The 144179-nt window shown below is 42.9% G+C and overlaps 1 protein-coding gene and 1 long non-coding RNA gene across 7 annotated transcripts; both read right to left on the minus strand.

The window, feature by feature from the left end:
- Positions 1-15252: 15252 nt before the first annotated feature.
- ASIC4 (acid sensing ion channel subunit family member 4) lies at positions 15253-106916 on the minus strand. 6 transcript variants are annotated; one of them, XR_015797159.1, is made up of 11 exons: positions 102445-103929; positions 43056-43200; positions 42034-42161; positions 38931-39090; positions 37540-37611; positions 34031-34184; positions 33758-33849; positions 33067-33146; positions 31272-31376; positions 27800-27884; positions 15253-19921 (listed from the first exon to the last, which is right to left on the minus strand). XR_015797159.1 is itself a non-coding variant. In XM_088146338.1 (11 exons), the coding sequence occupies exons 1-11, from the start codon at positions 103931-103933 to the stop codon at positions 19802-19804; spliced, it is 1527 nt and encodes a 508-aa protein (XP_088002464.1). In that variant the 5' UTR covers positions 103934-106916; the 3' UTR covers positions 15254-19801. The 6 variants fall into 6 exon arrangements, 5 of the variants coding, with proteins under 5 accessions (XP_088002464.1, XP_088002462.1, XP_088002461.1 ...); XM_088146338.1 differs by lacking the exon at positions 27800-27884 and having other exon boundaries at positions 15254-19921; positions 102445-102771; positions 103790-106916; XM_088146336.1 differs by lacking the exon at positions 27800-27884 and having other exon boundaries at positions 17507-19921; positions 102445-103376; positions 103790-103927.
- Positions 106917-120734: 13818 nt separating this feature from the next.
- LOC148215046 (uncharacterized) lies at positions 120735-134235 on the minus strand. The gene is made up of 3 exons (XR_015797160.1): positions 134170-134235; positions 132487-132646; positions 120735-120812 (listed from the first exon to the last, which is right to left on the minus strand). It is a non-coding gene; the product is annotated as an uncharacterized LOC148215046 (long non-coding RNA).
- Positions 134236-144179: the final 9944 nt, after the last annotated feature.

The following is a 144179-nucleotide window of genomic DNA, read 5'->3' on the forward strand; positions in this document are numbered from 1 at the left end:
GGAGGTGAGTCTCCAGTAGAACCTTCTGGTGGAAAAGAAGGATCATAGCAGGAATATGAAGGTCTGGGTAGCTGTCACACCTAACAGGATAGATGAAAAGACCAGAGATGAAGGAAGAAAAATACTGTACCCAAAGAGGGAAGTGTAGGGAGATTTTCAACCCATGCCTTCCAGACATGCTGCAGTGGAACACCCAGAAGTCTCAGGAAGCATTCAGAACATCAGGAGGGCATTGTGTTGCCTAGCAGGAAAGTGCAGTGTCAGTTTAGAAGCACCAATCCTGTAAGCTTCCCTGGTCATATACATTTCATGGAAACACATGGCGCTTTCTTTACATTTTGGGAACAGGTGTACAATATTGGAGTTTAAAAAGAGAGATTACAGTTTTAATATCCTCTGGGTGCTGCTGTGGCCTTCCTGCTCTAGATGTCTTGTTTTCAGGATTTTTTAACAACGTTTTAAAGCTATACATAATCTGGGTTGATTGTTGAGGGCTTGCATCCATATATAGGAAATTAAACAAGCTCATCAATCAGGGTGCCGAATATCCAAGCTCAGGGCTGGAGACAGGACTGAATCAGTGCTGTAGAAGACACGAAATTAGATTTTCTTGGAGCAATTTTGTGTGCTGGAAGGAAAGCCGCAGCACAGCTGTGTATTTACCCACAAATATGACCACAGATGCTCTGTACACATTTAAGAACCTGCATTACCAGCAGGAACAAGTTGTGTAGGACAGATGAGAATAAAGTCTCCTTTCAGTCCGGCTTGACTGGTGTCTTCATAAGAACATCCATGTAATTTTCTTGACAATAGTACTGAAGTGGTTTGCCACTGGCTTCTAGGATGACTTTTTTTTTTTTTAAATCCCAGTCTAGCCCACAGCTCTCATATTTCCTGGTTGTCTCCTTTCCAAATACTAATCACATCCAATCCTGCTTACTTTTTTGGGATTGGCCAAGGCTGGCTACTTTGATGAAGCCAAACTGCTCTCTAGTTTTCAGCCGTTTGCTTTAGGTGGATTGTATCTGCATTTATATCTTGCATCAAATTCAGAATCCAGTGGGAAGCCAATATTGACAATAAAAGTCACTGGGACAGAATTAGAGCATTTTTCATTTATAGGCAAGATTGGTTAATAGATCAGTACCCTATTTGTTTAACAATTTTGATAACATTTTGGAGGGTACATTATAAACATTTCTTTCACGTACACTGTTCAGTATTTGTTAATATAACAGAAGGTAGGTAGGGAAATGAAAGGGCACCCTGTCACCCAAATAAAGAGAGACGTTTATAATGCTTGTATTTTGTCTGCTTTCATTTCCAATATTGTTCTTAAAATATGTAGACTGAGGAAGACCCACCTTGTTCATTTAGGAGCCCTTGAGTGGGTGCCTACGCCCCTTTGAACGGGTTCCAAGGATGCGCTTGGTGGGCGGTGGTAGTTTGTCTGGGCTGGGAAGCTAAGCAGCATCAGGCCTGATTAATCCTTGGACTGGAGATTTCCAAGGAATATCATGGTTGAAGGCTAGACTAGGAAGTACAAAAAAAGAAAGATCTTTCTGAAAGAAAGCACTGACAAGCCACTATATCATTTCAAGGAAACTGTATGGATGTATCTAGGATGTCAAGCTCAACTTGAAGGCTATTTTAACCTTTTTTAGGAGCAGTACTGCATGTTAACTGAACATTGGAACATGTGCTGATTTACCCCAAATAAGTCCCCAGTTAGGCAAAGGCCATTTTTGGCACAACACATTTAGTGTTTAACATAGTACAGGTAAGAGCGGAAAACACCCAGTTACCACTGTTCCTTCACAATGTTTCTTTCAAACATGTATCAGTTGGTAGATCTGGCAGCAATTCACCTCTAGCCCTTTTTCCAGGGACTGAGGTCTGGGTGACGGGAGCAATTTAGTGCTGTTAAGTTATTGTTGAATAATCTAGATTGATGGTGACATTTCTAATCCATCACCTGATGCCCAGGTGAGCTTAAGTTGACAAAATTAGCCTGAGAACTGGTCGTTTCCTTTCTGTGTTTCCGCAATTTCTATTCTACTGTAAACAGTTCACTTGTCTGCAATTTAAATCATATACAGTTATGTGAATCTTTTGTGTTGAAAAGGGGGCAGATGCTAATGGCACACTTCATATCAACTTCTGGTTGATAACTGCAGAGATTTAATTAATTTTCTGTAATTAAAAATAAAATACCCAAGAAAATAATTATTGACAAATTGAAAGAACTCTGATGTGAAGTAAAATAAGAGAGGACAGTTAACAGAAACAATTAAAGATAAAAGGTATACACAATTAAAAATATGATACATTTGTGGGATCAATTGTTTTGACCATGATGCAGAAAACTTAAATCTGAATTTTTACACTGAACTCATTTGTAATAACTATGGAAGAACAGCAGCCGAGGGCACTGTGTCCAGATAGCTGCACCTCAACACTGATTCTTCTATGCAACCCACATCTGTGAGAGCAAATGAAGGAAGGAAAACTTTGTATATAAATGCAACATAAATTGCCGCTGGATTTGATGCAAACTCCTTCCTTAGAACAGTGTAGGAGGGGCCTCAAAGCAGAATTGCAATTTCCCAGGACATCTAAGGCAACTATTCTAGGTTTGTATGTTGTACCTAGTAATACTATTACATGTATCATTTTTTAAAATTGACATTCATTATTAATTTACACTCACAGCCATTAAGGGCAGTGGGCAGCACAGACATTTTCTTGTTCTGGTGACCTCCTCCCTTAACTGGACAGGTTCAAGGAATGGATGTAAACTCACCTGTTGGGGACTTTAATCTGGATTCCTGCAAGAGAAGGGAGTTGCACTCAATACCCCCTTCCAATGTTTATACTTTGGTAATTTTGATGCATGTGCACCAAGTCCTTTAAAATGATAGTGGCTCAGATAAAATTCTGTAAAACTTCCAGAGCAGTCCAATAGTTGCAGTTGTGAGTCTGGCTCTCAGTCTTAATAGAACCTTTTTAAAGCATGATTTCTCCAGCAGTGCTTGAGGCTTCTGTGCTAGGATCCAGAGGATCCCTGCTCGGGTGCTGTCATTTTTCTCACCAGAGACCTGGGACCTTGGATGGTACCTTCAGAAGGGATCCCTTGAGGAACTAACTCACCTGAGTGTAAGGTTGACAGAGCTAAGATGAATCAGCGTATCAAATCTTACACAATAGAAAAAAAATGAAAGCTGTTTCATAGTAATGCTTCATTTCAGTATCTTTTTGAATCATCCTTTTAAAAAGCTTTTTCTACCTGTCTTTGCAACCTTCCTGGGTCCTGCTGATGTCTATAACACCTTCCCTAACCCAGGGTTCCTCAACCTTGGCAACTTGAAGATGTGTGGACTTCAATTCCCAGATTCCCCAGCCAGCATGGCTGGCTGGGGAATCTGGGAATTGAAGTCCACACACCTTCAAGTTGTCAAGGTTGAGGAACCCTGCCCTAACCCCTTGCTATTCCAGCTTATCAAAAGCCGCAGTTACTCTGGGGTGTTTTCCCTCTCTTTTTCTGTTTTAAAAAATGCTGGGTGGGCAAGATCTACGCTGGAGCAGGTCAAAACTTCCCTCTAGCTTCGTTTGCTAAGAATACCTTTGAATTCATGTGGGGTTCAAAGTATGCTGAGGAAACGGGAATAGCCACCTGGTTAAAAACCACTCCCTGCATGTAAATATAGGTATGGGTGGGTGAGTGGCAGATACCTTAAAAATTGCTAGATGCTGGGGACAGGAGGTGAGGGAATCTATAGGCACTCCAATGCCAAGTGGTTTCAGGTTGGAAGTAAAAAAATTGGGATAACTATTGGGCCATTACAAATTGATATTCTATCAAGTCACTGTGGAATTTATCCAACAAACTCATCTACTGAACTTGTCAGGTTGTAATGGAGATACAGGTGGTCCTTATTTAGTGACCACAACTGGGACCAGCAACTGGGTTAAGTGAAGTGGTTGCTAAGTGAAACTGTGACTGTGCTTATGATCTTACTTCAGCTTTGCTTTACAGACATGCAAAGGTGGTAAATGTGAGGACTGATCACAAAGTCACTTCTTCATCACCATAGTAACTGTGAACAGTCACTAAACGAGGCAGATGCAAAACGAGGACTACCTGATGCAGTGTTATTAAAATGAGTTTCCTTTCTCCAGGTCTGTAAGGTAGTCAAACTATGTTTTAAAAAGAAATGATGGGGGAAGAAACGAAATAATTGGCCTGCTAGCCTTAAATCCCTCCTAGAAAAAAAAAATGAGTAAATGGTGTTGCTAATGCAAGTGTTATGAAACATGGAAAAGCACCTTTATTGGCCAAGAACCCCCTAGAATGGATGCAAAGGGTGCTCTTGTCTTGCCAAGATGCTTTTAGCATTCTTTGAGGGCATCAGCAAATATAGCCATGTAGGCAATCGATTTTTTTTTTAAATGACAATCCAGTGGAGAAAGACATCCAGCTGTTTACTAGTTGGAACTGACCTTTGCTGAATGCCACTTGTCAGAGGAATGTGTCTTTTACGCTGAATTCTAAAAAGGATGCTTCTTCACTTGATGGATTTCCTTTGGAGATTCCCCACCCCCAGCTCCTCCTAGTATTGGTGTTTGCATAGTTGTTTATGAGGCTTTTAAAAAAGGTACCAGGAGCTATGAAAAGATCAGGAAATTGCCCCCCTCCTTTGGAGAGCCTCCCCCGAAGATCCAGGCTTTCCCCTCTGTCTGATGTTTCCAGAGAGTTGTTAAAACATGGCTCTTCCAGAAGGCTTTTGGAGAATGAGTAAGGCGATCCAGCTTCCAGATGGTGGAGCTGCCATTCGTTATGGATGGGTCTTTTTATGAATGCTACCCTACATGGTGGTTTACTGTAAGCTGCTCAGAGGTTTTGGAAACCAAATCAAGCATGCAAATAAATAGTTCTTACTAAAAACAAAGAGCCAGTTTGGTCTAGCGGTTAAGGCTCTGGGCTAGAAAGCAGGAGATGGTGAGTTCTAGTCCCGCCTTAGGCATGAACACCGGCTGGGTGACTTGGGCCCAACTCACCTCACAGGGTGGTTGTTGTGGGGAAAATAGGAGGAGGAAGGAGTATTAGGTATGTTTGTTGCCTTGAGTTATTTATAAAAATAATAAAGGTGGGATAAAAAAATCTTTAAAAAAAGGTGGCAAGTTTGTAGGCTACCTAGAGTTGCTTCAGAGTGGGGTATTCAAAACAACTTATAAATAAAGTTAACCTAAGATGCGAGCCACACCATACCCAAGTATTAAACCTGCCACCCTTCCTCTCAGAAGGCATCTTTTGGGGCATACCATCAGCCTGGCCATCAGGAGCACATTCCCCAGCCTATCTTCCAATACAAACTACAGCCAGAATTTGCTCACACTTAAGATCCTGAATTGGAAGGTGGAAGCAGATCACTCTTCTGGCAGGCTCCTGGAGCTGATCCTTCTTTCAAAGCCACCAGACTCTCACTGCTTGCAGAAGTAAAGGAGCGAGGAAAAAGCCTGTTTATCGGTTTCTGCTATTTGTATCTTGCTCCTCCTGAAGGCTCTGAGGGGCTTGTTCAGCCACCTGCCTGCTGTCACCATCATGACTGTGGCTGTTAGCAGCAGAACCCTTTTATTCAGCCACCCAAAAGTGGTTGTTTGTTTGTTTGTTTATCAAATTGTATAGTTGCCCATCCCACAAAAAAATTGATATTAATTGCAATATTTTAGGCTCCATAAGACTCTTTTTCAAGTAAAAGACAAGAGACAGCTAAAAAAGAAAAGAAAAGAAATTAAGGGCTAAAGAAAAAAGAAGGGAATTGTGGTTGGTGGTATGAATCATTTATGTAGAGCAGTGTTTCTCAACCTTGGCAACTTGAAGATGTGTGGACTTCAACTCCCAGAATTCCCCAGCCAGCCATGCTGGCTAGGGAATTCTGGGAGTTGAAGTCCACACATCTTCAAGTCGCCAAGGTTGAGAAACCCTAGTGTAGAGAGTAAGGAACATGACCTTGACAGAGCTATGCAAGAACGGGTTTTTTTAAAGTTCAGAACAACCAGATAATGTTTGGAAACGTCTCAGGCAGATGCCTCCCAGATTCACTGAACTATAAAAAGGAGGAGGAGTACAGCACAATCAGACTTGCGAGATTCTGTTATTAAAGCCAATCTCAATAAAAGTAGTTTTAGCCCTCTGGGGGAGTTGATTGCCTGATCTGGTCTACCCAGTGGGGCTGACATTTCTTCATCCACTGTATTCTTAAACAGGGCATGAGAGAGTCTCAGGAAAGGGAATTTAGTCTGTGAAGCAAAGCAAGGTTGCAGGAAGGAAAACCCACAAACATCTGAGGTTTTAAAACAACCATTTGGTAAGTGCAAATACCAGCCGCTAAAATCTACCTTGGCTGGATTCACCCAACATGCTTCACAAGGTCAGTTACAGATCAGGTGGTGGCAGTCATCCAACATGCTAAGCTTGAGTGGTTTTAATCTTAGTAGATGAGGTGAGCCCAGCCTGTCTGAGCAGGTTGTGACTTGCTGTATCCTGCGTCTCCCAAAATGGAAGACTTCAATGCCCAGGTTAAGTCTGTTGTACAAGCCTATCCTGCCATCCTGTGTGAGATGCACAGCTGCCTTGGCTGGTAGAAAACAGGTCTACAGATGTATTCATCAAGCCGGGAGGAACTAAAAGTGTCAAACCAAATAATGCTTCGTGCTCGCCACGGAGAGAACTGTCTTTGCAAAATAGGAGAAAGTGACAGAAGGCTTCAGGAAAGAGAAGGCCTCTTGTGGGTCCACGATCCAAGCCTTTTCACCTGGGGTAGAGTTGACTGTCTCTGAAGCTGCCCCAGGAATCTTGCTGTCATTGGTGTGGTCCTTGGGGGCAAGTTGGGCGGATCGTGTGCTGAGTTTTGAGAACTGTAATGTATGTGTCCTTGGAACTGCCAGTAGGGTCTCTCTGGAGCTCTGCGAGAAAAAGCACCATTTTCTTTGCCCTGCTAACTTCATCTTAGGGCCTCTTCTGTTACATCAGTGTTGTCCAAACTTGGCCACTTTAAGATGAGTGGATTTCAACTCCCAGAATTCCCCAGCCAGCATGGCTGGCTGGGGAATTCTGGGAGTTGAAGTCCACTCATCTTAAAGTGGCTAAGTTTGGACAACACTGTGTTACATGTAGATGGAAAGGGTATGTTTCTCCCCCATCACCTCCTGTCCAAATCAGTTGATTCCTTCTTCCACTGGCAGCCACAAACATACCTCCCACCTTTCCAAGTTTTTCTCCTGTTTGTTGTGTATTAACAAAATAGCAGTGGCTGCTTTCTTTTAAAATTTAACGGGGAAAGGTATCTTTTTTTAAAAAAAAAAGCAGCCATGATGATCATCAGAAAAAAAAAAATCTAAAATCCATAATTAAAGCAGTATCTCTACTAGACCAACTGAAGGTTGATAAAATAGTTGCAAGCGACTGAGTTTCCAATTTTTCTTCAAGAAGCAGTTAAAAATCCAGGAAAAAAAGCGTGTGCCAATAATCTCTGAATATGTTAAAAAAAGAAAGGGTGGCAGGCTGCCAACATTGTGAAATGGGGAACACAGTAATATTCTCATTAGCAATGGGGAATGGGATGTTTTAGTTAGAGGTTAGGAACCTGATCACCAATGTATGAAAACATGGGCAGGACATCCAAGAGTAGAAAAACAGAGTTTTTAACTGTATCCTTCTCTTCTCTTCTCTTCTCTTCTCTTCTCTTCTCTTCTCTTCTCTTCTCTTCTCTTCTCTTCTCTTCTCTTCTCTTCTCTTCTCTTCTCTTCTCTTCTCTTCTCTTCTCTTCCCTCCCCTCCCCTCCCCTCCCCTCCCCTCCCCTCCCCTCCTCTCCTCTCCTCTCCTCTTCTTTTCTATATTGTTGGACTGCACACCTAAGCAAGCTTTCTCAACATAATCATCTGTTTTTCAAATATATTCTTAAAAGCTTGATTCAGCAGTGAGGAAGTCTGAAAAGTATACTTTCCAAAAAGTATTTTGCATCAGAAAAGTTTGTGGAACTCTTTTCTGAAATGGCTTTTATTGGACAGCCTTGCAACCTTGCAACAAAGATCATCCATGGTCTGAAAATGAGCCGTTTCATGGAAGAGCGTGCTAAGCTCAGAATGTTTTTGAAGATACTTATCAACCTCTCAGAATAGTGTTTTTGCTTGTCCTATGCATGAATGTAAATGTTTATGCTTCTTTAATACTGTTCTTAAATGAAACTTCCTCAAATAGTTCAATAATCTTACTGTCAAGATCTTCTGTCACTATTATCTGACATCTTATCAAAATGGACAGTTCTCTTGTTAAGGACTAGTTCATTAAGGCCTTCCTCAGCACCTTGGTTTGTCTGCTTTTTTTTTTTTCCATCAGGAGATCTTGCAGAATTGCCAGCCCAATTGTCTCTGCTGCCTGTGATGGGGAGGTTTTGTTTGTTTTGTTTCCTCCTTGTGTTAGTCTTTTATTTGCTTTTCACAATGGCATCCCTTTTGTAAAATCCATTCTCTGTCTCATGCACACAAAGAGCTCTTCTGAAAACATAGCTTTGCGGGTGAAACCAATGTGCCAATCAACGCAACTCGGCTAATTCCTGTTTCTGTTCCAAACCAAAATGCATGATGAGGTTAGACTACTCATCCAAATGTTGGTGACCACAGAAATATCTCCTTCCTCCTGCAGATACAAGGATGATGCAAGGAGATGTTGAGAGAAAAGAAACAGGATCTGTGGGACGCGCAGGCCTTGTGGTCTTGTTATGCAGACAGCAAGGTTTGTTTACTCCCATCACCACAACTCTGACATCTGAGGTCTCCCCACTCAGCCCCTCTTCTGAAATGTTCTCCAAAACTCTCCTCTGCCACCTTGAGGCTTCTTCTCTTCTCTTGCTGTTACTGGGCCAAGGGGGCACATCTGGAATTTTGAGGGCTACTCAATAGCCATTTGCCCAAGTAGGCTGGGCTGGAGGGTTTTCACTACCACCCTTTCCCCCCACCCTGCCAGCCAACTTCACTTTCTCTTTTTTCTTAGCAGTCAAGGGGGCATATTGAACAAAGCACCAGACTGCAACCACCCATCATTTTTATTTTCTAGGGCTTGAGACATTCTTAAAAATAAAGAGGGTGCTGGAAGGCTGTTGGTATTTTTTTAATAGCACATCTGCCTCCGATTTATTTATTTTTTATTAAAAGAATCTTTTTTAAAAAGTCAGTGGGGCAGGAAGCCTGGTAGAGGCCAAGGGATGCTTGTGAGCTTGTTGGTGCCCTCAAGCACCACATTGGGGGTCTGGGAATTACCCAGTCTTTGCAGTACAGTCTTTTATGATTCCTGGCCTATCTGCCACCCTTAGAAGCATTCTGGTGTGTCATGTTGGCAAAAAGGAATGAAACCAAGCCAGTCCAATTTTCCATGGAGCTTAAATCTAGTAGCTGCTACCTATTTTAACTACTTTTCTTTACTCTTAAGTTATATGTAAAACATGCAGCCACATGACATTGGCAATGTTAAATACATCAGCTATATTCAGTTTAGTACTTGTACTAAAATATGGCACTCTGAAATAAGATAAAAATTCAAAGTTAAAGGTCTTTAACACTGGTTAAGCAATGCATTTTAGTATTTGTAAGGCTTTCACATATGGTAATTAATGTAAGACCAAGTAAGAGTTGGAGACCTCAGTAAGAGTTTTTAAGCCAACAGAAGATTTATTCAGAATTATAGACAGGTATGAAATGAACTGAAATAGTACTTAAATAGTCTGAAATTGTGTAGTTGCGAAATGCTTTGGCTCACAGTTGGATGGTCTGGAATGAAGAATCCAGGAAAAGCGAGAAAGGCTGGGCGATGCGTCAGCTGAGGCGGGGAGTCAACAAAGTACGCCTGAGCTAGGGCAGTAATTTACGGTGTGGTTACTCAGAGGTCAATCTTGCCGCCTTCAAGAGGATTTACCTCCAAATAAATTGCGTAGGATAACAATCTGAGCTAGACAAAGCTCTTCTTTTATCAAAGGTATCATCCCATTGAGCTCTAGAGAACCTCCAGGCACTTGCAGTCAAGCACTTAAATCTTTTAAAAGCATGCCTGGAGACCACCGTCCGATTTTAGGATCTTCAGATAAACAGTTTAGCTTTAAAAAAATGGCAAAAACAAGTGGGAACACGTAGAGACTTGACTGGCTTTGAAAACCTTACAACGCAACGTTCAGAGCATTTGCCGGGCCTTCTTTATAAGCTGTTGGTGAAATATGATTCAGAAACTGCACAGTGAAACTTTATGAATAAGGGGATGCAGAATTTAGATACAGTAATTAATATTCAGCAGTGGGAATTTCAACGGAAGGAACACACTGAATTTGCACTGAATATTATACTTAAAGAAAACTGATATAAAATGTTTTACTGCTGGTAAGTCTGAAAATAAATAAATAAAAATAAATAAAATGGACAGCTTATTTTCTAAAAATGGGTAGACAGATCACAATCAGGCTGGATCATTTTTCCATATTTGGTGGCAAAGCTCAACAATTTTGGGAAAAGATTAATAATAGAATGAAACAAACTCTAAACGCTGAATTTCCTTTTCTACCTGCTATTTTTTTTTAACTAAATACTATTAAACCTTATAGTACCACAAAGGATATTAAGCATAGCTTTGTACATGGCAACTGCTGCAAGAATCCTTTATACTTCTTTTTGGAAAATATGTTCAGTTCCTGACTTAAGTTTGGGGACCATGCTTTGATGTCCAAAATAACTTCATATTTCAAAAGAAACCTGACACACAATTTAACTGAATTTGGAACCAATTTTGGATTATAATTCTATATATGGGCTTGTGTTACATCCAAAATTTGGGTTTCTCTTAAGAGAAAGTTTTAATATTTTAATTTTCATTGGTCTGTTAATTAGGATAGAACTTTCACTGCTCAGAATCTTATTTCCAGTTACACTGACCACCAGCAGGCATCAAGTTACCAGTTTCATCCTTACTGGGGATTGTCAGATGTAGGTAGCCAGAAGTTATTTTATGGGGTTCAAACCCTCATTCGAGAATTGAGCACACGGAACTTCACACTTAAATGACTATATATGGTGTGTTGCTTCAGATAGCTTCTAATCTTATTTGGTGATTTATGCTGTGCTGTATAGGTAGTCCTCGCTTAAGAACCACAATAGGGACTAAAAAATTGGTTGTTAAGTGGGGCAGTTGTTAAGCAAATTGGACCTGATTTTATGACCTTTTTTGTGGCAGTTGTTATGCAAGTCATGCAGTCGTTAAGCAAATCATGCAGTTTCCCCATTGATTTTGAGTAACAAAGCTGGCTGGGGAGGTTGCAAATGGAGATCACATGACCCCGGGACGCTGCAACTGTCGTAAGTGCAAGCTGGTTATCAAGTGCCTGGATCATGAACACATGACTGTGGGGGTGCTGGGACGGTCATAACTTTGGGCACCAGTTGTAAGCCACTTTTTTTAGCATCATTGTAACTTTGAATGGTCACAAATGAATGGTTGTTAAGTAAGGACTACCTGTATGTGGTAAAGAGAAAAAAACGAGCCTCCTGATTATTATTGTTGATATTTATATAATACTTGGATTTTAACAATGATTTGCAGTTTTTAAAATGATATGTAGTATTCAATTATGTATAACTAATGAAATATTTCAAACCCTTACTTAATTCTATGATGCTGTTTATTCATTTTGTATAACCTGCGACGATACCTTTAACACCATCAAACAACAGGTCCTTGGGAAGGACTCGATAGGTGGAAAAAAATGCCAAATCCAGTCTAAACATCTGGCTAACGGTGTGACCAACCATCATCATCATTATCATGCATGCCAGGCTGTTAGTAGAAATATTCACATGTCATTCAAGCCTTGGCGGTGTTGCAGGTAGGATTAGCAACAGGTTGAGAATCTTGTTCGTGAAAGTGAACGATGCCGTTGTGGATTCTCCGGTCTTGAAAGGGACGCACAGAGCTCGTTCAAAGGTCCAAGGGAGAGCTATGCTTAATGGCCATTCAGGGTCAATTCAATTTCACATTTCTATTGCTCCATCTTTCTTCTCAAGGGTACTTCTTTAATGAAGAATTGATTAATTTCCAAGGTAGTTCTTTAACAAAGCCTGGTGTAAGTCAGTCATTGAAGTAATAGCTTCTGTATGAGCCTCTAACGGTGCCTGTGGTGTGCACACGCATGCATGCACACCCACCCACACACCTCCACACACACGCCAGCCCCTCCCAGTCAGGTTCTGTGATCCTTTTCCTGTGATCCAAAAGAAAGGGACAGAATTTAAACCATCGGGTTCCTTTGTAACTTGTTCATTGCTCATTTTGAGTTAAAGGTGAAGAAGGAGGAGCCGGATGAGGTCAGTGCACCTGCTCAGGCGCTGGCAGGGTCTTCACCTGGAGCCCGCACCCCTCCTTGCTGCCAGCCTCCATGCCAGCTTCAGACCTCTTGCTCTGCTTCATTCCTGGTTTTCAGGAAATGAAGATGACAGTCTGTTTCTTTGGCTGCTGATGTGGATGATTTGTGGTCTGGTTGCAGTGCGGTCGCACGAGGCTCCGCTCAGCATCAGTCATGTGCTTTTCTGTGCTAGCAGTAATTGGGAAAGGGAAAGGAAGTAGCAGGGCCAGCACTGTAAATTCCTAAAAAATGTATCAGGGATGAAAGTATGAGGGATGAAAGTATGATTGGATTATTGGGTTAATGTTCTCACTGCTGTGTATGAAAAAGGAGGTTCTCCTGCTGGGAAAGGTAAGGAAAAGATCAATTAGTGGTGATGGAAGAGCTGGAGCTCCTGACCTATGAGGAGGCTTACGAGATATGGGCCTTTGTGTGCGCGTGTGAAAGAAAATGTTACCGTTTTATGGTGAATAGGAGGAGATAGTCTTCTCACCCACTTGGAAACACCTTCCCAAGTGAGACCTTAGGTTAGCTCCTATTTGGTTATCATTGGCACATCAGGCAAAAAACTTTTTTATTCTCGGAGGTCTCTTGTGGATTGATGACTGACTATTCTGCAATGGAACTTTGATGCTAACAGTATTTGGGACATTTCTGCTTTTATTGTTTGTAAAAGCCATATGGTCTTAGCCCTAGATAATTTTTATTTGGAAAGGCAGCACATGATTTAAAAAAAAAAGCAATACGATGCAAGGAAAAGAAGAGCCAGTGGCCCAGCTGAGAGGCCAATGCCACGAGATCCCCTCCTCTCCTTGAAATGGGTGCAGTTGTACCCCCTAACGTGACCCATATATGTTTGTCACACACACAGCCCCTGCCCATGACTATAACTCGTGATTTAATAGGAGCTAGGGCTGGATAAGAAGTAAACATATCATTTACTTTTAATAATCCAGTGTCAATCTATATATTGAGTAAAACCTTGACAGAGCCTGGCTGTTTTATAAAATAAGTATTTTCACTGGGGGGAAAAAAAAGAATTCAAAGCCATATTTTTAATGGGCAAGATGAACCTGCTTATCTAGATTCTAGAAATCTGTTTTTCTTTCTTTTTTCTTTTTTTGAGGTAGCCAATCTCATTGGCGACGCCACAGTGGAGCCCGGTCAGAACCTGCCCTGGGTTTTGCTCGGATGTGCTGGCTTATCTGGACAGAGGTTGAGTGAGCGTTGCCAGCAACCCAGCTTTGCAGGCGTAAGCCGTCAGGCTGCGGCCTGTGGCGGCTGGCTTGTCTGGACAGAATGGGAGCCAGTCCTGACAGAAGTCTAGCTCTGCGTGCGCAAGCCCTCAGGCCCGCATGAGCAAGACCCGGAGTGCGTGCTAAGAGCAACCCAGCTTTGCGTGGCTTGTGCAGGCAGCCGGTGGCTGTGTTAGACTGGGGTGCAGGCTCTCCTCCCTGCTTTGCTTCAAGGAACTGACAGCCAGCTTGTCCGGGCGGAGTGGGAGTGAGCTCCGGTAGCAGATTTGCTTTGGGGGTACGAGCCCCCCTCAAATTTGCGCTGCCCCCCAAATTGCTCATCACCTCCCAGATAGCCTGACCCAATTTGAGATTTCTTGGAATAAATAATTAATGTTAAAGAATCAGTAACTACTATCAAATCATTCTTTAGTGAGCACTCACTTTGCCCTCAGTGCCCCTCTTCCTTCCTGTGATTTGAGGGCAAGAAATAATTAATGCAAATATCTTACTGGATAAGCTGCCTGCACCATCTCATTGGAAAACATTGCTTATGATCATTTAGGCTATAAATCTAGATGCCTATTACTTGGAAGGAAGTTCTTCTGAATTTTAAGTTAACACACATAAGCTTGTGTCAGACATACAGCTACAAGTGGAGGTTTGAAATGTGATTAGAAACATGCCAATGAACAATTGCACAAATACCTTAAACATACTGTGTTTACCCAAAAGGAAGATTAATTTGTTCACAAATGATTGATGTTAAAACATGAGGATAAGAAGGAGTGGGTTTTTTTTTTTTTTTGAGGAATCATCTTAAATTCAGGATAGTCTTCTTTTTAAATAAATATGGTCTTCTTCCAAGGTAAATAGACTTACTTTCATATATGGGTAATTAACCAGTTCATTTCACTTTGGAAACGTATAACGAAATGGCAAGGATTACTGGCTTTACAAACGGAACACACTGTTTACTTAATGTTTCCGTTTCATGAGCTTCTCCTCCGGGGTCTATCTGGCTGGTCACATTATATTACAGATTGGGGGAAATCCCTACTCTCCATGGGCATGGAACGGAGAGAGGGTTTTCACAGCACAAGACTTGGTTCACTTGCGTGAGCCATTTGCGAATATCTGCCCTGCAGGCATTTTTACACAGTGGTGCTCTGCTTCAGGGGTGTTAGGCAAACTAGCTGTGTAATGCAAAACCCCCAGCCCTCCTCCTGTTTCTCTCCCTGCATATTTGGTCCTGCTTTGGCATTAGAACCACCCTGGATGGCCTCAAGGAAGAAGGGTGCTGAGGGGTGGCCAGGCAGCACCTGCCTGGGTCCATACTTTCAGTGGGGGATGGAGCAGGTGGGATTGTACCATTATCAGGCAGGGCATAGGGAGAAACAGCACCAGGTAAGGGTAGCATGAATAGAGGACAGCCAGAACACAGACGGGGGACAACAAAGAGAATTTAAGGAAGGGGGAAAACCATCTGAGTATTTCCTTTCCCTAGGGCAGTGTTTCTCAACCTTGGCAACTTTAAGATGAGTGGACTTCAACTCCCAGAATTCCCCAGCCAGCCATGAGTTGAAGTCCACTCATCATAAAGTTGCCAAGGTTGAGAAACACTGCCCTAGGGGCATGGCACAAGAGCAGAGTCTCCCAAGCAGGCCAAAACAGCCCCATTCCTTCAACCCGCCTATGACAGCAGAATAAGGGGCCAGGGATTGGGGTAACCCACAGCTCTTGCAGGAATGCATGCCCGCATATGCATGGCAGACCTGGCTGCAATGGGGCTGGTACTGTTCTGCCAAACGGTCTGGGTTCACAAATGATCATTGGAAGTTATTGTTGCCTCATTTAGATAATGCTCCTACCCTGCTTATAGAATAATGCATTCCTGAATCAGTTCATTCCTGAATTTGCTGCAATCTAGAGCGTTCTGGTTTAGGACCACTTTGGACTTGACAACCTTTCTTCCCCTCCAAGCCTTACGATTGCATTACTTCTGGGATTTTGATCAACACCTGCAACCATTTGTTGGGGGAGCAGAACACTGCAGTTAGCAGAATATGTCACTCTAGCTGATTTCTATAGTGTAACATTTAGCATACCTCTCATAATGAACTTATACATTCAAATAAACAAGCAAACTTAGATGGTTAAAAGAGTAAAATCTGTGCACAAGGGAAAAGTATTAGCAGGCTTGGAGGAACCTGAAGATTTTCAAGGCAGAGAAAATGATTTCTCAAGGGGGAAATAAATCCCAAACCACCTGAGATTAGGTGTGGCCAGGCAATGTTCATCGCTGGGGGTGGGAGGATGAACACTTTCTGCATGGAACATGGAAGCGGCACATTCTGGAAGTGGGAATGAGAACGGGAATCTTAAATATCAACCCCTCCAGGTGGCAACATCTGCTTGTAGGCCACAGTGGGTGCTTCCAGAAAAGAGCTCTTCAGGCTATTGGCAGAAGGCATTTCACAGCGATTCCCTTTCCCTCACTCAGATTCTTGCAGGGGAGAAAATAAATGGAAGAATCAGTAGGGAAACTTGGAGGGGGAGTCCAGTGGCAGACAGTCCCATCCCTTGTTAAAAGTGGGTGGCTGAGGCAGCACGGGGTGTAAGAAAAGCCTTGTCTGAAAATATTTGAACTGTGTGAACTGAATAACCATGAGTGTTTTGGACTTTAGGAGAAACAGAAACCGAATTTACAAAAACCAGCTGCTTTCTGGCTGTGGTGACTGAAAACCATGCAAGCCAACATAGGTTCTCTCTTTGTTCACAGTTCATAACCACCCCAGACCAATTGTGTTCCCCTTGGATCACAAGGATGTTGGCTTTATCTTGTCCCCAATTAGCCACTTCATTTCCCTTTGTAAATAGAGATAAAGGCAGTAATGGCTGGAATTACTGCTTTTTCAAAGCAAGCCCATTGTTTACTTAATGTTTTCAATTTGGAAGCCTCACCTCGGGGGTTCAAATGGACTATGTTACCTCTCAGGGGAGGTGTCTGCAATATGTGTGTGTGTGTGTGAGAGAGAGAGAGAGAGAGAGACAGAAATAGGAGAAAGGGGGGACAAAAAGAGTGTCTTCAGAGCATACGCCTTGTCTTTTTTGCCTGCACCACTGGGAACAACTTGTTCTGTGGGTACTTTTTCCTAACTCTGCTCTGCTTATAGTGTGACAGTTTAGAATCAAGCTACAGTATATTAAGAGTGCAGTGGTAAGCAGGAGCTCCAAATTATTATTATTATGACAAAGAGGAGCTGCTAAAAGGAGCTCCAGCCAATCTGAGGTTGATTGTGTAAGCTTTGGGCTTCCCCTTTTTGCACTTGGCCTTCCCACTTCCCATTTTTTGCAAGCCCTGTTGCAAACCCCAAAACACCTGATCTGGGCTCCCTCCAGCCTTTCTCCTGGCTAAGCCTGCAGCTTGTAGGTGTGTAGGAAATAATCCTGCTGCCCTCTGCTGGTGACAATCTAAAACTGGTTTTAAAAAGGAAACTGCCTAAACGGCATTATGGTAATAGATACTTTATGATGTATTATCTTCCTCTGCTGTGGCCCAGATAGTTGAAGAAAGTCCCAGACAACTGTACAGTGCAGTTTTTAAATAAATATGTAAATTTTTTTTGGTAGGAAACCCTGGGGAGCAAGGGTTGTATCTTTGTAAAGGAAGGCTAGAAATCTCTGAATGAAGTTGTTTTTGTTTTTTCAGGAATCTGTATGGACTAGTAGAATAATACAAAACAGGTATGTTTGGGCTGGAGATAAACTCCAAGGGAGTATAAAATTGTTGCAAGATTCTGAAAATGAAAATTATTGGGGGTCAAGCCTGAAAACAGAACCCTTTGATCAGAAAGTTTTACTCCATAAATCTAGATGTGTTATCTGCAGCTTGATTACTCCATAGTGAAGGTGAAGACCTTTCATCCACCATATTCCTGTTTGCTATATTTTGTCCAGAACAAAACCTGAAGCTGAAGTTCTGTTCAAAGTGCTGTGGCAACTTGAGTTGCCTGTACCAACAAGTAAGCTGTACCAGGCAGTTATTAATAAGGTCAGCCCTTAATTATGCTTTCCAAACCATCTCTCACGTTAGAGCAGATCAATCTGGGGATACAAATGGTGTCTGTTTTAATGGTAAGAGAGCTTTGCAGGGAAAGAAATTCCAAAAGAAGGAGAAGGGGGAGAAATTCCAAAAGATAGCGTTCCTGACCTTAGTTAAGTAGATTAGCTGAAGATGCCACAACAGACACATCTGGAGTTCTACCTGTGCCTCTTTATTGGGAGAAATTTATACATTTGTAAAACAGCGACTTGCGCTCAGTAAAATTATGGGAGGAGAGATTTCTTCCAGGAAGATCCAAGGCTGGTCGGCAGTCAAAACCCCACACCACCCAAAGGCTGTTCCCCTCTTCAGAATTATGCACATCTCCAGCAGGCGGGCGGGTTGGACTTTATCTTCAGGATTCTACCCCCTCTATAGCAGTCAAATGCCTCAGCACTTGGTGCTCACTAGGGATGGGAGAAAGAGGAGCAACATTTCCAGCATACTCTTGTGCAAGCGCCTCCTTTCTTTCTGAAAATGCCTCCTTAGTATGGGGGCACTTGACTAGGCGAGGGGCATGTTACCACACAAGAGTTTTAGGACAGTGCAAGCGAGGATCTTCCTGGTTTGCTGCTTGGGATCTGAGAGCCATGGCTGGGTATGTGGAATATTCCTTTGCCCCAGATAGTGACTGGGTGGTTTGGTTGATCTGCTGTAACTTTAAGCAAGGATTTGCAACAACCCTCTCCAACACTTTTGGAAGAGAAGCCATCCCACACCCCCATATATCAACAGCCTGTGCGCTTCAGCCCATGGACTGGCATCACTGGGGATGTGGGAGCTCCTAACCTCCTCACTGTATTACACGGGGCCCTCGGAGCTTCTTCTTCCAGGGATTTGTGTGTGTGTTGTTGTTGTTGTTGTTGCTTGGACCCTGAATGCTTTTGGAGAAAGGGGACAGATGGAACAGGTGATGTGGCGAGAAGTCTGTACATCTCGGAAGGGAGGAGACGCAGGCGTTCTTGCTCCAGCCACCTCCTGCTGTCCCTCCCTGTCTCTGCCTGGGCCAGGAGGGAACCTGAGCTTTGATGTCTTAGGGTGCCTAGCCGCACCAGCAGTTTTTGGAGGCACCAGCAGGGGGCAGCTGCAACAATGGCAGACTGGGTGGCTAAAAACCATTGGCCCCAAACAGTTATGTACACATTTACAGCTGTGAAAGAGGAAGGGAAGAAAGATGAAAGGTGGGGTGAGGTAACAGGCCAGAGTCTGTACAGTAAAGGCAAATAGCCTGGATCTCCCTTGAAAGAGCAGGATTTGTGATCTTGAACCCTGTTATGGACACAGTCCAAGTGTGGGCAGCAATACGTGAGCGACAGGTACATGGCACTGCCAAACAGTAGATACTGAGACAGAGAACCCGATTTCTGCCCTGAGACACCTCTGGGTGCATGTGATATCTTGACTGGGGTAATACATGTTTGAATGGTCTGGATGTGGGCAAAGGGGTGGGTGGATGGGTGCAAAAACAGGAATACGAATGCTGGACAGAAAGGTAGTATAAAGTGAGAGAGGCTGCAAAGAACACGTATCCCCCCAAGTGGAGTTTGCAGCCAAAGGAGGTTCAGCCACAGAGGCTTGTGAACAATTAGTTGGTCAGTGTTGCACCATCCAACTGCGCCTCGAATAGTTTTGCTGCTTTCTTGAAAAGGCATCTTTACTCCCCAGCATGCTCCACGTTCCCCAGTGCCCTTCCTCCCATTTTGAGGCTTAGTGCTGACTGCCCCCAAAGCTTATTTCTGATCAGTGGAGCTGCTCAGAGGCCTCCCTGACCTTGGCAGCTGAGCCTCTCTCTGTGCTTCAGTATGGGGGCACTGATTCTTAGAGAAGGGCTGGGGGTTAGAGAGGATGGAGGGGGGGGGGCGAGAAGCGTAAGATGCTTTCGGAAAGCCTTAGGAAGTGGGAGAACATAGGTTGGTCTGGCTTGGGACTAGCAAGGGCCATTAGCACGGGTGGAATGTGCTGCACCCAAAGCCATTCTAGCAGCCCTTCTCCCATAGGTGGGAGTGGGTGCACGAGTCGGACTAGCAAGCAAAGTCTTCAAAGACCCCCTGGGGTGAGTAGTGGTGGCGATGATGGTGGTTAGGCAGGAGGCCTGTGGGGTAGGTGCCCTCGGAGTGATGGCCCAGGGTCTCACAGGAGCTCTGCAAGAGAAGACACAGAACAGCATCCATTAATATCTTCCTAGCAACTTCATCCCAGGATCAGCATTAGAGAGGCTTGCGAGAGACACAGGCAGATTTTACCCTTCTAAGAAACCTGTGGGTAACAAAGAGTTATAAAAAACACAAGGTGTCAAAGTTTTCTTCCCCTCTTCTATGCACTGAGTTATGTTGCTGGCCAACGATGTGCAGAAAAGTGAGGCAGTGTACAGTACAGTGATAACACCCCATCACCAGAGCTAAGCAATGGTGGCCCTCCAGATGTTGATAAATTCAAATTCTATCAGCTCCAGCCAACACCTTCCATGGTGCTGGATGGTGGAAGCTGTAGTTCAACAATACATAGAAGGTCACTGATCGCCACACCATGCCGGATGTTGCAAGGAAGAGGAGGAGATGGACTAGTGGATTCTGCACAGGAGCTGGAGATGACCCAGGGTGGCAAATATGAGCCACTCCTGAAGGGCACCCCAATTTTGCCCTCTGAAATAGGCCTTCACCATGTGCCAATTTCCTGGATTTGTTTGTTTGGGTCAGTTTTCCCATTGCCTCAACCTCCAGTAGCATGAATCATTTCCAGTATTGCTCCATTGCCCCGGAATGTTCTACCTTCAATTCCCTGCTCCCACTTCTGTTAACTCTGCATCTTCCTCAAAGATCTGAAATGGAACTGCAAGAAAGGAAGAGAGAAAGAGACTCCAATGGAGCAAGAATATAGATCTGGAAAAATGCCACACTCCATCACCTGAAATGTGTTTAAAATTCCAGATATAATTACTAGTTAGTTTGGCTGTAAAACGGTTGAGAACATACTGTGCCCTATGTGATTTAACCAACGAAATTAAATGACAGCCTCATCGAGAAAAGCTATACTTTGGCATGTTTCACATCATCAAATTCAAAGAGAACCTGTGAACTCCGAAACAGGGGACGAATGTTATTCAAAAAAGAAAATTTATGAGGAAGATCAGCAACACACTTAGCAGAAGGTATAAGTAAGGTTAGTGGGAACAATTTATGTGGATTAAATAGTAATTTCAGGGTTAGTGGGATTTTCAAGCCAGAAAGTCACTGAGATCCTACACCAGCAGCTACAATTTGAGAATACACGAAGTGTTAGAGTTGGAAGTGTTTTGTGGGGCTACCAAGGACCCTTCTGTATATTCCTGTCTTCAAGAACAATTTATGTATTTTTAAAAGCATGTGTGTGAAACCTAAAATTATTAGATTTTTATCCCACTTTTTAAAAATATATGTAACTGAAGGCAATGAACATACCTAATATTCCTTCCTCCTCCTATTTTCCCCTCAACAACAGCCCTGCGAGGTGGGTTGGGCAGAGAGAGAGCGACTGGCCCAAAGTCACCCAGCCGGCTTTCATGCTAAGGGAGCCCCAGAACTGACTGTCTCCTGGTTTCTAGGTCAGCACCTTCACCACATCCCCTGGATCATCTCAGCAGGTGCCTATCCTGCCCCCTTTAAAAACTTGTGGCGAGGGGGTTTCTAGGCAGACTAGTCCTCTAGACTAGCTTTTATATTCAGAAAACTCCTCCTGATACTCAGCTTAAGTCTCCTTGCTTTTAATTTCAATTCATTGGTTCTCGTTCTGCTCTACGTTTCAACAGAGAATAAATTTCTCTTTTGCATGTGACAGCCTTTAGATATTTATAGACCACTATTGTACCACTCCTTAATCTTCTCTTCTGCAAGTTAAACATGCCCAGCTTCTTTATGCTGTTTTCATATGGCTGGGTTTCCAGCCCCTGATCTTCCTGATCAGATGAAGTAGAAAGTGCTCTCATGGGTTTTAAAACATGACAGCCTGAAATAGTTTTTCCAAATAAGAAAAAAAAAAAGAAGAGAGAATTAACTTTCCAAAGACCAATACATCATGCATTTCATGCAGGACACCCCAGAAAGTATTTAAATGCAAGCATATACGCAGTTCATCAAGACAACACAGGAGGGATAAGGCCGATAGCGGCTTGTGCCAGCAGCTTAATGGCCGAATGTTGCACTGGTGAGGGTGGGGCCTGAGGAGATGGGACTGTTGCTCCTCACAGCCACTCCTTGGAGAGACTGCGCCAAGGCAGTGCTTCGAAGACCCACTCTGGAAATCCCTGGAGTGTGACAAGGGCTCTCAGGGCTGGTACGTCCTGCCTCTCCCAGCACCCGTTACATATAAAAGGGATTTTGAAGATGGGGATGGAATGGAGGAGAAGGACCCGTAGTAGCCGTGATGTGGATGAAGCCGCCTTAGCTCTTAAACATGGTGCGCTATGGCGCTGGGTGGGCTGCCATCATCTTTTCCTCACAGAGAAAACAACACGGCTGCTGGTTTGCCTGCCACCTGCCATTCTGACCACGAGGTGGTGCTGTGGCCATGCAGCCAGGCAGGTAGGTTGGTGCTTTCTTCGCCATTGAGAGGTATGGATCGGAGGCATCTGTGGCATCCTCTGACTTGGAGGTTTTGCCCACTAACATAAATCTACTCTGCCTCTGTCTGATATACTCTGCTCCGAGCCCTTCTATCACGTCGAGCCCGCAAAAGGCTGCAGGGGCAACCCAAAACCTCTGGGGTGCGTGTGTGGGCAGAGATGGGTAATGGGTGTAAAATGGCTGGGATGGGGATGTGTGCAGGCACAGGATCCCCACTTTCTCTCCGCCATCATTCTATGCGATCCCCCTCCACATATACCCAACTGAAGGGGGACGGGGGGGGGGGGAATATACAGGCAGGAGGGAAACTGAACGAGAAACTGAGAGTGAGAGAAAATCCCCCATAAAGAAAAGGATGTTGCCATTTTGCATTGGGAAAAAATGCCTGCTCTGCAAAACAGATGTGAAAATGGGAGAAACCTCTCTTTCCCATAAGCAATCTCTGACCCCTCACCTATTTGGGGAAATGGAGAATTTGTTGAATTTTCTTGCATACAGGTAAAAAGAGAAAAAAAGATCACCTGGAGCTGTAAGTTCCAGCACTGTCTTGCAAGGCACTTTGCTGCAGATTGCAACTAAACCAGTGCCATAAAACTTTTGAAGATAGACCTTACTCCATTGCTTTTTCTTCCTTCCATCTGCCCTAACGGTCAAGTCAAAATAATAGGCTGTATGTGCTCTAATATCAGCCAGAACCTGCCCAAATTCCATCTCAGAAGACAGCTTCCTGATATTTTAAGCAAAAAATGTGGTAGACTGAACAACGGGTTTTCTGCACAGTAAATAAATGCTTTATCTTGGAGTTTGGGTCTATCATCTTGATTTGTATAAATGAGCACATCCAGAATAAGAAATAAAAGCTGAAACAATACACAACTAGATAGCTACCGCAGCAGACAATTCCCCCCCAACACAGACATATGTAGAGAGGGAACAACGATACAAACCAGAAATCACACCCAGATATTTTGGGGAGCTGTCCTGTTGCCCCCAAACAACCTAATTGTAGGGAAGTATTAAAGAGCTGTAGTTAAATTCGTATCCTCCAAATGCTGAATCACATGGAGTGAACCAGAGTGCAACTAACAGAAGGGACTTTATGTGTAGTGAAGACCCCTCCCATTGCAAGACTCCCCGTAGGACACTCGGTTCTGAAACAATGGCAGAATCAGCTGCAGCCTTCATGTCCAGAATCGAACCAAGAACAAGGGCTCCTTTCAAAGAGTTGGGGTCTAGATTGAAGCCCCTGAATCCACAGCTCCTCCCGTGGAATAGAAAATGTTCTCCCTCTGCCTTCTCTCCCCGCTGCCCTAGCCATGAGAACAACCCCTCCCTTTCTGGGGTTTCAGGAGTCTGCTCAGAGGTCCAGCGGCAGCCAAGGAACTCTCTCATGGGGAGGGGGGGGGGGCAGGGGACCTTTCACTGCCTGCTCATTTGGGGATTTTTCAAGCTGCGGCTTTATTTACAGCTCTTACTGCAACCATGTTGCATTCAAAGATTTCTCGCTTTTATTGACTTAAACGTTGGCAGCAGCAGGAAATTAAAGTAAACTCAGCTGCTAATTAGTTATTCCTCATCCGACAGCTCCAGAGCCAGCTAAAACTTGGCATGTTTGATGAGCCTTCAATGCCTTTGCCGGCTGTATTTTATCTTTATAGCACATCGGACTCCTGAGGAATTGGATGCAGCCCTGGATCAGCTTCCACCATAAAGGCATATGGTCTCTGCCACTCATTTACCAAACACGCTCAGTTAAGATGACAGGCCAGCAGTGCAGGAGGGCTTGCTTCCCCCGTGCAGAATACTCAGGGCCAGCTCCAGGATGTGCAGGGCTCTTAGGCTGGCATTCTTCTCTGCTGCCACCTTCCTGGGCCTTTGTAAAATAAGAAAATCAACGGTGAGGTTGCAAGTGCTGGGCTAATGGTGGGGCCACAGGAAGTGCAAGGTCACGCTAGCCTTTGCCCAAATGTCAGGTCATTTCCAGAAGTCCTTCCTGATGTGTCCTCCTTCAGGGGATAGGCAAATCAGGTAGCTAGTTCCTAGGAACAGATGTTCTCCATGGCAGCATTCATCTGCGGACTGTTGTCTCTAAGAAGACAGGCCAGGCAGTAGATCTTGCCTCCTTCCAGCCCCAGGGGTCGTCCTTATTATTGAAGGAGTGGGTGTGTGTGGATGGTCGGTATTAAATACCTGCAACGTAAAAGTTATTCTTCCTTGATATGAACATTCTGGTTCCATCTGAGAGTGGAATTGGACTGTTTTGCATGGGAACAGGACTGGGCTTGAACAGAATAGGGACTTGAGTTGGATGAGTGATGGGGCAATTATGCACAAGGGCTGCTATGGAGGGAGAGGCAGCCGCAATACAATACGTAAGCATAACAAGAGAGACGAGGTTCAGATATTCTGTCCATAAAGCTGGTATTAAAAACCTGGAAGCAGAAAATATGTTGGAAAGCATGAAACTGGACCTTCAGCTTAAATCTAAGTGACCTATTGCTCACCAGAAGACTGAGATCTCACCAAGTATTTATAGCCAGCCTGGTCAGGAGGAGCCAATGGTCTGCCTGGGAGATGGAGCCTAAATGAAAAATACTGCTCCACTCCCCGCCCTTGATTAATTCATCGTAACGTGCACCAGCCTATTAACTCAGAGGCCATCTTTCTGAATCTCACTCACTCCCGTCACATTCTTTTAGGTCATTTGTTGGGGTTCATCCATAATCTTCTGTAGCTATCCCTTCTCCGCTCATAGCAATAGCAGCTCTCACAGGGACTGGTAGGTAGTTTGTTTCCGTAAGTCATCAGTCTTGAGAAGCCTGCTCTACATTTTCTATTTTCCCTGTAAGTATCTACCTGAATGTTTGGTTTTGCAGTTTCTGTGCCTTTGAATATGTACCGAGTCTCAGCATTTGAACCATCCACTCACATCTAAACCAACAATGACCCGGCTCCTCCCTTGTCTCCTACGACCTTGACAATGTGCGTCTTTGCAGTGAATTGATGGCGGGGCAACCCTTCCAAATTGATGCAAAGAACTGCTCCTCTATGTTGGTCGTGGAGTCCCATTAATGACACCACAGAGGTGATTTGGCTCCACATTGATCTTCTTTGTATGGCTTGGGCAGAACCCGCCACAAAGCCAGAGCTGGAAGCTTAAGAGTATTGGCTCTGCCATTATGGCTGCCTTTTTAAAAAACATACTTCTTAGGCTGTTGATAATTTTTCCTTGGTTTTAGAATCTGTGCTTTGAGCAAGAAGGAGCTGCTCAGGGCAGTGTTCAGAAAGACCAAGTAGTCTGGAGTGCTGAATGTATGGGTGATTTAATTTCTAGCAGCTATCATCTGTGGGGGAAGTCACAAAATGGAGACCTTGTACTGATGGTATTAAGAACACTTTGTGATATGCACTGCCCTTGGTAAGAACATCCCCTCCTGCTCCAAAAATTCTGAAACTTTTATTTCCTTGACAAAGTACCGAGATTGTCCAAACACAGGGAATTTCTCTGGAAACAAGAACAAAACTATTATAAAGCCTTGGTAGCTAACTCAGTGGACTGACCCTGATATTCTCTCCTCCTTTCTGTGCCATCTATTTCTCTTTCTATTTAGCTCAGTGGGAAAAGTGCCAATAGTGGTAATGAGGCCATTAGCCAAACAGTCTTATGGATCTTGAATATTTTTCTCCTTTTAGTAAGTGTCTGCTATGGTTCACAGTAAAATGAGTCTCTGAACAGTCTACAAAAGCTGTACCAATTCTCTCAGTTCCAAAATGCCTCTTCAATGTCTTAGCAATGGGGCAGCCAAAAATAGGCAGACGTGAATCCACACAGTCATTTTGGGGAGAGATGTACCATCCTTTGTATACTCCTCCCAGGTATTTGCTTTTGACCTCATACAAATTGGTCTAGGAATAGAAATACATGATTATCCCCAAAATGTGGAACAATTAGAATTAGAACAGCGGTGAATTCTGAGGCTTCCCATTTTTAGAAACAAAGCGGATTGGGTAGGCGGCAAACATAGTTTCTACTTAGATTTTATGTATCCCCAGCCCACTTTTTCTGCTGCTCAATGGCCATATCAGTTTCCTTCTTGCGTGAGGTTTGAGTTTTATCAGCACCTTGTTAAATATATTGCATCTGAATAACTCCTTTTCATAGGCCAGTGAACAGTTGCAGTTCTTTTTCCAGCTGTCCAGCAGCAAAATCCAGGTATTTGTATCACCAGGTTAACTTGCCTTAGCTTCTGGATTTAAAGCTCTGTGGAGTAATGAGGATACTGTCTAGTGACAGTTTTCGATAGTTGTTCTTCTAAATCAGATTGATTTGCTCAGATACAATTGCCCCCCCCCCTTTGCAACTGGCTATTCTCCAGTGTATTTCATTTCTACTGTTGCAGGAAAATCTGTTTGCAGGTTTAACATCTGCATCTATCGGCCCTTTGAGGTAGGCCAGGTCAAGAAACAGATGCAGCAGGGATTTCAGGAATGTGACTTTATTGTTGCAGGGCATATTAAGAGAATCTTGAAAGCCTATTCAAAACCTTCACCGCCCCTTTTTAAGGACAATGTTGAGGGGCAGCCGGGGGGCGGGGGGGAGACTGTTCTGAGTTTTTTTCTCACGTTTTCTACTTTCCCAGACCTGAGTAACTCTTTCACCTCTCCTACCTCCTTCTCAAGGCCAGAGTTAAATTCCTGTACAGAATCACAGAGGTGATCTTGGAAAAATTATGCAGAGATGATTACAAAAACATGCTTTAATCTGGGAAACAATGAAAACATTAGGAAGAAACTCAGACTGGCTCTGCCTTAATTCTCTAGGGCAGTGTTTCTCAACCTTGCCAACTTTAAGATGTGTGGACTTCAGCTGGCTGGCTGGGGAATTCTGGGAGTTGAAGTCCACATCTTAAAGTTGGTAAGGTTGAGAAACACTGCCCTAGGGTATCAGTAGGAGGGAAGGGAAAACTCAGTTGGACTATATCAATATAGTTCCAATCAAATGTGTAAAGTCAGTTTCCAGGTCTGCCTACCTTGAAGGGCTGACATCTACAGAGTCTCTTTTTTTTTAAGGTTGAGAAGATCCTGTTTTTTTACTTTTGGGAATGTGTGTAAACCAAATGCTCAAGATTACATTACTTAAAAGACATCTAAATCTTTGGTCAAGAAAGTTTGCTGGAGACACATGTTGAGATGGTGGGGGGGGGGGCGGGGGGGCAAGGTCACAGTTTCCAGTATCTGAAAGGGCCTCCTGCTAAGTTTCAACCTCAGTCATCGCTCTCAACTGTCCCTGTCCGTGAAATTATTAGCTGTTCCAGAAGGACACATTTAATCTAGAATTCCCAGTTGCTTCCAATCCAAAAGTTCTTTTTTTTATGGTAGTTCTCTTCAACACAGTATATGCATACCACTTTCTATATTTACCTTTATGAGTTTGGATAAGCTCATATCTTAAAAGTCAGACTGGATATCTTCTTCAGCTCTCAAATTCTTTTGAAAGTAGATCTGCCTGTTTTATCATATAACAACTCAGATTCTCACCATTTTTCAGCCTCCTCTATTCTGGTCATGATTGCAGATGTTCTCTACTAGCTCAAGAAGGGTTTTTTGCCTGTTTGGCTACATTAAATTGCCTGCGTATGACATAGTCTGACTTAAAAGGATCTTACCTCTACTAGTTCACTGGTTTTTATAAACAGTAAAATCTTTTTTTACTTAGCAAAATGTTATCGGTAGGGGTTCCAAAGAATACTTAATCAGTGATCCCTCACAGCTGAATTATTTTCCTTCTCTTTCTCTCTTCCCACAGACAGAAATATATGCCCCACTCAACTTATAGATAAAAGCAAACAGTACATGTTCTGGAAACAAAAGGTATGTGTAGAGTTGTAGTTATTGGTGTCTACAAAAGGTGCACACACACCTCCACCCACTAGGCATAAATGTAGATTTCAAACTTTCATTAAAAGAAGTCCCTAGGCTTTCTAGAAGACCAAGGTAACCTAAAATATGTACTGAATCATCTGCCAATTTTGCAAGAAAGGGTTATTCCTGCTTTTTGGTATTTTTAGCCAACAAATGAACAGAATTATTTTTTAATCTTCCCTAGTGAGAAATGATTGCTGCCTGGTAACAAAAACAATTCAGAAACTGAAGCTTTTGTTGTAGCAGTGATTGGGCAGTAATGTGTCTATCCAAAACAAAAGGTACAGTCAGAGACAGGAATGTTTAATATTACTAACACAACACCTTTTCTTTAAATACAATTCATCTGAGTTGCTATGTATTTTTTAAAGCACTGCTCTATTAACAGTGTACCCATATTGCGAACAGCACTGCGGTATTTGAGAGACGATGGGTTATGCCAGTCCTGCGCAGCAGCCCTGTCATATAATGACTGTGGTGGTGGAGGTGGTGGGTAATCCAGTTTGTGTTAATCAGGCCTGATCTGTTGGGGCTTTAGAAAGGGAACTGGGGGGAGGGCTGAAATTGATTGTAGTAGCCGTGCAATTTGGACTGCATATTTACATATGTTTGAGATTAAGCAAAATTGCAAGTTTTCTATTCTCCTAGTTCCTGGATGGGTCTTCTTCTCCTTTTCTTTTAAAGCAGGCTTTGGTGTTGAGGCAATCTGGCATTATGGCTATTCAGAAATCAATGTCTTGTCTTCAGATGTACTATTAAAGATGACATGAACAGTTTGCAGAGGTGGTGGGCTCCCTTCAGTTGGGTGTGTTCAAGGGAAGGTTAGACAGTATCTGTTGGGGTTCTTAAATCTGGATTCCTGCACTGAAAAGGGGGTTGGGCTCAATCACCTAAATGCCCCCTTCCAACTCTACAGTGCCATAATTCTAGAGTACTCGGTCTCTTGTGTTTTACCTAGAGAGGGAAGCTTCCATAATAGTATTCATTCATTCATTCATTCATTCATTCATTCATTCATTCATTCATTCATTCATTCAATTTATATCCTGCCCGGACCTCCAAAATGGCACTCAAAGTGGTTCCTAATTTCTTGATCTCCTTACTGGTTGATCAGGAGCACCTCAATTCATTTTAAATAATTCAGTCCATGACCAATGTCAAGCACTGCTTTAGGATTTGAACAGTTTCTTGGATTTCAATTCTTGAGGATTTCAAGCACAGGTAGAAAACTATGGTCAGGATCTTGGATCCAAAGGTTTACCCTTTGAAAAAGAAGGGGTAGATCTAGTATAACAATTTCTTAAGGCCTATAAATCTTGGTGGACTGGCTGTACAAGCTGCTAGGTTACCAAAACAATAGAAATGGAACCTGATACAATCATGGCTTTTTTGTTGCTGTTGTTATGTGTGTAACATAATAATATATACAAAGATAATGTGTTATCTGAGGGACCGCCTCTCCCCAGTCACATCAGCCCGTCCCATTAGATCCAGCAGGGAAGGTATGCTATGCATTCCATCGGCCAGGGACTTGCATTTGGTGGGTCCCAGGAGGCAGGCCTTTTCTGCCGTGGCTCCCTCCTCGTGGAATATTCTCCCCCCCTGAAGTGAGGCTCACCCCCTCCCTGCTGTTGTTTAGGAAGTCCCTCAAGACCTGGTTGTGTCATCAGGCCTGTGGGTCTTTGGGAACCGGAGACATTCTTAGATGGCTCCACTGCAATTGATATTCTGCTCCCTCTGTGGGGTTTGTATATTTTAAAACCTAAATTTTAAAAAATTTGTGTGATAATGTTTTTATTTTAATAACTTTTAATCTTTTTATATGCCTGTTTTCATTCACTTGTTATTTTAATTGTTGTACGCCGCCCTGAGTCGCTTTGTGTGAAATGGGAGGCTATATAAATGGGCTAAATAAAGCATCAATAAATCAATAAATCCATGCATAATAAGTTATATTACATTAGCTAATGAAAAATGTGGCTGATTAACCATGTGAAAGTCAACTGAGTTTCCGACTCTGGCCAAATATATCCCTTTTTCCCTGTTCCCACGGCAAAAAGACATTTCCCATAGACTCCATTGCTTCTCTCTAGAGAATAATTGCAAGGCTTTCCAAGAAGAATGGAGGGGCTCTAGCTCATGGGTAGACCCTCTGCCTTGCAGGCCAAAGGCCCCAGGTTGATGTCCTGACCTCTAGGTAAGACTAGCAAATCTGAAATCGTGGAGAGCTGCTGCATTTGCAGTCAATATAGACAATACTAAGCTAAATAGACAAAAGAGTTGGGTTCAGGGTAAGGTAACTTCATGTTTGGATTCTAGGACATGGGACATTCTGGAACATAGGAAATGCGTGACAAAAATGGCACAGCTAGATATCCAACTGCATATCTACAAGAAAATTGGGCAGGTGTGTTGTAATGATACATGCGAGTGACACAATTTACTATCACACTATAAACTGCAGCTTTGCCCATGCTTCTAGAAAAAATTGCAGCAAAGGCCCATGGTTGTAGACCCCAACAGATCTGGAAATTCTGGGAGTCATAGTATTAACATGTCCAGAGGACTCCAGGCTGGGGGAAGCTGATGTATAATTCTCAAACAGCTACAGAGATATAAGATGCATGCTTCTTAGAGATACAGAAACTGCAACATTAAGTGGAATGTTTCTTTTAAAATGCCGATAAGAAAGACAAATTTTCATCATACCTACAGTTGTACAGCTTGCTGCACCTGGTCCACAAAACCCTTCAAAATTCTCATATAAATGGCATATCCCTCTATTAAATACAGAAGCTGGTGGTCTGTCTCATCTTTCTCTCCCAGCTTCTTTCACCCTTAACTGACTAGGTTCGAAGCTTCAGGGTCAACTGAAGGGCATCCCTCTTGCTTCCAATTAAGCCCTCTTCCCAGTTCAATTTTGTGGCATCTGCAGGAGTTAATTTGGGAGAGGAAGAAACCTGTGTTGTACCTGCTCCTTGATTTCCTCCAGTCCCAGGGTGGCAATGCTGCCCGAAGGCTTCTTCAGGGGAGGTTTGGGGCGCCGTAAGCCATGGGCCACCTTGTCACGGATCACCTGAAGCACAGCAAAAGACAGGATAATGGCAACAGCAGGGCTTTTGTATTCTGAGATGGTTGTGTAGCAGGAAATAGATGTAACCCTTCCCCTAGTTTTCCACTGCCCATCAAAATCATCATGCAGGCCATTATGGTTTCTGTCAAAGGCCCAAAGCTCCAGAGCAGAGGTACAGAACTTTTGGAAGGCTATGGGCTACATTCTGAAAAGTGGGTGAGCCTAAGGACCAGGATAAAAGAGATCTATATTTTTAAAATGTAAGACTACAATATAATTGATTGATTGATTGATTGATTGATTGATTGTACAGGGCTTCTAGGCCATTGCAAACAGAACTGCCAGCTAGTAAGATTACTACCCATAAGTAAGATTACTTTCTCCACTGTAAAGGGATACAATTTAGGGGCCAATTTTGAAAGTCTTTGGGGTCCTTCTTCAAAGGCTTGGGGCTTCTGATTGTATTCTTCCCTGTTTAGCTGGCAGTCTGAGGACATGGATAGTAGGAAATATTGCCAGCCAAGCCTCCTTTATTTGAATAATGGAAGAATGTCCCTCCTCTCCTTTTTATTGAATATGTTTTAAGGTTCACCAAATGTTGTTTTATATTATTGGATATATTTTACAGCTGTTTTAATTATAAACTGCTTTGTCTTGCTGCAGCCTAAGAAGCAATATTCAGGCATATTAAATCATAAATACATAAAATAAATAAATTTCATTTAATACCTAAATAATGTGTTCATCCACTGTATTACACTATGATTTCTTTAACCACATTTTAATAAATAAACTACCATTGGCTGAGTCCATACAACACAGTAAGTCAAATCCAAACAAACAATCTGGGTCCCCTGGACTGTATGTGGCCCTGAACCTGTTGTCTGATGGCCCCAGAACCTCCTCCGAACATGACTGGTGAAAATCAAAGTCATTGTTTCCTGTCACTTTGCAGCAGGAAATACACAAAAACAGCTCTATCCTAATTAAACAAGCACACAAAAGAGAGACCAAAACTTTCCGAAGTCCAGAAAAAAAAAATCCTGACCATGTCCACTTTGGGAACTTTGTCCACATGTCCTCACAATCATTTGCCACCCAAAATTCATGAAGCATAGACCTTGGTCATCAATACAGTTGAACTTCAGCTTTGATCACCCCGCCTACCGGTCATGCCGACTGGGGCTAACCAGAATTAGAAATCCAGCTACACTTAGTGGACCACAGGTTCCCCAGCCCCTTGCCCTGAGGAGAGGTGGTTGTTGTTGTTGTTGTTGTTGTTATTATTATTATTATTATTATTATTATTATTATTATTATTATTAGATTTTTTGTCCTGCCTTTATTATTTTTATAAATAACTCAAGGTGGCAAACATACCTAATACTCCTTCCTCCTCCTATTTTCCCCACAACAACCACCCTGTGAGGTGAGTTGGGCTGCGAGAGAGGGACTGGCCCAAAGACACCCAGCCAGCTGTCATGCCTAGAACTCACCGTCTCCTGCTTTCTAGCCTGGAGCCTTCACCACTTATTATTTCACAATCTGAGGACAGCACGACTCTCAAACAGGTGGGGACTCATCATTTAATGACAGAATTGTATTTAGTGCAGGGCAGAAGATTTCCCCCTTCTCCAGTCCAACTCCCTACTCCTTCCAGCCCAGCCTACTCTATTTCTGAGAGGGCTCTTACCTCACAGATGTAGTCCAGGATTTCCAAGACGGTTAGGACGCTGGCCCCAATGAAGAGGCCCATCTGGCCTCCAATGTCCCCTAGTGACAAAGGAGAAGACAAGGAAGAGGCACTAAGTAACCAGCCAGGGGTTGAGCATATTGATGGCTGGGAAGGACTGGGTGGTGGATCCTGAAGGCTGGATGGCAAGCATGGCTCTCTCCTTTTCTTTTGGAGCACTCCAGGGGTCTCTCTGTCTCCTCCAGAAGGAGAAGATGAAGGAGGGATAGGTGCTCATCCTGCTAGGTGAGCAACAAGCACCACAGTTCTTGAATAGGTGGTGCCTTGTGGAGAACTCTGGAAGCCTGATCTAGGTGCCCTTTTCTCTGTCATTGTGGAGGTTTTCTAAAAGAAGGAATGCTGGGAAAGGTACCACCAGTTATGGAGGCTAGAAGGCCTTCTTGCAGCTCTTAGCTCAAGAGCAGGCAGGTAACAGAAAGGGCCACTAAGGTGCCACAAGTTGCTATAAGACCCTGACATGGGCCTAGTAATAGTCCTCAGTCTAAGCCATCTTGAGTCAAAGCCAGGCTTGCTCACTCACCTTTTTCGTCTGCTCACACAATCCTTGCCTCCTCAGAACTTGCTTTGCTTCCAGGGTTGCAGCTCTCACACAGGGGGAATGGCAGAGAAGTAGCTATGTATGCTCACTCACCCAGAAGCCCTGCCAGATTATATGCCTTCTTCTGCTCAATTGCCTCATAATTCAGTGCTTCAAAGAAGATATCCAGCACCAAGAAGTTCTCCCTTAGGACAGTGGGAATAATGGAAGCAGGAGAAAGAAGATTTACAAACTGAGTTTTTCCACACATCCCTCAACATAGGCCCTCCAGGCCTTATTTGCTTTAGTTCTGTGTCACCACCACACTCTAGGAAGTTTGCTCACTGTCTGAATTCTTCTAATTCTCCTCAGCAACATGATACTCACCGGATATAGGTCTCATTGCGGTTGTATTTGCGAGCAAGGTACCGGGCTGAGCCCTTGTTGGGAATGCGCACCATGGAAATCTCCTTGCCGTAGCGAGTCAAGTTACAGGGCGTGGGACAGATACAGCGTTCCTGGGAATCTTCAATGGCTGTATCTATGAGTGAAAAGGCATGTATGGAAAAGATGGGCCTGCTTTAGAATAACATATCATGTAGCATAGATAATTGCTATCTATAAGGCTACAACATATGGACTAGATCACTGGTGGACATCCCCAGGGCTTCAGATCATATACAATTCTCAGGGATTTTGACTGCAGCCTACCAAATGTACCCTACTCCAATCATTCTTGGTTGCTCAGCAGATCTGGGATAGCACGTTTGTGAAGCGGGGGGGCAGGGCACCCAGGAAGAATTATTCCCATGAGCTTTATATCCTAGCTATTTTGTGCTCTGGCCATTCTGCCAAACAAGTGTTTGATGTTACTCTGTGTATGTGTCTCATGAGATAAAAAAGGGAAGCAGAAGGTTGTGCGTCCTTCTTTAAGTTGAGATGGGAGAGATGGTAGCTCTGGCCATAACCACAGATGTATGGATGTTTCTTATTTTGTAAGCTGCCAAAGGTCACAATATTGCAGTACGTGTCGTTTAAGGAGATAACAAATAAATAACCACCACTCTCTTTGTTCATAGCAGCTTCCACGCATTGCCACATGCATTCCTGGGGGAGGGGGCAAACACATTGTCTGCTCTTGGTCTAGATCCCCTTCAGAATTGCCACTGATCAACAGTTCTCACATGGCTGTCCTAGGATAGTTTGAGGAATTCTCAGCACTTGTAAATTCAGCTCACTGCATCACACACATGCACTTTCCCCAGGCTGGCAGCTATTTTCTTCCTTTCTACAAAGCTCATTAAAGCCAAGCTCAAAAGTTGTAATTTCAGCTACCCTGAGAATTTTGTGAAGTCATCATATAAACTATTCCTATTTCTTAGAGTGAAGAATGGATGGGGAAGGGGCATTTCTCACTCAAGATGCCACATGCCAAAAGTGCATTAGGTAAAACAAAAGAAAGAAATACATAGCCCATAGACGCTGGGTATACACATCCATTCACACATTCCCATTCATACAGCAATATATCCTCCATCATTCATATTTATCACCTCTTCTTTCTCTGTCTAAGGTGAATATGTCTTAGGAATTACTGAAACCTGGTAGGATGAAACTCACAAGTGGATTGCAAAGATCAAAGGCCATGACTTATACAAAATGAATAGACCTGACAAAAGGGGAGGTAGCAATATATGTGATGAAGTGCATACATCTGTAGCAATCCATGAATTTCAGCCTAAGGGTTCAGCAAGAACATCTGGCTAAGAATACAAAGGAGAAGAATCAACAAGGATACCATTGTCGGGGTGTGCTATAGATTGCCAAACCAGACTAAAAATCTGAATAAAGCCCTCCTGGACCAGGAGGAGAGATGTAATAATAACAGGAGACTTCAACTACCCAGACATCTGATGGAAAATAAGCCCAGCTAAGACTCCAAATTCCTCAGCAGTTCTGCTGACTGCCTTATTTTCCAGGAGGTTGAAGTAGAGACAAGGAGAACAGCTCTTCTAAGTCTGGCCCTAAACAATACCAAAGAACTGGTTGAAGAGATAAAAGCAGCAGGATCTTGGAGGGAAGTGACCACACTGTCTTGGGCTTCAAGAATTACCCTTCTTCCCCAAAAAGGAAGTATATCACATATACATAGTCATACATGCATATTTGACTTGAGGAGAGCTAACTTCAATAAGCATAGAGGAGTTCCCGCAGACAGAAATCCTTCGGTCATAGGAACACAGGAAGATTGGGAACTTCTTAAAAATAAGATACTAGAGGCACAATCACACACCGTTCAGACGAGAAGAAAAAGTAGGGAGAGAATAGTTTAGGAAACCACAATAGATATACAGGAGGCTTTTGAGTGAGCTATTTAAAAGAATGTGTATAGGAAATGGAAATGGAGTGAAATTATTGAGGAGGTATACTACCAAGTAGCTAATATTTGCAGAAAGTAAAAAATGCTCAAGAGTAAAAGAAACTTAAACTTGCAAGGAAAGCCACAAAAAGGGCTTTTTAGCCAAGCCAACTAAGAGGAAGAAAAGGGAAGGGGTGGGCTCACTGCTAGGAGAGGATGGTAGGATGGTTAGAGGCGATGAGCAGAGGCAAAGCTCCTTAGTTCTTTCTTTGCTTCAGTCTGATCCCTAAAGGGGATCTATGTTCCATTGGACCAAAACAGAAAAATTGAGAAAAGCAGCAAGATTGTTAAGGACTGTCTGGCTGCTATGGATGTGTTTTAGTCCCCAGGGCCAGATTAAGTATAGCCAGGAAGCTTAAAGGAGCTCACAGATGTTGTTCTGCAGCCTCCTTCTATGATTTTTGAGAAATCATGGAAGATGGGCATTATACCAGAGGACTGAAGAAGAATAAATGTTGTTCTGTCTTCAAAAAAAAGGGGGCAAAAGAGGACCTGGGTAACTACAGACCAATCAGCTTGACCATGATACCAGGCAAAACTCTAGAACAGATTATTAAGCAGTCCGTTTGTCAGCATTTAGAAACAATGCGGTGCATGGGTTTATCAAGAACAAGTCACCCCAAGTTAATCTGATCTCTGTTTTTGGTAGAGCAGCCTGTATACATTAATGACTCCATCAAGATGGAAGGTGATGAGTGGCATGCTGTAAGTTCTCTCCTGGGCCTGCTACTGCTCTACCTTTTTATCAATGACTTGGATGAAGGAGTTGAAGGGATGAAGGAGTCTGTAGATGACACAAAGCTCGAAGGCGTGTCTGATACTTTAGATGAAAGAGAAAATACAAGAAGATCTTAAATAGGCTTGAGCAGTAGGGCTGAAATGAATAGGATGAAATTTAACAGAGGGAAATATAATGTTCTGTGTCTCAGGTTCTGCATCTCAGGTTGAAAAATGTAAGGCACAATTTCCAGAAGACAGGGCAAGAATCCATTATAAGGATATGGAATTCAGTTGGATATCAAGAAAAAAAATTCCTAACATAGTCGTTCAAAAATGGAACAGATTTCCTTGGAAGGTGGTGCACTCTTCTTTGCTGGAGTTGTTTAAACCGACTGGATAGCCATCTATTGGGGATGGTGCAGTAGTGGATTCCTGCAATGGGCTGAGGTTTGGACTCCAATCTCCAGTCCTTATATTTTATCATCTGTATGATTCTCTTTTTTTCTTCCATACACATCAATCCATCTATCTCTTTCCCTCCCTATTCTTCCTTTCTCTTGCTGCATACTTGCCTTCAGAGAAGGAGGAGAGAACTTTAGTTGGCCAGTCAAGAGTCTGTGGGCTGAAACCTGCCTTAAGACACCAACCAGCTGCTCCCACAAAAGCAACTAAAGCTCTATTTTGCTATGATTGGCTGTCTAGATCCTTTCCTTACTGGTCCCTTCATGGTCTGTTAGATACCTTCAAAAGTACCTACCTAGTGTGTGGTCAGCACATTCAATGTAGACGTTGGGTGAACAGATGGTCTCATTGCCTGAAAGAGAAGAACCTGGATAGTAGTTAGCTAGAGATACCTCCTTAGATCTCTTTACCCAAATCTGAGCTCCTGTTATTCCTGGGGATGGGACAGGGAGAGGGTGTCTAGTTATTTTGCTATGTGGATGTAGATGAATGTATCTTTCACCCTGCTGCTTTGGTACAAATGCATCTGCTTGCTAGAAACCACAGGAAGGCAGTGTAACACTGCTTTCTCCACTTGGTGCTCTGTGCATGTTGGACTTACCACCACTACCAATAAGTCAGCATGACAATTGACTTTCTGGGGGTGGATGATGGGTATTGTAGTTCAGCATGTATGCAGGGCATCAAGTTTGGAAAGATTCGCCTGATGTCATAGTTAAACAATTCTCTGAGCCAAATAATATTATTCAGAGCAATAACCTGGGTGAAAAATTTAGTTTATAGAATCCAAGGACCGGTGAGATCTGTGTGTAAGCCAATAGCACTGCTTCCCTCTGGGTTTTGAAATATGGGTCAGAGAGAGTACATATGGGTCAGAGAGGTGATAACTTTCCATGGTAACAGAAACCAGCAGGAATCTAGAGTATTCCAGCATTTGGTGGGGTGGATTGCATTGCAGCCAATGCTGACAATGAGAGATCCTGTAGAAAATGAGGGAGTGAAGGAGGCATAAGAGCTATTGAAGGATGGCCCAAGTGGGATTGTTGCCAGCCCTACGTATCCCAGGATATGAGACAGTATAGTTTCCCACTTAGGATGCCCAAATTCTAGATAATAATCACTATGGAGAAAAAAAATCGCATATCAGACCCACTAGATTGGACTCAGGGCAAAACTCTAAACTGCAGTTAGTTGATTCATAGTGCCTAGGGGCTTGTAGAACAAGTAAGGGGGCTGGGTCAGGTATTATTTTTTTCCCTGCAACACAGGATATACAATAAAGTATGAGGACAGGGAGGGTGCAAAGCAGTCCCCTCCAGTCTTGTCCTTTCCCAAAAGGATGGCTCTTGGGATAATGGGAGCTGTGATTCAACATAGTCAGAGAGTACCTGGCTGAGCAAGACTGGTATAAAGATGTTCTGTTCATATCTGTGTGGATTCCTGTATCTTTATTAATACTAATATTACTGACAAACAGATATTGATCAGGTGAAAGTTTTCTGGAACTGGAAACAAATGGAGGGAAAAGTTTCACCAGCTTTGTGTCTGAGTGTCAAATTGTGACATTCAAAACACTGGCGCAGATGTGAGCCAAGCCAAGGTTAGCCCCACGGGTCCATGGCAAACACGTTCCTGTAGTGGATACTCCAGGCAACTAAGGCAGAGGGCTGAGAAGGGTTGCCTTACCTGGCATATGCACCATGCGACACTGGCAATTTTGCACCACAGCCTCTTTCTCACACAACAGCCGGCAAGCAGCAATGCTGTAGCTCTCATAGCCAGGCAGGATCTGTTCTTCCTTCACGCTGGCCCGGCAGCTCCCCCAAGGCTGGGGCAGATATGTCAGCTGCAGGAGAAGGGGAGCAAGCTCAACATCAAGAGAAGCTGTGTTGGCCAATGACGCTATCTGAAAAGCCTCTCCTTATTTATGAACTTTTGTAATACGACTTTCTATCCCACTTTTCCATCATTAAAAACAGTCCAAAGCAGGATGCAATAAAGTACATAACTAGTTTAAAGCAATTTAAAAAAGAAAAGGAAAAATCTACCAAACATTAAAAAAAAAAAAAACTTGAAAAACTTGAAAACGTGGACAATACTAGGCCAGAAAGGCATCATAGCAGCGGTTTAACAAAAAGTAGAAGGTGAACAAGTATATCTGAAGCTGGTGCTGGAAACCTAAAAATCCATGAATGAAGAGGAAAGAAATTCCAGAACTGGACAGTTGTACAAAAAATGCTCTCCTTTGGGCCATGGCTCTAGCCCGAGGAGTATATTTTCCTGCTAAAACCCTTTTTCGAGGCCTCTCCTTGCACACTAGCCAGCAGCCTCTGTTGTAAATAACTTTTACCCATTTTTCTCCAATCTAAACCTGAAGTACTAACCATGAATTTCATTCTTAAGGCTAGAAGGTTTTACAGTTGCCTCTGATTTTATGGGGTTCTTTAACATCTCAGACTCATGTATTTGCTTTTCTAAATTATTACACATTGTAGCAGCTAAGAATCTGAGCTGAGGAAATCTCTACTTTAAAACACAAACAGTCTTTATTATCACAGCTTCAGTACCCTTTGTCCTCCCCATCCGGCAGGATTAGGCTTTGAATAACATCCAGCATGAGAGACACATGCAGCATCTTGTAATATTAATTTGTCATTGGATTTAAACCCCATCTCTCCTCCAAGAGGTAATGGCAGAGTACTTCTTCTTCCAATTTTATTCTCCCAACAGCAAGGTTGAACTTAGAGGTAGTGACTGTGGGACTCCCAACTCCCACAAAGAACTTCTATGGATGAGCATTGTTTCTAAAATGGTAGAGGACTAGAATGTAGCTAACCCCAAGATCAGAATCTAATGAGAAAATAATGTGATGAAAAGTGATGTGATGTGAAGTGAAATGACCAATCAAGCTGATTCCAACAGAGTTTGACAGAATGCAAACAAATGAAACTTCAGAGTACAAATTTTGACTTCTCTTTCGCTATGAATATTTTCTTTAATGCCACCTGGCTGAAGGGAAGATGGACCGTTCATCTGTATACACCAATTAACTGATATGTTTGAATATTTTTAAATTGACCCCTTCCTTATGCTGAGGTTCAGCTATAATTCAAAGAAAGCTAGGTGGCATTAATGACATTTAATTGGAAAGTGTATTGCAATGGGGTGGAGTAGGAACAGAGACATTAGACTGTCCCTGTTCAGTGCAATTAAGGTAATAATGCTTAATTCAAGGATATTTCTTGGAATGGCTTTTGAGTCAGATATTTTTAAGACCTGCACAGCTTTCTCTGATTATAGGAACTGTATTTACCTTCTCAGGTTTTTCCTGGGACTCAAATGTCTGCAGAGTTATTTTGGCACCAGCTCCAGAATCTTAAATAACGCTGCTTGTTTCTTTTTTCGTGGAACATAGTTACGCTACAAAATTACATTTCTTTTGTATCATTTTAACTCTCATGGTTTCTTCAAAGAATCCTGGGAACTGTGGTTCTGTGAAATGTTGGGCTTTCTTTTTTAGAAGTTCCTGTCCCATAGCACTACAACTGCCACAGTTCCCTGGAGAAACTGAATAACCATTAAACCAATTTAAGTATCTTACAAATATTGGCCCATTGTAGAAGAGGTTAGAAAAGGAAAACAACAATGGCCACCTTAACAAATTGGCAGGTATTTCAGTGTCTTCTTTCAAATTGCAGTAGAGTTGGAAAACTGCAAAACTTACTGAATAACCTGAAAATGTGTTCTGCTGCTGTCTTTTTGGCTATCAGCTAGAAGAGTTATTGCTTTATTTAACTCCTCTGCAAGCAAGAGCCTGATTAAAATATCCAGGCTTGACTCACAGTAGGATCTCCTGAGTAGAATTCACTGTAGTAGTATACATCTGGCACCTGCTTCTGGATGTGGCCTGGAATTGGCTGGGAGGGATCTCGGTTCAATGAAACTCTGACTATGCTTTTTATTGACAATCCTTCCTCTCCTCCACCTAGTCTAACTAATCAAATAAGAGTCCTATGAAGTCCTAGGGTATTATATTTCTGTTAAGATGACATTCAAGATCACATCCTTTGAGAATGTTTTCACCAGAATGTTATTATAGTCCAGACACTGGTCTCACCTATAACAGCTCATAGCTGACTCAAGGGACGAGCATCATTTGAGAAACATGATGCTACATCACAGCTTTCTCCAGTCTAATACATTCCAGATGTGCAGGACTACAATTCCAAAGTTCCCAGTCAGCTTGGAATTGAAACAAACACATTGGGGAAAGGACCTGCTTGTGGAAGACTAATTTATCCTTCCTTCCTTCCTTCCTTCCTTCCTTCCTTCCTTCCTTCCTTCCTTCCTTCCTTCCTTCCTTCCTTCCTTTCTTCCTTCCTTCCTATTTAGTTGGCTTCCTATCTCACCTTGGCAATTCTGGGTGGCTAATAACATTTTAAAGCATAATATAAATAACATAAAATCACAATACATATAATAACAACCAAGGTAAAAGCCAATCTGCCACAGATAAACAAGAACCTCCTGGGCTCCAAATAACAATCTGACCCCATGCCAGGGAACACATCCAAGTCTTCAAGGCTTTGCAAAAAGCCAGCCAGGTCAGGGCCAATATAAGCTTGGGGGAAATGGTGTTCCAAATGGTGTCCAGGTGCTATGGCAGAAAAGGCATTCTTTCTGGGTCTCTGTTCGCATGCCTCCCACCATTCTCAGATTCTCCCAAATAATGTCCTGATTCACACTTCCTCAAGCTAGAGGGACTTCTACTTTCTCCCTTGGCTCTCACCCGTTGCTCCTGGCAGGAAACAAAGGTCTGGAAACCAGGGGAGACTCCAAATCCCAACTGATGAATGTAGGGTGGCTCATCCTGGCTGTGGATCTGTACCCGAATTCCAGCTTCAAATGATGTCTCATCTGTAACAAGAAGTAGTGGTGCTGTTGTTAGGATTTTTCGGGCAGGGGGGCTAGACATCAATGGAATATATTCATTCATCTGACCCTTTGTAGGCACATTCCTCTATCTTTTCTGCCCTTATGACTGTGTTGTTTCTTGCCTTGTTAAGGGGATTCATTAGTTATCAAATAATAAAAGCATTCATATAGATTTTATAATTGCTATATATTACAACTTCTAAAAACATCACAGGTACGCTGCCAGGATCTCTAGAATTGGTACATATAAGCGCTTTATTTTTTCATGAGTCTGACATGATGGCATATGCACTCTCGTAATCCTGACAATTAATCTTTGTATTATTTTCAACCCAACCAAATGTTGGAAAGGAGTTGCCAGCTCCTCTTTCTAAGACTCCCGCCATCCTCCCAGTCACATGACCCAGATCACATTTATTATTAAGGGATTAGAAAGAATTCTAAAAGCTGTGGTTTACATATGTTCCCTACCTTGTTTAAAAAACACAGTATGTAGTGATAACTGAACCATTTGGACAGTAGCAATATTTTTGGTATTCAGGTACTGAGTACGATGTACAACAGCTTTCCTAACTTTGGGAACTTGGGTCTTTAACTCCCAACACATCTGGAGGACAACAAGGTGGAGAAAGTTGCTACAGAATTTTTACTATTAAAAGTAACACGTTTGTGAATCTTAGTTACTTCCAGCCTACTGCAGATAGTCATTTAATCAATATTTCTGGGCTTTGGGAACTGGAAGCAATATCTGTCTTGCATAGAAGGGGAAAAAATAGTACCAGGGAGTCAGGACAGGGATCGGCCTCTGGACTAATACTAACAGTGTAATCAAATCATATCTCTTTGGTCTCTTCCTGGTATCATGCAAGCTCTTACTGGTTTCTCTCCAGATGGGCAGATATTCCTCCTGTTGGATGTCCAACATGATCTCCAGCCCGTTCCCCATCCCACTCTGGCGAGTCACGCGTGGTTTGTTTCGGTCACCATTGAATGTGTAGCATTTCCCATAGCGTGTGTAGACCTGTGGAGAAAGGACAGTTCAAAGGGAACCAATATCATGAGGATGTCAACAAAGAGTCCACATATTAGTACGGTTAGCAGGAGTGGGAAAATTTGCCTTTGTCTGTAGCAATACTACTGAAATTTCCCTTCAGCTATTCTAATCCTAATCCATTCTTCACTCTGTTTACATCTCTGTTTCATCAGGAAAGAAGAATTTGGGATGCTCCAAATATTGCTGGATTCTAATTCCCATCAGCCTCAGCCAATATGACTAACGGTCAAGGATGATGGAGGCTATAATCAAGAAACGTTTGTTCTTTTTTTCCTCCCCCACTTTCTCCTTTTAAAAAAGCAGATAATAAAGGAGAGAGAGAGAGAGAGAGAGACAGACAGACAGACAGACTGACTTCCTTCTGGAGAGCCCCTGTCCTGCCTGATAAAGTTTTCTTGGCTACTTTCATCACATCAGAGGACAATTCACTCCAGCATAAAAGAGAGATGGATATAGCAATCCAGAGAGGAATGAAATTATATAGCTACACAAGAGACAAAGAACACTACAGTCTTTAGAAAGTCAGAGGGCATGTTTACTGTGCACTTCCCAGGGGCACCTAACTGATCACTGAGAAGCAAAACATGGGACTAGAAAGGATTTTGATGTGATCCAGCAGCTTTTGTAATTTTATAATATACTTTGGAGCAACTATCTGATTTTTTTGAGACTGGGGGTGAAGAAGAGGAGAGAAATGGTGCTGGAAATCAAAGAATATAGCAATCTCCAGAATTCAATAGCAAGTCTGGGAGGGACACTAATCAGAGGGGAACCAACATGAAATCTGGCAGCTGATATCCCTCAAGGTGTGATGGTGGTTGCTTCTGTATCTTGGGCCCTCAAGAAGTTCAACCGCTTCCTTAAACAAACTGGAGAAACCACTCCTTCTTTTGATGCTCATCAGATACAATCAGGATGCTAATACTAATCACTTTAGAGCAATTTCCTTTTTCCTTAGACACCATCAGTCTGATCTTCCAGATCTCTGAACTGTTTGGGATCTATCAGAAATATTTTAGGATTTGTTATTTTCTGTGGAATCAAGATACACAGAATACTTTGATCATCCCAGTATGTGAAGCCACACAGAAACGGTAGTTTTTGTCAAAACAAATGGGTGGTTTATTAACAGAGATAATAGGTATAATAGAAATGCTGTTCAGACACTAGGGAGAAAACAATATCGATTGCCAAGAAAACAGAACTGAAATGGAAGCTTAGCTTATATTTCATGGGGTTTTTTTCCCAAGCCACAGAATCTAAGTCATGTCCTAAGACCCAAGTTTAGAATTCATAGCATCTCAGTCCCCAGGACTGGGGGTCATAATTTCAGAATGAACAATAACAGGAGCCTGTGATGAAAGGGTAGATTACTTGCATTCTGCTAAAACAAGTAAAGGTTAACTGGCCACTTCGTTATAAGGCAGGAAGACAGAGAGCTAAGGGAACTTAGAGAGGGAGGTTAACAGAAAATTCAGCTGATGGGGCACAGAATAGAAAAAGGGAAACTAAAAGCAGATAACCTGTACACATAAAACAACAAAGAAGGTGGACATTGGTAGCCCTTGCTCTGTAAATAAGTCCAGAGGAGTTCATTGATGTGATTCTGAAAAGAAAAATGTATGTTATATGCTATCTGTTCATACAATGTTACTACTAAATAAAAATTTAACTGTTTATAATCAGTTGCTCCTCTGAATAATTGAGAGGTAGAATAAATATTCATCTTACCATTTCATAACTGCAACGTTATGTTAAAAGAAGAAGTTTTAAGAAAGGAGAGAACCTCATTATAAGAATGATCATTCTGGGTTGATGGCCACAAGACCCTGAAGTATATTTATTTCCAAAATGAACATTATGCCATTTCTGATCAAATAAATAAGTTTGTCCCACGCAGCCCTCCAAATATTTTGTGCTCCCAGTTCAACCTTTGTATTTCTCCCTCCTCTCCTGTTCCATGAGAATGCCCACTTTTCCATGCTGTGAACTTGCATCCATATGAATCCCATTCACAACTAAAATTCATGAATGGCAATACAACACATTTACTGGGGAATCCAACTGTGCTGTACTCTTGGCCTGGCATCAGGGACATTGCTGGTCCAGTCACAACCATCTACCTATTGATGTGGCTTCTGTACAGGAGAAACGTCCACTCACATGTAAGGCTTCTTTGTGATCGAGCCATTGTCTGCCAAGTGATTGAGAATCCCAGTCTCATGAATGCAATTCTTGGCTTGTTCAGGACAGATATCCATGCTAATGTTTGGATGGCTGGAAGAGGACCAGCAGCAAATGGTGGCAGGACAGCCCCATTCCCTAATACTGATATAAATTGCTCTGCTATTTTTCTCACTCCCCCTCTTAATAAGCACCCGCTTGGGCTGATTCTGTATACTTTACAACAGAGATAGTGAATTTGGTGCACTCTACATTTTTGGATTACAGTACCCATCAGCCTCAGTCACAGACAAATGGAGAGCACAAGGATGTGGCCAAAACTTCTGGAAGCTCCAGGCTATCTGTTCCTGGATAGACAGTGCTTTTCCAATATCCTCTCTGCAGGACAAAGAACCTCTTACTAAGGAATCTGCAGCAAGATTTCTGATACTGAAAAGATTCTGAGACATATTCTAAGCAACTCTCCACCCAGTGTCCCAGTTACTTCAGACCAACTACAACATCACGTAGGAGTAAAGACCAAGTGGCTCAGGGCAGCAGACTCCCTCACTGCAAAAGCTTCAGGCTCTTCTCAGGGACATGCATCTTCTGCAGCTCAACTGTACAGACTTGAAGCCAATTGTTTAATGATCAATGAGAACCAGCAATGGCTTGGATCACATGTTAAGTACTCTATTGGACAATGGAAGGGACTGAAGTGAAAATCAGTTATACAGCTGACTAAAGCTCTGCTATCTTCTAGAAAATAATCTGTCCTCTTATCCCTCTTCTTTTAGGGCATGTTGCAAGAGACTTTCTATTTCTAGATTATGTCACTAAAATCAAATGACCAACTTTCTACCCCAGTGCAACATCTAATAAAGATGTTTTTTACATGGAGATTGAGCAAAATAAATCCATACTTTCATTTGTTCCCTTTTCTTACGACACATACTCGTTTCAGCCAGGGTTCACCCTAGTGCATGATCTGTGCCAGAAACGGATGTAGACAGTGTGCTTCTCCTGGACCTTTTAGACTTCTTAGAAGCCTTCAATAACATCAACTATGGTATCCTTCTGAGATTGTCTATGATGGCTAGGAGTTGGAGGCACTGTTTTACAGCACCTTGAATTGGACTAATGAAGCTCCTCCAAGACAGGTATTATTCTGTTTAAATCAGTTTAAATACTATTTATTAAATACTAACATTAATACCAGTTAATAAATAGGATGCCACATTCATCTTCTGTGTAGTCTTCAAAGGCAGACCCGTGTAAAGTGCACTTCACAAAGCAGGTAATCACTGTCAGGCCATAATGTTCCAGGAAGGTCTGCAGCTGGAACACCAGTCAAAGCTGGGGACAGATCCCCCTATCCCCAGCCTCCACCTGCCTATCCAGCAATAGCCATTTCTAGGATGACCCCTAGATCACTGACCTTCTTCAAGGGAACACTTCCCACAATTACTGCTGGGACAAGTAAGGTGCCAAATGATTTCTGCACAAACAGCACCTCCTTCTTGCAGGGATTAAGCCTTTGCTTGTTTCTTCCTATTCAGATCACAAAAGCCTCCAGACATCAGGATTTCTGCCACTTCCTCAAGGTGGCATGGGATGGAAATATACAGTTGGATGACCAAACCAATGGATGTCGTCCCCCAACAGCTTCACATAGATGTTAAACAATAGAGGTTAATGCAAGCACTGCATTCAGTGGACCAATGCCACTGATGTTAAAAAGGTTGCACTCCATTCCACATTAGGTATCTGTGTCAATGACTACCAGTGCAAGCTCCTGTAAAGCAGCCCATGTAGCTTCATCACACACAAGAAGCAGATGGTGGTCAGGGCCATGGAGCCATCTAAGCGAGACGCAAGAAGGGATCCATTTGGGCAGCAGGATAAAGGCATCTTCAGAACAATTCAACAGATACCAACAGGTAGTGCAGATCCCTAAGCTAAAGTGTCCCAGATCTTCTCCAGGGCTGTACCTGAAAGAAATCATGATTCTTGACTTAAGTAGTGTGTTGCTTTCTGTAGAGGGCCCATGATTCATTCCACCACAAGATACCAGTTGTGCCAGATGCCTCCAGCTGTTTTCTGATTAACAAGGGAAGGGAGATGTCCCAGTGTCAACACTCTCCCATTGCCCTTTATTTTTCAAACATAATTTCACATCTTGGGTAACAGAGGGTTGAAAGTGATAACAGGGAGGGAGTGCTGTTGGGGAAGAGGCAATTGCACACCTCATCCCATATGGACAATGATTTGTCCATTGAATTGCCTAGATTGACCTTCCATTGAGGTTCCACACTCAGCAATCACACAAGGGACTTTCACAGACAGAACTGACAGTGCATCTGTGCCCTGTATTTTCAGATAACCCACCCCACGGGTTGCATCTCAACTGCTAGATTTAAGTACGAAATTCCCTTCTTGTTGGCTCCAGTTGATCCTGCAAGCCCTTCATAAAATCAAATGCCCCGTGACAATGCCCAATGTAACAGACTCCTGACTCCTTATCTGCCAGCCCTTTTACTCAGCCTTCTTTATTGTCTTTTGTTTTGCCACTCACAGGGCACAACTGATTCTCCCTGGCAAAAACCAAGAGTGCCTACAGCTGTTTCCAACAGCTGGTTTGTTTGTTTGTTTGTTTAAATCCATTTATATGGCTGCCCATCTTGCCACAGCACTCTAGATAGCTAAGGTAAGATTATAAACTCAATACAGCCAGACATTAATAATAAAGATACACAATGATAATAAATATACATCAAGGCAGCTGAAGACAAGCCATCATAAATAAATAGCCCCATTAACTTCCCAACCTCCATGCCTGGGAAAACAGCCACATTTTTAAGGTTTTACAAAATGCCAGCAGAGTCAGGGCCAACTGGATCTTGGGGGGCATGGTGTTTCAGAGGACAGGTTCTGCAACCAAAAAGGCCTGCTTCCTAAGTCTGCCAGATGATATTGCCTGATAGATGGGACCTGGAGCATGCCCCTTCTTGTGGGATGGGTGCAAACAGTTGGAGAAAGGCAGTCCCACAAATAACCCAGCCCCACACCATGAATGGCTTTATAGATGACAATCAGCACTTTGAATTGTGCCCAGAAGCACACTGGAAGCCAGTGCAGCTCATGAAGCAGAGATGTAACATGGGTATACCCAGGTGAGCCCATAACTCCTAGTGCTGCTACATTCTGGACCAGCTAGAGTTTCCAGGTGTTCTTCAAGGGCAGCCCCATGTTCAGCACATTACAGTAATATACTCTGGAGGTGACCAAGGCCCGAGTGACTGTATAACTAGTGTACAAGTTGTAGCAGTGCAAAGTGCGAAGCAGAAGCTGTGCAAAGAGTCGAACAGGAGTTGTGAGTTCAGGAGGACTCCCAAATTTTACATCAGTTCTCTTCTGGAGCTGGCTTCCAGAGAAACTGCCCAAGAAGAATTTGTGAGATAAAAACCAGGCCACGTAAAAAGGATTAAATACCTCCTCCTGCCCCCATATTCTTCCCTGACAAAACCCATCCTGCTCTACCCAAACCAGAATGGTGCAAGGCTGCTGGCATTTAACAACAGATCCCTGAGAGAAAGCTGACAACATCTGGGAAAGGTCCAGTTTAGGAAATATTTTTATTATTAGAGGGGGAAATATTTTTATTGCCCACAGGGGGACAGAATAGAAATTGACCAAAAGGATACAACAGACTATAATGTTTGATCAAAAAGGCCACAGAGCCACAGATGATATTCATACACCAGAAAAGTTTGGAGGAATCTGTGGTCTGGGTGTTGCTATGCCATCCTAGAAATCTCTGCCAAATCTTTGGCTGTGGTGGGTATGTACTTGAATCTCTGGAAACTCTTGGAGCTGATACGGTCCATCAAATCTGGCCATATTGACTCCTACTACAAACATTGACTCCTACTACTCCACCATCACTTTACTTGAAAAAGGGTCTGTGACTCAGAAGACCCCATGTTCTCTTTCATAAAGAACAGAGAAGACAAAGCCTGCCAGAGATGTCTTATTAAAAGCTTCTCATGTAATGTTGCACAAAAATGTCAATAGCTCAGCTCATCCCAACCTGACAGGATGAAGGGCTATTACATCTGACTTTTTCACTAAAATGAGAGTGCCAATGAAGCAGGCAGCTTTGTGCCTAACATGGATCATAGAGCACCATGAAAAAAGCAACAAACTCCACTTGTCACAGTCTCTTTGTACAGCAGCCTGCTGGTGCTACCCTGTTCCCTCCCTCCCTGCTCAAAGCCCTTCTTGTCACTTTCAGTTGTTCCTGTCACTCCTGGGGGCTCTGAAGTGGCTGCCTGCCAGCGTGCCCCCTGTCTAGCTTGCAGGTTGCCTAACAAGCCCTTCCTGATTACATACTCCACTCATTACCGCCCTAATTCTGCATCACAATTAATTGTGGTAATTAATAAATATTGATTACAGCCAACAATTGGAGCTGATCTCTCTCAGTAATTAAGCATTGCAGAAGCACCAGCCTCTTCTGCTTTTGACCTTCTTTTCCCTTTCAAGCTGTAGGAGACAGCATTTCAATCCTCCAGGTTCAGAGGTCTACAAGGAGCCTGGATACAAATGAGCTGTTCAGGTGCCTTCTTTGCCTAATAAGGAGTCAGCGACATATACAGATTGTTAGGCCAAGGGCCTGCTTTTTAGGTTGCCAAATACTCAAGCCCTTCACCTGGAGTTGCCAAATTTTATTTCTGACAGGGTTCCTGTGCTTTCAACACATTTGCTTCCCTAACCTTTTAAAGGCAGGCAACTATTTTTCTTTTAATCAGAAACAAAAGTTGGGGATCCTACTTTCAATCTAATTAAAAAAAAAAAAGGATAGATGCAAATCATCAAATAGGAAGTAGTGGAACTCTTAATCGCCTTATGCCTCTTTTAGTGTATTTCTAAGGATATTATTAAGGCATTGTCATATAGCATACAGGTAAACTCATCAGGGAGTTAAATTAACTTTAGCTTCCTGAACAGTGTATACTTGATGGCAAACTGGGTTCATTTCTACATAATGTGAACTCTCTCCAAGATGGCCATATGATGCTTCTTTTGTTTGAGTCAGACACTATCAAGTCTCAGAAGCAGCAAAACTAGTAATAGCATGTGTGTATGTGTGCAGAGAAAGAATGTATTTGAGCATAAAGTAATGCTAACAAATTCTTGAATACTATCTACTTTTTGCCAACAGCCTTTATGGCTCTGAGTGTTTTTGGATTCCTTTTCATTTCTCTATCCATTTGTGTCTAAGTACTAATATTTCTGTATTTAATATTTATATTTATTTCTTCCTCTTGGAATTACAAGTATGAGTCTTTTGTTTGAATTTTCATATTGGAATCCACGGAATAATAGTAATAAAGTTGATACGATCTACACTGAAAAGGACCATAGGGTTCAGACAACCATGTGAAATGGTTATTTTTTCTTTTTTAAAAAATCAATATGGTATTTGTTTTGGGGTACTTTTTGGTCTGGGGTAAATAACTGTATATCCAGCTACATTAAAATCTCCACTGAGATTTTATAAGGGATTCAGTTCTATTTCTGGGGGCATTTAAAATGGTTTGTCAGCATGTAAACCAGCAAATGACCTATCCAGACAATGCAGTGCTTCATGCTGTCCTTTTTACATCTGTAATTTCTTCTCTATCTCTTCTTGTGTCTTTCTTGTTCTAACGCTTGTCAGTGTTCTTTCCAGCACACTCAATGATCATTTCTTGCCACTGAATCTTTGCTAAGATAATGGGGAGGGGGGTCCCCATTAGGATTTTCAAAATTTCAGGGGAACTCAAGGCACCCTTGGTCTACTTTCCTTTTATATGTAGTCACAAATCCAAGATCACAGAAAAAATAATAGATGGAATTATATTAATTATTCATAATTTTATAATTGTACTAATTATTAAAAGTTGGCTATGTACTATTTTGCTATGCACAATAGGAGAATCAAGTTTAAGAAACCCAATTTAATGGGTGAAAATGGAGGGCCCAGCAATGCTAAACATGTATTTAAGTTTAAGTCTCTTATATGGGATCCCCATTTTAATAATTAGCACATTTTGAATATTTTATTTGCCAAATGTGAACGGCTATATACTGGCAATCCTGTACCTTAATGCCGAACCATCAAATTCAGATCTTTTTCTTGATAGCTTTGTATTTAGATAGATTGCTCCATTGCTTTATTAAACTGTCCATAATATTGCGGATCTCCTTTTTGCAGTGCTAACCAAACTGTCTGAACCCTAAATGGGTTGGATATCAGGCATCTGGTGGTTTACTTTCTCAACATTTGAATGCTCAACACCTGTGATTGATTAGAGTTAGAAATTTTCATTCATCCATTCATGCTACATTTTGAGGTCTTTAGAAGGAAAGAGAAGCCTTATATTCAAAAACACTGGCTTTGTTAATGGACTGTGGCTGTGACTATGATGTGTCCTTCGGGAGGGATTGTTCATTTGTATCCATGATATGACTTGGAAAACAAGGCGGAAGCAGATGGTTTTGACTAGGACTTCTGGACTTTGAAAATTCAACCTCTTGTATCAATATAGTAGATGCTTACTATTTTTGCAAGACAATGTCCATTATGCAGAGAGTTTTTATTGAATTATTTTTATATTTCCCACAGTTTTACTCCTGTGTCTATTTATTGTGTTTTATGTATAAAACTGAATATTAGGATATGATACTAGAGTGATCATATCCTAATACCAAGAAGCTGTTACTGTCAAGCATGGTGTGAAGAACTGGATGGGGCCTCCAGGTCAAATACTACAGGTTGCCCTCAATCCATAGTAATTACTACACTACACTAGCTCAGACTGGGCTTTATATCAGATTTAACAGGAAGTTGGTACTGGTTCCCATACAGACTAAAAAGCCAAAATAACATCTATGTATTGAGTGTGTGCTTTTTAAAGTAATCTATTATACATGCCATACCTAGGGCATATATAAAACATTTTCTTGGTATCCCCACATCATGTCTAAGAACATTTGTAACCAGAATATTGACCCCTTCACACGGAGACACATTTTTCTGCAACTTCCTAAACCAGATTGTTAGTATACTAGCACTACGTACAAGAGATGCACTGGTTAGGAATCCCTTGTGCGTGATGCCAGGGCACTAGAATCCTGCAGAGTTGCTCTGCATCTTATTTAAACATTTACCTCCATATTTTCTACTCCGTAATTAAAGAAACTCTCAAGTCGAATTCAATTCCTAATGACTGTATCTGTGTAATTTTCTTGGTAGTCTAATGAAAGTTGTTTGTAATTGTAATTTTCTCCTGATTAGCTTTGTCACCTTTTCAGTCTTGTCTACGGCCCTGAAACCCCTATCCAAGTATGAAACCAGGGCTAAATCTGCTTAGTGCCTGATCTTAAAAAGCTAAGCAGACTTAGCTAGTATTTGGATGGAAGACCACTTGGAAAATCTGGGGCTGTAGACTAGATGGGGAAGTTGAAAAAAAAAATTCTGGAAGAAGATCAGAAAACCATGTTGGCACTATTGCCAAGAAAACATCATGGGCGTGTCTGTGAAATCACTGTAAGTCAAGTTTGACTCAAGAGAGACTTCTTTGTTATCACACAACATGCAAATAAGTACTAGGTCTTAGTGCATAGTGATGGCATGATTTCATGGACTGGAATTCTGGCCATATGAATATTACAGTGGGATTGCAAGCTAAGAGCAAGAGAGTTCTCTCCCTCTCACATCCTGATCCAAATGTCTCCCACTACAATTACTCCAAAGAAACTACAACTGTCTTTTAAAGAAGAAAACTACAGTGAGGATTCCAATCACATTTTGTTTGATCAAGTGCAGAGAGAACACACGCCCAAAAATGAACATATGGGTTTCTGACATAAAGGGTTTATGTGAGAAAACCAGGCAGAGGGGAACAAATATTGATGGATTACTAAATGCAGAGATTGTGACACTTCCTTGACTGATCATGAAAACAAACTCCACACTGCTATTCTGCATGCCCCTTTCTAACTCATTTTACAGCCTATTTAATTTCAGATTCTGGCAAAAATAACCTGGGCTCACACAATACAAAATCTCCACATTAGTCAGCAGGTGGCAGTACTTGCTAGTAGATGGCACTGCTAATTTACATATTGTAGATGTTTACAGACTGAACCCCCCCCCCCCCCCACTTTCAAGTCCTGCAGAATGACAGCCTTCTAACATGCTGGGCATTAAGATTGTGTGTGTGTGTGTGTGTGTGTGTGTAGAGATAGGTATAAAATGAAGCATACAGGGTTATGTCTATAAAAGCTATGCATGCTCCCTCCCCACACACAGATCAATTGTTCCAAAAGTCACAACTAACTGTCCCTCAGTTAGCCCACTTTATCTATGCCATAAATAAATTCAGCAGATTCTTAAACAGGAACACTGACCAGATCAGTAGCTTTCTAATCTCTCCCAAAAAGAGTTTTGACTACATGTGGAAAGCCAGGGAGGAGAAGAAAAAACACATAAAGTTCTACTGGTGGGGATTTCTGTTGCATTTCCACAGAATATACCACACATAACAGAAGAAAATATCTGTTTAAAATGGGTTGACGATGGGACAAGAGCAGAACACATGGATTTAGGTTTGAATGGAATGCCAGAACTATGATGTCTTTGACATATATTAAACAGGAATAGCCCAGAGAATGTACATAATGTATAATGGTCATGTGTATGATGATTACAGCTGTATGTTGAAATAGTCTTCTCACCCTCTATATGTTTATTTGTGTCAATACATGGTATAATTTGTAATTAGCAAACCCATGTCCAACCTTGGCCCTGGAACCTCACTGGGTGACTTTCTCTTAGCCCAATCTACCTCACAAGGTGGTTGTTGTGGGGAAAACAGGACGAGAGAGTGCTATGTATGCTTCCTCTATGAAAGGCAGGATATAAATCTCACCAATATATACATAAATATATGGTGTCTATGCTAGGGAAATACCTGTATGCCAATGCCATGCTTTTTTGGGGGATCCGCTGGAGGAAAGAATACTTGGGTAGAAATGTAGCATTATATCTATTCATGGGTGATCTCTGCCTGGGAGTTAAGCCAAGGTGCCGCCCCCACCAAATCTACAGATAAACTACCTGTAGCCAGGAAATCAACAAGGTTTTTTCCCTTCCCCTTTAGGTATGCCGGCCTCTTCCCCACTCGCTCCCATGCTGGATTTGGGGTTTCATCATTCCAGAGCTGCAAAACGGTCTGGGGCAAAGGCTATATCTGAACATTATCTGCGTGCCAGGAGCACAGAGCAGTGTGCCAGGAGTAGCCACACGCACTAGTGCAGCTGCTGGGAGCGGGCTCTGTTTCTCATGTGTGTGGGGGGGGGGGGCGACACGGTCGGTACGAGGGCGATTCGGTAGCCTCCAAAGGAGTCGGCAGCGCGAAAGCCCGGGATTGTGAGTAGCTGAGCTGTCGTCGCTTTGTGGCTGAGGCTGCGCCTGTCTCAGCGAACGTGTTCTCCATTGAGATTTATTGCGTCGTCCCTGATACCATCAGGCCCTTCACACAAGGGCAGCTTTATATTAGTTTTTCTCAGAGCTGAGGGTGGTGGTTCCTGGCTGTGCTGGGTGAAAGGAAACGTCATTTGGCCAGGAGCTTCGGCCTAATGGGTTGATTTAACCCCGCTGGTGGGCGATGTTCGTGGCAGCCGTGCTTACTCAAATGGGGCCTCTGGGGTGGGAGGAGGCCGGAGCTGGGCCAGCTACCGGAGGAGAAGCAAAGGCCTTGAGACCAAACTCCTCTTTCCCATCCATGTCTCCCTTTGCTTTTTCTGTGTTGTACAACAGCTAGATTACAGCATCGGCTGAATCAGACTGAAGGCCTAGGTGAGTCCCTTGTTCCCCATCATGAAGGTCACAGGTGGAACATGAACCGGGCAGCCCTCTTTAGCTGCTTCTCCCCAGCAAATGATATTCAGAGGCCTCTTGGTTCTGATGCTGCTGGCATAGCGGCCATTGATCCCTTTATTCTCTGCAAACTGGTTTAATTCTCTAGCTAGAATGGCTCATGCTTTGGTAACCTCACGCTTAGACTACTGTGATGTTCTCACTCTGACTACGCCCTTCTCCTGGGTGTGGAAGCTGCTAGTGGTGGAGTAGCCAGGTTGCTAAGCAAGCCCGCTCACCCTTTCCATGTTAGAACCCTGTTGGAGCAGCTGCTGTTTCTGCCTTGAACTAAGGCAGGTTGAAAGTGTTATTCTTGATACCCAAGACCTTCAACCACTTAGACCGGGATACCTGACCAATTGCTTTTGGCAATACAGATCAAATTGACTGCTCAAAACGTCCAGAGAGATCCTCCTGTCCTGCACATATCAAACTGCAGAATATCATTTATACCAGTGTTTCTCAGCCTTAGCACCTTTAAGATGTGTGGACTTCAACTCCCATGCTGGCTGGGGAATTCTGGGAGTTGACATCCACACATTTTAAAGTTGCTAAGGCTGAGAAACACTGATTCACCCAGATGGCTTCTCAGTGGTGGCCCCTTCCCTCTTGAATATTCTCCCTCCTGAAATCTGCGAGGCACCTACAATCACTTCTTTTAGGCATGTGCTCAAGACTGACCTCTTCACATGGCCTTTCCCTGTATACTCCCATATGAATGGTTTAATTTTTGTTTCTGTTCTTTTTGTCTGCTTACTTCTTAGATGGAATGCATTTGTTCCATCATACAGCTGCACTGGTGTGGTGAAACATCACTCCCTGAAGTATTGAAGCCACTACATCCTCTGGAAGGCTCAACATGGCTGCTGGGGAAGCTTTTCTAGGTAGTCTGCAGGCATGAGTCTCACTCAGGCTGCTGGCAAAGGGCTGTGCAAGCATGCGCCCGTAGCAATGACCAGGACAGCCTTTGAAGTAGCTGTGCTAAGACGTCTGGAAGATGCCACTGCTTCAGGGAGGGACACTTCATTCAAGCCAGCACTCTTCACAAAAGCCCCCTCTGAATGCTTTGCACAGCTTTCTATTTTATTTGTTTATTAGATTTATATCTCACCCTTCACAAAAGAACTCAAGGTAGTGTGCATAGTGCTTTTTCCTCTTATTTTCCCCACAACAACCCTATAAGGTAGGCTGGACTGACAGAAAGTACAGTAAGTGGCCTGAAGATATCCAATGAGCTTCTGTGGCTGAGGATCTATCACTCAATCACTCAATCAAATAATTTGATGGCTATTACTACATTCTGAGAAAAGAATAGCATACAGTAGTTTTATTATGCACTGTGTGAAGAGGTACTTTTTATTGGTCCTGAATCTCTTATCATGCAGCTTTTCTAGAGCACCTGAGTTTGAATATTGTAAGGAATATTCATTTTCCCTATCCATTTTCTTCACGCTATGCATACACCTTTATCATCCCCCTATTTAAATCAAATAGCTATCAGTGTTGTAACTTTTCCTTGCAAAGGAATTCCTCTTTGTCTTAACCCTGATATAGTTTGCCTATGTTTCAAAGTCTTGGAAAATGTAGTTCTCCAGACCCCATTTTGCCCTCTATTGCTGAATCTTTCTTTAGTAGTAGAAATCCCACATTTTCTTTCTCCAAATAGTGGAACACTCCTTCCTTGAACATGGGATTGGATAACTATTCAGGATTTGTTGTTGTTGTTTAGTCGTTAAGTCGTGTCCGACTCTTCGTGACCCCATGAACCATATTGCGCCAGGCCTTCCTGTCCTTCACTGCCTCCCTGAGTTTGCTCAGTTTCATGCTCATTGCTTCAGTGATGCTATCTAACCATCTCATCCTCTACCGTCCTCTTCTCCTTTTGCCTTCAATCTTTCCCAGCATCAGGGTCTTCTCCAAAGAGATCTCTCTTCGCATTAGGTGACCAAAGTATCTGAGCTTGAGCTATTCAGGATACTATGTTAAAGAACCTTGAGGATGGTGACCGTGAGGAGGAGGCTGATCTCAGGACAAATTGAGGCTCATGCTTCAGGATGACTCCCCTGTACTTATACAGGGTATCCAGACCCTGTACTTACCTAATAGAAGGATGAGGTTTTCCTCTAAACAGTGTATCTTTAAAGTAGGACAGTCATTTTAGATGTGCTGAGAATACGGGTACTTCCTTACAAGAATATCAGAAGAGCTGATGAGGGCTCAGCTATTCCAGTATTTTGCATCATAAATTGCTTAAGCAGATGAGTCCAAGAAGGTCACAGACATATGCAGAGGGCAAACAGTCTTCTTTCACTATTGCTCCCCAGCAGCTGGTATTTCAGGCATGTAGCCTGGAATTCCTCCCTACTGCCTCCCTACCAGCTTCTATAGCTGGTGTTTTCCAAGGCTGGGACATCTGACCTTAGGAAGTCCCAAAGAGGATGTGTCAAGGATTAAGTAGGGTGCAGTGTAGGAGGGGCCAAGCATCCAAAGGACTCTATGGCCCCTTAACTCCCAAATTTCTCTTGCATAGAAATAAATTTACACCAGCCATTTGGTCTAAATAATGTGTTTCCCATTGCTTGCAATGGAAGGGAAATGCTTCTTTTAAAAAAGGACCTGGAAAAGGACAGAGATACGCGACCATCACTGTCTCATTCCCACCTGCCAAGTTTGCTGGTATGCTCTTATACAAAACTGAGATTGTTTGATTAATGTTATTTATAAGATAATATGTTCCCCACTTTTCAGGCCTAAAAAGACTCCCACCCAAGGGATGTACTTAAAAAAAGAAAAGTAGGACATACAGCAAGTTCAAAGCTAGTGGAAGGAAAGCCTGGGACAGTGCTCACAAAGACTCTTTAGGGAGGATGTTTTACAGCTCAGGTGCCACAACAGGAAAGGCCCCATCTTGCATTCTAATCAGCCAAAGCTCAGAAAGATGGGGATGCAGAGCAAGGATATAATTATATCATTAGTATACATACAAGCCATATGGTCACAGTCTGATTATACATACTAATCAGGCAACTAGAAACACAAGGCACTTAAATTGAGGAATCAAAAGAAGTTAATTGACAACAATCAATCCTATACATTTCTTTTCAAAATAGAAAGGGCTTTCATTGGGTTTAGAAAGGAGGAAAAGGCTTTTTGTTAGAAGTTTGTATTGGGGGTGAACCTTTTAAGTTGGACCAATCCAGAAAAAGATGTGAACTCAAGTACTGTATTGCTATCCCCCCACCCCCACCCCGTTTGTAGGAAACTAGAGGAGTTGGAGGATGCCAACAGCCCTCCTGAGACTAACAACTGGGAGATGGCCTATTTAATGAGGACCTGGAAAATTAAAAGTGTCCTGCTTTGTCCCACTTCAGGCCTGCTAAAATTACCTCCAGACACCCTAGAAACAGAGGCAGCAGTATGTTCAGATTTAGGCCAACGCAGAAGCATGGCAGCCACTTGACCAGGACATCAAGTACCTTTAAGTGCTCTGAATCAAGGGCTGAAAGACAAGTCAGGATGGGGTCAAGCACAAAATCATCAGTAAAGCTGCTCAATTAGAGCCTAGTTCTTGCTAAAGGACCATTTTCATTGCTGGGTTGGACAGTGCCCTGGCTCCTACTTTCTCCTGGTAAGGCAAGGTCTGGCCCATACAGACTCAGAGACATTATGTTTGGCATTGGTTTTCACTTCAGTCTGTGGAGCTGAGATCATCGGGGATCCACTGTGTAACTATGTGGCCTGTTTTGTTGGGAAGGAAGGTCTAATGTGCTCAGTGGTGCTTAGGGTTCATCCTCACATCCCTCTAACCATGGCAGAAACATTCCCAGATAAGCATTTTTAGATTACACGCTCTCATGACACTGCCTTGGTCTCATCTCTAGCCCACAAAACAGGCAGCTTAATATAATCTTCAGCCCAGTAATTTTTCCCTCTTTGCCTGATGCAATTTTTACTGTGGGTTTAATTTAAGGTCTTCACTGATGTCACAGTCAGTGTCTGGGATTTGTCCAGCTGCTGTTTGGCCCCTTTGGTCTGCTGTGGGCATGACCCTCTCCTCTTCAGTTGTTCGGCACTGCCCTCTATGGCCATTTGAGGCTGGGCTGCACAGGGTCAACTGGGCACCTGGTTTCTGCAAGGCATCTGCCTGTATAATGCCTGACTAGAGCTTTCCAAAGAACATCATCCCTTGCTGAGGCAGAACAGGGCTTTTCTGCCAGCTCAGGGACTAGTGGGCTGTGCTTTAACATGGCCATTTGGCTGTGCCCTTAATTCTGAGACTGGTAAATGCGCAGAACTGCTACCTTAAATTTCTCGATTAGAGGGGGCTGCTACTTCTCTTATCCATGCCTCAGAAAATGTTTTGTGAAGCCCAGGAGCAGGATTTAAGGCATGTTACACAGTTGATAACAAATGAAGAAATGGAATACATAAAAGACTGCTGCTTTATCTCCAGAGGCATTGATAAATCTAAAGATATAAAGAGAATCCTGAGTTACACTCATTGACACAGGATATGGAATTGTGAAAAATAATTTCTTTTGTTTTGCTGCATTTTTCAAATTAATTTTGTTGATCCCCTTACATGTATTTAGAATGTCTTTATTAAAAACTTTCTACTATGCTAATCAAACTGGCTAGCATTCAATACAACAAAAACAAAAATCACATTTTTTTCAAGAAGTATAATAAGGTGGCTTATAAGAAACATTAAAAAGCACAACATATCAGTACAGTACACTATTTAAAAAAAAACCCACTAAAGCAGAAAAAATACTAAAACTTTTTACAGTCCAAGTACCAGTTTAGAAAACCTGCAATTATGAGTTCTGGTGAGCTGCTCTGGGAAAGATATTTCACAGATCATCACCTATTATAAAAAAGCAAAGTGGGAAGTCCCTGTTCCACACTTAATTCATTTCTAATCTTTAAAATATGTAAAGTAAAACTTTATTTGAAGATCCCAAGAATAATGGAGGACTTGCTGACATAAAAACACATTAATCTAATACAGTATGTGTTAACTTGTCCAAATTTCCAAACCATTGGGCTAAGCTATCTGCTTTCAAGTACTTCACAACTTTTTTTCATTTTGTAGTCTAAGCAAACAGCAAGATGCATAGCCTTCATGGAGCAGAGGAGCTTGCTGGTGGATTGCATTCAGTTTACTGGTCATAAGTTGTGTGAGTCCACTTGAAAGCAAGCTGGAATGTGTCCAGACCAGCATGTCTACATGGGAATCCAAAACATAAGCAGATCATAAAGGATAAACAGAATACAGGACAGGACAAACACTGCATGTGAACAATATGTTTCTTATTCTAGGGAAAGCTGAGTGCCACCATAGCCAGAAAGAAGAGGGCATCTAAGTCATGTGAGACAAAGAAGATTAAAACTCTAAGTGTTAGGTAACGTAAGGCCTGGAGAAGAAGCACCAGCCTTTGGAGTGGTCTGAGCCTGCTGGAGGAAAGGGAGGGGCGGTATCACACCATTTCTTGTGAGCAGCTTGGGTGCGGAAGACTGATGAGTTGCAGTGGATGCACTTGAGAGCAGGACATGCGTTGGAGCACAAGGTCGTGGGCAGGGCTTTTCTCCTTTAACATCTTCATTAACGCTCCAGCAAGGAGAGCAAACTGCAGTAATGAAATCTGCTTGGTATTAAATCAGGGGGTGTGGATGGTCCAGGGCAGGGCAGGTGTCAGGAAGAGTGATGCTCAGAGAGCTGCAGCTGAAAGATATATGGGCAGGGAATGGCCAAGGGAGATTTATGTCAGAAAAGGGCAGCCCATAGATCTGGGGAATGTGGCAGATTAGGAGGAGGGGGCTTAGGGAGAGACAAACTAAAGCAAAACACACCAATGTGTAGTGATTGGGCATTGTGGTAGCTCATGACGGTGAAAAAACTCTTTCACTTATGGAGGGGTAGGTGGGAGGACCTTACAACTGCCTATCTATGAACACCTGGGATGGAAAGCAGTCCCAGGGGAGCCAAGACAAATTGAGGGACAACAATAGAAATGAGAGCAGCAGAGTGTGAGAAAGGAGAAGGCCTGAGAAGCTAAATAAGACAGAAAACTGGGTCAAAGGAAGACTGATATATGTGTGGAAAGAATGCTGGAAGGAGCATTAAAGTGAAATCTGAGACCTGATATCAGGGAGTAGGGCCTGGCTCATGTCTCTGATGGTACCCATATACATTCCTCAAGTCTCAGCACTGTGTTACCCTCCCAAGACCTCTTATGAAGCTGCAAAAAAGCCCATATCCTTAGTCAATCTTCTCCAGAGCTTTATGCTCTGGGCTTTTTTGGATAAAGAATGGTGGCAGTACTAAGGAAAGGTATCTTCAACGTGTCCCGGGGGTGCTGTAAGGCTTAACCTATTAAGGGATCACTGGCATCACTGACCATGTCTGAATAAGGCATGGCAGGAAATGATGTGGTAGCACTGATACTGGTAGATTCAGGATGTGTCCCATCTGATTCTTTACCTTTTGAAAATGAAAGGGTGAGATATGTTCCCATGTATGGGGAAGGGGAGGGGAAGCAGGAAATCAGGAATGATGCTCTTCTTCCTCTATACCTACTGTCTGCATATCTGGCCATTTTACTTCCATTTATCTCTGCTCAGTTTATATGCATGCTATCTCTGGTTCATGGTCCAGTCCCTCATCCCTCAATGACCAGCCCAGTCATTCCCTTCCATCTCCATACGAGCTTTAGATTGCTTGGGATCACCAGCTGCTGGGTGTCCGGGAGAACCCACAGCATGAGGTTCCTCGTTTACCTGCTCTTTAAAGCTGTTGTTGCATCTGCCAACTCTTTACACTCCTGACCTTGACTGAAGTAGCTCAGCATTTGTAGCATAAGCCATCATCAGACATCTCTTCAACCCCAGTAGAAATGCAAACCTCATTCTGTGAGTCACTATGTACACCAGAAGGTGGGAAAGAATGGCATTCTGATGGGAGAAACTTGCCCTTGTGCGAGTTGTACTGAGAGAATGAAGCAGAATGAAGAGAGAATGAAGCAGATCCTGCACACATTTCTCTAGGACAGAGAAAACCTAGCTTAACAACCAGAAACTCTAATTCTAACTGCTATGCCATTCTGCCTGAGAATCAGCACTACCTGGAAGCTCCAGTTCAAGACCACAATTTCCAGTTAGGGGAATCACTCAAATTACTCAAGTTCCACATCAGTGGACAACTTTGTTCCCAGCTATATAGTTCCTGACCACCCACAAACTCCCAGGCCTTGCCTGCATTCTCATATTCATTGCAAGAAATATGGCACACACAGTCTTACATCTGCTCCATCCCCACCCTAACAGATTGAATATGTCCCACTGGAGATAATGCACCCATATATTTGGCATCCAAACCAACTGTCAACAAGCCTTGGATTTGTTGCATATATATGCCTTATAAGCTTAACCAATATGCTAGCTACATATGAACTGATGACTATTTTAAACAATTGCATATTCTTAAGTAAATTTATGCATGGAAAGATGCATGCGCAGTTTGGGTTTTCACTTCTCTCTACTCATGTTGTTTCCTTGCTTATGGATCACACAGCTTCAGCCTCCAAGTGGGCTAGCATTACTGCCGATTTACTGAGCTTAAATCTAAACCTGTATGTATCATCAGCTCAGGAATGTCTTTCTTTAGTTCTACAGATTTTGTTGGCATGGCCCTTGCAAGTCTCTGGTTAGAACATGAAGAGAAAAACAACAGTGATGGACAAGAAAGGCCCTTTTGCATTTTCTGAGCCAGGGAATGACTCCTAAAGTGACAGGTGAAGAGTTGAGGCTGTCAACCTACACCATGTAGAAATGGCAGATGATGATGATGATGATGATGATGATGATGATGATGATGTATTGGATTTCTCTCCCGCCCATCTCCCCTACAATAGGGGACCCTAGATGCTAGAACCATAAGAGCTACACCCCAATATATATGGCAGGCAGAATATGGAGGATTTCCATGCAACATGTGAAGCTTTAATTTTCTCCCATGTCAAGCTGCTGGTTTGTTGAGCACACTATGATCTATGCTGGATGGCAATGTACCTGTGACTTTCTATACTCTGCCACAAAACTATGCTCCTCTGTCAGCAAAGACCTCTATGATGGAAGGATGCCAATACTGTATGATATTCTGGAGAAGACATTTATGGGACTCACCAGAAACTGTTATACTCTGCTATGGCTAATATAGCTAAGGAGTGTGGGACAGGGAGAGCAGCTGGGGAATAAGCCGTGGTCAGGATCCAGCATTCCCCTCAGATAATTCCCTCAAGGCTATCCCATGAGGCATACTGTGGAGGTGCAGTTAATCTATAGGCATTTATGAGCTATCTCCATGAATCAGACTGGCTGAAAGGCTGGTGTATGTAGATTTGGCATTAGCTCATACGACAGCACTTAAACATTTAGTAGGATGCATGTGCCTGTGAGTTTGAGTACATGATGTAATTGACGCAGTGCCACCCCTGCTTACAACATGAGGGAGAGGAAGGGAAAGTAGATGATCCACAAATCTGTAGCTCTCATACTTGAGTCCCTTGGGGCTTTGTCACAAACACTGGCCTGTCTAGAAACAATCTAACAGCATTGTTTTTACTGACAGCCCCAACAGCTAGTGGTTATTCACATTTTGCTAGGAACTGGTTACACCCAGGGTTTTGCTTGTTTCAATCTATGATATGCAAGAAAGGGCTTTCTTACTGCAGAAAGAAACCGGTCTCTGTGCCAGCATTTCAACCACCATACATTCTGCTAGCCCTCAGTGCTTGATCTCCCAGCCTTGTGAGTCATTTTCAACCAAGTCCACCTCCTCCTTTCATTACCTCTGACTACCAGCAGGGCCCAAATAAGACTCATTACCAACTGCAGTGAGAATACCTGGGCCAGGGTTACCTGGCTATCCCGGTGCCTACCAGGGCCTGGAACGTGTGGTTTCCTGCCTAGAACCAAGGTACACAGATTAGGAGCTATGGAGAAAGCACACACAGCATCCATTAAAATAACTGTGGAAATTAGAAGCAGGGCCTGCTAAGTGAGAGTGCTGAGCCAGAGTCACACAAGTGCCCGTTGCCAAGGGAGATGGCCTAGGGACATGGGGACAGGAGCAGAAGCTGCCACTTCAGTAAGTGGCAAAGTCAGACAAGGAGCACGGCTTGGTTTCCTAGTTTTAAGAGTTTTCCCAAGGGCCAAATGTCTCTTCCTCCCTCTCTCTGTCACAAGTTCACAGGCAGTATCTAAATGCCCTTTTGTCCCATACCACAAATGAGTCCAATGGGTCGTCACAGCATAACTTCTCCCCTTAAACCTCCTTCACCCCAAATGTAACTCCACTCCCCAGTTCCATCATTCATTCTGACTCCCTCCACTTGTTTGTTCTGTGAGGGAAGCACAGCGATAGAAACCAGCATTCCACTGCTGTTGGCTTAGGATATTAGATCCGTTTGGATTCAGCAATTTCAGTTCATTTCAAGCTTGATTTTGCAGCAATTTTCTAACCCAGTGGGATAGGATTTTGCTTCTTACCTACTTCCTCTCTCTCATTGGCCTCCTCTCACTTCCCTCCCCACCATATCAGTTTCCTCCCTTGTCTTAAACCCTGTCCCAGATAACTTGATTTTTATCTCACAACCTTATGCTGCATGCATCTTACACCCAGGGCACAATATGAACCCAGCCATGGGCTCCTGCTGCTTCCAATCAGTTAACAGACTAAACAGCCTGCTTAAGATTCACTGTTGGAATCTCCTCAGCTCCTGCCTCTGCCTTCAAGTTGCAGGCCTCCAATTCTTTTTGACCAGTAGCTGCATTGTGGTGACACCCAGTCTTGATTCCTCTCCTTCCAGTCCTCTGGCCTTTACGGCAGGCTTTTGCAGCAGCCTGGTGTGCTTCCTGTTGTTTAATCTAGGGCAGTGCTACATCCTTTGAGAAATCCAAAGGAGGTGAAAGCACCTGAGCATCACTGGGGACGGGGGTGGAGGAGTTGGTGGGAACAGGCTTCTTCCTATCTCCTTTACACACAGCGCACATGGATCAGCATTGCTCAGTTCCAGAATTCCAAGGATAGGGAAGGTTAAGCTGGATTTGCTTTCAAAACAATAGGATGTGTGCAGCAGCTCGAGTATCCATGGGTGCAACCTGATATGCCCATGGGATACTGTTACTTCAATAGCTGCAGTGGTTGCTTCCAAGTGCAATTCAACATGCTGGTTGTCAATTTTAAAGCGCAACATGGCTCAGGACCTGGGTATCTCTGAGACCAGCTACACCAAGTGGAATCCGTCCATCTGATGATGCCTGGAACAGAAGGCTTGCTCTAGGTCCCAACCAATAAGCATTGTTGTCATCAGGGACCATGAAGCTGGGCCATCTCCACTACTGCCTCACTTCTCTGGAACAGCATATCCCCTGAGATTAGAGCAGCCCAACCCTGCTAGGATCCCTTCAATTTATCCACAACACAAATGTTTATCCTGCATTATCTCGATATCCATTAGTAGCAGATGGATGAATTATCTCAAGCCTCCCATGACCTAGGAAATGTTCCTCTCTCCCAACACTTTCATTGATAAAGTTTGGAACTAAGCCCTGTTCATTTTTGTCATCTGCCACCAGGAGACACTCCACTGAGATTCATGAGCCAGAAAGTCCTGCAGTTAGGGAAACCTTTAGTGCGTGAAGTGTGGAAGGAACAGATTGAGATGGTACAGAAAAGTTGGGAGTGAATGAGAAGGTGCAATGGAGCTAATACTGTAGAAGTAATGACTGAAATCATGCAGCAATAATGGCTAAGAGAAAATGAGAAAATGGCTCTGACTTGAATCTCACCTCTTCAGGGCCGCCCATTTATCTGGATGGGAGGGGGGAAGTGGCTTTTGCACGTATCTGAATACTAGATCCACCAAAGCTACAGGCAGTTCTTTAGCATCAGCCAGCAGTGTTTCCCTACTCTGAAACCCATTCATCAAGCGACACACGTAAATGGGTTCTCCTCCTCCTCCTCATTAGAAGACTCATTCAGTCCCTTTCCAGCATAGGATTCTCAAGAAATCTGATTCTATGGACTTGGGGCTCACCTGTGCTGGACAGGTAGGCTGAAGTTGGGTAAATTGACTGGCCTTACCTCACTTTCCCTTTTATTCTGATTCCAAGTGACAACCTTTTAGAGAATTTTTGCTTGAAATTTCTTTTATGGCTTATTAACAGTTTTTACTAACATTTACTCCTGAGCTACAGGGCCAATGCTTAGCCATGAATGAAAGCCTGGGGCAATTGTCTCTTAATCCCAAGAAATTTGCACTTCGTTGATGCAACATTAATTAATCCTCCCTAGCCACCCTGCTGAGTTTCACACAATTAATTTAATTTGATTCAAAGATACTTTATTGGCAAAAGAAAGAGCAGCAGCTTTTGGGATTTGGAACATTCAGAAGCAAGGTTTACATTGAGTTGGGGCTCAACTTGTTTTGAGCTGTACAACCCTGATGGAACATGACTCACAAAGACAAAGAATGTCTGAAACATAGGGCAGAATGTTTATAGTCTAAAAACTACAATTTAACCCACTGTTGCATACTTGGCAACAGAAGACAAGGTTTTCCTAGTCAGAAAGCATTGGGTCCTGGCATACCAGATTCCTCACATCTCTTGCTTTGAAGAATTAACTCTTTATGTATTTGGCTGTGCTGAATGGGGAAGAAAAAAAAATAAAGATTCCACAATTGGGACCTGAGACTCTCATGGTCACTACTTATCCTGATTTTATACAGTATAAGATTGGCTTTTTTCCCCCCTGAAACCTGCTCTATTTATCTGCTAGAGAAACTCAGATGCAGACCAGTTCTCCACTCCTAATTCCCATTTCTCATGCAAGAGAATGCGTTTTGCTCTGTTTTCTAGAAGTATGTGAGGCACAGCCTTTCCCAAACGGATATTTTTCAGACATGTTGGCTATCAGCTCTCACAATACCGCTCAGCATGGTCTTTGATTGAATTTACTTTTCTTGCTCATAACAAGGAAGCATGGAGTACTTTAAATGGCCCAATCCTATAGGCAAAACCCCTGGATTTCAGAAATCTGCAGGCGACTAACTTTTCTGTTTAAAGTGATTGCTAAAACACCCTGATCACTAGTAACCATATAATAAATCTCATAATGAAGGATGCAAATAATATGAGATAATGTTTTTTAAATCCATTTGGCTGTAACAATGAATATATTTGTCAAATTTGGGGTCGTTCTGGACAGTAAAGAATAGCCCAGCAAGGAATTCCTTTCTGGGCTTTTTTGGGCCTTGATATTTAGGGCTGTCATCAGCTGCTATACAGTTGTAGCCCAGGGGTTGACAATCTTGGGGAGCTGAGGAGGGAGGTATATCTGGAATTTCAAGGTAGGACCACTGGCAAAATGGCTTTACGGGTGTCTATTCACAAAACAGCTATTACCCCGGGCCTAATCAGTCACAAAATAAAACCTCAATTCCCAGAATCTTGAGGTTCCTCGCGGCCCTTAAAGGCATTACTGTAAACAAATTCAATTCTAGAACTTGATGCTTTGCAACATGCCAGTTTTCTGTTTTTTTTTTAATTTATTAAAAGACTGTTTTTAAAAAATAATATGGGTCCGGGAAACTGTTGAGCACCAAGAGAACTGGGGAGCACAGGGGTTCCTGCAAACCAAATGTTACTCCCTTCATGCTATAGTCCCACACACATTTTCCCTGCTTAGGGGAGGCAACTTCCCCTGCCCCACCCCACAAGGGCCTCAGGGATAAATGTGGATGGATCAGCATATTGGAGAGGGAAGGAGTCCTGAAACAGACAGTCACCCACACTTTCCTCATCGAGATTAGGAGAGACATCAGAGCTGGACATGAGCCTCAGTTCCCCGGTGAGAGAAGCATGATGCCCTGCTTTGCCACGGAGAAGGATTTCTGCACAGAAGGGGAGCAGGAATTTATTGGGGCTTTCAACAAAGCCTTTGATAAATGCCTCTCCCTGGCAGAGTCTGTAAAGAGAATGGAGCCATCTAGAGTGAGGAGCAAAGTCTTTTCATGGATCACAAACTAACACTGAGGCAGAAAAGTGAGAAGGGATAAACACAGAGATAAACGGTCCCGTTTTCAGCCTGGCATAGGGATGCCTGAGGGAACCCCCCCGCCCCAGGCCAGGGATGCTGAAAGATGGGAAGAACAGCAGAAAAATAGCATTCCTATTTTATGGGAGAAAATCATGGGGGGCAGGGAGAAAGCCAAATGAGGAGTAGGAATGGATGATACCAAAAATCCAAAAGGGGGGAGACCCAGAGAGAATATGAGGCAGGGCAGAAATACAATCAGTTGCCAGCCTTCAAGTAATGGGATCTGGGTACTTCTGGGAGAAAGGCAAGAGATCCTACCCTTCAAAGAGCAACAGTAGGTAAAAAATGCAAAGGGAAAACACAATTAGAGAAGAAGAACTGGGTGAAAGTGATAAGAATGGTTCTGCTTGAAAGGGGATGCCTGCCTTTAAGAGTCTCAACTCTGTACAGATGGGGATGAGGAAAAGAGGCTTTGAAAATGCCATTGTCGAGACCTCTCTGAGTCAGGAATGCGAGATACACTGCTGGAGGAGCATTAATTTAAAAAAGAGAGGCAGCGTCTATTGTTTCTTTCTTCATGAAGTACTTTCCAGCCTTTCTTCCAGAAATTCAAGGTAGTGCATGAAACGCTTTCTCCTCCAATTAATTTTTCTCTTAACAGCCTTCTGGAGCAAGTTCAGCTGAAAGATAATAACTGGCCCAAATTCACCCAGTGAGCCTCCATGGCTGAGGACTTGAACCTGAGTCTCCCTATCAAACACTGTAATCACTTTACATTTCCTTTCCCTTACACAACTGAAGACACAACTGAGTGACCCTGATCCAGAGCGCAAGGCAGACACCACTCACACATTTAGCAATGTTGTCCCTCTCTGCAGTCTCAATCCAAATGTATATCTGTCCTTAATATTGATGCCTTTTTAAACATTCTCAGAATTGCTTGTTGCATAGTTACTTGTCTAGACATTATGCAGACAACCCAACTGGGGTGGGGGTTTGGGGAGAGGAGAAGATACACTGCCTTTAATTCTTTTAATGCATGTTTGAGGCATGAAAATGTTCCATCTTTTTGCATTTCATAGACTATAATTGCTCCCATAAAATTGGAAGGCAGGCAAAGCGTCTTCCTGCTAAGGGAGGTCAAAAAATGGGGCAGGGAGTCCCTGGGTTTTAAAAAAAGGATACTCTGGCTTGAGGCCTCAGAGGAGGATACCTGAGAGTTGCCCTGCTTAAGGGGCACAGGTCCGTCAAAATATCTGAGCTCCGGTTTAAGAAAGAGTACTAATTTCAGACTCGGGTTTGGTCAAGGCATCGGAACGCTTTCTAAATGATCCGAGGACCCTTCCTGCGGTCTCCTGGCTCTTGAGGCAGCCCATTCCCGCCTCGGCAGCTCGAAGCCCCGGTCCTCGCCCGCCCCCTTCCCCCGCTCCAGGGCCAAGATGGGCTCTCAAAGGGTTAACAAGCAATTTCTTCTCTTGACAGCTCTGGAAATGTTCGCTATCAAACGGGAGAATGAGAGGGGAAAGCGCCGCGGAGATAAAACGCCAGCCGCGCTGGCACCGCCTGCTTAATCCCAGCATTTAATCTGCTGGGGCAGAGCTGGCTGCCTTATCGCGCCGTCCTTCTGCTGCCTCCATCTCATTACCGCTCTCAGGCCCATGCCGGCCGCGCGCGCGAGCAAGTGTATAAACTAAAGTCGGCTAAGACCTGCCCCGGGCAGCCGAGGCCCGCCAGTCCAAAGCGGCGCCGCGGCACGCTTATCGCCGGCACAGGCCTGAGGAACACACTCCCCCGTCCCCGGGCGGGCTGCCTGCCTGCCTGCTAGGAGCCCCGGGCCTTCGCACGCGCGCGGCTGCGCCTCCGTTCGAACCCAAGGGCGCGAGCGCGCCCAACTCGCACGCCCGACGAGTGCTTTGATCTGAGCGCGGGGACCGAGCCCCTCGTCTCGTTTCCTGTGGAAGGAAAAAGCACGCTCTTCACGCCTGTTGACGGCGAAGAAGAGGCACCGGAAAACCCCCCGTTACCAGCTCACCCCGCCTTTTCAGCAGCCGCGGGTAGCATGTGTGAATGTGGTCGGATTTATGGCTTCTACTGGAGGCACGCTTATTTCCATCAACCTTCTTTTGCAACTTTGAAGACTAGAAACTCGCTTTTAAAAAAACCTAGGGAACTGTCTCAGTCACATAAAACACTTGTTCCTTGCTCGATTCTTTGTTAGAGAGCCAGGCATTGTGAGATCCAAGTCACCTCTAACAACCTCATTGCTTATGCATTTGGAGCCAAGCCTTTGTGCTACGGAGGCAAGGCTTAGCTCTGCCTTTTGTGTTTCTTTGTGGTTCTCCTAAACTAATTTTCTGCTACCCCCGCCCACCATAGCATGGCTGCATCATAGGAAATGTGGTTTTATGGAAGAGGAAAGACCTAGACAAAAGGCGTCCTCCCCTATCACGCTTCTGGGCACTGGTAGAGGATCCATCTGCTATCCAGCCGGAGTGCGTTATCTACGAAATCCTTCACGGTGACATTGTGCAGATGCGAGACTTGTGTTCCAGGGTGCGTGGAGCAGGCCCTATCTCTCCAAGAGAGGATGTGCTTCTGCTGATAAGATTTATTGTCACACCAGCTCCCTCCCATGATGGTTCCAGAATTTCCATGCTTGGTTAGCAGCAAAGGCAGCACTGAAAGGCGATTCAGCAGGCAGGATAAAAAACAGGGGCTACCCGGCACAATCCAGTGGCATAGCATGGACTTCAAGGCTTCAATCAGAACAGGTCAGTTGTGTCCTGCATATGAACAGGAAATCAACTGGCCAAGATTGTGGCACCTATTATGGCATTAATGTGCATGCATGTGACATGTGATAAATAGGCTTTCCATGTGCCTAGCCATTGGCTAGGATTTCCATTTATGCAAACATATCTTTCAAAACAAGTACTTGTCCTCAGTAAAATATAAAAAGAGGGATAGGCAATGAGTGACATATAGCATACTATATGTTATACATGCAAGAAGGCCTGCCTGCCTGCCTGCCTGCCTGCCTGCCTGCCTGCCTGCCTGCCTGCCTGCCTTCCTTCCTTCCTTCCTTCCTTCCTTCCTTCCTTCCTTCCTTCCTTCCTTCCTTCCTTCCTTCCTTCCTTCCTTCCTTCCTTCTTCCCTCCATTGCTAAGTCAGTACAGGTATCCACATTTTCTGCAGTTTGAGGGACACCACTGTTCCTGCCCCATTGTGACCTGGAGGAGGAGATCACACCAACCTCTTCTCCAACCAATGCACCATTACACTGTGACCAGCATGAAATCACGGGATGTGGGATTATCAGAATCCCCGAGGAATGAGCACAGGCCCTTACGTCTGCTTTCGTACCTAGCACTGAGAATCCCCTCCCACTCCAAGGAGTTACGTTGCCTTTTATAACTTGGCTGCCCATCCTGATACACGGTGGAATAAGCATAGCATAATGGAGATGAAAAAAAGAACACGAGGTCCAGGACCAACACGGTTGTGATCAGTAAAGCAATCCTCTCCCTGCACTGAGTATTCTCTGTTTGTCCAACTTGTCCTCTTGCACGTTTGTTCAGTGATAGGTTTAAACAACCAGCACTCAGACAATGCAATGAATTGCTCAGGGATAGGATAGCAAGAAGGCAATCAGCTATGAGTTGAAAGTCAATGCTGCTAAGTACATTTGGAGACAGTGGAGTGGAGGAATCATTATATCAGAAGCTGTAGGGCACCTTGTCTCAGACCCTCTTTTGCACAAATTTGTCAGTCCTCTACAATATAGGCAGAGCACTCTTACCGAATGGAATAGCGTTCTACCCCAACTTCACTTCTTCATAAGTAAAATATAATACAGATTTTCACCTATGTGCATGCGGCCTCAAATATATTCCCCCAGTATGTTAGTCATTTATATTCATTCCCACTGTCAGATACGATCCTGGTTTGAGCTAGCTCTTACTCTTTCAACATCCCCAGTTCTCAGTTATACATTCTATGTTTTCATTTGCTTGCTTGCACAAAGGGTTTAATAGCTCTTAATTTAGTGTGCACTACAAAGATCACTTCCAGGGAAAGAAGTGTATGGCCGATTAATCCATGCAATTCTGCTAAGGAAGTGACAGAAGTAGCACTAGTAAAGGCAGCAGACAAAAATGGTGATATCTTACCATATACGACATAAAAGCTCCTTCCTTACACTCTTAGTCACTAGCCACCGCTTTTCAAACCTATAATGCACAACAACCCACCTCAGTTACACCTCATATAGCATGTAAAATCTTGCAGCTTTCCGTAAGTTGTAGTCACCCCTGTTTTTGTTTGTTGTGTTTTATTTATACCCACCTGAGTATATTTCATTGTCTTTCCTTTCATATATTTAATCTCCAGTAATGACTCAACAAACAAAATTGCCAGAAAAACTAATATAGAATTAACTATCCATCTTATGGCATCATATAAATCATTGGTACAGATTAGGATCCTCAATTCGCTCAGACATAGACACCAGAAGGAGTTGGACCCTTGGCTGGCTAATGAAGTGTCTAAGGTTGAGTATGATAACCTTGATTATCAAGCCAGCCTTTCCCAAACTGGTACCCTCCATATGTGGTGGGATTACCATCTATCAATCTATTGCCAGCATCACTGCTAACCGCTTTAGATAAGAATCCTGATAACATTAGCCTCAACTAAGTTTGAGAGCACCACCTTGGAGACAGCTGTGCATACAACCTTAAGTGGCTTCTCCTTCTTATTTTAGAATTGAAAGACATCATATTCAATTTTGCAGGAATCTTTTCTGTCCTTCACTCCTCTGCAATTCAGTTTTGAGGTTTGTCTGTTTTTGTCAAGCAAAATCTGATTCCAACACATTAGAGATTGGAGAAAAACAAACAGGATGAGACCTTCCCACTCCTTTGCCTCTCCTTCTTCCATCCTGCAGATGAAGGAAGGAAAGGAGGGGTGGTGACGGGAGGGCACAATCTGGCAGCCTCATCAGGAGCTGCAAAGTGAAGTAGGTTGAGCTTCAAGCCCGACTCATTAATAATGGAACCCTTTTAAGGAAGATTGTGCCAACTTCACGGCTTTGATCTTTGATTGCCAATTTGCATCTTTAAAGAGTTGGGATAGCTCCAACCCTGGGCCTGGCCCTTTGTGGTTCTCTTGGCTGATGGGTTTGTTGTTGATGCTTAAGCAGGCAGCTAACAGCTGATTAAAACCTTTTCAGCGGTGCTTAAATCAGTGCAACAGACATGATAGGATCTGGCTTTCCAAGATCCACTGCATCCCACTGAATGCCGCCATGGGCGAGTTTATTTCTTTTATTTATTTATATATAAAATTTGTCACTGCCCATCTTGTTAAAAAACAACTCTGGGCGGTTTACAGAAAAGGTAAATATTAATTAAAAATACAATATAACAATTTAATAATTTATCCTAAATAAATATTAAGTATCTTCGAAGTTCTGGGCCAGCTGGCACTCCAAGCAGCAGCACTGATCTTTCCTCCAAGAGACAACAGAAGATGGAGCTTACAGCAGAAGGAAGGAAGGAAGGAAGGAAGGAAGGAAGGAAGGAAGGAAGGAAGGAAGGAAGGAAGGAAGGAAGGAAGGAAGGAAGGAAGGAGGCAAACATGGAAAGGATTATCAAGGGTCAGCTAATGTATCCCCTAAACCACCCCTGTTCAGCAACATCTCCCATCCAAACCTGCCTACCAGAAAGAATGGCAGTTTTATCAATACCAGTGCTGTGAAGCTTCCCTCCATAAGGAACCTTTTCAACACTTAATTGTTTCCTATGCTTTCCAAACTTGCAAAAATTCCTTCTCTTGAAAGTTTGGTGCAAAGTCCCAGCTTTGGTATCTCCTGGAAAGTGTCCCAGCACAAGCACATCCAAAACACTGAAACTGCTACATAATGTTTTAAAGTTTACTTATTATATTTAAAAATAATGAAAAATACTGTAATCTTTGAAAAATGGATTTGCCATCCTTAAAAGACATGTGAAGACACTGGCAGCACAATGGTGATGGGGAGGCAGCAAATGGCACCAAGGAAATGACTCACTTCCCTTTCTTTGCATTGTAAAGCACCTCTGCCTTATGTACCCAAGCCTGAATTCGCCTATTTAAAGTCTTCCTTGGGTTTTGTCTCCCACCCACTCCCCTCCAGGTTCCATCTCTGGGGTTATAATATAAATATTTATTCCTTCATGGTAACCTGCTCTTTAAGAAACTCAAGGGAGGCTTACAAGGGCCTGTCAGTGACACTCCTCTAGGCACCGATCAAATCTATACCATTCTCTTCTTTTGGTCAGCAAAGCTACAAACCATTCATTAACCAACAAAAAATATGGACATCATACGGTCTGCAAAGATAATGTCCACTCTGCATAGAGATGAACCCCTATCATACCAAATGTCCTCATTTAAAAAGCCTGTCATGCTCAGCATCTCCCCCCCCCCCCCATCTTCAGTGTGTTAGATGCAATTCCATTTTTGGACCAGGAATTACAACAAAAGAAGCCCTTTATTGGTTATTTGAATGCTTCAACTGATCAGTTTGATTTCTGAAGTTAATTCATGGTTTCAAACCGTGAATATTTGAAGGCATGAATAGAGTTCACAGATGTAAAAGGGGATATTTATGCATTTGTAGATAGCCAAATAATTTGTCTGCACCCCATAAGTGGAAAACACAGACACAGAAATAGTACTCATCTTGTTGCTATTTAGCAAAGGGAGCTAGGAGAGTAGGCAGAATTACTCTGTAGAGCCGGAGGAGATCACCCATGCTGAGATTCCCATCAGTAAACTTTCTTCTGAAATAATCTCTCTTGGGCTAATATTTGCCAATCATCGTTGAATGCCAGGAATCTATTTGATTGCCACCCCTGACATAATAACTGCCTGCACAGGGAACAGAGAGAATGAAAACTGAGGGCTTCAGACCAAGGTCTGGGGCAGCAGAAATCTTAGACACATGCCTAGAATGGGTATTCACCACTCCTTGCCTTAGAAATCTGCCAGACCCCAAAAGCGGCAATTCCTTTGGTAAAGAGAGACGTGTCAAGGACAGAAACAGCTATAGAGCAGGATTGCCCTATATTTGAGAAGTCTAGATCTGCTGCAAACTCACATTTCTTTTACTACTATGGCCCCTTCAAAGGAAGCCGTATGAATGAACCATGCAGTTCAAATATGCTTTATGCCTGGAAGTAGAAAACGTCCAAAGGCTAGAACTCGTGGGCTCAGAAGAGATCTGCCATCCACATTGTCTGAATATGTCCATACTCTCTATTGCATTCTTTCCCCATTACTTTCATCACTTCTTGCAAAGGGATACACACCCAGTGAGATATACTCACAAATTTATGTGCCATATATATGCTTGTCCCAGGAATCACTTCTTAGATAAATACATGTAGTGGTAGAGCAGTGTAATGAGTATAGAGGATGACCTTGAAGGGCAGAGGGAAAATCTGTTGCCAAGACAACAATCAAATGAAGCTTGAGTCCAGGCCAAGAAAGTGTTTTATGAGAACAACTCAGACAGCGCCCCCCTTCACATGAAGATAAAAGAGGGAGGAAGAGAAGCACATTCAAACTTGCAAGATTCATGTTACTATAGCTGTTCTAATAGAAGTAGCTTTAGGTCTACACAGTGTCTGTTTCTTAGTGTGGTCTACCTTGTAGGGCTGACATGCGAGCTGTAGCTGAGCAAATTTAGGAACACCACATAAGGTACCATCACAGAAATATAAGGTCCCACTTGTGGAATATTTAGAATCTGTGTAAAGCCCAATAATTATCTCTTATTATCTCAATAAGAGCTGGTCTGGCTCTTATTGGGGATTCTGCTGTTACTGTGGAATTTTCTACAGCAGTGTGAATGACACACATGTGTTGTTGCATCAGGCTTCCACACTGAATAAGCAACAGTGCCTACACATGTATGCAATCCACATTGCTATGGAAGAACCAGAGTGCTGTGTATATGGGGCCCGAAAAGAACAATCAAAATAATTAGGGGGTTGCAGCAATTTGCCCATGCAGAGCATTTACAGTGTTTGGAGAATTTTTTTTAGTTTAGAAAAAAGGTGCATAACAATTAAGTATGGTATAGAGAAAGTGAAAAGGGACATTTTTTCCATGACACAATAGGAAACTCCAAGGCCATTTAATAGAGCTGAATGGTGAGAGATTTAGTACACAAAATGGGATGACCCTTTTCATACAACACACAGTGAAACTTTGGAGTTTGTTACCCTAAGATATATCGGTGACCACCAGTTCAGATGACTTCAGGGAGTGGTAATACATTTATTTAAGATAAGGCTATCAGTGGCTATAATTCATGATGACTGTGCACTACATCCAGCATTCAAGCCAGTAAGCCTCTGAATATCAGCTGCTGAAACACGAGGAGAATGTTACCATGCTCATCTCCTGCGTGTGGCTTCCCACATGGTCACAAGGTGCTGGACTTGACGGGCCTTTGGTCTCATCTTTTCTTAAGGCATGATGATGGCAGACGCCCACTGCGATCTACCAACGGCAGCAGGGATGCACATCAGGGAGCAGTGCTCTCAAAATTACATCCTCAGCAAAGGTACGTTCCGTTTTCCCTGGAGACTGAGGTCTCCCCACAGTGTACTAACAGGCTTTAGTACATCAATAAAAAATGAATGTTTGCACTATCAGTTTCAGTTATGAGGCTGTTTATTCACACATCTTTGATTTTACACATAACTATACCAATGAAATGTGGAGCAAGCAATTTCTTTTCTTTTGCAAATACATGCTTCCTGTATTTGTGCACAGGTAAGTATCTGTATCACAACTAAACCCAGCAGACCTTTCCGCTCAACAAGGATGGTACAAGCCTGCTGCTCTAAGCCAGTTGAAAGGATTGGCCTGAAGTAAATGTGTCTGTGTGTGCATGTGTGTCTGTTAGGTGGGTGCTTTTGCAGAAGCAGCTGGGTCTATTATCAGGTTGAAGTTAATTAAGGCCATGTCAGATGATAAGAGAACAGGATGTTGGAGAAAGAACCCGTGGAGCAGGGGAGGAAAGTGAGGGAGCTCTGGACTGGGGAGGAGGTAGCAATGCTGAGCTGAAGTCTGCTAAAGCCACATGCTTGCAAGACTGGGAGATATAATCAGTGCCATTAATACCAGGGTGATCGAGGGTCTTCCAGACTGCAGAGCAAGTACATGGCCTCGCTGTTCTCAGTGCTAAGGTGAAACAAAGTACACATCACTGAAGGGGCAAAGACTAACATGAGATTATCATATTATAATGGAAAGAGGAAACCAAAATCTTTACTTCTCTCTTCTATGCATTTGTGTCATGAAATGCAAATTTATCTGCAATCTTGCTCATATTTTAAGCTCTGGATATGAGCTAGTGAGCCCACATGGATAGTGGGAAGATACAATCAAAATTCTTCCATCGCTTTCCTCTTCTCTAAGTGCCAAGATTTTTAGTTCTTCTTATTGGTCCTGTCTCAGAAGCTGATCCTTCTGTCCTTTATAGTTTTCAGTACCATCTATACTAAGATGTGGCCCAGGCTTATTCCCAAACTTTCCTTCCTCCACATTCTACTTCTGCATTTTCTGCTGCTTTTCTGATGTTTGATTAAATTTTTCATTGTCACATCAGTTCAGTACTTCTATAAATAAGTTCTCATCATTCTTCCAATGACTTGCTTTTCTCATATACTTTCTCATATACTGACATTTCCACTATCGACTTGGTTGAACAAATCAGTCAACATGGCTTTACCTCTAGATCCTTTCTTCTGTGCCCCATATTTGGTCTGTAGGAAACAGTACATTGCAAAATATGGCCTTTCTTCAGCAAAAACTTTTAAAGGTCTGATAATTTTGTCAAGATTATCACTATCTTTAGTCTTCTGTCTTCTCATTGTGACCCCTTACATTTATCTAGCACTGTGCTCCCCAAAATATTAACTCTTCTTATTGCTCTGATCAGATGATGCTGTTCCTCAAATTCTTAAAGTTGCATTCTGTCCATTCCTGAATCCATTATAACTCCCTTTCCCTTAACCTGAATGGCCTCCATAGCCTCATCTTCTTTACCATTGCATCCTTAAGTCTCATTAAATTCTGCTCTTCACCTTTGATCCAATGGTTCCACCAGTCTTCTCCACCTCTGTGCTTTCACAGTTACGATTCTATAGGATTAACACTGTCTCCCTGAATGTCTCCAGGAAAAACACCTCACACAGTTATTTCCTTCTCAAAATCCATCTTTCTTCTGAAGCCTTTACCACAACTCCCCCCAAACCCTAATATATTGATACAGGTAATAACTGCTTATATCCAAGCCAAGGCTTAGAAGAGATAAGGGGATTAGCCACCTAAACCTGATCTTCACAGACAAGAAATAACTAGTTCATAAAGTGGGGACCTTGAATGGAAATGACTACATTATCTTGGGAATCGTGAAACTAAGGAAAGAAAAAGCTGATCATATCCTAGTCTTTAGAAAACTTTTTTTCAACAAGTTTAAAGAAATACTGTGCATGACTATAAACAATCCACAACTAATCCCCCCCCCCACAAAAGAGGTTGGTGGATATTTTCTAAAAATCATCATGTTCAGTGCACAATCGGGAACCAATCAGTAAGCCCCCCCCCGAAAGGCACCTAAATATATTTATATAGACATGTGCCAAAGATGGGAAGGATAACCTATCAAAGTCTGTAGACTGAGTTACAAACTGGAAGACAGGACTCCAGTTCACTGGAGACCCAAAACTCAGAATAAGCTTGTCTTTGGGAGTACAAGCTGCCTAGATCCCCTCTAGGCAGAAAAGTAAAGTAATCATCACCATCACTATCACAAGAAGAACAAGGCAGGTCTGCTGTAAGTTGAAATCTTGGAGGATTGATAGCAGGAGATAGATTGATTCCTACTTGTGTGAAAACTGTGTTAGATCAGGCAAAAATATATCAGCTATGCCATTTTGAATGAATCTAAATGTCTAGGGTTTAATAAATTGCTGAATAATGGGCTTGATGTTAATACCTAGAAAGGTTATATAACAAATAATTAAATATAGTCTTTGAGCAAACCCACCTACCCAGAAATGTTTTGATTACTAGTATTGATTTTTCAAGAGAAAAACATGCTAGACTACGTGTGCATTAATTAACCCAATATATCAGGAAAATACTGAGGGAGTAATATACCTTGATTTTCAGAAGGCTTTTGATAAGATCCTCCTATTTACAAAGGTGTTAAATTGTAGGCTAGACGATGCTAATATTAAGTCAATGTGCACCTAGTGAACGTACCACCCCTAAAGAATGCTGATCAACAGTTTTATGTCATTGTTGGATAGAAGTGACAAGTGGACCATCACAGAATTCTATCTTGACCCAAATGGTTTTCAATATCTTTACAAATGACTTGAAGAGAATGAAGAAAGTGAAGAGAATGTTCATTAAATCTGCAGATGACACCAAACTGGATGGGACAGCTAAAACCTTAGTAATAGGATTCAAGATGAACTTAACATAATGGACAACTGGACCAAATTAACTAAATGAATTTAATCAGACGAAATATAAAGGCCTGCATTTATATAAGATGGGCAATTTGAAATAAATTAGAAAAACCTGTGGATTTTAATAAACAACAAACTACTATAAACATGAATCAGAGGTATGATGTGGCTGGTACAGTAAATGCAATTCAAGAATTCACCAACAGAAGTAATATATCCAGATCACCAGAAGTGATGGTATAACTCAACTGTGCTGCTGCAAGGGCCAACTTAGATTAATGCATCTAATTTTGGGCATCATAGTTTAAGAAGGATACTGGCCACTAGAATGTATACAGAGGATGACAATGAAGATACAAGGGCCAAGCTGTATAAGAAAGAGTTGAAGGAGGTAGATATACTTAGCCTACAGCAAAGATGATTAAAGAATTATATGAAAATTATCTTCAATTACACAAAGCCCTCTCATATAGAAAATATTAGGTTAAAACAATTAATCAAAACATATATTAACATCACAGCAGCATTAACACATTATTAAACTGACTTTGACTGGCACCAAAAAGACAGTAAGGATGGTGCCAAACATACGAGACTGAGAAGGACATACAGTACCAAAATTGAGGGACTATCACTGAAAAGGCCTTCTCCTGGGTATAATGGAGGTACCATAACTCAGCATGAGATGGCATTCAAAGCAAGATGACCTTAGAGTATGGGTAGGAATATAAGGGCATTTCTCCAGATATTGTGGTTCCAAGCCATGAAGGGTTTCATAATTATAGGGTAAAACCAGCACCTTGAACTGGGACTGGAAACAAATTGGAAGTCAGAGGAGATAAGAAAGAATAATATATTTATATCGCTGAGTTCTAGTCAATATTTTTGCCACAGCATTTTGTACTGACTGAGGTTTCTGAACGGTCTTCCAAGACAATCCCACGTATACATGGCACTAATATACAGGCTGAGCTGCCGAAACTGCAGACAAATTTGATCTGTTTTGCCCTCAAAGTGTCCCACAACATGTCACAGTGAAGTACCAAGTATTCTAGATGATCTCTAGCTGGGCCAGATCCCTAAAGATCCAGAACCATTTGGAAAACCTCTGCTGGACAACACTGAAAGGATGCAACAGTGGACTAAAAGAATAACAAACACTGTACAGCTACAAGGACATGAAAGCAAACAGAAAGCATCTCTTGCTATGGTCACTGGCCATATTTAGAAGGGGTATGTGTGTGTGTGTGTGTGTGTAGTATATACCCACCATACTTGAATGTTTGCTCAAAGCAAAATAATAAATGTCCAAAGCAACTCACAAAGACTTGGGCAACATTCTCCTCTATTTTTCTTGTCTGAAATAGGTGGCTGGTGTGCTACCTAGCTTATAGTGTACATCAAATCGGTCACAGCTCCATTCAGTCATTACCAGCCTTCCTGAGTCAAATAATGAAACAATTTCTGTCCAGAGAATGCTTGGTGGAGTTGTTATTGGAAAACATGTGATGTTATCAGAAAATGGCAATGTTGAGCAAGACACCAGGCATTTAGATCCCCCATAAGTGTGTATGGAAAGCCCAGAATGAACTACAGGACAGAGTGAGACCAAACCATAACTGGGGACAGCAATTCCATTAGAGTGAAAGCTCAAAGTAGTCCGTCTTCTTAGAAGCACAAGTTATTATTTTGCTTCCATTTGGTTTAAATAGACTTAAAAATAGTCATCAGGATCTGCTCACAAGTCAATGTAGGACAGTATCCTCTTTCTCAGTGGTCCACAGGGCATTAAAGCGATAGTCCTCCACTGTTACTATCCCCCAGCAACAGACGGTAAACATACTGAACACGGAACGTCTGCTAAGTTGTCATACCTAAGAGGTTTTGTAGCCTTTCTCATCCGTGAATATGTCCAACCTCCCATTAAAGCCAGCTAAGCCAGTGGTGATCTCACGGTAGTGAATTTTAACAATTATGCCTTAGAGGAAAGTTATTTCACTGCTTAAATTGGCTGCCAATTAGTTTTACAGTATGAACTAATGTTCTAGCATTATGGGCAGGAGAGAAAAATCTGCATCGTGCATTTCATGCCTACCTGTAAAAACTTTCACCACATTCTCCTCATAAATTAAAAAAGCCCAAAGTGTGTTAGTCTTTCTTTTTAGGATTATTTATATTACCCTTTTCTGCACACTTACAAGAATGTTTTAATGTCTGGAAAAATACACTTCCACACATACACGAAAAGACGGAGCCTGTATATAAATAAACTGGGGCAATACCAGATTCCCTCATACCCTGAGATTCTCTTTTTTTTATTTTAAGAAGAAAAGAAGCTCTTAGCTCTAATGAGTATGGAAGTTAGTGTGAAAATGCGGAAGTATTTCTTAGAGACATTCAATAAGTAATAGTGACTGAGCAGACTTCATTAGCCAAACGGCTTATCTTTCTACCCCACAAGGAAAAATAAAATTATCAAAAATAAATAGTTTTAAGTGGTTAGTTTAATTAGTATACTATCACCAATCTTTTCCTAGCTGTGACGTGAACTCATCCTGGCCTGGAGCCTGTGAAGGGCTTGCTTGATATGCACATATACATGATCTGTCCACGCGTGTAAGGAAGACCTGCCTACTTCAGCACTGTGACTAGATGGAGAGTTAAGACCACAGAACTGGGCTCTTTTGGACAGCCTCTCCACCCCCCTTCTCATTCCTCTGTCCTCATTCTCCAAGGGCAGTGGAGCCTCTGCAGAGTCCAATCAGCATTTTGCTGGAGAGACAGAAAATACAAAAGAGTCTTTGCAAATAATTAGTGAGTGTAATTGTAGCTGATCTTTGATTAATGAAGAGGGATTCTCACCGCCTTAGGAGTCTTGGACTCCACGCGCAAGAGCTGGTGGGAATATGGAGGGGGAGGTGGGGAGCGAGAGTCCGCCACATGCAGCCTTAATTGTTCTGTTTGGAGATTATTTATCACCCTTGTGCTCCCTGCAGAAGAGAGCTGGTTATTAGTAGCTCCCAGGCTGTGGACAGACGCAAACGGGGAGGAGGGGCACAGAGAACAGGAAGTCAAGAGGCCATGATAGGGCACAGCCACAGCAAAGCTGCTTCACAGCAAGGACTGTTCTCTTGCTGAGGCTATTCTGGCAGTATCTGTGGCCCAGAAAGCCTGGAATGGAAAGGGGAAGATTAATGGTTGCATCAATCATGCCCCCATTTGCATCCCTCTACTCCAACAGGGCTGCCCCTTCTCTCCTTGCTGTTGGAAGCAAGGGCAGGGCAGCAGCTGAGATGACTTCCTTCCTGATCGTGGGGTCACTGATCTCACCAAGCATGCGGCCAGCGAATTCCGTTCCCAAGCGGCTCATGCTTGTCTCCTCTGCAACCCAAACCACTCTATTCCAATGAGATGGAAAGGCTGTCCTATTCAGCCCTTCTCTTCGATTCAAATGTAGTTCAAGAAGGTGGTAAAGAGTACAAATAAATGCTTCCCTGTCGCATCTACTGCTGTCCCTTGAAGGCAAATTGGATTAGATTAAGTATTCTGACAAATTATAGACTGGAGACTCTTGCTCCATCTCAGACCTGATACAGGGTTGACAGATCTCTCCCACTTACCTTTTCCATGTCTTCAGTATGGGCATCGGCAAAGCTAGAACTTGGGACTAAGAATGTGCACATAAGAGTGACAGTATGGGGCAATCACCCTTCTCAAGAGATCCATACACCTGAAGATAAATCACAAATCCCTATGATACAATACAGGGGGTATACTATTATTAGAGTTGAACTTGACTCCTTGAGATTTCATGGATATATCCATTTAATTTTCTTAGCAACCATACAGAAGTAGTTTGTTGTTGCCTTCTTGTGGAATGTTTACTGACTCCCACAACTAGCCTATAGCCCTGTACTAAACATGCCCAACTTTCTTAGTTTCAGAGCTCAGATAAATCACCTAAGTGTAGTCACTTGTTGATTCTCTTACTAGGATCCATCTTATTAACAAAACAAAGTGTGTGCAAGCTTCTGAATTTTCCAGAACTCTTCTTCAGGCTGATGTTGCCCCCCCCCCTTGAAAAAAAGGAGTGGAAGAAGAAGGAAAATGTTAACATTAATTAGGCTGAATACTTAAAGCCGTTAAATTTATTTAGTCAAAGTGGAGGCAGCAGATACTTAAGCATTGTAAGTATCACATGAGGATGGACATTCAAAGCATCACCATTCTTTATACTACATGTTCACTTTGAGACCACAGTCTGCAGAAATTACAATGATAACAATACATTTGCACAACCAACCACTGTATGTTTAAAGGATTCTGGCAACCTGCATGATTGTGACTACAGGATATCAAATATATCATCATGATAGAAAGCACAGAATTCTAAATCCTACGTTCCACTGAAAATAATTGATAATTCACCAATTCTACTAGATATCTTTTGCTTTTTCCTATTGTCCCAGTGCCTGAAACCAAAGCTGGTTTTCAAAATGTTTAAGAAAATGTTCTGAAAAAAAAATGCACATCTTGGCATATTTTCCCAACATTTATAATTAATCCAATTTAGAGAATGTAGGTTTCATTTGACAATACTCAGAATTTTTCTATGAATTTCAAACATTTGTCTGCAAAAGGGCATTAAGGAAGTAGCACAGTTTATTTCAAAAAGTGTGGATAGGATGTGCTAAGTGTGAATAACTGTGGTGTCCTCGGTGTTCTCTGAGCTTGGTTGTTTGCTTGCAGACATTTCATTACCCAATTAGGTAACATCATCAGTGCCACTGAGTGTGGGGTTTGCTCCCTGTTTATATAGAGTAGTTTGCCCTGCCAGTTTTGGTGGGGGAGTAGTTTTCTCCTTGGTAGTTCCTTGATTAGGGTATTGTTTTCTGCTTGATTGTTTGTCTGGTGTTAATCTCTGTTTATCTGGGTGTTGCTGAACAGTGTTGTCAAAATTGTTGGTTGTTTACACTAAGCTAGACTTCACCAAACTACATAAACAAGGGTGTTAGTGTAGTATAATTCAGCTGCCTGCTAGCTGTGCTTAAGACTAGTTAAAGCAACCCGCTGCCAAGTAAGAAGGAATTACCATCCACTGCAGCACCAGCATTTGCCTCTCTGGCTGGTGTGCAGAAGTAGCAAAAACAAAGGAAGAAATGAGTGTTGAATAAGGTCCCAAGGGAGGGGAGAAGAGAAACAGATGGGAGAATGGCTACCAGGGAAGCAATTTTCTCAAAAGTTCTCCTGACAAGTCCTGAAACTGAAAGCTTTTAAGAAAATTAAGTAGCTGTGTGAGATAGGATCAACAGCCCTTTTCATTTAGGAGCAACTGATTACAAGATAAGATACAAAGGACAAGGATCTATGGTCATCTCCATCCCAGAAAGAGGTAAACACTGTATTACAAGGATTTGAATTCAATAGCAACTGAGAGAAATGGGGGAGGGGGAGAGAAATACACATTTACCTAAGACCATTTGAAGCAAACCATAGGGAGCTTTTCCCAAAGGAACCCATAAAATTGGGAAAGGGGACAATGACGCATCAGATTGAGTTTAGTGTCAGTGAATGCAGATGCAGACACATGGATAAAGTAGTCCTTTAGAGTAAGAGTTATGATTGGCTATATATAACAGTGCTCCCACTCAGGAAAAGGATTTAAGTCAGTTCTTGTGGCTAGCCCACGGAAAATGTCAGATCAATGGGCTGCAGCTGTCGAAAGGAGCGGAGATGCTTGGAGTGATTATGGAAGGGAATAAAGAATAATAGTAACAATAACAACCTAGAAAATTAGCTTTAGTGTGTATATATGGAAGCAAATGGCATCTTCACATACATCATCCTCTTGCACAGCTTTGGCAATCTTTTCCTCTCTCCTTCAGACAAAAACATGGATGAATGGATGGGAGGGAGGGAGGGAGGGAGTATACAGAAGGGCAACTGAACAGTAGTCGGGGGATGCAGCATCTTCATCAGGAGAGGCCTTTCTGAAGATGTCCCATTGCTAGACGCTGTAGCCTTTTGGTCCATAGGAGAGTACTTTCTTCTTTGTGGCTCTAGGCCATGTAATGCTCTCCCAAGAAAATACATTTGGCCCTGACTGTCCCTGTGTTTAGGAAAATGGCAAAAACTAATCTCTTTTGCCAAGCTTTTAGCTGCTAGACTGATTTCAATTGACTTGATTTTAATTTTGATTGGAATTGTATTGCCTTTATTGTTGCGTTTAATATTTTGTATTTTTTTTTAAAAATTGAGAGCTGCCTTGAGTGCTTATATAAGCAGAAAAGCAGGGTATAAATTTAGTAACAATAAGAACGCAGGAATAGTATTAGAATATCAATTTATACAAGAGACAGGATAAAACTGCTATAGGATAATTCAACAGAGAAAACAGTACCTTGAACTGGAACAACTTTAACAAGACTTTGTTCTATGATTTTCTAGAATGACGAGAAAGAAGCAGTTAAGTCAGAACGTATCAGACCATTGATAACAATAGAAATAAGTCAATCGTCACAGGCCGGTGGGTGATATCACAAAAATGTCCCAGTCTCTCAGGAAGCTAAAGTCTGTATCTATGCACTTATGGGGCTTCAGAATTTGTCTAGATTCTGAATTTTAGTGCCTACAATTATATTTCAGAATAATTCAGAATCTACCTCATTCTAGGATGCTTTTTAGACAAGGAACAATGGCAGTTTGGTCATATTCAGAATAGAATTTGTTCATCTCAGAAAACTGGCTTTTCCAGATAAACAACCAACTCATTTTATTTATTTATTTAGCAAATTTATATGGCCACGCATCTCCCATAGCGCGACTCTGGGTAGCATACAAACACAGCCACAATTAAAACAACCAATCTTAAAAAACTAAACATGAATCAAAATAACAACATGAAAAAGCCAAGCCCTTTGAGGCTTGAAAGACTGGCTTTAGACTGCAGTTATCTTAGGGTCATTTGAGGGGGTGGGGGAGGAGATTTAAAGTACAAAATGTGTTGCAATTTTAGGTCCTTTTGTTTTTATCATTAACATTCTAGGATCAGGTTTGCATCTCTCATTCTATCTTCTGTTATCAAACTCTGTCTAGAAGGCTCCTGCTGCCATCAGTGAATTCAAAGGGTAATGTGATATCTGGGTCAGTGAGAATTGGGCAGAGGTCAGAAAAAATCTCTTTTGGAATCCGCTCTTCTCCATCAAAGCATCCCACCCTTCTCCTCATTGCTTATAATTGCCAAGGTGATAGAAACCACAGCTTTCGTTACTTTTTCATCATAACTCATCATTACATGGATCCCCAGAACTTCTAAGTCTCCCAATGGGAGTAAGCAATGAGATCTAATCTCCCTATTTTTGATTGGTTGTTAAATGTTTTTTATAACACAAATGGGAAGGGGGGTTACAAGATGACATAAAGAGCTGCAGTCTTAACTGAAACAGAAAGGCAGGATATTTTCATTCATTTAATTTTAAAAATCATTTCACTCTTTAAAAAACTATCTTAGGAACTCATTCCCCATGTTTTTTTAAAGAAATCTGTAACCCAGCTAAGTTCAAAACTGGTGCAAACATCCCTAGAAGTCAAATAATACAGTTAGTTCCCAAGTTAAGAACACCCGGGTTGCAGATGACCCACAGTTAGGAACGGAGCCTATTGTAGCAAAATTTGAGTTAAATACACAATGATTCAAGTGAAATACACAATGGTACGAGTTCATTACACAATATTACTTATACATATTATACAATAATACTGTTCCAGCTTACATACAAATTTGACTTGTGGACAGACCTTGGGAATGGAATTTGTTCTTAAACTGGGGACTACCTGTACAAATGATGATTTTTTTTTTTTCATTTTGGAAGAAGACAGAAACAGTGCAAAGATTTCTCAGAATCCTTTCATGTATGAGGCAAGGACTTCTAGATGGGGAATTGTTGCAGATGGGACCCTGGCCTGAATACAAGCTGGACAAAAGTAAATCTACTACTAACTACCTGAGAAGTTAGTAGATGTGTTGGGTAATACCCCTCCAATGCCATCCAACTGACTTGGAAGTAGCCTCTGTGCAGCTTTTCAGCTAACAGGCTAGATGGGTCAATGAATTGCTGGACTGAGGGAGGGGCTGATGCAGAGACAGAAACAAACTGAGGTGCTCAGAGAATTCTCTGTCCTTTCCTATTAGATTAAGTCTTGCTAATGTTACAAGTTTAAATCCAAATCTATTTTGCATTGAAGGGGACAGTGGAGCATCTTCCCTACCCATTGATCAAATATTGACAATTTGTGAAGTAAGCACATATGACATTCTGAATTCCTTAGAGGAAAAGTGGATACCAATATAATGAACAAATAAATGTAGATAGCTCTATCATAGAATTATTTGAAGGGGTATGGTGTGATCCTATGGGTGAACCTAAGTTGGTGGTCAATGCCTGTGAATGCTGAATATATCACAATTGAAGAAAAGCAGGATATCAATATTATCATAAATATAAAGGCAGTATATTTTACAGATACATACACTTCATGTTACCTCGTGTGCAAAAGGATAGCATGACAGTTAATAGGTGAAGCATTCAAAAGATGCTAGGTACTTCTGTAAAATCCCTGATAGCCTAGCACAAAATAAGGGAATATGTAGGATATAGGTGAGGTCATGCAATTTAATGATGTTTATACAAGCTGTTCTGCTCCTTGAGACCGGAGTAGATGTTATTTTTTTAATGGTCATACATAATTATGTTTCCCAAAGAAAACATCACAGGTGTGGATTCCACTTGGATGAGCTTCAAAGGGAGAACTGGGGAAAAGCCACTGATAACAGTAATGCTTTTCCTGGATGCCCTCTTTGTTCATATGAGGTCCGGTGTGCCCCCTCCCTCATGGCCTTCAGGAAAGGTATTAAATCCTGGCTTTGCCAGAAGGCCTGGGGGCCAGAGGGGGCCCTGCACCTGTGGAGATGGCTGGTGGGATGATGGGTTGCCCCCCCCCCAGCATCTTACAGATTTTTATAGGGCCAAAATTATTTAGGGTATTTTTCATATGTTTTTAAATTATTTATAGTTTTTAGCTATCTTGGAGAGAATTGTATTTCTTTTTATTGTGAGCCGCCCAGAGTCACCCGTGGGGGAGATGGGCGGCATACAAGCCAAATAAATAAATAAATAAATAAATAAATAAATAAATAAATGTGCAGCAAATAAAGCTTTCCTCATCCTCCTAAATGCCATGAGGTGCAGGAACCATTACTCTGATACTGGAAACTGTTTTCTTAACAGGGTTTGAAGGACCATGGGTGAAACATATGCCCAGGATTGCTCCTGAATCTTTATTTCCCTAGGATTGGGTAATACGGCATGATTCTGGGGCTTGTTACTGAGATCCCGTGATTCTGCACAAACATATATGTGTACATATGTGCAATCAAGAATGCTCTCCTTTGCACATGTCATGGGCTGCCAAAGCACCAAAACTCTACACAACCTGAATGAAAAAAAGAAAAGAGGAAAGAAGAGAGGACAATATAGACTGGCTAGCTACGTTGTAGCATGACCTTTTGACCTTTTGTTATCTTGGTGTTGCATGTATGTGAGAACTCTCCAGCAATTTGTGGTTCACAAAGGGGGGGGGGGACACAGTTTTAAACAATTATTGTTTTTTTCCACCTGGCTGGCTGCAAACTTGTTAATTTTTCCCCTTTAATGTGTGAAAGCGAAGACAGCAGCTGCATGGAAATGAGTTACCCTCTTATCCCCAGGCTCTGGCTGATGTTCAGAGCATGCCGGCCTCTAGCGCAATCATGGCCTTCTATAAATAAAGCCCAATATCTCATCAATGGCAGAACAGCCGTGCTTTATAGAGTCGTCTGACATAAAACCGTCCCTCTTTACAGCCCTCAAACCATTTGTGTCCTTTAGTGCAGCTCTGTAAACCTTCTGTTCTTCATACAGTGCTGTATGGAGTGCTTAACGGGAGATACACAGCCGCATACTCAGTTCCAGAGATTTTGGGAACCCCCAGTTCAGAAACGTGCTTGCCTCCCACACATTTACAAGTTGTGACACCTGGCACCGAAATCCACCCTGAAAAGCAAGCCAAGAAGCCCCAAGTCCAAAAATTCAGCCCACAGTTGCAGCTGGGAACATTTGGCTCCAATATACAGATACCCTCTCAGAAAACATTTCTCGATGCTATTTCCCCCATTCCCAGAGATGACAAACAGACTACTCATTCCCCTCTGAATCAGGTTAGGGCCCGGACCACTTTCCTGTTCCCAGTTTCCTCTGCACTGCCTCTGCTTCTGTGAGAATCAGCCATAGATCGGCACATTTTATGGTCATCAAACAGTTTGCTTTAAAAGAAGTATATTCGTGAAAAGAAGGGTGATGGTCCGTTCATACATACAACTTCCATACAGATCCAAATAAAGAAAAATCACCAGAAGCTAATGTTTAAAAGGTAGTAACTTGCACTTTTATCATTCAGGGCACTTTCAAAAGATCACTTGGCCAGAGAAAAGATAAAAGATAACTTTCCCACTATGGAGCTGCTTATGTGAACTGGCATTATTAGTAACTAGGAAATGGCCTGGGTGGATTTTCAGTCCATTTCCTTGTCACCAATAATGTGTACCTGTTGCCTCCTTCCAATGCAATCAGTGTATCTTATTTGGAATGCTTTAATATGTTATTGGAGAGCCAGTTTGGTGTACTGGTTAAGACACTAAGCTAGAAACCGGAAGATCGTGAGTTCTAGTCCTGCCTTAGGCACAAAGCCAGTCTTATGACCTTGGGCCAGTCACTTTCTCTCAGCCCTGGAAAGGAGGCAAGGGCAAATGAAAATGTCACAAGGAGTAAATGTCTGACTCGAGGGCATGTATGCGTATATATACAATACAATACAATACAATACAATACAATACAATACAATACAATACAATACAATACAATACAATAATATCAAAATCAATTTATTTACGGCCAAAAGGCCCAAAAATAAAATATAACATAACATAACATACTAATATAATTTGCACCAATCTTTTAATCTTGCGCAACTAAACAAAGTTCAGTTAATTAATTTTGGGTTACTGAGGAAATTATACAAAAGTCATGAATCACTCCCCAGTCACAAGACCAGTGACCATTAGGTTAACAGTTCTCCACTAAGACCTCACACATGACATACAGTATTTTAAAATGAACCCTACCCAGTTGTTGCAAGCTTATTTCCCAGAATCATGGTATGTATATCTTACCACAACATGTTTCTATATGACAGCAGGGGAATGGGAGTAATTTGCTTGATCTTACAATGCTATTAATCACTCAGCACTTAAGGGAAACAAACTATGGAGACTTTTCTCATATGATCATCACTTCTTACGACAAGACCACAATGAGGTTTAAAGGTTCCACATACGTCTGACTTATTTATTTGATGCTCACTCTTTAAACCAGGGATTTTTCTGCCAAGGCTCATCTTCTCTTGGAAGTACTGTAATCTGCTGTGGTTGTCTGCTGGCTAGGACAGAGCCAGAGCAACAGAGGAAAGGTCCAGAGTGGATAGCAATTTCCTCTTGTCCTTGTTTCTCTTTCTACCCTCCTCCAAGTCGTACCAGCTTCTAGAGAGATTATTCTTGCCAGAGGTCTGGTCACTTGCTTTGAAATTAGGCTGAAGGGTACAGGTTGTCAACCCCTATTTTACACATTTGAACAGCATTGTGGAATGATGTCACGGAACTATAAAAGATAAATAATTATCCAAATCACAGAGAAACACAGCAAGTTTAACTTACGGCTAGTGTTTCATTATGGCTAGTGACCTAGTGCTATTAATTGGTTCAAATTACAGCTGGAAACAACTGTCCTTTCAAAATGTTCCGTGTTTCTCAAAACTCCTATAAATTTCTCAAGGGCAAGACTCCCTCTTAGCAGTGACAGTATTATTGCTAAAAAAATCCAGTGGGAGGAATTCTCTTCTGCTGTCTTCCCTTGGGATTTAGCTGAAGTGGGGGAAACAAGAGAAGCAATAGGAGAGATCTGTGGAATGAAAGCTAGGGTTTCACACACATTCCTTGGCCACCTCACAATTAAATAACTGCAAAAATACCACACTTTGTCCATGGGAATTTCTCCAAAATTATTTTCTCTTTTGAAAAGATAATTAAGCAAATTATCTTTCATCAACCTGAATAAAAACTGGTAGGGAAAAATGCAGAAGGATTTCTCTATCTGGCAGTGGTTCAAACCATGGTTTGGTATTACATAAGGAGTGAGTTGCAAAGGGGTTCAAATATTCTTTCTTCCCTTCATCCTCTAAATCAAAGTGTGATTTTCAGTCTTTGTAGGACAAATACAAATGATGGTTTCAAATCTGAAAGGACAAATTAAAATATGTTGCAAACCAGGAAAGAAGGGAATCATAGAACACAAGGAAAAGAGAAACAGGCAGGTCTACATATGCTCCAAAACCTTTAAAGCTTGTTCTATATATCACCAAACCATAGTTTAGCATCACATCTGATCCAGTTCACCAAACGATAGTTTAGCACCACATCTAATATATATATCACCAAACCATAGTTTAGCATCACATCTGATCCAGTTCAGATGAAAACGTGGCTCCATTCTACCTTAGCCCATGCAAAAATATATGACTGGAAGGAATATCTAATTTTGTCTGCTCTGATCCCTTCAATCTGGGTTGGGCTTACAGGAATGCACAGCAACCTTCTGGGCATTCACTCTGGCAGTTCCCAAAATTACTCATGCCACATATGGCAGAGCCACTGCCAGTCCCCTTGGACACGCCCTGAGCACCTGCCATTGTGACACGGCAAGCTGGAAAAAAGGAGAGGGAAGTAAAAAAGGAACTGTAGATCTTTCAATATCTCTAGTAACTGCTCTCTAGCCTCATTGGCTGTGTATTTTCTTTCTTTTTTCTTTTTCAATTCCTGAAGTATTGTGAAGGGGCATCATTTTCCGATTTATCTGGAAGTGGCTTTCCATCACCATTTCTCTACGCTGAGAAGAGATGTACCAACTTTTGACCAAGTAGTTTCTGTTCTCAGCAATGGTGTTTTTATTGTTCCTTTAAGACTGAAACAGCATCAGTTGTCCATCCTAAGCAGCTTTCCTGGCATTTGACATGTACTAAGTGGCCCAGCAGAAGATGCAGCAACAGTGCCTCTGTAACCTGAGGCCTGTGGCATTGACCACAGATGGCAGCCAGCTGCCAAGAAATGCAGAACACTAGGCCCTCCCCTGGCAACTTAAAAGAGATGGGGATGCATGGGAAACTGCTTAGGGTAAACAAGCAAGCTAGTCAGCAAAACACTCAGCTGACCAAGCTAGAAAGTGATCCAGAGGACAACCTGGTCTAATACCATGGGCCCTCGAAAGCTGTATTGGGGCTAAAAGAACACTTCTTGTGAATAGAAGACCTATGCAGACATTTTCTGGACTTCTCGGATTTTCATCTTCTAAAAATAAGACAGAGTTTGCAGAGAGTACAGGTAGTCCTCAGCTTATGACCACAATTGGGACTGGAACTTCCACTGCTAAGTGATGTGGTCATTAAGTGAGTTGCGCCTGATTTTACAACCTTTTTTTCCCACAGTTGTTAAGTGAATCATGCTGTCATTAAGTGAATCCGGCTTCCCCCATTGTTTTTGCTTGTTGGAAGCCGGCTAGGAAGGTTGCAAATGGCATGTGACCCTGGGATGCTGCAACCATCATAAATACATGCCAGTTGCCAAGCACCCTAATTTTGATCATGTGACCTCATGGATGCTGCAATGGTCATAAGTGCGAGGACCAGTCATAAGTCATTTTTTTCAGCGCCATCATAACTTTGAACAGTGGTTAAACAAATGGTTGTAAGTCAAGGACTACCTGTAGACATTGTGCACTTGTAACTTTTTTCTTCTTTCTGGGTTTGGGGCAGGGACAGGTAACTTGTAGCCCCTTGCAAGCTGCATAATTACTCTCAGCATCTGACCAGGATCTGGGAATAGTTCAGCAACACTGGGAGGGACTTAAGTTGTCCTCCCTTAATTTAGGACAAAAGAAAAAAACCACTGTCAAGTAGGTGGAATAACACTCAGCCCAGAAAATCCCCAAGCCACAAGTCTTAAGTCAAGTATAATTCCCAGGGGAACCAGAGGAAGGAGTCTGATGCCATTCTGGTAAGAAAACAGATTCTGCTCTAAGTACAGCAGGGAATCCCCAGAGCTAAAACAGTGAAGAATTCAACAGACCTCCAAACATATCTGAGTAGTTTTATCCCACTTGCAGAGACAAAGTTGCAAAATATATTTTTCCTCAGAGAAATTTTCCTTGAGAAGTTTAAGGGAGAATCAAACTAGGGACCTTCTCAGAACCATCCTAAGCTTACCAGTTTCCCTGTCGCCTAATTGTCTCACCGCACTGTTTGTACCATGAACCAGGGAGTTGCATGCATCCCCACAAAAGCAAAATCTAAGCTCTGGCAATAGTGAGACAGGCAGAGACATCAGCTCCAGGCTAGAGCTTCAGGTTGCTCCTGGACCCCAATGGGTGGCCAGATAAACACAGCTGCACAGGTCCACTGTCCTCAAGGAGGGAGCAGAAAGAGTGGCTTAAAGGAGGCTCCTTGGGCCCAGTACTCATATACGCCCTGACAGTATTACAGACAGGCTTATTAAGTGTGTAATATTAAATTAACCCAGATAACAGCATAAGAGCTTTTAAAGTCAATTCATTAAATATAATTAGGAAGATAGCTTTTTTATGTATGGCAGCAATCTGATCTCAATCATAGGCATGGTGCTATGCCTGCTGGCATCTCTGCTGTCGATTGTGCTTATTCCAGGTCTGGGCTAGCGTTCCCAAGCAAGGAATTATTCTTCACCAATTCCTTCCTTGAAGGCCTGTTTGGTGTAATGGTTAAAGTACCAGGCTAGAAACTGTGAGACTCTGGGTTCCATTTCTGCCTTAGGCACAAAGCCAGCTGGGTGACCTTGGGCCAGTCACTCAATGGCAAACCACTTCTAACAAGGTTGTCAAGAAAGCTGCTGGGACTTGTCCAGGTAGTCGCCAGGAGTCAATATGGATTCAAAGGCACCAAAAACTCTAGGTCAAAACTTGTAGCCAGTCCAGGATCTCTGTCCTGTCCTTTTCTTGGATTCCTCAGGGAATTTCAAGATCAAATAACTCCTATTCTAGGCCTGAGATTTCTCCTCCGTGTGTGGTTGAGATTAAGGAAAACAGAATGGAGGGGCAAGAGCAGTGGCCTCTTCTATTTTGCTGTCATAGACAAAGACTTGGATCCTTGCCCAACAGGGCACATTCTAACCCAGCAGACATAAGTCCTAGAAGAAAAATGCCCCAACATTTCCAGCCAACCATTTCCCCCCTCCCCCCTTGAAGTTAATGAGGCTTTTGGTCTCCCAAGGCTGGTTGCGCTCCTGCCCCAGTTAATTAACTGCTCCTGGGGAACAATTCATATCTGTCAGGAGACAGGGGCCATGCCAGCTTTTTACTCAGCAGATATGGGGGAAAGAAAGGGAGAGCCCAGCTAGTCCCATGCAGCTTGAAGGGAAGCTCTTGACAGCCTTCAGCACTGTATATTTTTGCTGCTCCTAAACTAGACATGAGGTGATGATCAGTGTATCTCTAAATAGGTCTAGTAAAGTCTTGAGGATGTTCTGACACCCAGACTCTACCTGTTGTCTGTGGCAACCACTTCCCTGGTTGTCCAGAGAGAAGTGTAGGCTCTCAGTCAACTGTAGCAACAACCTTATTTGTGACTAGGTTGCCCATTGTCTTATGATATGCAGAAGAGGAAAAAGGCTAGACAGAAATCCAATGAAGAAAACTCAAAAGTAGGACACTTTCAGTCTTGTTTGGGGTTCAGACAAAACACTTTAGTCCTTTCCTGCTCAAGGGACTAACCCTTAGAACCATGAACAGGGATAGGATACATTCAAGATAAGGCAGAGTTTGAAAATACTGTGGCTTGGACACCAGCCTTGCATCTCTCATAGCCTCCTTCAGCAGTCCACATCAAGACCTCAGAATGTATTTACTAATAGCCTGCTGGAATACAACTGGTGCAGAGGTGTATGAAAGAACAGGAGAAGAGACTGAAATCAAAGCAACTCTCCAATGACAGGGATGGGACACTTCAACTGCAAAAACTGTTCTCTGCACTTTGGGAAGTCTTGGGAAGCCCTGGGCCATATAGAGCTTTCCTGGTTGTCAGAAACAGAACCTGAACATTCCCTACCTAGAAAGTACCTTTGTGGAGAAGCAAAATTGATTAGTTGAGCTGAGCAAAGGGGTGCAGAGGCCTAGAGGCTGCATCAGTTCCTGGGACTGGTTACTTATTCAGATGCTTTGGACACAGATTCCCTCTCTTTGTTGGTTCTTATTAGCATTTTCCAGCCTGCGGGCAGCTCTGATGGATGGAGCACAGCCTTCTCTCACTGCAGAGCCAAGGCCAGGAACCTTTCTGCAGCTACAGCTTTGCTCTGAAGCCTTTCGCCGCCTCCTTCTCTCCCCACTCCCTAAATAACTGAGTGGTGGCTTAGGGGCAGATAAGGTGTAGCCTCTAGATATAAGGATGGTGGCCTCTTCACCTTTTCTTTTCTGCAAAATAATGGCACATGTGAGGCTAATAAATTGGTCTGATCTGGCAAGACCTAACAACTGTCAGAAGCGATTGACTGTCAAGGCAAAACAAGAACGGGGCAAGAATTGCAGGGAAGGGAGGAAACATAAAGAAAGCATAAGCCATATGTATCCTTGCCTCTTATGCCAAAAGAAAAGCTTACTTGTGTGGGAACATTACTTGCTGATCATACAGCCAAAGAAGGTTTGGTTGTGTGAATGAAACTACCGTAGAGTAACTGAAACACAGAGAAGGTTTATATTACTTCATATCACTCTATGACTGAGTTCCAATCAAGGAACCAATTTGAGAATGAGAATTATCAGGCTTGAATAACCAGTGGTACACACATGCAAATGTGAATGAATGCAAGCAGATGTGATACACAGCAGAAAACTCTAGGGAGTTCAAAACATTATTGTTTAAAGGGTGGGAGAAGGAAGAGGGAAGATACATTTCTATCTTTCTACTTTAAATACAGAACACTGAATATGTTAGAATAGTTAACAGTATCGCTATGCAATCATATTAATCAATGAATAAATTGTAGGTCTTAATTGCAATTAGATCTCATGTAATTGTCCCAGGATGGACACAAACAATATCCATGGTATGCTAACAATTTATTGTGGCATACGGGTTTTTTTATTTTTTTGGTGCTTCGGAGGCCTCCATCAAAAGGATGGACGAATTCATGCTGTACATCTGATGAAGTGGGGTTGATGCTGCAATAAATATAGTACACCTATAAAGTGACATGCAGCACCTTGCCATTTTTGCTGCAAGAGCACCAGTCATCTTCTGGAATATGTCACTACGAACCTAGGATGGAGACATGAACTTGGTCCAATCAGATGCTTTCAATCTTGTAAGCCACTTCTAGATTTTTAACAGGAAGTGGTATATAAAAGTGTTAAGTAAAGAAAATTTTAAAAAGCTAACCTACCACAAAAGATAATTGTGTGAGTAAAATGGGATGCAGGAGAGAGAAAACCATGTATGCTGCCCTGAGTTCCTAGGAAAAATGGAGAAATAAATATGAAATGAAAAAGCAAACCTTGATGGGACACAGAGAGATGAGTATAAGTGATATCAACATCAGCCTTTGCTGGTGTGGGTTAACAAAATAAGCCCCCCCCCAAAAAAAAATCTAGGAAGAAGAGACAATGAACCAAATGTGGCAAAGCAAAATGTAGCAATGCAAACTCCTGAAACAATCAAAGGACTGGACAAAAATCTGTGATTATATTATATGAAAGAGATTATAGAATGGTGAAAAGGACAGAATTCATGCAAGAGAGATGGGCTGCCATAACACAGCCTGTTCCCGCTTCCATTTCCTCCCTTTGTGGGACTTCCAAATATAAGAGGAGAGCAACAGGTTCCCCTGAAACCACTTTGGTAGAAATACAGGCCATGGGCCACGTGAAACTGAAGTTGCCTCTGCCTGACCTAATATTCTTTGAGGTGGTTTCCTCTAGGCAATCTGTCTCCTCTTCTGGCTTGAAGGAATCAATCTGTCCGTTTCTCCCAGCTATCCATCCACACTGGCTGGATTGCCTACAGGCTCCTTTTCTCACGTTTTCTTCCATTATGCAGGCTGGGGTTAGGGAAATGGATTGCAGTGCTGCCTTCAAACAGTGGTGGCCAAGGAGCTGCACAAATGGGCAAGCAGGAGACAGCAGATGGAGGGGGAGGCAGAACAGGAAACTCATTTACCCGGAGTAAAAATAGGCTGGAAAATGTGACATTTATTAAGTACAATTGTGGAAGAAAGGTCATCGCCAGCCCCAGCACCAAGATGGGGTGCCGCTGATTATACAGCTGGGGAATGAGGCAGCAACGCCAGGCTGAACAGCAGCAGTTGGGGGGAGGGCGCGGGGGGAGAAACAGAGATGTGTGTGTGTTTGGGTGTTGCTATTGTGGTTGGTTTATTTGGTGCTTTGAGCCTAAAATGTGCCAGCAGTGATGCTTGCTGTTCCACATGAGATGCCTCAGTATCAATATCTGCCTACATCCTCTCTGACCCTGATCCACCTTCTCCGTCTTCAAGCCTCAATCAAGAGGCCGCTTAAGGAAACCCAAGCAAAGAGAGTTCCTGCATCAAGCACCATCACCATCAACTTCTTTTGAAATTCTGGAGAGCGCAGTTCTTTAACTGATGGCTTTCCTTGGTCATAATTGCACCCCTCCTTGTTGTTCAATTCATGTTCTCATCCAACCCTTTGGACGCCATGCAAGCCTGCCTTGCGGAATTAAATTGATGAAATAGCTCCAGCATATTCCCTACTTCCATTCCCTTTGTGACTAGATGTCACATATCCCAGTTACTGTACCCCCCCCCCCCCCCGGAACAGTTGCCTTCAAATACCAAGGTTAAAGAAACAGGATGTGAAGGGGAAGGTGGCGATCTACTGCACCTCACAATCCCTTCCAGAGAGGGAGGTAAGACTAGTGGCGTGAAATCTACAAAGAAAACAGTTGTCCTTGCCAAAGAACCTTTGACATTGACTCCAATTTTTTAGAAACACATTAGCTTCCCCTCCAAGTGCTAGAAGTGGAATCCCTGCAGAGCAGATGCCAGCTGGGTAATTGTTCTTTTGAGTGTGCACACTTGGTGTGGCTGAGCTTATTTCCTCCAGCCCGTCTCCATAAAACTTCATTTGCACTTGCCCCTTTATCACTTCCTTGTGCTCTGCCTTGATAGCCTCTCCACCTTGTATCTGTGAGACACTTTGTACCCCAGCATTCCACAGAGGAGAAATGGCTCAAAATGCAAAATCTAGCACCAACGGGGAGCAGACTGCCTGTCCTGTAAATAAGATGGTCATTGAGTGGGGGGATGCGTCTATTTAAGAAAATGAATAAGATGAAGTTCAGCTCCACTCATAATATGGATGCTTCCAGGGGCAAGAAATCAAGGTTAGAAAACTGAGCGTACAAACCATAACAACCAAAGCGGCTGGCTGGAAAGCGTTCCAAACCGATACTGAAGGGGCTCATGGCTCAAATGTTTGCCTTCTCGCCTGTGATCCTTGCTGCTGTATGGGGACTGGGACAGGATGAGACCAAAGCAGAACACACCAGCACTTCCCTCAGCTAGTCCACGGCTGCCAGGGAATCTCCTGTCCAGCAGAGTACAAAGAACCAATTGATTTTCCCGGCACAGACCAAGCAGCAGTGGTGTGTGTGTGTGTGCGTGTGTGTGTGTACGCGCTTGCAGGAGGAACGACTCTGCTCAACACAGTCAAGGAGTCTAAGCCACTGGGTTCGCACACAGATGCATTCACAACATCACCAGGGAAGAAGAGGTGCGGGGTAGTGGCGAGGTCTCCCTTCCGTTGCTATACATCCGCCATACATCTAAGGGAACAGGCGGCCAGTGGGGCTCAGCAGCGGGCAACAGCCCGCTAAGATTTACTACGCCGGCTGGGCTTTACTGCACACAAGATGCTTACGCTGGGGAATCTTCCCAGCGGCTCTTTAATTTGCCATCCCATAAAGAATGTGAATTTGTGACGCTAAATAGAGGGAGATCATTTACCAAGCGCAGCTCTTACTTACAGGTTCTTTAAAGGGGATTCATCATGAGATGCAAGGACTGGAGCAGCAGTCAGCTTAGCAGCAAAGTGGTCACAGCAATGGGAAGTAGCAGAAGCAGCAGCAGCTGCGCTTTTTCCAAAGGGAAACTGGACCCAGGCTAGCCCCTTCAGTGACCTTTCTGGACCTTGCAACTAGATACATGCTCAGTTACTCACCTTCCCCATGCCTTACCTCTGTCCATTTCTACACGTAGCCCCCCAGATGACCAAGAGCAGAAATCAGTACTCCTGCTAGAATGGCCAACAAAGTAAAGGGAACCTCTTGCCCCCATAGCTGTCCTAGCTGTCCTCCTGAAGCTACTCATAAAAGCCCTGTCTTTGGCACAGGAGGTCCACGGATGGGACATCCCCATCCATGAACAGCTCAATCCCACAACATGCAGTGCCCCCAAGACTGCCTACAGTCTTCTACTGCATAAGAGCAGACATTAGTACTGAATCAGAAATCTAAATCTCAGGGCCAAAGGACACCTTACCTAGGAGAATCATGACTAGATTTCCTAATAATAGTTTTGTTTGTTTCATTGATTGATGGCGTTTTAATGAAATGCAGTGTTAGGAACTGCCAATTTCTTTGGACCAGTGCTTGGGAAAGGAGGAGGGACTTAATTCTTTCCATTGCATCAAAGAAAGACAAAAAGAATAAAACTCTTCCTGGTTGACTGTCGGCCCCATAGAGGGAACATGCATGCCTGAGTATTTCCTATGTGGGGCCAACAACAGTTGGATTGAGGGGCAGATCTAGACCAGGAAAACAGAACAGAGGAGCGTTAAACACCCTCTTGGCGCTCCTCTCTCACTGCTGTTCTGAAGAAATTGGCAGACTCTGTGGTAGCATTTCAAGAACAACAGCCATTAAAAAAAAATCAGGAGATCCAGATGCAAATGTAATTTGGTCCTTTGAAGCCTTAGGAATGGCATTGTGGTGGTCTGAGCAGGTTGCCAGACAGCAGAGCTTAATCTGACTAACGTATATAGTTTGTGGAATTTCAGCTTAGTATTTTGATGGCTGGTTGATGCATCTACAGAGTAGACTTCATACTTAATGTTGCCTGTTGTTCCCCACTCCAGCCTGGGGTTCTAATACAACTTACATGGAGCCCATGCAGCCAAGCACTTTAGACAACCATTGCCAGCTGTGGGGCAAAGTTGTCATCCGTCTTTGGCCAGCTCCTGGATTCCCTGCCTTGTATTCCTCTGCCAAGTCTGACATGCACTTTCGTAGCAGGGACTCGGGACCAGAAGACAACAGCAGCAGGAGCCTAGAAGCTGATCTTTGACCCACCTATCATGTGTGTTTATTATGCATATGTGTGGGTCATTTTCTCCCCATTTCCCCATTTACATTTCTTCTTGTTCTGCACACTCCTCCTTTTAACATCCTCCCCCCCCCCCCACACACACACACAGTGATCAGAAGGCGAAACAGCCTCCCATATCCGCAGGAGAGAAGCAGCTCATTTCCAGAGTCATTATGGTCTGAAAAGGGTCCCATCAGGTATTCCGCCCGCTCAGCACATTTATTTCCCCAAACCACAGCAGGGGTTTGTGATTTTCAGACCCAATATCAAGCAAGCACAGGACTGGCTCATTCCACCCAGCAGGAAGCTTCTCTTGATAGTGCAGTCAGTACCATGCCAGAATGTGCCAAGATGACTGCCATGCCACCTTCGCTGGGACAATGGTAGTTCTACAATGGGCACTGAACTGGGAGTACAGCTTGCTTGAAGCTGGGGAAAGCACTTAAGCAGCAGCCCACTGGAAAAATGTAGGAATCCCTAAGTGTATGCAGGATCCATCTGGGCATCTCCTATCTTCTTTAAGTATCTGGGACCTTATGGCCTTCCTCTCCTAACTTACAAGTTCATCAGCTCCTGCTCCCTGCCCCACTCTTCATGCTCAGTGGCTGTCTACTCAAATGAAGTAAGAGTTATCCAGGATGTTCAGCCTGCTTATGCCTGTGTCATCCTTCTTTCCTCTTGTGTATTACCCCGTACACATTTCATCCACTGTCCCATGTTCCCAGATGCTTGGGCAGCACACGCACCACATCCACTCTTCTTTGTCAGACTGATACTTAAGGTGCAACCTCAGCCCTGGCATAAACTTGGGCACTGACAATACATTAATTCCAAAAGAGCACAAGAAGAACATGGGGAAGGCAGAGCAGATACTCACCACTGTGAAGTTTTCCGCAGAGCAATTCTCACCGCTGAAGCTGCAGTTCTTCAGCATGTCATCGAGTTGATGCCCAGTGCGGTTGACAATGTCGGCCATGTCTGGGTCAGGATAGAGCAGGTCAGAGGCCTTGTGTCCATCACGGTCCTTGGGTGGCAATCCAGTCATGTTGGCTAGGTGGAAGATATCGGCATCTGTAAGTGCCGAATGACGGAAGCGGTTGATGTTGCAAATGGTGACGGCTGGGAAGACCATCTTTTGGGTAGCCTCCTCGTCCAGGGTGGTGACATGCGGATGCTCCAGGTAGAAGAGTGCTGACCGGGCTGCCTGATACAGGAAAAAGGCCAAAGAGGCCACAAATGCAAGTGCCCAGAGGGCCTGTCGGACCCCCAGCTGCCCTGAGCGGCAAATGTGGGCCAGGCCGTGCAGGGTGCTGGTGCCAGCAAAGGCGGCCAGGTCACGATGGTGTGGCCGGCTAGGTTCCTCTAGCAAGCTCTCCTTGTCCCCTTCCTCTTTCGCCGCCTGCTTCTCATCCTCCTCTGCAAATTTGATTTTGCAGACAATCTCAATCGGCATCTGTGCCGAGGCACCAGGCAGCACGCTACCCCCCCAGTGAGGGGAGGCAGTGGAAGCCTGGGGTGCCCCGCACCGGCCGCTCACCCCTGGCTGCTGCAGGACGCCCCTAAATTAGTAAACCCAACCAGGGAGGAGGAGGAGGAGGAGGACTGGGGAATCGGGCCCCAGTCTCTCAGAAGCTCCCGAACGCAGCTTGCCTCTTGTCTCACTAGTGATCTTCTGGTGCTTCCGTTTGCTTATCTGCACAAGCCCAGCTGTCAGAGCTGCCCGCCGCTCCCTGTGCCGCTGTGTGTGCCGCTCCTCTGCACGCCCGGTTAAGACCCCACCAGATACAGGCAGCATTTAGGCATCATGTGCTAATAAAATCCAGGGGATACTTAATAATTCAAGGCATGTCAACATTATTTCATCCTCAATTTTTTTTTTTTTTAAAGCAGGGTGTGGGTGGGGGGGAGAGCTAGTGGAAGATAGTGAGCAGTAACGGGAAAGCCAGAGCTTGGAAGCGGAGCTTGGTTTGCCAGAGCCACCACTCCAAAGTGATGCTAGAGCCACTTGTTTGAATCACTCGCAAGCTGGCAAAGTCTATGCCAAGGAAAGGAGGGAAGGGAGCCAGAGATTGAGGCTGCGGCGGCGGCGGCGGCTGCTGCTGTTGCTGTCGGCTGCGGGAGCTTCTCAGACAGACTCCCTGGCTCTCGCTCCGTGCCTGACACCCACTTCCTCCGGGGGAGTCCCTTCAGGTGCCCAAAGCAGCTGCCCTGCTAATTCCTACCTTCCATCTCCGTGGACCTTCCAACGCCTCCTTGCCAACGACGAGGAAGAAGAGAGGAAAAGTTGAGAGGGACAGAGAGGGGCAGGAACGAGCTCCTCGCGTGTCGTCGGCTGGTACCGGGTCCAATGAACAGCGGCGCCACATACTACACCCCCACCCCACCCGCAGGCTCGAGAACTGTCTAATTGGAGAAGGAGCGGCCGAAGGAGGAGAGCGGAAGCGAGGAGGAGACGCCCCCTCCTCCTATTGATCCCGCTCCCCACGGAACAAACAAGAGGCAAAAAGTGAAAGGCTTATTGATCGGCGGGAGGGAGCGCAGCTGCTGGGGATTAGGGCAGGCGCGAGCGGGCGGGCGTGTGAGGGGAAGGAGGTGAGCGCTGTCCGCGGAAAATGAACGCCGCGCAGCCGGGACCGCGGCACTGCCCAGACCCAGCCTGCAGCACAACCTCCTTTCCCGCATCACTGGTTCTCTTGCCTCCGTTTGCTTCGGAGGCACTTTAATTGCTTTTCCAAACGGATGTGTGTTCCTCCTCCCCGGCCTGCCTGACAAGTGAAATCCGGGCAGGGGAAGCCCACCAGCAGCTGCAGCTGGCGCGGGACCAGGGCTCGGAGCGCTCCGGCCCGCGTGATGCACAGAGGACGCCTGGGGGGCGGGGTGGGAGAGCCGGGCAGTGCCGAGGCGGAGGAGAGCGCCGGCAGGAAATGCAGACTCGCCAACTACGCCCAGCAGGTGTTGCGAGGAGGCGGGCGGCGGCCGCAGGCAGGGCTGCCCCGGCTGGCCCGAAGTTCTACGAAGGCGACGCCCGCCTTGCTCCAGAGGCAGTCGGGCCAGGCCACACGCGGTCGCCGGGTTCGGCTCTACGAAGCGAGCGTCTTCAGAACCCAGGCGCCGGCGAGCCGAGCCCAGAGCGCTCCGCTTGGCCAGCCGCTCTCCCGATCGCGGCCTCGGGGCGCTCCGGCACGGAGATTCCAGGCTTGGCTACTGAAGGCTTCGGCGCGCAAGGCCACTGACCGATGCTCCCTCCCGGGAGAGGTTCTGCGCCCGCCCGACCCTCCGTTTGGGGCACTGGCGGGGTTTTCGCCGGCACATACTGAGAATCCGGCCCTTCGGCAGGAGATATCCTGCCGCCGCCGCCGCCGCCGCCGCGCCCACGTTCCCACGACCAGAGTCCGAAACTCCTTCTCCCCCGGGTGGTTTTGCCCGTCACCGCGAGCTTCCCTAGGCGGCAGGCAAGGCCCAACGCCAACCCGAGATACGGCCGAGGAGCTCGTCCGCCTGCCTTCGAGCCCCGAGATCGTCTTGCACGGAATGGATACACGTCGCCGCGGGTTAAGATGGAAGGAGAAGTCCCTTCTGGACAGGAAGCGCTAATCGATGCCCAAGGCCGAGATGGCTCTGTCCCAGCGGGAAAGGGGTGGAGGTGGAAGGGGCAGAAAATCGGGAGGCGGGATGGAGCTGCTCCGATGAGGCGGACCGGACGGGGACGATCAGCGTTAAGGACTGTGGAGGCCGAACAATAGGAAGGGGCTCCAGACGTTTCAGTGCCTTCTTCAGAAGGCACCACATGCCTGCTTGGTCTCGCCACAGTGCACAGTGCGAAAGTCGTACACTGAAATACTGGTAGCGGCAGACCAAGTGGTTGGGGCTGAAAGCAGTTCAGCATCTTTTTGAAACTGTGTGCCGTCTTTCTAGGTCTTTGGGATACAAGGGCTCTCAGCATGACTCTTAGATGTCAACTGTTCTTGACTCCAGATTATCACAGTCTAGTATAATAGCAATTGGTGCTTTAATCTCTGAATGCTGGCTACTGACCTAGGAATCTTAGCTTAATCTAAGTTATATATACTACACAACAGGCTGACCTTGGTATTCACACTAGGGGTAGCAACATTCTGATAGCTGGAAAAGTGCACCTTTTTCCCAATTATTTTTGGTGGCTGGAGGCTGCAGGTGGTAGGGTGATCAGGTCAGGCAAGTGGGCGAGTCTACTTTTTTTCCTTCAAAATGTATTTACAACTTTAGATACACTAAACTTATTGAAAAACTGATCATTTTATTTCTTTGGATTGCCACCACAATCAGCAGGAAATTGCCTCCCAATATTCATCAATTTGCCAATTTTGGGGGTGGCAAAAGTGTTTGAAGCTTGACTACAGCTGATTACAATACCAAGGCCCATCTCCAGAGTTCCACTGAACTTTAGTACTCAAACCATATTAAACCAATTAAATCATGTTCTCAGGGCTTCCTTCAATCTCACATCAATCTTTTTGATCTATCAGTTGACAGTTCTTTCTGAACATCTCACTGAGTTAGGGAACTCATAAAAGACCATTTCCATTTCCATTTCCATCTCCATCATCTCTTCTTTTTAAAGACTTCCCCACTATCTTTTCAAGCAAAATATCCTTAAGGTACAATTAAGACACTAAACAAAGTAATATACACAAAGACAATGCAAGAAGTTTGGGGGCTGAGAGACGCAGTTTGGAGTAGACTTCTACTTGTGCTAGCAGTTTCAGAGTTGCATGGAGACTGAGCAAATGCTGCTGTAGGACCAAGAATCACTTCACACATTCTGCACAATCCAGAAAGACGACACGTTACAGAAAGCTGCAGTTGACATTAGCTCCCTCATGAACATATTGTATCTGTATAATATACATGTTACATTTACGAGGATACCTAAAACCAGGCATGGATGTATAAGATACAGATGAAGCAGCCCTGGATCTGTTAGCACACAGATGAAACCTTCAGAGCACAGCAACAGAGGCCTCTCCAGTAACAAAAGCATTACAGAATCTGCTTGAAAGCCATAAATGTGCCCCGCCTGCCATCAACTGTGATTTCCCTTTTCCCAGAGTTCCCAGACAGGCAGGCTTGTTCAACCTAGCAGTTCCAGAAATATTGGGACTACAACACTCAGAATTTCCAGCCATGCTGGTTTGGAATTCTGGAGTTCCAGCACATCTGGAGGCACAAGCTGAGGAAACTTGGGATAAAAGAGTGACAGAGCAGGCAAGAAAACAGTCAGTGAAGAGACTTATTGGTAGTCAAAGATACACATTTCATCTACATAGCTGTTAAACCTGACTAAAATCATGTCCCCCTTAGCCCCTGAAAGACCCCTTGTGCTGACTCAGGGAAACATCCCTCCCTCTTCAAGGCACTGGCCAGTGGCAGCACTAGGGAGAGCCAGCAGGGAGCTTTCTGAGCTGTGGCTCTGGGCACTGCGCCACCTTGGATCTGGCACCACCCCCACTTACTAGGTCCTCTATCCCAATTCAGACCCTGCCAGCTGCATGCCCAGCCACATGTTTAGAAGAAATAAAATCTGGACTATCATTAATTTTAATCTACTTGAAGGGACTGTAGCTGTAAAGCCCAGCTGGTTAAAGCATGAGTCTTACGTCAAGCAGAGTGCCCTAAACTTGTGGCAGAGAGGAGAGGGCTGGTGCCCTTCCTGTGGTGCTTCTTGTAGCAGGCGGGTCAGGCTCACAATGAGGGTGGCAGGCACACTCTGTCTTTGGGAGATCTGGGATGACAAGACGTCCAGTCCAATTATGCACGTGCCATCAAAGGATCTGGGGCAGCCTCATGGCTGGCTCTCCTGCAGTCTGTTCAGCTTCGTGAGCACAGAAGGATAAGAGGAAGCAACATCTGGCACTGGGATGGCTGGAAGCAGAAAGGGCAGTAAAGAAAAAAGATGGGATGCGCCCACATCTTAACACCTGCAGCAATAGTGAGGCAATGGGATATCCATACACTCATATCTGCACCACAGCTATTTTACTAGACAAGCATAAAGCAAGACTCTGAACTACAATACACATTAAGCTCCATTAACACACGACACCAAGGAAGTAACCCAGGCCCAGGTAGATTTATCTTCTTATTGTGATGTGCAATGTGCCTCTTTATTACAAAAAGGTATTGCATGTTTGTGTGTGTGTGTGCATATGTATGCGTATGTATGTTTAATACCTGAGTCTCATTTTGTTGCTTGGATAGTATTTATGCCTCAGCTAATATGATCCAAGATGTACATCCTGCTTAAGGGATGAAGCTATATGTTCTATATAAGAAAACTGTTGGAGTTTTCAAACTGATATGTATGTTTGTGTTGTTATATACCTCTGCATGTTGTATATGCTGGAGTTCAAATGCCTCCCATTGCCACTGCACAAGGAAAACAATTAAAATATTTCAGGCATAAAGCACCTGAAAAAGCATTTCCCCATTAGATAGATTTCTTCAAGTATGGATTAAACACAAACTGATCAGCAACACATTGGTTTTTAGCAAGCTTCTACCCTATGCATTCTCACAGTATTTACCAAAACAATTCTGGCTACAGAATGTAAGAATGGAATAGGATACTTTTTGTCACAGGTAAGTGCCTCTTGCACAAGAGAAAGGCAGTTTCCCCATTCTTGTTGCAAATGGGAATGGTGAAGATATTGGAACCCAGGTAAAACTAGCACCATAGAATCAGCCTTGTCTTAAAGCACAGGGAAACATCTTTGGTCTGAAAGGAAACATATTTGCATCTACTGGCTGTGGCACAGAAGAGATGATGTGACAATTACAAAAGAGATGACCATCAGTGTTCATGAAAAGATGAATGCTCTATTGTAGGATAAGCATGTGAACCATAGCAGAAATAGAATAGGATGCATTGCAACAATCCTGGACTATGGGACAGGTTTTAACCATACTGAGGAATGGAGGAATGGATGGCAAACATACTCATGATGAATGAATATACAGTTAAATCCATAGTGCACAAGAATTCAAAAGAAATACGTTTATTTGAACCCTGAATGATAGGGCACATACAACACCAGGATTTCATGAATAGAAATCTCCTTAGGAAAACATACCTCTAAGGATGCTTCTGTCTATAATAGGATGGGATAAAAGTGCTGCTCCAAGTATTTATTCCAACACTTCACAGCACTGCACAAACCATGAAACTGAGCTTACTCTGATATTGGAAAACCTGCACTGGTTTAAACATACCTTTATGAGAGACAAATAGAGTTTCTCATATTTTCCTGCAACTCTGCACTTTGAAGCAAATCTCTGCAGGCAACATTAAAGAAGGCTGTTGCCCTATCCACAAGCTGCTCAGAGCTGTCACCCTAAATGGGATGAAGAAGCTAAAAGTAGTTCCTCAGCAGAGTAGTAAAACCACTCTCAGGGAACTGAGGGCACTAGAAAGGGATAAGCCCCTGCTCCCACCCCCAATTTTGAAATTCTGCAATGATCTATTCATATAATTACTGCTCAGTTCACATAAGCTGCCCTTCACAAACAGCCTAGCATGAAATAGCATAGAATGGGCCTCTGGCAAAACAAAATTGGGCACTGGAGCCACTGCGTTGGGGCCACTGAGGTCCCAGTGACTCTGTTGCTGTTGGCCATCCTGGAAAAAAAAAAAGATTAAAAGGAATGAAATAATTGGCTTCGTTATTTTGGAAGTAATAATTCATATCACATATTAAAACCAAGTTTTCAAGTTTTATTTATAGTAAGTAAGGCAATCTCACTTACAGTGGCTTTTTTTAGTTTGCAGTTTTTATTTTGATACCCGTTTAAAAATACTGGGTGCTTTCAAAAAAGCAAGTAGAATTAACTCATGTGGAATGGCTTTTATTTCCTAGGATTAAAAGTCAAACAGATTGAGTATAATCCAAACTAAATTTAGTCCTATTAACTCCTTCCTCTGGTTAAGGAAACACAATTTCTCCCACTATAAAAAATAAACTTAGATTGGAATGTGCCCACCATTCTAAATTTGGAGTGGAGCGCATCCATGGTGACCCTCGCTTAGATGTTCATGCGCTGTTTTATTACTGGGCTCAAGTCAGACTCAATCTTGCATGGATAGTTTACTGCAAAAACATTTTCATTCAAAAATATTTTTATGATAAACCATGTTTGTATTTTGTCATATTATGTTTCTACCCCCCCTCCCACAGCTCTTTATTAAGATTTGTGAGCAAGATAATGGCACAGCGTTGTACACTGAAATATTACAAATGTAAAAACCAATAACAACAAAGAAGGGAATGTATGCACACAACCCAACAATCAATTTTTGCTGCCATCAGATTCTCCTACTTGTGTTGATGTTTACTCATCCAGAATACTTACAGAGAGTCATTTAAAGCCTGCACTTTTCTGTCCTCCATGGAGTGACCTCTGTCAGCTATATGCACTTCACTGCTTTTGGTTAGACTGGGGGATAAGGCAGATTATTGGTCAAATCTGCTTTCTCCTCCTCCTTCTGCACTTGTGGCAGAGATATGCGGCAAGAATTAGGCTCTCGGTTCCACCTCCCATTCTACATGTTACTACAGTCATAAATGAATGTAGCTATTCCAAGAATCCAGTGAAAGTATCAGCCAGATGACTAGCAATTAAATCAGCCCCTTTGTTTTTCTTTATTTTCAGTAAGATTCTGTGTCAGCCTTTGCAGGCCTATAGTCTTTCTTTGCCACTTCAGCTGCTGTACTATCATAGACAAGGACTCCCTTCCATTATGGCTTAATAATTATGTTTATTGCCCATTGACTGTTACTGCCAGGTTTGCAACTACATCCCAGAAGTTCCCACCCATGTTCAATTAGCAACCAGTGATCTTTCTGCTAAGGATGTTGCCAAATTCATATTTACACAAAAGAAAATGTCCCCTTCTTCAGATCTCAAAATCACCCTGTTCAGACTGGCCATTGTGGCCTTTTTAGTGCTTATTAATATTCAAGGAGAAGTGTCTCATTGTAGATACTTATATGGCAAAAGAGGAGAACAAAACATAGAAAAGCAACTTCTGGACAAGTTGCCTCCTTGGATACTCAGGCATAAGTATTTATAACAAAGCTAGTTTCAATATTTCAAAACTTTTCAGATCTTCTCCATGGGACCGCAGCCAGTATAACTGATGTTGCAGGGGTGTTTGTAGACAAAAAAATAGATGTCACGGAGAGGGGAGAAACAGTCACAGTCCGGTGTTTGGTAAATCTTTGCACCGTGCTAATCACAGCCTTGCTCGATCAATTGAAGGAGACAGATGACAGCGTGTACGGAGCCCTTTTATTAAAAGCTTAAAAGGCCACCAATCAGCTGTCTTGTATGCACCAAAGGTAGATGGGAAAGAAAAGCTAAATAAAAAAGTGGAACTTTCCCCAGTTTTTAAAAAATCCATAGCAAAAGTACAGGCCATGGAACCAAAGTAGAAAAAAGCCATTAAGAAATAGGAAATTTTGCACCAATGAAGAGAGAAAGTGAACAAAAATTGGAAGGCAGGGAACAGATAAATGTGCAGAGGCAATAGAAAAGGTTACACGGTGGAGGGATTCCTTGGTAGGGTGAGTAATGCTTGTGCATCGTGTAACCACAGCTCGTTCACTTTCAGCAAATAAGCATGAGGAAGCATGTTTCTAAAGCAAACATTAACAACTTGGTGTCCTCTAACATGATGAATTAATGCCCCTAACGCCATCATCCCTTGTACAGCCATTAACCATGCTCCTGAGATCCATACATTTGGAGGGAACTAAGTTAGGGATGGCTGTCTTAGCAGAAGGCTGCACTGCCTACAGAACAATATTGTATTTGAAACAGAACAGGCAAATTAATAGACTGACAAACATGTATTTGGCACAAGTACATACTTCATGCAATTTATACCAAAACGTCATCATTTAATTTTCTATTCATAAAATGGGCTTCACCACAAAGCTCCACATTTTGTCCTAGTCCTTTTGTACCAAGTCAGGGACTAACCCATCAAGTTTTTCTTTCTCATGAGAGTATTCTTCTCCCCCAAAGATAGCGTATAGTCTTCTCTTTTGCAATGCCTTCTTTTCAGCTTGACACCTACATAGGGTTTTATGAACGTTTAAGGCTAACAGCACCACAGACTCTTGTAGTAATCCTAATACTGTTTAGAAGAGGTACATTATTAGTGGCTTTGTTCCTCCTTGCAGAGCTATTCTGCCAGATCTGGACCTCTGGCTGCCCTATTACTGAACTTATTAGCTCTTACGAGGAGTTGTAAAACTTGAATGAAAATAGTCCTCTCCACCTTGGGCCTTCAAAGGTCACCTGCTTGCAGCCATCCACTTTGGGTTGCTCTGCTGACAGAGCCCTGGGTTGACAGGGAGATCCAGGAGGAAAAAGAAAATTGACAGATGGGAAGCCTGCATCATTTATGCACCTGCTGAGTCACTAGCAAGAGAGGGGAGGGCTGTCAAAAGAGCAGATTCATCAGGAAGATGGCAGTGTGGAAAGTTAACTCTCTTTCCTCCCCACATAAATCAAGCTTTCCCTACCTCAGAATAAAATAAAATAAAAATAAAAATCATCTAGCCAGAAAGTAACAAAATCAAAAGCTGGAAGACATTCCACGTTTGGCAATTTCAGACTGATTTTCTTTCACATCAAAAAGTTGGCCAAGACAACACAGCTCAGAAGCAGCAGCCAGCTACTTGCCTTATCCACAGCCAGTGTCAAAAGTCTTCTGAGATTCCCTCCTATATCAGACTTCATATCAGAGGTTTTCCTTGTGAACTGCAGTGCTGAATCAGCAGAAGTACAAACTCGAAGAGTTCAGTGTAATTTGTTTGTATTATGAACAGTTTTTCCCTACCCCTTTCATATCCAGCTGCTCTCAACACATGGGATTCATGACACTGTTGTCCATTACAAACCACAAGGATGAAAAAAATACGTCATAACACAAACCCCAGCTTTTTGTTCTTGCGTCCCAATGTCAGATGCAGAGACTTAAGGCAGGGGAGCTGTGCTGAAGCAACACAATGCCTGTTTCCCCACTTGCTTCCCACTCTGCCTGTGGATGTCGATGCTTCATGATTACCTGGATGTAACCTGCAGGTGCACAGATGGAACTGGGTGGGCAACTTTGGAGAGGTCCTGATAGTTTCACTGAAGACTTTTCATATAGCCCCAAAATGCCTTCAGTGAAACTCCCAATACCTCTTAAAAGTTGCCCAAATTTCAAATTCAATAAAAGGAGAAATACCCTAACTATATTAGTTGTACTGTATTTAATTAGTATTATTATTATGCCATTTTAAGTATATAGTACTTATAAATTCAATTAAACCAATTGAGTGTTTGCCTAGGTCCCACCTATGTCTTTGTCCTGACCGTGCCAATGGTTTGGAGTCTAGTTGCAGATACACCGTCCAAAGGCCAGGTAATATCCCTTGATTTAAACACAAGCATAGACACAGGCAGCCATGCTTTAGTGCACAACCAACAACTAGTCCAGTCATTGCTATGCCTTGCAGTCCCATCATAGGATAGTTGTTTTTACTTCTTTCTCTCCCATGGAGGGGAGGAGGAGAAGAGACAGAAGAAGAGATGGCATAGACCATGCAAATGCAAGGCAGCGTGTGTGCTGAGAGACTTACTCAGCTATTCTTACAGCAAAGCTCAAGGCACCAGACTGTGTGGCACATTCCAGATGGGGACTTCTCTGAGGAAGAGATTAAATCGTAGAAGGTGAGAATGGGTCAAGATGATCAAGAGTATGGTGAAAGGACTCAGCCCACATTCCAGATGTGCACGTGCCCCCTTCAAAAGACATGTACGCACATGAAACACAGCCTGTTCTTAAAAAAAGCCGCCTGCCAATGTTTCATTTGTTGTGCCACACACATCATATACACATTCCCCCCATTTGCTTCTTCCTGTCCGTCCCCCACCCAACAAAGCAAAACAAAGTCATAAAGCCCCATTAATCCAACATTTACAGTCAAGATTCTGAATTTATGCAAGCAGAGAAATTCAGAGATATGGATCCCAGAACAGCCATAGCTCAGAAATACACGGAGCCCATTGGAGACACCCAGACATTGTAGTACAAGCGGGGCAGAGTTAGCATTGCCAAGGGAACCATCTCCTTGAATTGCCTGACATGCCTCTGATTAAAGCCTCAATCTTACGCAGCAGCCACAGAGGCTGGGTGTCTGTCTCAATAATCTCAGGTACTGGGCTAACAAAGCCTGCAAGGCACCATCACACTCACACCTCTCTGCTCCCTCCTTGCCATGAAGCTAGGCAAACAAACAACTATAGAAACCACAGGTGTGTGCCCTGCTCACCCGTTTCTGCTGATTCCAGTTGTGTGGCAAGGAATCCTAGCAAGCACAGTAGTGTGAACATGCTCTCTGGCACAGCAGACACATGAGATTCAGATCGTTACATCATTTTATGGTCTTTTCACAAATAACAATAAAGGTGATTTCGCATTTCATACATCTGTAATGCAAATGCAAAAGATATATTGGCTGGAATTACATTCAGTTCTAAAAGGCTTTTTTTCTTTTTTCCATCTCATTTTAACAACTTTCACCTGTGTTCGCTAACAATTCAAGAGGGACTTAAAACATTTTTTACATCACATATGAAAGCAGCATCTTTATACCAGCATATGCAGGACTGATTATGAACTTTTTATCCTATACTCAAATCACAAAAGATGATTTCAGTCACTAGTCCACACAAACAATTCACTCCTTCATCATATTTTAGTTTAGCCTGATTGTGAGCATACAGACTTACTTTGTAAAGTGGTCCCCATTTTTTAAAAAATGATTAAAGTCCTGCAGTTGCACTATAGGGTTTAATTTTCTTTGGATGACAGAACACAGGCAACTTCCGATAGTTTAAAATACTATCTATTTACAGATGCTCAAAAAGGAATCTTGGAAGCAAAATTCCCAGAGTCTCACTGTGGTCAAAGATACTTCACTTGCCAAAATCTCTATTCAATTCCCCCAAATTCAGAACTGCAGCACTAATCCTTTGAATCTTCCAGCAGCTGAAGACAGCTGCTTTCCAAAGGTAAAGGAAAGAGACTTCAAGAGATCAAGAAATATTAAAGTAGAATTGGTGATACTTAAACTGGAGGAGAGGTGAGAGGTTAGTTTAAGACGTGATAAAATTTTATGAATTTTGAAGAGAATGCCCTGCTAAACATACTTCTTTGAAGAATCTGTGGCTAGTGAGCGGGTATCATGTCACCGTGTGTGGTATTTCCAATCACACGTGGTTATGTTTAACTTATTTTTGTTGTTTTAATCTGTTGGGAGCCACTGAGTTTTGCAAAGCAGGAAAAACATTTTAAATAAATCAAAACAAAGATAACATGATCTGTATCATAATTGCCATATCTACTCATTTAAGGTTCACTGCTCTGCTGCATATTGGAACTTCACATCAGAATACAAACCTCTGGCTGGCATGGGCAGGAGTCAAGGGACTCCATGATCAGCATTACTACAACAACTATTCCGCAATCTTTATTTAAAAATTACAAGGATCTATTTACATATTGGTTTTTTTAAGTTGTCAAAACACCAATTTGACATTTTTACTACCAACTCTGCAAGGAAGGCCATCATCATCATCATCATCATCTCCATATTACAAATTTCCTGCATTTATCATCTGTCTCACTGTTTCCTGCTATAATTTTCCATGATTTCAGCAGATGCCTTTCCCAGCAGCACTGCTACTCTGGATCTTTTCATGCTGGAGATTATACCTGGGAGATATAATCCTCAGAGTAATTCTGGCATTCCCTGGCATTCCCTTCCCTAGAGACAGCCCAGCACAATTATTACACCCCTTTACGTGAGTATTCATTTGGTTATCATTGGTTGACTTCATATATCACGCTAAACTATAAAGTGGTTCATTTGGCTTTTTCTGAGACTCATGTGAAGCCACTATGGTTTGTAATTCACAATTTGTATCTTTATAAGGTTTATATACCACCTCACCCCAGGGGCCCTAAAAACTCTACAAAATCAAAGCACAGGGAATAATAAAATAAAAAAACAATAAAACAATAAACAACAATAATAATGTTACGGATCTTCCTCTAGCTGCTTAATCACCAAACACTTTCTGGAAAAACCAGGTTTTAACTATTCTCTGGAAGGTCATAAGAGTTGGGGCCATTCTTGTCTGGGAGGGTAACCTGTTCCAAAGGGGGGGAACAACCACTGAGAATTCCCGCTTCCATGCACCCTTCCATTATGCCCACTGGTATTCATCTAGGAAGGGCAAACAGAATTTAGTTAGGCTAGCCAGTCTCTAAGATACCCAGACTCCGAACCATGTACATTCTTATAGGTAATAACCAGTACCTTGAGTTCATGGCATTGCATTATATAAGAACAAGCCACTAAGGCATGTTCCACAAAGCATAGTCATAACAAACAGTTGCTTAGGGTGATGCATGAATCTAGCCATTCTGTTCCTAGAAGACAGGTGACATGACTGGTTTGTACCTGATTTGTTTTGCCATTCTAGCTTTGCAACTAGGATTTCCAACCACTGTTTTTCACTTCTCAGTGACTCCATGTCCCTCTGCCATGATGACATCAGGCAGGTGAGAAAGTAAAGAGATTCTGAATTAGCCAGAGCTACGTAGTTTCCTTCTCTACTGTCTGGATCTTGCACACATGTCTACTGTTATTTACCCATACATGTGAAATTTTATACACTTAAATTTATTGGTTAAAATGTCCATAAGAATTACATCAGGCAGGCAGCAGTCTTAAATTAGGCATCACATCTAGTAGTGATGGATCAACTGGGGATAAATGAATCACTAGCCTCCCCCCCAAAAGCAAAAGACAAGGTGAACTCAAAAGGACCAGCATATTCAGACTCATTAATAAATGAGAGGAGGAGGAGGAGGAGACGAAGACGAAGACGAAGACGAAGAAGAAGAAGTTTTTCAAACAGCATATGGTTTCTTGAAGCTGGGAGGCTGATGGAAAGTAAGAGTTAAGTTAAATGTTGGTTTAACAAAATCTCCATCTGTGAAGCTTTCGGTTCTCAAGAGGCAGTGGAGAAGCCCTCCATCACAAGCTGGGCAAGCATCTGTGATTGATATCACAAGAGATAAGTTAGAAGACGGTGTCTTCCCTCTCAGTGATTTCAAATTCAGATCACTTCTGCTCCCCTCCCTGTATCTCAGGAAAGTAAATCCTTAGTCCCGTGAAAGGAGGGGCTGCCTGAGCCAAAGCCCTCCACCTTCCCACCTCCTGCTCCTGGCACCCCTGTGTCTGTTTCACAAGAGGGGCACCTGCTCCGTCAGCCTCTGTAATTTCATTTGCGCTTGTCCCTTCCCATTAGCACAGCTGTCTGCCACTAGAGAAGGGAAAATTGATGCTAAACGGGATATCAATTTATCATGGAGTCTGTCACTCGCCATGCAGCTCTGCCAGGAGAGCAATGGGACACTGCTGCGCCAGCCAAGCAGCACCTGTAATTAACAGCCTGCCAGCATTTCCCTGTTCTAATGTGCACACTAGCAGGAAGACCCTCCAGATAAGGCGTTGGAAAATCTCAACTAAATGGGTGCTTGCTAGGCTTGTCACTGATGTTTATCAGCTAAGTCAGAAGTGGACCTGTGGTAGAAGCCTAAACATTAGGGTGGCAACTTAGTGAAAAGCACCGATCGCAAAAGTGGGGACTGACCTGCACCACAACTGAGTATTTCTCCTGCACTTCCTGCAACCTTGCCCTATGTCATCCTCCATGTCACTAGCTAGTCACAGCAGGTGGCAGCACATAGCTGAATTTGTCTGATCTTTATAAAGCTATGCAGAGCCAGGCCTGGTAAATACTTTGATGGGAGACAATCTGGACATCCCAGGTCTCAGCTGGGAAGCCAACAAGCCATATCAGAAGAAGCAATGGCAAACCACTTCTGTGGTGTTGCCCAAAAAACTACATGGATGATATGTCCCTACAGAAAACCAGATGGACTCAAACAAGACTTTATCTTTAATGCCATCTAGCATTCAATTCTTCCTGCCTTAGTAGTAGGCCATGTCCTCCATCCCCTACCTCCCCCCCACAAAAAATTATCCATTTTGGAAAGAGTGCAGGATAGATTCGTATCTCCCACATTACCTCATCAATATGTGACCAAGTGCTTATTCTGTCAGGAGACAGATTAGTTTAGCAAGAGCCAAGCAGAGTTCCATGCAACAGTTCTGTTCTGATGCAGATTTAATTATGATAAAATTTGCAAGTGGTCAGCTGTATAATTTTTAATATTAGAAGTTGCAAACTGAGCAGAATAACAGCCAGAAAAAAATAACAACACTTAGCCCACTGTTCAGTCTTAAAATATGCCCATATGGGAACATCTTCATAGTATTATTTAATATTTCAAATTAAGAGAAATATAAATTACTGAAAGTCTGTTTTCTTCACACCTCCTCTCCTTTTCGGTTTAATTTTCAGCATTGTCAAACATGAGTGACAATGAGGCAGGGATTTTAGAAGAGACGCACAGGGAGACATCTGCCAGCTTTAGATGTTCAGATGTCAGCAGGCGTTCATCTTGGCACAAATCAGCGTCAGCCACTTTTGCACTTCCGTTGCTCTGGCCCGTTCTCTCCTTGCAACCTCTAGGCTGCTACACAGTTTTCATAGAATTCACGTGCTCAGCTGCGTATATCAGCTGGCTTTGACAAGAAGATCATGGAAAAGTTGGGAACTCAGATTTGGAGCAAAGGCTAGTGGCTTTTATCATTACTAGATTTTTATCCCGCCTTTTTAAAATATATAACTCAAGGCAGTGAACCTAACACTCCTGCCTCCTATTTTCCCCACAACAGCAGCCCTGCGAGGTGGGTTGGGCTGAGAATGAGCCACTGGCCCAAAGTCACCCAGCCGGCGTTCATGACTAAGGCGGGACTAGAACTCACCATCTCCTGGTTTCTAGGCCAGCACCTTCACCACTACCCCAAACTGGCTGTCTTTACAACAAACTGGCTTTACTTTACAACAGGTAATGCCTTCCTGATAAATCTAAAGCTGCCAGACTGATATTTCAGAAAGGATGCTGTAGAGCTGTTTTCTTTATTTAAATCCGTGCTTTTCAAACTTGGCAACTTTAAGATGCGTAGACTTCAATTCCCAGAATTCTCTAGCCAGCATGCCGGCTGGGGAATTCTGGAAATTGAAGTCCACGCATCTTAAAGTTGCAAGTTTGAAAAACACTGATTTAAAGGAATGCTTTAGCTTACAACACTTGGAAATTAAGGAATGCTGGGCATTAAATTCTAACACGTGGCCCTTACGTGCAATATGAGACTTCCCCTTTTGCTAGGGACATTTCAAAATAAAGGACAGGCGTTCAGCGTAATCCTCTGACAGGGGTCCAGCGAGTTGAAGGATACCGGCATGTTTCTAGTCTTAAGAGATATCAAGGTTACAGGCTAAAATATGAGGAAGGTGTTGGTTGTTGGAGAAAGAAATAGAGAGGAAAGGATTCTTTTCTCCTCCATCCAGCCCCAGTTCCTCTCTCTCTCCCTCCCTGCCCGGCCACTGGTCTGCTCCATGCACTTTTCTCCGAACAGTGAGGTTGTAACTCATGGGGCTGACACCAACCTGTGAGTAACGAGCTGGGAGCCCGAGTCACAGGGGTGAGTTACAGCTTCTGCCTGCGTATAGGGGGACATCAATCGCGGGTGATGCACGGATAGAAATGTAACCATAAACGCTGCAGGGAAGGAACTGCAGGGCAGGAAATAAATCCTGGGCAGCGAGAGGAGCAAGAGGGGGGACTCCCTGCTCAACCTGCTCTTCCTCATACCATGTCCCAGCAGTGGGTGCCTGCGCGTGGGCAGAGGATAGAGAAACAGTCCCTTTCCAAAGAACGTCCCTTTTACACATCGTTCTCAGAGAATGCCTTTGATCAGGAATCTTTCAACTTCACAGATTCTCTGAGATTCCCGTAGAAGGATATTCTTCCATGCCTATAAATCACGACACAGAAAAAGACCCTTCTCCGTCCACAAAGCCCACCCTGGCCATAATTAAGAGAGTAAAAGGATCAGGCAGATGGAACAGAACACAGGCGGTCAAGGGAGCAAAACTAAGGATTTATTTAACAAATTTATATGGCTGCCCAAGTCACACACACTGACTCTGGGCAGCTTACAGAGTAAAATCCCCAATACCAAAAAAAAAAAAAAAAAGGATTATTAGATCTTAATGAGCAAAGACTGACAAATAAGGAATATGGGTATCTATGCATATTTATTTATAGAAATACAAAGTATCTTGCAAAAGGATACGGACCATAGGATAAAATATGTTTATGCCAGCATTCCCCCCAGACAATCTATGACTATAACTCTAATAATCTACCACTAGCAAGAACACCAGCTCTGCTGACAGGAATAGTGGGACTTGTTACCTCATCTGTAAAATGCCTGATTGGGCTGTTAATGAGTTGTTCTCTAGGAAAAAAGTGAGGCAAACATGTTGTTTCCATTGGCTGTGGATATTACATGATTTTGTTATTGTTAGGCACTGTGTACTGTACAGGTAGTCCTCATTTAATGACCACATTTGGGACCGGCAACTCCGTTGCTAAGTGATGCGATCATTAAGTGAGACATCACATGGCCATGACTTGCGATTTTATTGCTAGATTCTCCATTGACTCTGCTTGCTGGAAACTGGCTGTGAAGCGCACAAATGGCCATCACATGACCACGGGACACTGCAATGGTTGTAAATGCCTGCCAGGTGCCAAGTGCCTGAATGTCAATCACATGACCACAGGGATGCTGTGATGGTTGTAAGTGTGAGGACCAATCTTAAAGTTACATTTTCAGCACTGTGTTATCTTTGGCCACTAAACAGGGCAGTTGTTAAGTGAGGACTACCTGCATATATCATGGGTGATTAAAATAATTACTGATATTAGTACTTATTCAGTCTGGGTTGGACAAATTTAGTCCCCACACTGCTATTTTCAAGAATTCACAAAAACAACCCAATTATTCCACAAATGGTGGTAGCAAATTGGCAATACCAAACTAGAGCTTACCTGGTAGGTGTTGTACCCCTATCTCTGCAGCCATGGAAAATGGTTTCTCAGCTCCTTAATGCTGCATAAAATCATTGCCCATTTCTATTTCTCCTTCTACAGGATTGAGGTCTCTGTCTCAAGGGAAACAGGAGGATTTTAATGTTCAGTAACTAAGACAGCATTTGTTTCTGAAAAATTTCTATAATTTACATCAAGAGTGAGCAACTTACGACCCTGAATGAGAAAACTATAGGAGTAAACGCTAGGCTTAATTCATTTGAGAATCAAAGAAAAATCCTTCCTTTCACCTGAGAAAAAAACGGGGACCCCCCCCTCAACCATGTGTGTGTGTGAGGAGGCCCTGTCTACTCTGAATCACAGTGCTGGCCCTCAAAATTTCCAAAATGTTGAATGTAGAATCTGGATGCCAAAAGATGTATATTAAGCAGAGCACATTTTAAGGATGAATTAAACTAAGGCCACAGCAGAAGGCTTGCTTACGATAGCTTAATTTTTAAAAACCCAGCATTTTCACTTGGAACACAGAAAAGATTTGTGAGAACAAATCTTTATGTGGTAATGTGGCCATTGTATCTCAGGGCCATTATGCAGGCAATTCAAAGGTTACTGATTACACTGATTCTGGATCTGGCTGTTCCCATTTTTGATGGAATTGTCCAAGTAGCAGCTACCTGCACAGAAAAATCAGCATGATCACCAGAAGGACCTTCTTACACTCCCTATGAGAATTATACTTTTCTGGAACAGGATACCGTAAGATGCAATGGTACCAGCTGATGGGAAGGCAGTGGGAGAAAAAAGGCCCTTTGCCATTTGAGGAAATCAAAAATGTCATCATGTTTCTTAATCAATTGCAACTGGAACTCTAGTTCCCATTGAGATGCACTTCCCTCTTCTCTCTCCCTCCACTGAAGAATCTGTGAGTTGGACTTCTTAAATCGTTTTCAGATCCTTTCACCAAATTGGTTAATCTTATATGTACAAGAAGCTTGAGCTGTGGAATATTCAAAAACATTTTTTCAGTCAGCTTTTGTTTTTTTAATGGCTCCAAGACCTGATTTCTGAGGGGCTTTTTGGGTGGAATAGCCTCTCCCCAGTAGCTTCCCAGGTATGCGTTTTCAGGGCCAGATTCATACCTTCCCAAGCTTTCTTACATCTTAGTTGTACTGCTTTTAAATTCTTTGTGCTATTATTTGCTGATGCTGTTTCATTCTGTTTTTATTCTAGTGCTTTTATCTGATTTAGATTCTACATTTCTGTGCTATATTTATTATTTTTAAACTTCATTTTTTATTCGTGAACTGCCCACATAACATTTTTTTACTTTATTTACAACATTTCTATGCTACCTACATGAGGATGTGCTTCCAACTGCTGTATAACAATTTGTTTTCATTTATATATTCTGCAGCTTCAAGTAGTACATAAAAAGCTTTCCTTAGTCTGTACCTTTACTAGCTGGATATATTCTATAAAAATAAAATAAAATAAAAATCACTGCATATAGAAAGCTAGCTTGAGAGAAGAAAAGATTCAGCCTAGTTTTCTCTGAAGTTTTTCCTCCCTTTGTGAGATATCTTCAAATATGCATATACGAACACACACACACACACACACACTTGCCTCCTGAAATGGTTCTATTTTATTGCTTATTTTGTAAGAACATAAACTAGATCACATTCTTCCTAATGAAGTTTTGGTTCCCTTTGCCTGCACAAAGCTCACCTTGCTCATTTAGACTTTTCCCATTTTCCCAGTCTAGGACACTTCTTAGAGTTACTTAAAACTTCTTACAGTTAAAAACACTGTTATGCATCTGTGGTCCCAGAACTGTGGGTGACATTACCTACAGGCATCATCCCAATCTCACCTTTACAATAAAATTTTATTTTTGACCCTCCTTACTATTAATATCCTTAAATTTTGAAGTTTTGTTCCATTGCTTGTCTGCTATAGCTATGGCTCTTAGCCACCATGATTTTGAATTGCATTAAGATCTATTAAAAGATGATGTAGCATAACAGGGAGAGTGCCATTGAGGAAGCAAGTCTACTTGCCTTTCCAAAATTGATGGGGTAAAAAGGCTGAGCAAAGTTACAGCTGGAGGAACAGTATCAGTAAGAGAACATAGAACATCTGCTTAGGAAGATGCTTACTTCTCAAAAAAAGTCCCTGGCACGACCTCTGAACATAATTTCATGTGGGTAGCAGTTATACTTGCTAGTATCTATTGTTAGTGCACTAGAAAACATGTGGAGGGTAAGCAGCAGACATGAATGTTTAAATGCACAACAGATATAGGCCAGGGAGGCCCAGACGCGATGGTCTCCCTGCTGCTGCTGCTAACTGGTCTTTTAATCCATGTTAGGCTATCAGGAGAGCTTGCTAACACAATCACAAAATGTTCACACTAGAAAGGATCAGGCACGCCATTACCCAAAGGGACACGTCCAGAGGCTTATGAGATGCAGGAATTTAGGACTCAACTCCCTTATGGATCAACTCCCTTATGGATCAGACTACTGGGACAGGTAAGAGTAGATATCATGACAGAGCAGCGTATATATCCATGAACACCAGAGAAATGTATTGGTTCAAATTTAGTAGGTGTTAACTGGCCAACCTCTAGCACGGTTAGGCACGTTTGCCCACTGTCTGAAAGTGCCAGAGACGGAATGGGCCAGTAATTGCCTGTGTTCTCCCAATGAAGCAGTATCATTTTTATGTAAATATGACATTTTCCCTGATGCTCTTGAATGTGCACAAAAAAAAGAAAATTTAATCGAGTCGCATCATGTCTGCCGCAGGCCAAAGCCATCTTTCCTCTCTCTCTGCTGCTGTGTTGTTTTAAGAGCTTGGCTAATACACACCATCCACCCCCATCAGCCAGGAAAGCATCTTGCAGGCCATACTCAAGTGCAACCTAAGCTATCCAGAACACAGCGAGACATAAATGACATCATGTCAAAAAGCATTAAAGCAGGCTTTGGAGAGTCAGATAATCCCTATCTCTGGTATTTATTTGTAGATGGCTCCTATTAGTACTCACAGTGAGTTATGTGGCTGCTATCCTGGGACCTACATAGGTGCCAAGTAGGAAAGTCTTCTAATCCCAGTTACAGGAAGTCTTCTTCACTTGAACCTTCTGTTTCCATAGACTTTCCAATTCTAGTTCTCAAAGGGGCTGCACTTTCCCAGGCAGAACTTGTATGTAATTTGGAGGTCCTCCTAGAATTTCATTGGATGAGAAAGCGGCAGCAATAGCCAGATTCATCTGGTGCATTAATTATGCCCTTTCCTTGGATTGAAAGACCCTTCTTGCAGTCACGTGTATTAGACATATCTAGTCTAGATCACTGCAACACTTTCTAAATGGGACTGCCCTTGTGGAACACTCAGAAGCTACAGCTGGTCCAGAATGCTGCAGCTCAAGTACTTACGGGCGTACTTCATTTCACCCATATGGTACCTCTATCTTGCAAGCCGCCCTAGATACCCACTGGCTTCTGGGTGCAGTTCAAGATGCTATTGGTCACCTAGAAAGCTCTTCATTAGCTTAGGGCCTAGATACCTGTGGAACTGCCTTTCTCCTATTGGTTCTGCCTGACTGGTGAGACCTGACAGGGTTGGCATGCTCTATGTCTATCCTTGGAAATGGACCTTCTCTCTGGCAGAACCTATCCTTTGGAATAGCATTTCCCCTAAAGTCTGTATTGCTCCATACCTATTGTTCTTTAGGAAAGCCTTGAAGACTTCGCTTTTTCAGCAGGCCTTGGGGCAGGGTAATTTGTGACCCTGCTCATGATATCTGACATAGGTCATTATTTATTTATTTTTAATTGCTATGGGAGGATTGTTTTTCTTTTGTAGTTGCTTCTAATTGTTGCTATTATATTGTTCTATGTGCCTGGAGTTGCTACAGTAATTGAGATGGCCTATACATTGATCAAATATATACCAATGAACAAACATACCAGGAGAGAAAAATTCTACAGGGTCTCAAGAATGTGAGATATGCTGGACAGTTTCTTGAAAATGTCAAGTGCTTTTCCCCCTTCTATTGCTTACAAATGCAAAATGATGTGTTTAAATACATGGACATCCTGAAAATCTCTAGGATGAAGACAAGTGGCTAAACCAGATTTTCAGATGTTGGGAGCAGGAGGCAATGAACTTCATTTCTTGGTTTCTGAGCTCTTCTGACAGCAAATAAACCAAAAATAAATTACACAGAATGTTTTAATTTGCTTAATTTAGCTATGCTGCAGAATTCAGCTTTTCTTGGTACAGAATTTAAAATATTAAAAAAAATTAAAATAACACTCCTAATTATAATTTCTCTGTTCTGCAGTCCAAGATACGTTGGTTGTGATCACACAACACACTTAATTGGGTCACATGTAAGTGTTTCAACAGAACACACTAAGCCAGTTAACACTGTGGATAGAAGATATTAGTTCAGCCCAAACTGACCCGAGTCAACCATGACTTTTGAATGAGAATTGGAGATTTAATCTTCTCTTCCAGCTACCAAGGAAGTCCTAGGGCAGCCCACTCCCCAAAATAGGACTGCTCTACAGATTTACTCTCAATCACTTTAGGTTCACCCTCTGTGGCCACTTGGGGGGGACAAAGCATGGGAAGATAAGCTATGGCCATAAGTAAGCATCAAAGATGGCCACTCCCTGTTTGACTAGAGCACCTGTGATTGTGCATGGGAGTGTATACTGACTGTATATGCGGAGGTAGTGGCAGACTGCATCAATAAGTCATGTGAATACTGTCATTATACAATAAAGGCATCATTTTTAGTGAGTAGGGAGGAAATGAGTAGTTACAGATATAGTCTCAAAAAAGGGGGGGGGGGGAGGGTATCAGCAGCAGCATTCAAATACCTATCCCAACAAAGCAACATTTTTTGCTAGATATACTGAAGCCTCAATGGACCAGTTCAGTTGAACTTCACTAGGAGGGCAATATTTCCACAATTATATTTGAAAATATGGATTCTTCTGATTCTGTTCTAGCAAAAACCTTATACAGTACATTCCATAGTTGCTAACTGGCACAAAAATCTTGGAAAGGCAAAGGATTAACGAGGGAACTATTATGTGCATATTCAAGCTGCCAAGACAACACATCAAAGTTAGAAATGAAGAACCTCAAATCTTTGCCTAAAAGAGTTGGTCATTTACTTTTCCATAGTAAGCTAGAAAACATTAAAATGAATTCTCACAAAAAATCAATACAAGCTCCAATATGCATGAAAATAAAAATTAAAAAAAAAAAAGCAGGAACCATGCAGTCTTCAGGAGATTTAGGAACTCTCTCTACACAAACAACTCAAATGCAGAAGTGTGGAAGATCTTGAACTTTAAATGCTAACACTTGCACCCAGTTTTGCATCCAACATTGTCTAGATTAGCAGATGACAAAATATCTTAATATTTGGAAGTCCCAAGTTTCTCCCCATCTCTACCTATCTCTAGGCAGAAACTGGCTATGATGAAACTGTGTTCAGAAATAAAAGCATAGACTTGAACTCAGTGAAGAAAATCATACCTTCCCTTTATTTATTTCAATGTACAAAGTTCTTATCCCAAAGTTTCCCATTTAACCAAGATATTGTTACTGATCTCAGCACTAAGTGTTTACAGACTTTCTTGATAGGACAGGATGGGCAGCAGGATAACTCAGCTTGGCTTGCAGCAGATGAGTTAAGAAATATGGCACTTGTAGTTTGATGAGGGCTGTTCTAAATTAAATGAGTGGATTCCTATGATAAGGAACAGAAGTCAATATCATATGATGGCAGTCAGAATCTGTATCTCACTCATGTTCTACATTTATATATGGAACAAATTACTATAAGAATGTTCAAAGAGAGGGCCCCGGCCTGGACCTACCTAACTGGCTCCATAGAGACCCAAGAATGGGGAGATGACTGGGTAGAGAGTCTACAGAATCAACAGGCATCTACCTTTCAATGAAACATGGAAGAATATTCTTTTCAGGCCCTGTTTAACATGAGATCCCATTTCTACAGTCATCTCATTTCTAAAACTACATTATCCTATGGTCGGAGTGTTCTTCCAACATCTTGGGGGATTCCAAAATTTGGTATTCTTGGGGCCTTTTTAATATTCTGCATCTTCTCACTACCATCAAATGATGTAAATCAATGATTCCCAGTAAAAGTGGGTGAGTAGGTGGAAGGGAGAATACTCTGAGAGCATGAGAAGGTCAAAAGGAAAGGCTCAATCAGTTCCCTGATTCTAAGTCACAAAATGGGAACATATTAGTATAGTATTTTTTATGTTAAAGACTACCCCCACTAACAAGCAGAGTAGATTCACTGGAGTTCTTGGGGACCTGTTTATCTTTTCTTCACATGATTTTTTTTTTTTTTAAATGTGTATCCCCACTTCTGCCTGAAGGTAAGAATGGACTTGCCTTATTTTGGTTGGGGATATTGTTTCTTTGCTTTTCAAAATTTACAAAACATGAGATAACCCTGCCTGCCTGCCTGCCTGCCTGCCTGCCTGCCTGCCTGCCTGCCGTGAGGATGTATGTGTATGTCTCGTTCACAATAATACAAACACAAAGGCTCAAATGAGAGCCCAAGGACTGCACTGGAAAGCAGTTTGCTCTTCCTCAGCAAAGCCTCCCACCCCCTTGTGCTCTCATCAGCAGTGAGCCTCTCCCCTACCCCATGCACAAGCATTCAGCTGACTGAGCCATTTCCCTGTTCAACTGCCTCGCTGCATTACCCACTCCGCGGGCACCCAATGCTGAGCAGAATGGGGCATGGAACAGCTCGATGCCAAGCTGCAGTCAACGCTCCAGGGGTTGTGTCAAATGGGCCATCTAGCACAGAATGGCATATGCCAGGTATTTATGTCTGTGAGTAGAGAGAGAAGGAATGCACTGGGAAGTACATGAATCCTGTCTGAGCCTGGGTAGTGGTTAAAGGGCTTAGCACAGAGGCCAACAAAAAAAAGTTTCCTGGGTAATTTTTGTTTAGATGCTTCAGGGAAGAGAACAGCAGAAAATAAAACCTGTTACTTGTAACTTGAGGGACTGTCTTGGTTATTACACATGTAATACAGATATGAAACTAGAAACTTTCATGAGTATACATCTACAAGTTTACAAGTTCAGATTTGTCGCAGATCTTTTTTTTTTAATTTTTAGATACATACGTCAGGTTTATGATGTCCAGCAGTGCAGGGTAGGTGTATGCGTATTCCAAAGCAAATGTGTGTACTGGAAATTGAGATGGAATACGTTTATGGGCATTCCACAAGAATTTGCTTGTGCCAATCTCCCAATTCAAGGATGTCTATAAGCTAACTTGGATATTATCTAAACCATGAGGACAATGCCCATTACCAGACTGGATCTTTCCCAATAGCATCTATTGAAGCAGAGATGCGGGATGGCATCATAGTATTAAGCATTAGGACTGCCTCTCCCCGATCACATCAGCCTGTCCCATTAGATCTGGCAGGCATAGTATGCTATGCGTTCCAATGGCCAGGGACTTGCATTTGGTGGGTCCCAGGAGGGGGGCCTTCTCTGCCGTGGCTCCCTCCTTGTAGAACATTCTCCCCCCCCCCCGAAGTCAGGCTCGCCCCTTCCCTGCTGCCATTTAGGAAGTCTCTCAAGACATGGTTATGTCATCAGGCCTGCGGGTCTTTGGGAACTGGAGACATTCTTAGATGGCTCCACTATGATTGATATTCTGCTCTCTCAGTTGGCTTTGTATATTTTAAAATTTAATTTAAAAAAAATTGGATGTTTTTATTTTAATAATCATTTTTATCTTTTTATAATGATTGTTTTTATTCATCTGTTATTTTATTTAATTGTACGCTGCCCAGAGTCGCTTAGTGTGAGATGGGTGGCTATATAAATGTGACAAACAAACAAACAAACAAACAGCATTTCCAAACTCCTACAAAACATGGTGTGCAGGCAGAACACACTGTTGCTTCCATGTAACTAGGTGAAGCAGAAATATAACATGACATAGGGAACGACATGGGTGCAAATGTGTATTTATGGCATGAACTCTAACATTTATTTCTCCTCCCACATGTTATTCTTTTTTTAAAAAAATCAATTTGCCTGACAGAGTTCCTGAAAACTTGAAAGCATGTGTGCTGTTTTGCAAAGGTTGAACTGGCCTAAAAAAAGTATTGCTTCAATATAGATTTTGCGCATATTTTAGTTTAGTTTAGCTTAGCTTAGCTTAAACAGAAAAAAAAAAATCTCCTTGACTGTCAGAGATCAAGCCAGCATCTCTTTTTTCAAATTCAAACAAAAGGAGCTCTGTCAGAATCCAGAAACTGAACAAGAAAGCAAATCAAACCCTACTTTTTCAAAAGGGAAGGATACACTCCTTGGGCCTATTCATCTCACAATCTTTCCATTCAAACATCTGAAGGTGCCTCTGCCTGAGAGTGAACTAGAATTTTGGAGAAACTTCCAGGCCATTACATCCCTGTGTAATGCTGTGCAGTCTTTTTTGGCTTCCATTAAATTCTATGTAGTCTCTGTTGCCCCTTACAAACTTGCAGAACATACGTGCTTCTTCTACTTTCACACAGGAGAAAAGGAAACTATTTTAGACTGAGTGGGATCACTGGTCCATCTAGTTCATTACTGACCCTGACTGGCAGTAGCTTTCCATGGTTTCAGATACTTTGTCAAACTTGGCCTGAAAATGCCACAGTATTCAGTAGGGATCCTCTGGTTTACTACAGACCACATAGAAAAGGGGAGACTAGAATGGACCAATGCATTCAACAACCAAGCACTATGAGCGAGTGAAGTGTCACAGGAGTGAAAAGACTTTAACCACCATTTCTAGCGCAATCTGATAATATTGCTGGCCTCCACAGGGACAGTGTGGCCACATCAGCACTAGATAATCAAGATTCAGCTTCCAACTCCATCTTTCTCGGTTGTCTCTCAGTACTTATAATTGGACATGAAATACAGATTGCTGCGCAGAATGCTGTCAATTGAGAGTTTAGATGTATTCAAAAAGCCAGGGTTATAGTAGTTTGTGCTCACAATAACCATATAAGGCAACAGTGCTCAATTTTCACACTAATGCTGTGCAAATAATAGGAAAGAGGGGAGAGTAATTTCAGATCCTCACAAGGCCAGAAACCATCTTCCCTCCTGCAAAATGGAAGAAATTAGCGAGCTCTCTATAATAAATGGATGTATCAAAATTGGGGTGGGGGGAAGGATCAGAAAGTTAGGAGGAGGAATAGAGGAATACTCAGAACTTTGTGAAAATGACTGCTATCTGGAGAGAGTTAGTACTTGCTTATTTTTCTTATACACAATGTAGGAAAGTGCAATCACACAATGAAGTGTGGATAGCACAAGGCATTCCTTGCGGTTCTAGGTATAGTTTACAGATGGATCCACTAGCTTGGAGAGAGCCCAAGGTGTCCCAGGAGGGCTCTTTTGTCTTCATCCTTTCATATGGCAGCAGTCATAGGAGGGTACATCAAGCCACACAGAAATAGCCCAGTGCAGGAGTGGCCCCTCTTGATCACTTCTGGCCTTTAGCAAATTAAGACTTAGGAAGAAGCCTTAGCCTGAGGAAGTACTTAGTTTAATCTCTGCAACGCCTAGAAGTTGCTATTCCTTCCCTCTCTGGATTTCTCAAATCTTTTGAACCAACTGGGCCATTGCTGTGATCCCCAGCAACTTTTATAGTAACAGAGATGAGATTAGATTGGGAGACTTGGAAAGGAAAGAGAGACAGACAGTGAAACTTTAAATAGAAAGAGCTGTAAAGAGCTAAACTTGAGGGATGGTAAGGGGGTGGTGGGGGTTGTGCCTTATCAGAGGTGGGGAAAATACAGTGTTTATTCAAATATATTTTGTTAAAATTAGGAACTTCTTCTCTTTGGCTACCCAAGAGGAACACAAAAGGGCAGGAGAAATTATGCAAGAGAATGAGCAATTATAGCAATAAGATAAGGAAGAATTCATGGTACAAACCAATGAGCTAAAAAGCCTTCAAGGAAGGTGATGGGAGGACACCTTCAGTCAAACATAAAGTCAAGGCTAATTTGTATTTACATGGCAACTAGGTAACTGGGGGAGGGGGGGGGACTGGCTTTTGACATGGAGAGACTAAGGCCAATGAGCTTGGCTCCTTAGCCAGGAGAAATGTGAAAGAGGACTCTGAACTCTACAGCAGAGCTCAAAATCTTCAAGCCAAGGACAGATGAACAAAAACAAGAAGTGTGTTACGGAGCAAGGCACCAATGAAACAGGGGCACCCGGACTAACAAAAGTGACTCTCTGTTGGGTAATAGCACAACAGTTCCCAAGCAAATGTTGCAACATCAGATGGGAGGGGACAGGTGATAATGCCTCTGGCCAGAGCAGAGGAGGAGGAGGAGGAGAATCTGATTAATTGTATAGACCTTTTGTGCAGGATGGAATCAATCAGAAGTGAGATAAAGAAAGAGGCCCCAAGGCATGGCCATGCCAAGGCCTGGAGCAGGTACCTACCGGTACCCAGGGTAGTAGAAATGCCACCACACCTGGAAGGCCCCTCTAGAATCCAGCAGGGGGCAGTCTTGGCCCAGAAAGCAGGCTGCACTGATTACTTTGCAGCCCTGGAGGAAAGGGGGGGGGGGCTGCGCTTCTCCTTGAAAACCTTTGTAGACCCTCCCCTCTCCTTTCCTGCTGGGATTTCAAAGGAAACTCTGGGCTATTTCCAACTACTTTTGCAAGCGCCTGTGACACCAGCAGCTGTGAGTGCATCCGGTCCTGTCCTCCCTCCTTCCCTAATGAAGGGAGAGCGCAGAACTGCCTGCTGACTCTTTTGTCCTACTCACAAACCCCTTTCCCAAACCCCTTCTCCCTGCTCACCATCCAGCAGCAGCTATTTATAGCCAAGAGGCCTCTTGGCATGTTGGGAATTCCCCTTAATAAATCCGACTGTCCCCAAGCTGTTTTAAGATGGGAATATCTGTTGGTGGCTCAGCCTCCCAATCCTCAGAACGGCTTCCGGGGAAGCAGGGTCAGTGACCACAAAGAAAGGCGCAGCCAAACTGGTCAAGCTGTGGCCAAATCTTTGGATCTGATCTGAAACAAACTGGATGTCCTTCTTTTCCAAAATAGAAGTGGAGTAGGCCTGGGAGGCAAACCACTCCCATTTCCACCGTTGAATCTCCCCTTCCCCAATCAAAGTTATGCTGCTGAAAGTTGGCAGAAAAGTGGCTAAAACCTGATAGCATGATTTCAGACCATTTCAGGGTGAGCTGGGGTTTCTCAAGGTGGAAATAGAGCACAGGGGTGCTGTAAATGGTATGACTGGGGCCACAGGCTCAACAGGGTTGTGAAATCCAGAAGCAACTCCTTACACATCATTTCTAGCAGAGGGAGAAAACTGGGGTATCAGTATCCTCCACGTACCCATATGCCCACAGTGGGCAGATGTTCTCTGCTCCCCTCTCCTTACCTCCATCTCCACTCACAATCAAGTGACTCCCCAAGTTACCGGTGTCCCCCCACTGGAGCCACAAAAACTGCTGGCTCTGAAGCTATGAAACAGAGAGGAAGCTATTCTAGAGTACAAGACAGATAGAAGTATAATGTGTAGACCTAAAGTAGGCTGTACTATAAATCAAAAAGTCCCTAGTTCAGATTTGGCTTCTACCACAGTAGCAAGGATTTCTCTCTGTCTTTCTCCCTTCCTATTACAGTCCCCTGTCTGAAGTATGGGGAACAATAATGACTTACCTTACGAGGTTGTTGTAAGGAGTATAATGATGGTACATGTGCAATTCTTCTCTGAACACTGGAAAATGTGATGTAAACCTTAAGTACTTTTATTTCAAATATTTCTGTGCCATTTTGACCATGAAGAAAGCTTTATATTAAATATCATTCATCTTCACAGCTGTTCAAAGACATAAGTGTAAATGATCACATTTTGTAGATAGTTAGCCGATACTCAAAAAGACATACTTTGCATCACATATGCACCATCTCAGTCCTTACTGGAGGACTCATTACTTATCTGGGTACATTGTGCAGAATAATCTGCACTCTGGAAAAGTTACTTGCTTTCATTCTACCTCCCTTCCCAAGATTGCTTACTAAATTAAAGTCGGCACTCAACTGCCATTAAAAACTCTTTCCTTGAGAAGTCGCTGGGCATTAATATTTTTTTATCATTTGGATCATGTCCATTTAAGGAGCACCCTCCCCAAATTAGTGGCAGGTAAACTTTTCTCGAGATAGAGTTTTATACCACGTGATGACAAAGCTCCCACATTAACTGATGAAAGGGTTCTCAGAGGGAGTAGTATATTCCTTTTCATTGTATTTATTTATGAGATTTCTATTCCACTTTTCATTCTGGTGCTCAAGATAATATACACAGTACTCTGTCTTTCTGTTTTTATCCACAACACCCCCATAAGATAGGTTGGGCTGACAGAAAGTGATCGTCCCAAAGTTACCCAGCCAGCATCTGTGACTGAGGGTAGACTAGAAATTGCTCTTAATCTTAGTCCAATATCTTAACCAGTACACTAAACTGGCTCTTAGGTCCCTCTGTGATATACAACGGCTTCAGCCTTTTCTGTCCTTGTGCCTGTCAAATGTATTAGGACTCCCAGCATTCTGGGAGATAACATCCTAGCACATTTGGAGGTACAAGATTGGGGAAGGCTGGATGATATGCTTTTTTCCTCTGCCTCCATACCCATGTTGACTGCATTAATGAACATATGTAGATCTTCCTATCTTCCCCAGTCTCTCTTTCTCTCTTCCACTCCTGCACTGTTCTGGACAGCCCCACATCTGGGACCTTCCATCTGGAGATGGTATCGGCCAAATGGGAAGAATGTCTGCTAAGCTATGGCATGTATGGAAACTCCTTCCTTCTGGCCAAGCCCAGAAGCATTGTTGACTGCAACAGTGAACTTGGAATGGCTGTCTTTTCTTGACTCTTTCAAGATAGTGCTCTGTAATTATGCCTTTGATGCCAGCATAAACAAAGGGACATATACATGCATGCCCAGATCTGAAATCAATACCAAGCTCTTGTTGCTCCCATCCAGATCCCAGTGCCAGAAATAAGAGCTGGTATTTATAGCTGTTTTCAATCAGACACAAGAATGGAGATAAGAGGGAAAGAAGTGAAATCATGGACTGATTTCTGAAATAATTCCTTCCAAGAAAGAACACAGTAGTGGACAGACAATTAAAGGGAAAAGGGGACCATGTTGTGAACGCCATAGCATGGGTGTGCACCTTGAAAATCATTTGTGTGTATGCATGCATGAATGCGTGGAAGGTGGGAGATGATGGAAAGAGAAATCCCTAGCAGTAATAGGAAGTCTGGGTCATTTTCAAACACCTGTGGATCCCTTGCGGAAAATAAAATTGAAAATGGCACAATAAAGCCATAATTACCAGGGATGTAAATCCTTGTTTCTTTTAATCCACTGTTTTTTTGTAGTCAAACAAACAAGCTTTGCAGGTTTTTGAAGCACTGCATAAAACCTACAAATTCTGTTGAATAAGGAAAAATAGCACAATAAGTATGACTTTATCATAAATCCATCAACATTCCAATGACAAGCCAAATTGTCTTTGGTTATAGTGATGCTGCATATAGTTGGGATACTAAAACCAGTAACAATAAAACAGAATCTCATAGGACGCACTACATCTGAAGCATTATCTGTTATCTGATCTATGACCGGGTATAGAAGTTCTTCACCATATTTTGTTGTTATCGGTTCTCACTCAATTCAATGAAAGAATATGCTTTAGAAATCGTTTCATAGAAGAAAAGAACTTTGGAGATATTCTCAGAACAAAACATGGTGGACTTAATACTTTTTTAGTTCACGATGGGTGACGAGGTGTTTGTTCCATCTTTTATTGCACAACCATCATTCTTTGGCTTTCCACATTTCAGTTACATTCCAAGGAAAGACATGAATTCTTCTCTTTGAAATTTTTCAGTAGCGATGGTACTGTTACTCCTAAGGGGGAGATTTCCCCTTGAGAATTTTTTGGAGAAGTGGGGGGAGGGGGACCTTGAGCATCCCACAGATGTATTTGCCCTTAAGGAGTTAATTAAAGGCCTACAGTAATGGCTGCATGCACACAACAGGCTAAGTTTGGTTCATTTCAACCTTGGCTTGTTTATGCAATGGAACCCCACCAAAAATAGTTAATTACTCAATAATCAGGTTGAGCATATTGTGCAAACGTAATCTAATGTTGTTAAACTGCAGCTCCCATTACCGTCAGCGTTCCTGCTATATGAAGGTGATGGAAATCAGCAGCCAAAAGGCCACACGTTTCCCATCCCTGTATTAAGATCTCCAAAGAAGGAAATCCCACAACTCCATAATCCTCTCCAACCAAATTTCCTTCATATATTCCCACAATCTCCAGTTACTTTGCCCAGTGATCAGGATGTTTGGAGGCAACAGGAACGGCAGTCCAGTAATACCCTGAAAGTTGCTCTAGAAATTTCATCACTCAATTGCTCCTAAGATTTTAGAGCTATTTCCTAATGGTGAATGTGAACCTGACTTTGTTTAATTATAAATCCACGGCTTCTTGACTCATATTTAGTGGATCTGGGATTAGAAAAAGGCTAACAGGTCCGGGGTGATCTGGATCTCTGGGGGGATGCTGTTCCAGAGGGCGGGTTCTGCCACAGAGAAAGCATGACCATTGGGTCCAACAAGATGACGCTGTTTGATAGAGGAGTCCCAGAGCAAGCCCTTCCGGCTATACCAGGTGGGGTGAACAGAAACAATGGGAGTGAGGCAAATAGCCTAGCCCTATGCCATGTAGAGCTTCATAAGTGACAACCAGCACCTTGAATGGCACCAATGTTACACAAGCATAATAAGAAACACAACAAAACTACCTGCACTGCTGCATTCTAGACTAGCTGAAACTCCTGAATGGTCTTCAAGGGGAGCCCCATAGAGAGCGCATTACATTAATCCAGATGGGAGTTGACTAAGCAAGGCCTCCTGGTCCAGGAATGGGTGGAATTGGTACACAAGGTGAACCTGTGCAAAGGTTTCTCAGCCATGGCTACCACTGCTCATCAAGCAGGAGCCATGAGTCCAGAAGGACCCCTACATTTCACACCAACTCTGACTGGGGAAGTGCACCTCCAGGCAGATTTAAAGATGGAAAATCTATGGAGCAGGAGAACCTTAAAACCCACAGCCACCAAGTGTTGTCAGGGTTGAGCCAAAGCCTGTTGTTCCCCACCCAGACCCTCACAGTCTCCAGGCACCAGGACAGGACCTCGGCAGTATTGCTTGGTCAGCCCAAGATAGAGACATACAACTGGATATTATCAGCATACTAATGATTCAGCACTACCTGCTGATGGATTATCTTGCTCAGCAGATCTCTTTTCCCCCCGCCCCTCCCCTCCCACAACACTGACTGGAACCAGCCCTGAAGAAAGGAGAAGAACCACTCCAACAAACAGCCTCCCACTCCCATCCCCCAAGCCAGGCCAGAAGTATACCATGAATTGAAGGCTGCTGAGTGATCAAGGAGGGCTGGATGGATGCTCTACCCCTATCCTGAGCCTGCCAGAGGTTATCAACAAGCATGATCAATACCATCTCAATATTATAACCAGGGCCAAATCCTGACTTGAAAAGGGTCCAGATAATCTGTTTCTTCCAAAGTCCTCTGGAGCTGTAACTCACCACCTTTTCAACCACTTTCTCTAAAAAGGAAAGGTTGAAGACTGGATGAAAATTGTCCAGATCTGTTGGATCCAACAATGGTCTCTTAAGGAGGGAATAGACAACTGCTTCTTTCAAGGCAGACAGAACCATTCTTCCTGCAGAGAAGCATTCACTGCCATCTTGACCCAATCACCTGTTGCCTCCCAGAAGACTTTAATCAGCTGGGAGGGTCAGGGATCTAAAACACAGGTGGCCAAACTCACAGCAGTGAGATCTCTGTCCACTTCATCAGGGCTAACAGGTTTGAACTCTTCCCAGATAACTAAGTCAGACTGTGCCTCAAGCAACCTGTACAGCTAGATTCCAACTCCAAGCAAACCTGAGCAACTTCATTTGATAGATGCCTAGAGCAGTCCTCATAGAGGCCCTGCAGGTTTTCTTATGGTCTCTTCTTACCCAGAAGGGGCAGAGTTACCCTGAACAGGGCTACCGGTTGAGGACACAATAAGGGTGGAGAAATAATAATGTTTTGCTGACCTTATTGCCACAAAATAATCCTTAAGAAAGGCTCTTACCTGTGTTTAGTCAGGTTCACTCTTCGTTTTCCTCCAGTGGCGTTCTAGGCATCTCTCATACCATTTCATCATCCAGAGCAATTCTGAAGACAAGGGGGCCCTCCAGGATCCATGTGCCACAGTCTGTATAGACATGATCCAATCAAAGGCAAAGTTGCCTTTTCATTCCAAGTGGCAACAAAAGCTTCAGTCAAACTGTGTGCCAGAGACCCAGGAACAACCCCCAAGGTGAGGGTTGTTTTTGAACCCAAGTGAGTCCACCGGGGGTCTGCAATGGACCATTCAAACAGGCCCTGCCTCCCTAAGCATCCATGCTTAGCACAGCAATTCCTTTCAGGAGAGACAGCTTTGGAGAAATGTCAAAATGATTCCCCACACACTTTGCCAAATGCTACAAGCCCAACTTGGATGAACTGAGTGGGAAGTTGTTGATCTGGGAGAACACAACACTCTTGTAATAGAAGCAGGGCCCTTCCTTCATTTTCCTATCTGGAATGGGGTATAGAACTGCTGCCAGTCAGTTGGAATTTCAGGTAGCAGGTAGAAGTACAATGCCATCCTAGGAAAGATACTTATCTGGAACAGCAAGAAAATGTCACAAGCCCAGTATGTTCCATTGCAACCAGATACCAGGCCTCTGGCATGTCGCATTCAGAGCATACCCCTCCCTCCATGTCTGGAAAAACCACTTGGGATCCCAGCAAGAGAGCCAGCTATCAGCTGAGTTGCTGTACCACCCTTAGTAATCATAGCTGGCATTTCAGTGCTTTTGGCATTGCTCTTCATCCAACAGTGGCTGGAAATATTGGCAGGAAATGAAAGATTCATGCTTCCAGCAACACCTACAAGAGCCACCTCATCTATGGTCTCCCTCCTCCCTACAAGGGAGACACGCTCTGCATGAGAACAAAACAATGAAATTCTGGGGGCTCTAACTCTTGACACAGGGCATTATTAGACCGGTCTGGGAGTAAAAAGTGGAGTCAACACTGTCAAAACAACTAAGTAAGAAAGAGCCTGTACCTGCTCCAAATAATTTATTTCACCCAAAATCCAAGACTTGCACCCTTCCACCAAAGGATAGCAACCTCTACTAAGGTAGCCTTTGATACCTGCCCACGCGAATCAGATGCTCACTTCAGCTGTCATCTTCAGTTCAGTCGTATCTCAAATGGGCAACCATCTACAAGGTCCCTACATTTATTTCCATTGCTTGTAAATATGAAAAAGAAAGAGCTCCAGTATGTCAGAGTTTAGGCACTGGTATCAAGTAACTCTGAAAATGAACTGCCACAGGATAGGAGGAAAAAAGGCCAAACAGGGAACGATTTAGGAATAAGCTGCTTCAGTTCTCACAGCAGAGTCTAAGTTTGTCCCACCTGAACAATGATTGCAGGAATACACCTGGGCTAAATGTATAGGAGCATGGCTGCAAATTAAAGTATCTGAGTAAATCTTGACCAACAGAAAGGTCCCCAAGAGAAGGTAGGAGAGACAGAAACTTAAAGAGGGTAAGTTCTATATTACAGAAAATGGATGGATATATTCAATGTGACTGCAAGAAACCCTTAGCTATTTTTAAGTTGCTCAAAAGCAACTGTTTTGGTGAGAGCTTATGTAGGGTAATGGTTAAATACAATTTACAGGCTGCATATAATCCTTGCCCACGAGATTGCTTTGGATTCAAAAGGACAAAGGCACTTTGGGGCAAGAGATTGCTCACACAGTATCTGTCAGCAACTCTGTACAGCAGCAGTGTTTTTTCTCAGGATTGTGCAGTTGCCCTTGCAGAGTGGCTACGGTAGGTGCGCTCCAAAATGCCTCTTTCCATTTCTGTGCACAGCCATAATGAACAACACTAGTCTACCCTTCAGGGTTGGTTTAAGCATGACTGAGAATGTAAGTTATGTCTTAGCTGTTTAATAAGAAATGGCATATATGAAGTAAGGATTAATTTGATCACTCGCAGACATTTTGCTACTGTAAGTAAATCACTGTGTGCATGCACGCATATAAGTGGGGAATTTAAACATCTTCCAATTCTATCCATTCATTTCAGACACACAAGGCCCCTCCATATAACTTTGTGCTAATATTGTCAATCGCTCATGTGGGCCTGAGTTTGTGCATCTCGGTTTTTGTATCAGGGCTACCATTTACGGCAATTCTGCATAGCAGAAGCTAAGCTCCTCGTCTCCCATTCTGCTCTCAGTGACTTTAAAAATTGTAGTCTGGATTGCATGGATTGGTTACGGGGCCAGCCAGATATTCAGTTCAGTTTATGGCCGCTGCAGGGCCCAATTGTTTTCCCCCCACTCCCTGCTCTTCCCATCTATGTAGGGTAGGCATGCAGGTCTCCAGTGCCTGCCTTTTCCTTTTGTGGATTGCTCTCTCATTAGCCCCCGTTTTTCTCTTTGTCTTCACTTAAACTTTGTAGCTTCATTCCAACATGCCTGCACTGCAACTTAAAGTTGGGGTGGGGAATGGGGCAAAAGCGAAGGGAAGCTTTGCACTACTGTGGGTAAAGGGTGGGAAAGCAAGGGGAGCTTCACTCAGCCTGCACAGAAACCAAAAGGGAGAGGGAAGAGTTGAATGAAATGAGCTTCTAAAAGAGCTAGGAGACCTAAGGGTGAGGAAAGTTCATTGACAATGGACCACTGTTGGATCAACTGCAAGATAATAACAATTAAAAAAAATGGCAGCTGCCAGTCAGTAGAGAGCATAGGAGTTTGGCATCCCAAGATGAAATGGCTGCGCAGAGCATGGACCAGCTGCTGAAGGTGAGAGGGTTTGCCAGATGCTGTATCCAACTGGAGCTATGGCTACTGCTAGATCAGAAAGCAACAGTGCAGGCCGTCCACTTGGAAGGGCTTAAGGTGGCTTAGGACACAATACAGCACTTCTGAAGTGGAGCTTCAAAACATAAATGGGATGCATTTGTGATAGGCTGGGAGTGGGTGGAAGACATAATTCATTCCAGCACTCAAGAAGCAGCAGGTGGCCTGCACTTGTGATGGAGCAAGCAGAAAATGTGGATTTGCCTTTAATGAATTGTGCCATCTATTTTGGGCCAGTTTCCCCCCAATTAGCTCATTCTCCAATTCATTGTGTTTTGCTTCTAACCTCCCAAAAGCCCCCAACCCAGCAACATCTTAGCAGGCTTCCCCTAACTAGTCAAAACCAGTTCTGGCAGGGCCAGATTCTGCTCTGGGAGAAGATTTGAGTAGTTTTAATAGGTGAAACAATGATCTAAATATTTGTAAACTTTAACACATCCATTTTGCCTCTTAAGACCCCCCCCCAACCCTCCAAAAAATAAGAGCCTGAAGTTTTGACCCCATTCACCCTGGGAAGGCTGTGAGACCACCAAAACAAAAAACAAAAAACCCCAATGGCCACACTTTTTGTACTGCTGTTCCAAAAGACATGCCCACACACAGTGCCATCTGCAGGAAGGAAGTCAGTTACATGAAAAGCATAGCCAACACTGATCCTCCAATCATCCAACCTACCTATGAAGTAAAAAAATGGGATGAAGGCAGGCATATGTCTACTGTAGGGACCAGATGTAAAGTGCAAGTACATGCAATTCCCAAAATAAGCAGCATGCAGATGTATACATTCATTCCAGGAACTGTAGATCTTCTCAAATTATTTCTGCTTTAAATTATTTTGCATGAGTGTATGGAAGGAAAAGTGTGAATAGTAAGTCACAAATCTTAAGGCCAGCAGACAGGAAGAGAAAGAAATCATTGACTCAATAAATAATATCCTGTAGGTTTCAAGGCCTGCCTAGCCCTTCATCCTATCGGTCCTTCAAGTCTGCAAGCTTCTTTAGGTAGGCCTGTTCCTTTGCCTCTTAAACAGTAAATGTACGGTAAAGAGTTTCCTTCAAGTCAGGCTCATCTCCTGATGATTTCAGGAATGCATTCAAGAACAGAAGTGAATAACAATTAAAAGCACAAAAAGTAACTCTGCTTCAATGTATACACATGCAAATAAAAGTTTCATCTGTTCAAACTGTGAAAGTTGACAATCTCACACCGACCCAGTAATGTGAACGTAGGGCAGATACAATACACTACAATACACAGTCACTTATTTAATCATGCATATCAGTTGTCAGCCCTATGCACCCATTTCTGCTTTTCATTTCAGTACATTTTGAATTCTTAAATAATTCCAGTTGTTTATTAATATATTAGATTTATACCACACATTTTCCCCAAGAGTTGAAGGCAGTTTCCATGGAACTCTCCCTTCCATTTTAACAGGAAGGTAGGTGCTATGAGGTAGGTTAGGCTAAGAGAGCACTATTGATCCCAAGTCACTTAGTCGGCTTCCACTAGGACCAGGGATCCCCAGTGAGAATCTGGATGTCTCTGGTTTTAACCCAACACCTTAGCCACTACACTACAGTGGGTTTCAAAACTTGGACCACTTAATTTAATTAATCTCAATTATCTAAAACTACAAAAAGATGGATTTCCTCTACTGCATTATGGGCTTGATATGTATACCAATTGTTTGCTAGTAAAGAATTTCTATGACAGATGCTAGAACTGTAAGTATACTATACATGTTCATAATTCATTTTTTCCATTTGTCATGATTTCTACATACACCCAGTCAATTAAGCCATGACTTCAAATGTGTTGGAATGCACGTATTGTTCTCAACCAAGAACAGATTAGAAAACAGGAATGAAATATGCAACAGAATACCTAGACTGATTTTTTAAAAATCCAAATTAGAAAACTGTCCCACCCCAAAAAAGGGGGGGCTTCAGCAATGTTCTGTGACCATGATTCGGTACTGTATATCAGAATATCAGGAGGATACAAATTGGAAACATTTGTACTTGAATTATTTGTTTCAGTAAGCTACTTTGCCCCCTACTTGGTTCAGAATCAGCTACCTTCTTCTCCTGAGCTAAGGAGGACTTCTGTGTAATATGCAAATTTTAAATAAATTCCTCTGTCAGCACAAGATAAACCTGTAAAAAGACTGTATTCTGTACCTTCAAATCTTAAGGGAAAAATGATGGGCATAAATGGGCAGAAGGCAATACTAGTTTTCAAAAACCTCAACACAGCTAGACTTTTAAGTTAGCCAATACTTACTCCATTCATAACATTAACATTATGCAAACAGAAGACATAAGATGTATATAACCCAGATAGGTCAACTGGTCATCAGTCATTTCAGAACAGGATTCCAACTTCTCTTAAAATGTCTCGTGACATTTGGAACACATCTAGACTATTTCCTGATTGGAATGCTAGAAATTAGAAGGAAAAAAAGGGGCAGCACTCCATGTCAAAAATGTGTGCACCTGCACAGAAATTCAAGAGAAAACAATGGTTTTTAAAAATTAGAGGCAGAAATAAAAACACCATTATGGTCATAGTCCCATAGACTCCCAAGCCAAGAAGTTTTTAATGATGCTTTCCTGAAATGATTTAGAGATGTTTCAGTGCAGTAAGAATGAATAATGTAAGAATGTGATACTTATTGGGAAATTAACTTTGGTAGGTGTGAAGTCTCCAACAAAGTTTACTGTAAATTTAAGACTTTTGATATGAGCCTAACAGTCAGGGAGAGTATGAATGAAATTAAAATGATTCTATAGTATTGGACCAGAGACACTGGGCAGAAAAACTAGACTAGACATTAGGAATAATGTTAAGGAAAATACTTACGGAATCCACTCTAAGAAGCAATTAATTTTGATTTCTGTTGACAGTTCATATGGGGAAGTGATCTTCAGAACTGCTAACAATTATCATTTGTGGTACTACAAAAATGAAGTGAAATGGCCAGCTTCCAGTCATCTTCCTGGCCCTGCCAAGAAATCCCCCTTGTATATGAATCAGAAACTTGGCTGAACAACTTTTTTCTAGTTAATACCGCTAGTCAGGGCATCCTCTTTACAGTGTGCCTGAGACCTAATTTACTTCAGTTGTGTTCTCTACTGCTGTCTTCAACAACAGACTTTTTAACAGCATTTTGGCAAGGGAGCAGAAATCTGATAAGGAACTCTGGCCCACTCTTAGTTCGTGCCTATCTGCCAAGTATTTTCATGATGGCATGCTTGCCTGCCTGCCACTCGAAGTAGTTGAGCCCCTGTGTAAAAGTGATTATTTCCACCCACAACTGGGTAAATCCCTTGGAATGTACAACTGAAGGTAGTTCCCTTTTGCTGGTATCCCTAGAGGCATTCAGAACTGACTGACTGGAAAATATATATCCCCAATAAATCCTGGTTTGTGCATGTAGTAACACTCAATACTTTTTCAAATATACTTCAGTTATATTCCCCATATATCATAGGAAAATTGCATTGGTGAGCAGCTGCAGTAAGCAAAGAGTGCATGGTAGGACAGTATTATAAGATTATGCATGAGGTTGTTGAGGACACAGTGGGAAACCTCACATGCTAAAAAGCAGAAAAGAATAAATGAAACTTTATTCTCTTCCTTCCCTTTCTCCAACACCTTGATCAACTCTTCTGCAATTTATCCATGCCAGTTCTTTCTTTCCTCTCAATGCCTGACTTTCATTTAGCCATTCATTCTGAGGTCTGGGCAAAGAAGAGGCTATCACAGACTCCACTTGACTGGATTCTGACTACTTCCTGATTGGAATGCTAGAAACTAGAAGGAAAAGCCCTCTATGTCAAAAATTCAAGAGAACAAACACAAAACAATGATTTTTAAAAATTAGAGACAGAAATAAAAACACCATTATGGTCATAGTCCCATAGACTTCCAAGCCAAGAAGTTTTTAATGATGCTTGTGTACCTCTCTCCTACACAAGATGGCAGGGGCAGAATGGGTGGATTTCTTTTACTGTATTGCATTTTCTCCTATTACCAAAACAGTAGGTGACAGAACCATGGATAAGAGACAAAACTGGGGGGGGGGGGGGACATGGCATTACCTTGGACTTTAGTGGGTGTGGAATATCAAGCACTGTCTACACCACAACGTACAATACATGAAGATTTAATAACAGCATCTAAACCAGTTTTCCCTGAAAAGAAACTGCCATATTCAAGTACAGTAGCTAGCAAGAGCACAGTGCTCAATTCAGTTCTTAACATTTACACTGCTCATTTCCCCAAGAAACTGAGTTTGTTTTAGTAGTTATTCTTACAGCTTC

This window comes from Python bivittatus, unplaced genomic scaffold, assembly GCF_059951505.1.
Source record: "Python bivittatus isolate LINGU-HERP-01145 unplaced genomic scaffold, Pbiv_v1 ctg000480_np1212, whole genome shotgun sequence".
NCBI lineage: Eukaryota > Metazoa > Chordata > Lepidosauria > Squamata > Pythonidae > Python > Python bivittatus.

Bases quoted from the DNA above. Each gene is read 5' to 3' on its own strand.
- ASIC4 (XM_088146335.1), bottom strand. From the start codon at position 103,020: ATGCCGATTGAGATTGTCTGCAAAATCAAATTTGCAGAGGAGGATGAG. The intron at 39,091-42,033 runs GTGAGAGCCAAG...CTTCTCCTGCAG, and splicing joins TTTCCTGCCAGGAGCAACGG to CTGACATATCTGCCCCAGCC. The intron at 33,147-33,757 runs GTGAGTGAGCAT...CTTTGTCACTAG, and splicing joins TAATCTGGCAGGGCTTCTGG to GGGACATTGGAGGCCAGATG.